Source organism: Malania oleifera, chromosome 3 (genome assembly GCF_029873635.1).
Source record: "Malania oleifera isolate guangnan ecotype guangnan chromosome 3, ASM2987363v1, whole genome shotgun sequence".
In the NCBI taxonomy this organism is placed as follows: Eukaryota; Viridiplantae; Streptophyta; class Magnoliopsida; order Santalales; family Ximeniaceae; genus Malania; species Malania oleifera.
The window spans coordinates 7,056,149-7,200,327 of record NC_080419.1 but is presented as its reverse complement, the minus strand read 5'-3'; the positions used below and the strand labels follow the sequence as shown (position 1 = coordinate 7,200,327).

Genomic DNA, 144,179 nt, shown 5'->3' with positions numbered 1-144,179 from the left:
ATATTTTCTTACCTGACTATAGGAAAGCCCCTACTGAATATATGTCCTACACCCGCAGGGTTTCCTACTCAACTCCCTGAAAACAACATTCACCAGAACAAGACATCATTATTTCTTTGTCTACTTCATTTCTTACAACTGTTGGAAAGCCTAATTTCGAATAAAAGACCTTACCTTGAACCTGGGAAGAAATTCAATTCGATCCCACCGATGATCCACCCCGGTTAACTTGGAGAGAACTTCGCCAGGAGCGTCGTGGTGGCCTCAAATCGTCAATCCGGCGATTGACAGGGCTGAAATCGAAGAGAGATGGAGGAGAGACCGTAGAGAGAGAAGGGAGAGAGTTTCTGTTGAAAATCCTGTGTAACAATTTGAGGTTTACACTATTTATACTGCGACTTTTGTCGATGAGCCACGTCATCTCGTCGACGAGCCTAAGAAGCAATTTGCCGACGATCTCTCCTCTTCATTGACGAAATTCAGAATCGCCCAAAATATTCTCTCGGTATCTTCTCGTCGACGAAACATGCCCTCGTCGACAAGACCCTCATGTACCCTCGTCGATGAATCCCCTATGTTCGTCAACGAGGCCATGAGAAAATTCCTTGGGTTATTATTTAAATACCATTATTTTTCGGATCGTTTCACTTTTAAATTGTTGCAAAGGATAAAGTGGTTTTTGAAATTTATTTCTGAATATTTTTTTTTTTTATATTGTCCAAGCTTAATTTCCAAAGCTTTAGTTGAGATGTCCTTTTTTCCTATATAATATACAAACGTACTAAATAGGGCATTTCGTTTTATTTTCAATACACTCCTACTCCTTTCTAATCTTTATATTTAATTTGTATCCAATCAATTTCAAATTCAATATTATAATGATCAATTAAAATATAGAAAAGAAGACTATTTGTAATTATTATTCATAAGAGTATTAATAATATATATGTGTTTTTGGTATGTCATATCACAGTCAAACTAAATAAAATATTTTTTTCTTAAAAATTATCACAGTCAAACTAAATAAAATATTTTTTTCTTAAAAATTATAGTTTATAAATTTCACATTAATTAATATCTAATCACATGTGTGTGATAAATAAGGTACACATGAGGCACATGACATGACCAGTTCTTTAAAGTTTTTCTAACTTAATTATGACAAAATTGTTATGAAATGCCTATCATATAAATGTGTGTGCGCGTGTGTATATATCTTATGAGTCATGAACTTCAAGTGTCCAATTCATTCTAAACCAAATCTCAAAACTAGGGATGTAAATGAAATGAGTTTAACCGAACTAAATAGAGCTTTAGCTTACTCAAGCTCAGCTCGATAGAATCGAAGATCAGCCTCAACATTAGCTCAGTTTGAGCTTAGAAAGTTGTGCTCAAGTTAGGCTTAAAATAAAAAAGATTAGCTTCGGCTTGAGTTTGGACTTGACTCATTTGCAAGTTGAGGTTCGGATTTGGGTTTGGACTTATGCTAAAATTTTATAAATGACTTAATAGTAATAATTTCATCCAAATATTTTGTTTGAGTTAAGGTTTGTTTCTTTTTTATTAGGTGATTTGGTCAATATTAGACTCTTGAAATTGGACCAACTTAACAAGCCTATCAACGAACCCCTTAACAAGCCTAATAAACGAAACCATTCGGGTAAGTTATTGAGTCGCTCACTAGTCGAGCTCGATTGTACTCGTGCTCAGCTTGTTTCAAAAGCGTGCCTAAAAAATTGGGCTTGAGAGTCGTTCATTTAGATAGTAAATGAATCCAAACAAGCCCATATTGAGCCAAGCTCTTAAGCCGCTCGTGAACAGCTTGATTTGTTTGCAACCTTATTCAAAACTAATACTTGGGAGGTTGCAATTTGAATTTCAAATTTTTATTGTTTGAGTTTAAATAAAATATAAATAAATTGTCATGAATTTTGTGTAAATTATCTATATAAGTTTAAATTTAAGGTACAAAAAATGTCCTTGTAATACAAGCTTTTTTGTTAGTGTCTTGTTCAAAGTTTTAAAAAATATAAGATATATATAAGAAAAAAATTAGCTTTTTCATGTTTGATTGTCGAGAAAATCTGTAATGACCCAAATAATAATGGTATTTAAATAATAAAGAGAGAGGAAAATGGAAACAGAAACAGAAGGAGGCAGCAGGCTTCGTCGACAAACACAGGGAGTTCGTCAACGAGCGCATAAGTAGGCCTCGTCGACGAGAAAATACTGAGAGAGGTTTTGGGGCAATTTGAAATTCGTCGATGAGGGAGAAAGTTCGTAGACGAAATTCCTTAAAGTTTCGTCGACGAGATAACGTGTCTCATCGACGAATCCAGGGCTATAAATAGTGAAAACCCAGATTTTTCAATGAAGCTTGGCACAAAAATCTCTTTTTCTCTCTCTAAACTTCTCCCTCTCCTTCTCTCTTCGATTTCGGCCCTATTTCACTCTGGATCGACGATCTGAAGTCACCACGATACTCCTGGCGAAGTTCTCTACAAGTCTGCAGGAGCAGATTGTTGGTGGAAGAGATTTGAAATTCATCCCAAATCCAAGGTAAGGTATTTTATTCAGATTATGCCTTCCTTGTAATTATAAGAAATATTGTAGGTAAGAAAATACTGATATTTTGTTATAGGGGATGTTGTTTTCAGGGTGTTAAGTGGAGAACCCTGCGGGTATAGGGCTAGAGTACAGTAAAGGCTTTTCAGATTTAAGGTAAGGGAAATATGCTATGCTAGGAGATTCATTTATGTTATCAGAAATTTTATACATTTATATATATATATATATATGCATGTATACCAGTTATATTACAGAATATGAATTTTTAAAGTATGTGTGACCGGAGTTAATATTACCTGATATGAAGTTTTGTTCAGTTTTCAGTACAGCAAGCTATACAGATATAGTTAGATATTTTATAGATTTTTATATAGACAGTGTAACGACCTGCTTAATTAACATGATTTTTTTTTTCCCATAATAGCAATTAACATATTTTAATACCATCGTGTTAACCTAAGCAGCGAGAAGCATAATCATATAAACATAACCTAAACCATTACATTCAATACCAGAGTTCTAAAATGTTTTGCAATATATACAACATAACTGTATCCCCCAAAATGCCCTCAACTAGCTAAGGCTACACAAAATCATTCCTAAAAATGATACTCACTCTCTAATGGAGCACTACAGATGCCCTCTATTTGCGAGCCTGATTTGATCCCATACTCGGATCACCTGAAAAATATTTCAACACTGGGATGAGCCAACGCTCAGTAAGAGAAAATATGCTATTACTAGTATGTGGCAAATGAGCTACTATATATATCATGAAATCTGTTTCATATAAACATGAATAACTGAGTACAAAAGTACAGTACAAATAATAAAACACACCACCCCTTTTCCCTATCGCTTAACATATCAGTATTATGGTTATAATTCAAAATACTTCTAGTGTACATAAGTAGAGTCCCTGTTTTTGTAAATCCGTACGTATGTAATAATAACTGAAACTGTTCCCTGTGGCTATCTGTGTCATGACATGCCCCTCATGACGAGGTTGTGCGGTTACCCTGACTGGCCAACCAGGAATAAATCACTGAACTCCGTCAGTTGACCTGCCCACCTCAACCCATATCTGGATGGGGAGCCTAACCTTTTCAAGAGCCTAAGTAGTCGACCGTACCACGTATTATCTGAATAGGTGGTTGCACTCATAAAGTAACATAGTATCTGTAGCAACGGTACTGTGCTCTGTAGCTGCAAGTCCAACCGGCTCTGATATCATATAATATATTTTTATACATAACTAATGGATTTACCATGATTCTGAAATACTGAAATAACCATGATGCTGCATAACGTGCTGAAATCTGAATAATCATAAAATGGAACTGCATTTCGTAATATTAGAATTCGTATAATCATGGTACTGAAATTCATAAAATCATGGTACTGAAATATCGTAAAAATCATGGTACTGAAATCCGTAAGATCATGATACTGAAGTTCGTATAACCATAATACTGAAATTCATAATAAATCAGGAAACTAAATTCGTAAAACATATCCCCATACCATATACATAATCACAAGCCACACCATACTAAAAATACATAATTTTCGTAAATACATACACTGTATAATATTTGGGATTTGCCTAACATAGCATATTTCCCTTACCTTAACTTCGAAAAGCCCCTACTGTACTCTAGCCCGATACTCGCAGGGCCTCCTACAAAACATCCTGAAACCAATATTTGTCATAACTAAACATCAGTATTTTCCTACCTACATTATTTCCTATAACTGCCATAAGGCCAAAAAGTGGCTAAAAGGGCTTACCCTGAATTTGGGATGATTTCCAACTCTGATTTCCCGACGATCTGCTCTGGTAGAAGTGTAGAGAACTCCGCCAGGAGTATCGTGGTAGCTTCGGATCGTCGATCCGGCGACTGATGGGGCCGAAAATGAAGAGAGAAGGGAGAGAGAGTCGTAGCAGAGAGAGAGCAGCGAGAGAAAATGAGAAATATCTCGGTTTCCCGCCTTTTATAGGACCAGGTTCGTCGACAAGCCCTTCACAAAATTCGTCGACGAGACCCTGTGTTCGTCGACGAAATTTAGAGCACCCCGAACCGTCTCTCGGTATTTTCTCATCGACGAAGCCCTGTGTTCGTCGATGAAATTCTGAAGACCTTCATCGACGAGACCCTGTGTTCGTCGACGAAGCCTGAAAAAAATTATGTAATTATGATTATTTAATATTTTCTCCAAATTACAATGTCATCGACGAACGCGGATACGGCCTCCTTCTGTTTCTATTTTCTCTCCCTCTTATTATTAAAAACGCTATTATTCTTCAGGTCACTATAGACAGAATATGTATACATATATAGTTTTACTCAGATGATTACACAGATAGATATTTAACAGCATACAGATAGAATAGTATATATGGTGTATATAGAAAGTTATGTTTTCCTAAATGCCATAGCACTTAGAAAGTACAGACAGATTATACAGATAGAAAGTACAGACAGATTATACAGATAGAAAGTACAGACAAATTATACGGATAGAAAGTACAGACAAAGTATACAGTTATAGCATCAAGATGCTACAGATATTACAGAATTTACAGTGCAGAGTTATGGTGTTATGGATATTGTGGAAACATAATGAAAACAGTATAAAGAGTATAGTGTATATATATGATATCAGATCCTTGTGAAAAAATTAAAGACAGATACAGTACAGATACAGAATACAGAGCACGGTACTATTGCTAATACAGATAGAGTGCAACCACATATCTTAGATAGTGTGTGGGTACCGTCAACTGTGCTTGGAGAGTATGCAGCTCCCCAGTTCGCTAGCTTGAAGGGGTCGATTTGACGAGGTAGCAGCTAGTCCCGCACCTAGGAGAGTATGCAATTTGGCTGGACTAAGGTAGTGTAGAGTATAGTAACTTACCTGGAGGGGCGACCAGGTTAAATCCTGCCTACGGGCCGCACAACCCTGTCATGAGGGGTCAAATCATGACATACAGAGTTCCAAGGATAAAGCACAGTTATGTATATGTATACAACTTTACAGCTTTTGTTGTATATAGTATGATATAGCAGTATAAATGATATAAAGTTCATATGATATATATATTTTAAGCTACTATACATGCGATATATATTTGTTTTACAGATTTACCAGATCATGCAGTTTTACATACTATTATTGTAGTTTTGCGACTCGATCACCACACACTAGTAATAACATATTTCCACTTACTAAGCATCGTCTCATCTCATTACTTTATCATTTTTCAGGTGAGCCAGTCAGGCGAGCAGATCAGGCTCACAAATAGGGATTTTATTTGATTACCCTGGTTGTAGGGTGAGTTTTTGACAGAGTTTTGTATTTTTGAGTTAGGTGATACTGGAGGGAATTATTTTGTATGGCTATGGTTTGTATATACTGGATTTTGGTATTGTATAGTATATATGGTTATATAATTTATGTTTCCGTTGCGTAGGTATGAATACTGTATACAGGATTACCCTGGTGCCTTCTAAGACTCGAGTTTCATAGTAGGGGGTATGAGAGCACTTAATATATATATATATAATAAGGGGAAAAAAAATGATGATGATGATGATGATGTAAATTTTGAGGTCGTTACAAAACCTATAAAGAGAATAAAATATCGAGCAAATCAATGGATAATTTTTAGTTTTACACACGAGACCATTTAATTTTTATAATTTTTAATTATATTATAATAATATTTTTCATTGTTAATATTGATTGATTAGAGACCATATAAAAGAAAATGAATTTTATTCTTATTTTTCTTTCATTTTCTTTCTCAAATAAAATCTTTGATTTGAATAGGATAGAACCCTTAGGCATATTTAGAACACAAAAATATTAAGAAAAAGAAGAAAAAAAAATGAAAAAATTCACATATTGTTATTCCGGTTATCAAAAAGAATAAAAAAAATTATAGAAAATGTTAAACAAAAATTAAAATTTATATTGCATGTGATTAATATTTAATAATTTTTTTATGTATATATTTTTTTATTTTAATCATATTTGGTATATAGAAAAAATAAGATATATAGAAAATGAACATCTATATTTTTTTTCCTTTCTTTAAACAAAATTATTAATCAAATTTAGGATACTAAGGATAGAAAGAAAAGTAAAATATAAAAAATTCATAGTTTTGGACGTCAAGAAAAGTAGAAAAATATATAATATTAATAAACAAAAATTTGATATGAAAGAGAAAATATAACCAAAAGTGATTTTCCTTATTATTATTATTAGTTTTTTTTTTTCTAAAAAAAATCTTTAAAATTAATTTGATGATCTCAATGCAGGCTAAAAGTTCGGGTTAAACGCACGTGAAAAGTGCCGTAGGAATCACGCGGAATTGCTTCGTTCACGGTGGGGTGAAGATGTTGGTCACCACAGTCATGTCATATCCTTCCAGTTGTACGTGTATACAGATCTCAGGTCTCCCATCACCATCTAAAGCCCAACCGCAGACTCACGGGAGTACGTCCAAACAGTGCCTTATCTACGGTGGCATCTAAGCATTCACATAAACTTTTAAGGCTACATTTGGGGCCCTATATTTCTTATCCTTGGTGTGGAATTTCGAAAATTGCAAGGGAAAGAAAAAATAAATGAATAAATTTATTTTTTAATATTTTATTATTAAAAAGATAGTTAAATTGATAAATAAAATTTTAATTTTATGCATCATTAACATTTAATTTTTCTTAAATTTTAATTATATTAGAATAAATTTTTATTTTTAGTATTATTTGATATAAAAAAAAATATAACAAAAAATTAATTTTTTTCATATTTTTCTTTTCTTTTCTTTCTCCTACCAAAATTCCTAAATTTTTTTTTGTTTATAACTGCAGTTTTGAGCACATTTTAATTTTTTTTTACATGAGAAAAGAACCCATTAGATCTTAACAAATATGAATTTTCAAAGTTTGTACCACTTTAAAGGGCCACATATTGATACTCAAAGTCCCGGGAAATTAGGAAAATAAATTAAAAATATTTTAAAAAAAATCTTATTTTCATGTTTATTTTCAAGGAAAATGATAAAAAAATAAAAAAAATATACTAAATCTACAAACAAAAAGTTGATTTTACACATCATTAATATTTTATATTTTTAAAATTTTTTCATCATATTAAAACAAACTTTCAATTTTTTTTTCTTTATCCACTTAAGGAACTCTATTATTATTTTAATTTTTTAAATATATGAAATTTTAAAATAAAATATTACAAAATAATTAATATTGTAATATTTAAAAAAATTTATACTAATTTAACTAAATCAATACAATTTGCTCAATCACATGCACTAATATTATTTTGACTGAATTATCCTATAAAACATTGAGATTTAATAATACATGTTGGGGCAATGCAATCTACGTGCTTTACATAGAGGCGATCAATACTTATTTTATTTAAAGTCCAATGATAATGTTTAAAATTTAAAGTTCTACTTCTCCCACATCACATAAAAACAAAAAGAGAGTCTCCATCATACACTATACTCCAAATAAAATGATCATAATATGAAAATAAATATTACTGATATGACATTTGAATATAATTAATTAAGAAAATATTAATACTCGTTTCATTTTTACAATATTTTTATTAAATAAATGAGCGGTAATGAATGATCTTGACATTATTTTCTTGTAGAAATATTTTATTTTTTATTTTTTATTTTTTATTTTTAAAAATAATTATATAACAATCTCACTTAATTTTTAAATTAGATTTTTGGGAATAATTTTTTAATTAAGTTAAACTGTAAGGATTTGATTAAATTAGATTTTTGATAATATTTTACAATTAAGTTAAACTGCAGGCATTTGATTAAATTAGATTTTTTGGAATATTTTGGAATTAAGTTAAACTGCAGGTATTTGATTAAATTAGATTTTTAAGAATATTTTGAAATTAAGTTAAACTGCAAGTATTTGATTAAATTAGATTTTTGGGAATATTTTGAAATTAATTTAAATTGCGGGTATTTGATTAAATTAGATTTTTGGGATATAATGAAATTTAATTAATAGGTGAATAAAATATATTTTTCCAAGGCATAATATTATATTGTGAAGTAATACTCATATTGTGTGGCAATGAGATTAACACATAATATGAATATGGTAGTGCATAAATTATAATATGAATAATCATCTATTTTGTGCGGCATGAGAAATAATTGTTGTAACATCCGAATTTTTGAATTTTTTTTCATAAAATATTATTACTCTGATAATACTTTAATACCATATTCTATAGTCAAAGTCAACCTGAACCCATAAGTACCGGAGATTTACCTATTTATATATACATATTACCTAAGCAAAAATATAACATGCTTAACATATGCACAATATGAGAGATTCACTATTTCTACATATAAACATAAATACCCCAAAAATTCATCATATCCCCAACTCGACTACTTACCCCGCTATTGGGTAAGACCAACAACTCCTCAGTCACGGAGCTCGCTCCACTTGTCTGTCGGGATTTCCTGAAATATTTATAATATTAGGGTGAGACATCTCTCAGTAAGGGAAATAAACATATCAGTGTGCATGTCACGCCCTGAACCCTTAAACCCGGGTCGCGCGCGTTATACCTGATAAATCATGATCCATAACATACGCAGCGGAAAATATTAACAAAATCTCCATATAACATAATATCAGAGTTTACTAATTCTAACTATAATCCATAATAAATCATCCAACACCTACATTTCCATAATTACAAATATCTCCAAAATATTTCAGTATGTTCACAAACTTTTTTTTCTCCACAGACTTAAAATATAAGGACGTAACACATAAATATTTGCATCCCAAAATTAACATAGAAATATACCCTTTTCTTTTTCTATTCCCAATAATGCTATAAAAACCTCGAGCTCTCAAAGCTCGATCTCGAGGAAATCCTGAAAAAAAAAAAAATTTCACATTCGGGTGAGACACTTTCAGTAAGGGAATAAACAATATATTAAAACAGTGTGTGGCTAACATGAGTTTATATATGACATATTATTTAACATTTGAAAATTATTAACATAATTTTTGAAATCATTCCCTGAACCTAATCAAACACATGCAAATGTTTAACCCACGAGATTACCAGACGATAGAGATGATTACCCGCCCATACAAGTAGCACCCTCTGCTCTGATATTTATGCAACCCAAAGGTCGCAGCTAAAGCATACTGGGGCACTCACCTTACTCAGTAAACCCTCAAGTGTTAAATTGATCTCGTACTCACGCAGTTCATACAAAAGTTTACTGGCAAAGGCCCTAAGGATAGGGAAATCTACCTGCCCATACAAGTAGGTTCCCTCTGCCCTAGTACGTTATGCAGCTACTGCCACATCTATAGCTACTAGTGCACTCGCCTTACTCAGCAAACCCTCAGGCGAAAGGTACGCGTCGCCCAATCGTAACATGTTCTACATACATACATACTTCTAATATCATAATACATCATTATTTCTATCATTATTCAATCATACACATATGTTCATATTCATAACTTAACATTGCATTGCATTTCACTTCAAGTGACTCTTTCCCATTCGTATCATTCACGTTTCACATTTCATTTCATTGCATTGTCATTCTATTGTCATTTCATTGCATAACGTTTTCATTTCATTCCTTTGTACTATAGCCGCTCTTTAATCATCATCAGTTAGTCCACATAGAAATGCGCTAGAATCTAACACAGCTCCTTTTAGCTGTCATCAGTTAGTCCACATAGAAATGAGCTAGATCTACTAACATGGCTTTTAGCTGTCGTACATTTACCCAACATCTTTCAGCTGTTTTACCCATCATCTTTCAGCTGTTTACATGGTTGCATTAACACACACAAGCAACATAGTCCATGTCATGTTTTATTCATAATGCATTACTTACTTAACCTGCATATCATACATTTAACATATATTTCCACACAACATTCTATTTACTCATCCCACAAAATTTAGCAATAAAATTTATACACTGCCTGTAAAATAAGCCACCAACATTTAATGTTTATATACTGAAAATACCTTTCATTTCTTACATAATTATCTTGAAAATATTTCTCATTTTCATCAGTTCATTTTCGCATATACATATCTAATAAACAACCCTAAACTCAAAAAAAATATAATTTAAATGGCTGACATTTTACCCATACTGAAACATATACACGTACATATAACACAATTTATTTTTCCATTAAATTCATAAAAATTCTTATTTAATATATATTTTTTCCTTACCTGGTTTCTTGAATTACGCCAACGGGGACTCTAAAAAATACCTGCGGCGCTCACCCGGACTCTGAAATTAAATTCCTAGTTTCAATAAATTATTCTCAAGTAAAATATTATTTAAATATTCCCTAGGGCCATAATTCTTAAATAAATAATAATACCCTTAAATATAGCCAAATTCCCAAATCTCACTTTCGCCTTGGAGTAGGGTTTAGAAAATCCCAATTGAAAAATTACCTACGTCAAAATGGCGACGACGATGACTAGGATCATGTGATAGTACCCGATCATCGATTTAATCGCATATTAACAGCGAAATTGAGAAAATGGGAAAAAATTACCTTCTCCCATGAGCAGTGCCTAAGCCGTTCCCATGAAAAATCTACTCCAGTAGAAATGTCGGCAGCAGAACCAGGATTCCAACAGCACCTTCCGTTTCCCGATCCATCGCAAAATTGTAGAGAAATTAAGAAAAAGAGAGACGGAGACGGAGGTGGCTGCGCTGCTGAAACGAAGTTTAGAGGTGGGGGCGTGCTGCGCTGTTCTTCTTCTTCCTTCTTCTTTCTTCTTCTTCTTTCTTCTTCTTTTACTTTTCAGTTAACTTTACATATATATATATATATATATATATATATATATAATAAGTACAAGATAAAGTTAAATATATATATATTATAATAACTTACTTATATATATCATTTTAATTAGTTTTTTTTTTAAATTCAATGTAAAAATATTTAATTTAATAACTAATTATTTAATTATTTAATTTATCTTCATTTAATTTAATTTCTTTATTTTTAATTTTTTTTTCTTTTTCCCACGCTATTCCTTTTATTTATTTATCTATTATTTTATTTATATTTTTTTCTAATTATTTTTATCCTTTTAATTTTTCGGGTCTTTACAGTGCGGCAACATGAGTTTATCATATTATAAACATATACTGCAAATAATTTAATTGTAGTGTAACTTAAACTATAACAGATAATACATGGAAATGTGTACTTATAAACATAATATAATGAAATTACATAACATTTAAATCATCTATTAAATTTATATAATACTAAAATTATACCCTGGATGTCTGCATATCATGACTCCATCCCTCATGATCTGGGTTGTGCGACCCAAAAGCTGGACCTAACCTGGCTGCTTTATCAGGTTAAGTTAAACATAACATACTACACATTATTGCCCACCCAACCTGGCTTGCGCATCCTACTACATCGTACACTTCACGGCTCATTAACATAAGAGAATCCTACTACACCGCCTACACTTCCGGGCAAATCGGCCATCGACCCACGCTTCCTGAATAGTGTGGTTGCACTGTCGGCTATACCCAATCTGGTACGCCCAACCTACTACATTGTCAAAATCACTGGGGTCGGCATTCAGTGAGTATACCTGCTACACCGATCTAACTAGCTAACTACGGTACCGTACTATTAACGTAAGTAACCATATATATATATATATATATATATATATATATATATATATATACATACATATTTATGTTCATAAATAACATTTTCATATTCTTGAAATAAAATCAGGCTTTTACGTAACTCTAAATAAAACCGTTATTTCATAATTTCTGAATCATATCATCATAATAAAACTGATCTTGGCATCTACGTCGGTTATCATATCATAATATGTTGGAAAATATCTTAATTTCTATATTGATCATTAACTTTAAAACTATTGTCACATTATGTTTATTTCGTAAAAATATTATGACAAATTACAAATCTGCAGTAAAATCATTTATACTCATGCCACACAAGTGAGTATTACTATATCGTATTATCTGTCCTGAAAATAACATATTTTACTGACGAAATAATATTAAATATGAAATAAAGTTTTACTCAATTCAACGCCAGTATTTTTCCAAACTAATTAATTCATAAATAAATTCCTGAAATTAAATAATGTATATTCAATAAATAAATTTCTAAAAATAACTGACTTAATCTATTTCCTCATCTGGTTTATTGAACTACATCAGTAGGGACCCCAAAACGATGCCTGCGGTGCTCACCCGAACCCTGATTCAATAACCCTAATTTAATCAAATCAATTATAAATAAAATATTGTTTTAACATTTCATAGACCCATAAATTTCAAATAACAATTAAACTCTTGAAAATAACTAATTTTCTTAATTCCCTAAATCTCATTCTCGTTTTGAAGTGGTGCCTAGGACCCCCAAATTTTATTTTTCGATCGGCCAAATATTGGCCAAGAAAATGAGGAGAGAGAGGAGGAGGGACGGAGGGAAATGTGGGAGCTGGAGAGAGGCACAGAGAAATTGCGTGAGACAGAGAGGCACCAGAGAGGATGAAGAAATGAATTCAATTGAATTTCAAATTGAAATCCCATCCATTTAATTCAATCGTTATTTTATATTAACAAATATATATATATCTTTATTTCAATTAGTTTTTTTTCTTTCATGCTATTTCTTTTTATTTGTCCATTTAATTAATTAATTAATTACTCTTAATTTTTTTCCTAGGTTACTACAATATATATATATATATATATATATATATATATATCATGATACTTTTATTTCTTTGATTAATCAATTAACTAATTAACAAATTAATTAATTAATTAATTTTAATTTAATTTAATTTAATTACTTTAAGTTAATTTAATTTAATTAATTTTAATTTATTAATTTATTATTATTATTATATATATTTTTAATGTTATTATATTATTATTATTATTTACATTCACTACGTCATTTTTTAATAATTATTTTTTGGGCGTTACAACTGTGTTACTGTATAAGTAAGCCTGTTACGTCATTTTATGATAATATAAGGCAAAGTATGTTTTTTATTGAACTCAGGGAATGCAGGGAATATGGTAGATATGGTAGTTTGATACGAAATGACAGTGTTTAATTTAGAATAATGATTTGATAGTGTTTAAACACAAAGTAGTTGTATGACAAAGTTACGACATGATATTATTCTATACAGAACTATGGAATGACAGTAGTTTATACAGAACTAATGTCATACCCCGAACCCGCAGGTGGGTCCCAGGTGTGAGTTTAGTAACCTAACCTGTTTCTGTATCAATTTAAAACATACATGATACAATACAAAAAGGGGGTCCGACCCCGTGGGGTGAACGGAAGCCCATATACATACACATAACCATCCATACTCATAAAAAAATATGCAGCAAAATACGGTCTTTTACACATATACAGCATCATACCAGAGTCTATACAAGCTATAATATACATTCCTATAATTCCAAGCATACCCCAGGTGTCTACAAAAACCATCTCGACATCTTGGATACCAAAACTCATACCTAACAGGTATTGGCAGTAATTAACGACACCCGCTCTTCTAGATGCTAGGATACTACTTACGGCTACCTGAAGGACCTGAAAAACATTGTACGTACATTCGGGGTGAGACACCTCTCAGTAAGGAAGAAAGCAGGTTATATCAGTGTGTGGCATACCAGTGTTATTTTACATACTTCATAACACTATAAGATACGATACAATTTGAAACATTTCCATACAGTTTCATGCAATGGCATACAGTTCTAGTATTTTCACAAAAACATTCCAATACATACGATACCCAAAACATATGGTCAGTGTCGTCACACTAGTACGCAACTACACAAGGTCACCTAGTCTCACAGTGATTAATTGCTGCATACGCAACTACGCTGCGACGATCGAGGCCCACAGTGATTACGTTGCTCCATACGCAACTACACAAGGTCACCCAAGTCTCACAATGATTACATTGCTAAATACGCAACTACGATGCGACGACCGAGGCCCACAGTGATTACATTGCTCCATACGCAACTACACAAGGTCACCCAAGTCTCACAACAATTACATTGCTACATACGCAATTACGATGCGACAACCGAGGCCCACAATGATTACATTGCTCCATACAGTGTGGAACACACCCTTCGATGACCATCTGAAACATACCAGTGATATTTCACACCCCGGATATAGAGTCGGCCACTCTCGCCCACGGTAGTTAACCGATACGTGGCGTAGCGTACGGTAATTAGCCACCACATAGCTGTTTCGGCGTATGGTAATTAGTCGCCCCTAGCCGATTTCACAAAACTTGGAATCATTTTGGAGCTCGTACTCCCATACATATCAGCGTGTAGTAATAAGCTGCCACATAGCTGTTTTACAACATACCTGGAACAATTACATACAACCATACATACCACACTTATTTGGTTTACGACAAATCATATCGTTTACAAATTCAAATATACAGTTTATGCAAATATGGATTACGGTCACCTCAATAATACAGTTTTAACATAATTAACAGTTTTCCAAACAAAGTAGAGATGATTCCCGAAATCCCCAATTTTCCTAAAAATTGTAACCCGAAAATCCCACATTTTTACTTGATAGATTTCCCTAAACAAGTAGTCAAATCATACATATGATCGTAGCCTACAAGCTTACCGATCTCGATTTCGAAAATAAACTGATATAAACAGAATCCCCTTACCGTAACCCGAATTCCAACTATGAACTCTACGATTCCCAAAACTACGAACCGAGACTTCAAAACCTACATACCACAGTACAATACATGCTTACAACTCGTACTACTACACATACTAAATCAGAAATGAAAACCGAGTCTTGCCTCAATTTTAGCCCGAAACCCGAAATCGCTCAAAACGAGATTTTAATCCGCTAGAAACGCAGAGAATCCTTTCCTGATCCTCGCAGTAACATTGGATTTACAAATCAGGCAACAAACGGCAAAGAAAACTAGAGAGAGAGAGAGAGAGTTCAGGGAAACTTTGTCCCAAAGCAACCAAAAATATCATTTATAGCAACTTTGAGCTGAGTGGCTTCGTCGCCGAATTGGCGTCCTTGTCGACGAATCCGCCACTAGCTTCGTCGACGAGTTAGTGGCCTCGTCGACGAGCCAGATATTTCAATTTCCTCCGAACCTCTCAACATTCTCTCATTGACGAGCCTCTGAATTTCGTAGATGAGAAGCCTTTAACCTTCGTCGACGAACCTTGGCCTCGTCGATGACGTCTGTACAATTACCCTTTTTACCCTTCTTTTACATAATAAATCCATATATCACAATTCGGGTTCTTACAACTTCCCCTCCTTACAAAAATTTCGTCCTCAAAATTTGCAATTTCTCATTACAAACACATTCATACTAATACATACATACATACTCTAAGGTGAAACGGTGGCCATTTATACGCAGTCCCGTCATGATACATACATACATACTCTAGAGAATATGGTGGCCATTTATACACAACCCCGTTACAATACATACATACTCTCCCTCACATATGGTGGAGGAATACCGTGGTTACATACATACGTGGCCTCGAGGGTTTACAATACAACAAAACTCTCCCAGAGACTAACCACCAAATACAATACGACAATAGAGGATTACATACATACATACATACTCATACCACCCTGATATCTAACTACTACTCAGAACAAGTGCGGATACTTCCGACGTATTTCTGCCTCCAATTCCCAAGAAGGTTCCTCAACTGCATGATTCCGCCACAATACCTTTACTAACAGTATTTCCTTGGTACACAACTTCTGAACTTTCTAGTCCAGAATCTAAACAAGCATTTCCTTATACGCTAAGGTATCCTCAAGTCCCAAGGACTCGTAACTGATAACATGCGACGAATCCAACACATACCTCCTTAGCAGGGATACGTGAAATACATCATGGATCCTCGAGAGTGCTGAGGGTAGTGCAACTCTGTAGGCTACCAGACCCACTCGCTCAATAACCTCAAATGGTCCGATGTACCTTGGGCTTAACTTGCCCTTCATTCCAAATCTCATCACTCCCTTCATCGGAGCGATTTTGAGGAATACCTTACCCCCCACCTCGAACTCCAACTCATGGCGGTGAACATCTGCTTAACTCTTCTACTAGCTCTGAGCTGATCTAATCCTCTCTTGGATCAAACCTACCTTCTCAGATGCCTCCTGCACGAGTCCAGGTCCTAAAACCTAACGTTCACCGACTTCATCCCAATACAAAGGAGATCGACACCTCCGACCATACAAAGTCTCGAACAGTTCCATCCCTATACTATCCTCGAAGCTATTGTTATAGGCAAACTCCACTAGTGGCAGAAACTGAATCCAACTACCACCGAAGTCTAATACACAAGCCCGTAACATATCCTCCAAAATTTGTATTGTCCTCTCCGACTATCCATCGGTCTGGGGGTGGAATGCTGCACTAAAAGTAAGCTTCGTCCCTAATGCTTCCTGCAAGCTCTTCCAAAATCAGGAAGTAAACCTCAGATCCTAATCGGAGACAATGGATACCGGCACTTCGTGCATTCTCACTATCTCATGCACATACACGTCCACTAGCCTAATCAAAGGGTAGCTAACCTTCATCGGTACAAAGTGAGTTAATTTCGTTAAACGATCTACGATTACCCAAATGGCATTCTGCCCGTGAAGCACTGATGGTAATCCCGAAACAAAGTCCATGGAAATGTGCTCCCATTTCCACACCGGAATAGGCAAGGGTTGCAACTGCCCTGCCGACCTCTAATGTTCAGCCTTCACCTGTTGACACGTCAGACACTGCTCCACGAACCGGGCAATATCCCTCTTCATACCACTCTGCCAAAAGGACTTATGCAAATCCCGATACATCTTTGTACTACTCGCATGTACCGTATACAGAGAATGATGCTCTTCCTCCATATTCGTCCTTCTGATCTCATTGTCGTGTGGAACACATAGCCTGGTCCCAAATCTCAACACACATCTGTCAAAAATGTTAAAATCCACAGCCAAATCCTGCTGTACTTTTTCCCTAACCTTTGTCAACTCTACATCTCTAGTCTGCCCGGCCTTTATATGCTCAAACATGATGCTGAGCTATAACTGTCATGCCCCGAACCCTTAAATCCAGGTCCAGTGCATTATACTTGATTATATCCTGATAAATCACAATCCATAACATACGCAACGGAAAACATAATCATAATCTCCATATAACATAATACCAGAGTTTACTAATTCTAACTATAATCCATAATAAATCATTCATTACTTGTATTTCCATAAATCTACATGACTCCTAAAACAATTCAATATTTTCACAATTATTCCTTACTCAATAACCTTAAAATATAAAGGCATAAAATATAAATATTTAAATTCCCCAAAATTAACATAGAAATATACCATTTTCTTTTTCTATTTCCCAGTAATGCTATAAAAACCTCGAGCTCTCAAAGCTCGACCTCGAGGATGTCCTAAAAAAGAAATACATTTATATTCAGGTGAGACACATCTCAATAAAGGAAGAAACAATATATTAAAGCAGTGTGTAGCTAACATGAGTTTATAATCAACATAATATTTAACATTTGCAAATTCTTAACATAATTTTCGAAATCATTTTCTGATCCTATTCAAACACATGCAAATGTTTAACCCACGAGATTACCTGAGGATAGGGGTGATTACTCGCCCATACAAGTAGCACCTTTCTGCTCTGATATTTAGGTAAGGTTGCGATTTAAGCATACCAGGGCACTCATTTTACTCAGTAAGCCCTCAAGTGTTCAATTGATCTCGTACTCATGCATTCAACAATAGTTTACCAGCAAAGGCCCTAAAGATAGGGAATTCTACCCGCCCATACAAGTAGGTTCCCTCTACCCTAATGTGTTATGTAGTTACTGTCACATCTGAAGCTACTAGTGCACTTGCCTTACTCAGCAAGCCCTCAGGCGAAGAGTATGCCTTGCCCAATCGTAACATGTTTTACATATATAGATACTTCTAATATCATAATACATCATTCTTTCCATCGTTATTCAATCATTCACATTCTTTCTTGTTCATAACTTAACATTTCCTTGTGTTTCACTTCAAGTGACTCTTTCCCATTCGTATCATTCACGTTTCACATTTCATTTCATTGCATTGTCATTCCATTGTCATTCCATTGCATAACATTTCCTTTTCATTCCTTTGTACTACAACCGCTCTTTAGCTGTCATTAGTTAGTCCACATAGAAATGCGCTAGAATCTTCTAACAGTTAGTCCACATAGAAATGAGTTAGATCTACTAACAGTTAGTCCACATAAAAATGCGCTAGAATCTACTAACCCGGCTTTCAGCTGTCATACATTTACCCAACATCTTTCAGTTGTTTTACCTAGCATTTTCAGCTGTTTACATGGTTACATTAACACACTCAAGCAACATAGTTCATGTCATGTTTTATTCATAATGCATTACTTACTTAACCTGCATCTCATAAATTTAACATATATTTCCACACAACATTTTATTAACTCATGCCACACAATTTAGCAATAAAATTCATACATTGCCTGTAAAATAAGCCAACAAATATTTAACATTTATATACTGAAAATACCTTTCATTCCTTACATAATTACACTGAAAATATTTTTTTCCACTTTCATCCGTTCATTTTCGCATATACATATCAAATAAACAACCCTAAACTCAAAAAAATACAATTTAAACAGTTGGCATTTAACCCATACCGTAAGAACCCAAACCGTGATATATGGGTTTATTTTGTAAAAAAGGGTAAAAGTGGAAGTTGTACAGACTTCGTTGATGAAGCCATAATTCGTCGACGAAGCTAGTGAAGAACTCCTCGACGAAATTCAAAGGCTCGTCAATGAGAAAAAACCGAGAGGTTTGGAAAAATTTAAATATCAGGGTTCGTCGACGAAATCGCCATCTCGTTAAGAAAATCCCTAAAGACCTCGTCGACGAAGACACCAATTCGTTGACGAAATCCTCCGGCTCAAAGGCTTATAAAAGATCTTTTGGGTTTGCTTCATTGCTAAGTTTTGGTTTTCCTCTCTCTCTCTCTCTCTCTCTCCTTGATTACTTCACCGTTTGTCGCCTGAATCGCAAATCCAAAGTTACTACGAGGATCAGTGAAAGATTCTCCACGTTTCTAGTGGATCGGAATCTCGTTTGGAGCGATTTCGGGTTTCGGGTCAAAATCCAGGTAAGGCTCGATTTTTGTTTCTGATTCAGTATATGTATAGTAGTATGGATTGTAAGTATGTTTTGTACTATGGTTTGTAGGTTTCAGAGTCTCGGTTCATAGTTTTGAGGACCGTAGAGTTTGTAGTTGGTTTTTGGGTTAAGGTAAGGGGATTTTGTTTATATCAGTCCATTTTTGAAATCAGGATTGGTAAGCCTGTAGGCTACGATCATATGTATGTTTTGGCTACTTATTTGGGGAAATCTATCGGGTAAAAATGCAAAATTTTCGGGTTAAGTTTTTGAGAAAATTGGGGATTTCGGGTATCATCTCTATTTTGTTTGGAAATTTGTTGGTTGTGTTAAAACTGTATTATTGAGGTGACCGTAATCCATATTTGCATAAACTGTATACTTGAAATTATAAATGATATGATTTTTCGTAAACCAAATAAGTGTGGTATGTTTGTTATGTATGTATGTATTTTGTTTCAGATATTTGTGAAACAGCTATGTGGCGACTAATTACTGTACGCTGAAATGTATAGGGATGTGAGTTCCAAAATGATTCCAGGTTTTGTGAAATCGGCTAGTGGCGGCTAATTACCATACGCCGAAATAGTTATGTGGTGGCTAATTACAGTGCGCTGTGCCATTGATCGATTAACTACCGTAGGCAAGAGTGTCTGGCTCTATATCCGAGGGCGTGAAATATCACCAGTCTAATTTCGGTTGGTCACCGAAGTGGTGTAAGCTATATGCCACATCGTATGAAGCAATGGATTCATAGTGGGCCTAGGTCGTTGCAACGTAGTTTTGCATGTGGCAATGTAATCAGGGTGAGAATAGGTGACCTTGTCTAGTTGCATATGTAGCAATGGATTCACTATTGGGCCTGAGTCGTAGATCTTTGTAGTTGCATATGTAGTAATATAATCGTTGTGAGACTAGGTGACCTTGTGTAGTTACGTATGAAGCAATGGATTCACCATTGGGCCTTGATTGTCGCAGCGTAGTTGCGTATAGCGTAGTTGCGTATGTAGCAATGTAATCGCTGTGAGATGAGGTGACCTGGTGTAGTTGCGAATAAGTGTGACGACACTGACCGTATGCATGTATGTATGTATGTATGTTGGGTATCATATGAACTGGAATGGTTTTCTGAAAATACTAGAACTGTATGGAATATTATGAAACTGTACAAATTGTTTCAAACTGTATCGTATGTATAGTGTTATGAAGTATGTAAAATGACACCGGTATGCCACACACTGATATAAACTGTTTTCTTCCTTACTGAGAGGTGTCTCGCCCCGAATGTACGTACAATATTTTCAAGACCTTTAGGTAGCGGTAAGTAGCATCCTAACATCGGGAAGCAAGGGGTGTTGTAGCTATTGCTAGTACCTTTTAGGTACGAGTTTTGGTATCCAGGTTGTCGTGATGGTTTTTGTAGACACCTGGGGTATATTTGTATTATGGGAATGTATGTCCTAGTTTGTATAGACTCTGGTATGATCTTGTTTATGTATAAAAAACCGTATTCCGTTGCATATCTGATGAGTATGGATTGGTATGAGTATATATATAGGGCAACCGTGTACCCCATGGGGTCGGACCCTCTTATTTGTATTGTATCATGTATGTTTAAATTGATACAAAGACAGGTTAGGTTACTAAATTCACCCCCAGGTCCCATTTCCGAGTTTGGGGCTTGACACAATTATCTTTCCCTAAAAGTAGTGCCTAAGTCGTTCCCATGAAAAATCTGCTCTGGTAGAAATGTCAGCAGCGGAATTAGGAATCCAACGGCACCTTCCGTTTCCCGATCCGCTGCAAACTCGTTGAGAAATTGAAAAAAGGAGAGAGACAAAGACGGAGGTGGCTGAGCACGCAGGAAAAGTTTCAGGTAGGGGGGGCGTGTCTGCGCCTCTGACTTCTCCTCCTTCTTCTTTCTTCTTTCTTCTTCTTCTTCTTTCTTCTTCTTTTACTTTAACTTTAACTTTACATATATATTCTTCTTATTTCAATTAGTTTTTTTTAAATCCAATGTAAAAATATTTAATTTAATAACTAATTATTTAATTATTTAATTTATCTTAATTTAATTTAAAGTTTAATACAAATACAGGTACGATCATCTCAATATCACAATTTTATACAATATACAATTTTCCACTAAAAATAGAGATGATACTCGAAACCCCCAAATTTTTCCAAAATAGTAACCATAAAATCCTGTATTTTTACCTGATAGATTTTCCCAAATAAGTAGCCAAATCATACATATAATCATAAACTACATGTTTACTGATTCTGATATTAAAAATAACTTATATAAACAAAATCCCCTTACCTTAACCCAAAAACAAAAATATGAACTCTATGGCTCCAAAACTTCAAACCGAGGTACCAAAACCTAAATAATGAAGAACAATACTTCCTCACAATACTATTCTCTACAAATTTACCGAAACGAAAATGAAATCGGACCCTTACCACGATTTTGGGTCAAAACTCGAAAATCCTCGAAACGAAATTCTGATCCGCTATAAATATGGAGATTCTCCTCCTTATCCACATAGCAATGTTGAATCGTTGATTCTGGCAATGAACGACCCGAAATCCTAGAAAGAGAGAGAGTGTGTTCGAGTTCTAGAGAGAGAGAGAAAAAAAAAGGATTTAGATTTATTAACCATGAAGCAATAGAAAATTCAACTTATAGACCTTTGACCCGGCCAAACTCATCGACGAGACGACGTCCTCGTTGACGAGCCGCAGATGGAAGTTCATTGACACCAAGGTGGACTCGTCGACGAGCCTAAGATTTTAGGATTTCCCAAAATCCTTCGGTACTTATGAATCTTATCGCCGAGCTGCACAAGGGACTTCATTAACGAGCCTTGCTGATTTTTACCCTTTTTAATTTTCCTTCTCTTTTCTCATTTATTTAATGCACCTATCTCTGGTCGGGTTCTTACAAGTATAGTTTAAATTGCTATTTCATTTAAGTCAATTAAGAGATGAATCATATGTATATATATATAAACTCATTGCCACACACTAGTACTAATTTATTCTGTCTTACTAAGAGATGTCTTGTCCCGTTAATATTTCAACATTTCAGGATCACATGGTACCGAGACCTAAGAGTTCAGGGACGGGGTGTAGATATTACAGATAGGGTAAGTGTTAGTCTGGATCCATGTAGATAAATGTTTAGAGTTTCAGATCATGGTTCTGTTTGAGGAGATGGTATAGTAATGGTTGAGAGGTAGTACTCTGATATGTACAATTGCAACCAAAAATGTCAACTGACCTATGATGAGTTTTCTGATCCCGATCACCTGAAAAGGACAAAAAAAGAAAGGCTTGGAGGACCCAGGGTGTACTTTGGGGGATCTCTTCAATGCTTAAGTAAGGGACTGCTTTTAGAGAGGTTATAAGCAACAGTAAAGATGGGTTAAGAATGAGTTACCTTCGCTTGTTTACGTCCTACCTTTTTATTGTGGCATAGGTTGACCCTTGAGTTGAATTTTCTTTATGGCGCAGGGGCGTGAATCACTCCCAAGTCATAAAGTACCTGCAAGTATCACTCCGAGCGTTTAAGGTGCCAGCGTGGATCTCTCCCCTTATTTATTGGGTTGGAGCTGATTGCTCTTGCCAGAAGGTCTAACTTGGGGAGTGATGGCTAGGTGTTGACTTTCTTTCCCTGACCAATATATTTTGGGCATATTACTTGTCCCCCCTTAGTTTCGAATTTTCAGAACTTGTTCTTGAAATTTCAAACTAGAGTCTCCCCCTTTTTTTGGGTCGGCTGGTTCGAGCTGATTGGGCTCCCCTTCGACTCTGCCAAGCCACTTTAAGCAACGAGTTGCCTTTTACTGAGCCGATGCCATAAGGGTTCAGCTGGTCCGAGCCAATGCTTGCTGGGTCGGTGTTTGGGGGGTTTGTCTGAGATGCTCTTGCCAAACTATTCTCCACAGTAGATTGTGCTGAATCTTTTTTTGCCAAGCTATGTTGTTGAAGGCATTTTTTGTCTAGCTGTTATTGCTGAGCTACCCTTCGTGGCATACTTGCTAAGCCATTTTGGCCAAGTTGCTCTTGAAGGCGTTTTTTGCTGAGCAGCTCTTTAAGGAATTTCTTGTCGAGCGATTAGTGTCGAGCTGCTTTTCTCGGTCTTTTTGACGAGCCATTTTGGTTGAGCTATTTTAGATGAGCTACTCTTAAAGGCATTTCCTGCCGAGCTATTAGTGCCAAGCTGCCCTTCGTGGCATACTTGCTAAGCCATTTTGGCCAAGTTGCTTTTGAAGGCTTTTTTTGCCGAGCCATTTTGGTCGAGCTGCTCTTGAAGGATTTTTTTTTCCAAGTTGCTCTTGAAGGCATTTCTTGCCGAGCTGTTAGCACTGAGCTGATCTTCGCGGTCTTTTTACCGAGCCATTTTGGACGAGCTATTTTGGACGAGTTACTCTTGAAGGCATTTTTGTTGAGCTGTTTGTGTTGAGCTTCTATTCGCACTTTTTTTTGCCGAGCTGCTCTTCATGCTCTTGAGCTGTGCCAATCAATTGGACCTTGTCAAGCTAATGAGTTGTGCTCATTTATTGGGATGTCGCGTGGCCTCACAAGTTGTGCTTGTCAGTTGGGCCTTGTCTGCCCTATGAGTGGTGCTCATTAATTGGGCTGTTGGGTGGTCTCATGAGCTGTGCTCGTTAGTTGGCCCTTTTGTGCCTCTTGAGTTGTGCTCATTCATTGGGATGTGGCGTGGCCTCATGAGTTGTGCTCGTTAATTGGGCCTTTTGTGCCTAATGAGCTGTGCTCATTCATTGGGTTGTTGCGTGGCCTCTCAAGTTGTGCTCGTCAGGTGGGCCTTTTATGCCTAATGAGCTATGCTCATTTTTTAGGTATTCTTTGGGCCTCATGAGCGTTGCTCGTCAGTTGGGCCGGTTCTTCTTTACCTAATGAGTTGTGCTCATCTTTTGGGCAGTCTTCGGGTCTTACAAGTGTTGCTTGTCAATTAGGCCAGCTCTTCTTTGCCTAATGAGGGGTGCTTATTTTTTGGACAGTCTTCAAGCCTCACAAGCATTGCTCATCAATTGAGCCGGTTCTTCTTTGCGCCTAATGAGTTGTGCTCATTTTTTGGGCAGTCTTCGAGCCTCACGAGCGTTGCTCGTCAGTTGGGCCAGTTCTTCTTTGCCTAATGAGCTGTGCTCATCTTTTGGGCTGTCTTCGGGCTTCACGAGTGTTGCTCATCAGTTGGGCCGGTTCTTCTTTGCCTAATAAGTTGTACTCATTCTTTGGGCAGTCTTCGTGCCTCACTAGCGTTGCTCATTAGTTGGGCCGGTTCTTCTTTACCTAATGAGCTGTGCACATTTTTTGGGCAGTCTTCAGGCTTCTGTAAGAACGATTATTCTTTGGTAATTTATAGACTAGAGAACCTTATTATGATTTTCAAATGATAAGGCAAGTTCCTCTCATTATTTTATTATTTAATCAAAATAAATGCTAACACCAAACGACCAATTATGGGTTCCATAGTGTCGTTTTCATTATAATATTTACTTTATCACGAATTTAATTGTATACAAGTTGAACAAAAAAAATTAGATTCTTGCTAAGAGAAATCAGTTTGAAGTAGAAAAGTCCATACCTTGAGAATCAAGGAAGGATGACTAATCCATTCCCGGCATTCTCTGCTAGGTTCAGATCTGGATCTCCATTCCTGGCATTCTTTAATAGCTTTGAGAGAAGGAGTTTCTAGCTAAACCTTGGGGATACGCTTCGTTGTGTACTGTGGGCTTGTTTGGATCTGAATTTGGACCACTTAAACTCTTACGGACATCGTGTTCTTCGGACCCGGCGATGAAACTGCAGGATCTTGCACCGATGCTGGCAGTGCCTGACGTGGCCAAGATGTGTTTCCAAAAGAAATACGTTGATTTGGACCTCGGACATGAAGTTTCACATGTGATCAGGGATCCTGCGGTATCATCAATGGAGATCAAGGAATTACAGAGGTTGCAGATTAGCCATCGAAATTGTACAATTGTTGGGGGTTGGAACAGGGGTGGCTGACATACGAAGAATCTGGGAAGACATTAGGGATCGCCGATCCAAGCGTCACTATCGTGAGCATCGTTGTCACTATCGGTGATGACGAATCCATCGCAAATGCCGATCTCTTCATCATCCGGTAGCTCTCTACACATGACACGGTGCACGTGCGAAGCTTCCCCTTCATTTGTATCTCTTTTTCACGTACTATGGATCCTCTGCACACAAAGTACGGTGAACCGCTTCTCATGATGATCGCCAACCATTTGAACTTCCTTTGACAATCGATTTCCATCTCTCTCTCTCTCTCTCCACAATTATTGCTTGTTAATCTTTTGCTTTTCATCATCCCATTACCATCATGGCTTTAGGAGACCTTGTCACCACTTCTCTTGTTTCTAATCTATGTGCCGATTCTGGGTGAAAAGCAATAGAATAAGCAGTTGCAGTGAGATTCCCATAAGAAGTTCTTCAGGATGACGAAACAGACTGTCATTTAGAACTTTCATCAAACACGTGATGTGCTATCTTGATTCCAGGATGTGTCATCAACTTATTGCCAGCGTTGTGAAAATGGTTTTCACTTTCGAATCTCAAAATAACAGTAGACATCGTCTTCAATATCGGTGAAATGATGAGGGCTCTGTGTGGTGTTTGAAATTTTGGTTCATGTTTGTCGTCACCAATGAAATTTTGATTACCAAGGAAGTCTAGAGAATCATTTGCTGTCACCCAGCTATGCTCGCAGTCCGGGTTTCATGGCACTTTGTGAGTTATGCTCACACTAAGTGTAACGACTTGATTTTTCCTGCAAATTTTTTTTTTCCATTTAAACGTATATAGCAATTCTCTCTATATTATCTACTAAAAACATCTCAGACCCCAGGGAAGCACTGAGGAAATTTTGTTCACATTACATTTCTAGGCAACGGTAAACATAAACTTTATAACTGTATTTACAATACCAAAAATCTAGAAAGTCCCAAAACATACATCACAAAATACCCAGTGACATCAATCAAAACCCTAGAATCTACCCAAATAACCAACACTCAAGAAACACTCATCCTTTCGAAAAGGGCAGCGCAAGAACCTCTCTACTTGCGAGCCTAATCTGCTCGCCTAACTAGATCACCTAAAAAATGTTAAGTCACTAGGATGAGGCAATGCTCAGTAAGAGAAGATATGCTATCACTAGTGTGTGGCAACTAAGTTACACATTTAAATTACTGATATAATACTGAAACTGTAAAATTGATAGTCTAGTATATCGTACAGATTACATTTATTATAGTTTAAAATACAACTATATATTTGAGTTTTCTAGTTACACATAATTCTAATATTATACTAAATCTACTGCTGTACTGTAAATCTGTATTTATAGAAATAGTTATGATAATACCCTAGGAATTGAATATCATGATTTAATCCCTCATGACAGGGTTGTGCGGCCGATAGGCGAGACTTAACTCTGGTTAGCCTACCAGGTAAGTCAATATGAAACTCTACCAATCAACAATCCAGCCCACTACAGTCTCTCAGGGCATGATACTAATCTCTACCTTGTCAAACTAGCCACCTCAACCTAGCTCTCTGAGAGACTGCAATATCTCCTGACACGGTAGACGAAATCTACACAATATCTGAGATATGTGGTTGTACTTTGATATGAAATAGCAACGATACCGTGCTCTACTGTCTAAATCTGACTGAATATTTCCTCGGGGTCTGATACTATTTAGTACTGATACTTATAATTACCTTATTGTTTTTACCATGATTTTGAAATAACCATAACATTTTTAAACTGGTCTGCACAATATGTATATCTGACTGTATAACTGAATAACTGAGTATTATGGTTCTAAAGTCATCGCATTCTGAAAAATATTATAAATCATGTTTTCTAAAAACTGCATATTGATATTTTCTGCTAATATACCACAACATGATATCTATAAAACTATATAAATATCATACTAAACTGTAATGAACTCATGCCATACAATTGAGTAATTAAAATCTCATGCTCTAAAATCTGCATCTCCTAATATAATAATAATATTCTGGGAAAAATTGAATAATAAACTAATATATACATATATATATATATATATATATATATATGTATGTATACACACACACACACACATAATTTTCAAGTAAACTTTTAAAATTACTAGTATAGCGTATCTCCCTTACCTATCTGAGTGGGAGGTTGGCCTCCACTCTATTCCACTCTCGCAACCTTGGTGTACCAACCTAAAAAACATGGGTTCCCGAATAGATACTTGTTGGGGTCCTCAACCTATGACTATAGGGGCCCAAAACACCCTATTCCTAAAAATATGACATCCCAAATTTATTCCACAAAACACCAATATATTCTCATGGTATACAAAATTTGACCCCAAATAATACCGGTAATACTGAAAATACCTAAAAATACACTTACCCAAATTTTAGGATGGTTTCCAAATTGCTCAAATAGAATTTCCACTCCAACTAGATTGTAAAGAATCTCCCTAGGATCATTGTGGTAGCTTATGATCGTCGAACCGAGGAGAGACGGAGCCAAAATCTTAGTGAGAAGTCAAAGAAACTGTTTTAGAGAGAGAGAGAAGAATTATAAAATGAATTTCCCTTCAAAAATCCATTTTAGGGCTTTATATAAAATGTTGTCCATGTGGACCTCGTTGACAAGCCACGTCGCCTTGTCGACAAGTTAATGAAGGCGGTTCTTCGACGAAGATGGTGCCTTCATCGACAAAATTCAAACCTTGAAAATAGCCTCTCGGTAAATTCTTGTCGATGAGACACGCGTCCACATCGACAATCCTAAGAAGACAATTTGCCTTTCTTTCCTTTTCTTATTATTTAATTACTATAAATTCTCCGGGTCACTACACTGAGGGTGAATTCTTAGGATGGCGCTACAACATGTCAAATATATTTCTCCAAAGAGGTCTTTGATGGATTAGAACAACCACGAAGGATTTGGGCCCTTTAAATCTTTATTATTTCAAAAAAAATAATTTGTCCGCTTCATGGAAAGCTGGTGGAGTGGAAATTTCGCCAAGCCAAATGACTGCAGATGGCAAAGGAAACTTGCCTAGGGGCAAGCATGATGATTCTTCAAATGAGGATTCTCAGTTTATTGATAAACATGCAAAACAAGCTCGAAGGCAATCGTGAAAAGCGTGTAGCTGAGTTAGAGCAACAAAATGATGCGGCAATTGCTAGCAGGAAGATTGGTTTGGCTTTTGGGCTGAGCCGCCGTGCTCTGATTTTGAATTGTTTGATGTAGTCGTCATTGGGGATCAAAATCGGAACTAAGAAGAAAATCTCTTAGAAGCGTTCCCACAGACGACGCTAATTGTTGCAACCAAAAATATCAAGTGACCTCCGATGAGTTTTCCTATAAGAACTCAAACCGTGATATATGGATTTAATTAATTAAGAGAAGGGTAGAATGGTAAATTGAGCAGGCTTCGTCGACGAAGCCAAAGTTCGTCGACGAAGGCCTTATGTTACTCGATGATGAATTCCAGAGGCTCATCGACGAGGAGAAGCCGAGAGGTTTTGGGAAACAAGGAATCTCAAGCTCGTCGACGAAGCCACTGTCTTATCCACGGATTATCTTCAGTGCCTCATCGACGAAGACGCCATCTAGTCGATAAGGGTGGCTGAGTCAAAGGGCTATAAATATCCATTTTCATTACTTCTCAACTAATAAATATGAAATTCTCTCTCTATCTCTCTATAACTCGAAGGGCACTTTCTCTCTCTAGATTTCTTCTTCGTACGTTTCTGAAATCATAGATCTAACGTTACCATGAGGATCAGGGAAGGATTCTCTACAAGTTTTACGGATTAGATCTTCGTTGCGGGCATTTTTGGGTTTTGGCTCAAAATCGAGGTAAGGCTCGATTTTCGATTTTGTTCCGGTAGTTGTGTAGAGAATAGAATTGTGAGTATGTTCGATACTATGATTTGTAAGTTTTGAGAACTCAGTTTGCGATTTAGAGGCCATAGAGCGCAGGTTTGGATTTTGGGGAAAGGTAGGGAGATTCAGTTTACGTCGGTTATTTTTGAAAATGGACTCGATAGAACTACGGTTCACGGTCCTGTGTGCATTTTGGTTACTCATTTGGGGGGAATCTAATGGGTAAAAATTATGTGCGTTTTGGTTACTCCTGTGTGCGTTATGGGTTTTTCATGTTATAGTTTTGGAGAAAAAAAGGGGTATTAGGTTGCATCCCTGGTTTTGTTGGAAAATTATAAATATATTGTGATGTATATTGTGTTATAAAGATGGTCGTGCCTTGACTTATTTAAAATGTATATGTTTGGAAAATCATAATTTTAGATTACCAAATGGGTGTGGTTTGTTTGGTTATATGAGCATGCATGTTTGTGTTTTGATGAAATGCAATAGGAATTGGGTTCCAAATTGTTCCAGGTATCGAAAGAGTGTCCGGCTCTATATCCGAGGGCGTAAGCCTTACCGGCTGATCATCGAATGGTGTGGATCCACCAGTTGTACTAATACAATGCCATGGGAGCATGGGGCTACACCACGTGCCGGGGATATCGTGTAATGCAGGCCGGCTTTGGGCCGAAGGGTGTGACGACACTAGGTTGCTTAATTATGTGTGTGTGTGTGTGTGTGTGTGTGTGTGTGTGTGTGTGTGTGCAATGTACTGGAACTTTTTTGTGAAAATACTAAAATTGCATTTAACTGTGTATGTTTTGTGTCATAATAACACTCATATGTCACACACCAATATAATCTGTATCTGCCTTACTAAGAGGTGTCTCACCCCTACTGTACGTATATATTTTTCAGGTCTTTCAAGTAACTGGAACTAGCGTCATGGTGTTGGGAGCGTAGTGGTCGGTGTACTGTAAGAGGTACTTAGGTAAGTACTAGGATTGGACTGGGTTGTCTTTTGTGGTTTTGGTTGCCACCTAGGTTTATGTTATATTATGGATCCTAGTTTCTTTTGTATAGACTCTGGTATGGTACATAATGTGTATAAAAGACTATTCCCGTTATGTTTATCCTTATTGTATATGGATGTGTATGGGGTGCCTGGGAACCCCACGGGGTCGGACCCTCATTCATTGTGCTGTGTCATGGATTTTGTATGATACAGGGATAACGTTCGGGCGTGACAGCTTGGTATTAGAGCTAACCAAGTTGTTAGGTCTTGTAGACTTGGTTAGGCATAGTTGTGTATACATACCAGCGTATAGGATGTTGGAAATGGGTAGAGTAGGTCGAGGGTTGTTTTGTTTCTAGACAGGGACTCATCGGCGGTGTTCCGTGCTTTTCCTGGAATGACAATTTCAGTAAAATCACAGCAAACCATTGATGATTTTCGTGTCGGTGTGTTAGGAAAGACCTGAACCTGTTAGGTGGTAGTTAACATTATTAATGATATATAATTGTGTTAACTGTATGTGTTGTAGGAGTATTAATAGATTCTTATTGTGTTTTCAGAATGGAGCCCAAGAATAATAACTTGGTGAGTGGCTTCGAGGAGATGGTGAGTGATGAGTCTCCTTCTGTGCCTTGAGGGTTGACGAGGCAGGTTCTGCCGGAGATTGGGCGAAGTGTCAAGAGACGCGAATGCTCTCCTACGGCTGCTGGGTGCACCATTGAGAGGTTCACACACATGCATCCTCTGACGTTCTTAGGAGGACCTAGTCTAATGTTAGCAAAGGACTGAGTTAAGAAGACCGAGAGGATCTTAGAGGTTTTACACTGCACAGATAGGCAAAGAGTCCTCTATGCTACCTTTCAGCTATCTGGGGAGGCAGGATGATGGTGGACTGCAGTGAGTCTGTTGGAGAAACAAAGAGTCGGTCTTGCAAAGATGACGTGGGGCAGTTTCAAGAAGGTGTTCTTTGAGAGATATTTCCCTGTCTCCATACGTGATGCACAGGTGGACGAGTTTTCTACTCTGACTCAGGGAGGTATGACAGTGTAGGTGTACGGTACTCGGTTTATAGAGCTATCTCGTTTTGTATCGTACTTGATCTCGAACGAGTATGAGAGGACTCGGAGGTTCGAGAAGGGCCTGAGGAAGGACATTCGCGGATTAATGGGTATGCTTCAGATTTGTGAATTCTCGATTTTGGTGGATAAGGCCATTGTGATCGAGATCGGTATCTGAGAGGATGAGGTGGATTAGGAGCCGAAGAAGAGACTAGTACCTTCTAGTTCTTAGTCAAGATCTCGTCGGGGATCATGGAAGAAGAGGAACAGGGGCTCGGGTTATTGCCAGAATACCAAGCATTAGGGTTCCCAGATGAACCATTCAGGTGATCGTTGTATTAGGTGCCACAAATGACATAGCCGTGAATGCCAGCCGTTTGGGGGTAACTACTACAACTGTGGCCAATCAGGTCACATGGCTCGGGATTGTCATGCACCGAAGCAGGGTACGCCTTCTTCGAGTCAGAATTAGGGAAGTAATCAGGTATCCCAGGGAACATATCAGGCAAACACAGCTCAGGCAAGGGTGTACTCGCTTACTCCAGCGGATGCTGAGCATGCGGGGAATGTGGTGACATGTACTATGATATTGCTTTTTAATAGAGTTGTGGTTTTATTTGATTTGGGTGTGACCCACTCCTTTATATTTGTTAATTTTGTTAAACTGTGTGGGGTGGAGACCCAAGTCATGGGTGAAGGATTGTCTGTAGCTACACCATCTAGGGGTGTATCATTTTGTAGGAGGATGTTAGAAGGCTATCCAGTGGTAATTCCGAGGAAGTTGCTACCGGAGAATCTTGTAGTTTACGATATGTTGGGGCTTGATGTCATATTGGGGATGGATTGGTTATTCTCCAATTTTGCTGTGATCAACTGTCGTAGGAAGGTGGTGGTGTTCAGACCTCCTGGGTGTAGGAGTACGAATTTGTAGGATCGTGTGTGCGTTCAATGCCACCGATTCTATCGGCACTACAGGCGAGGAGGTTACTCTTAGACGGATGTCAGGGGTACCTGGCTTACGTGAGGGAACTGCCGAGGGATGAGTTGAGGCTCAAGGATATTTGGGTAGTTAGTGAATTCTTGGATGTGTTTCCAGGAGATTTACCCAGTTTACCTCGGGATTGTGAGGTGGAGTTCACAATAGAGTTACTGCCTAGCAAGGCATCGATTTCTAAAGCTCCGTACCTGATGGCTCTAGCGGAACTTCAAGAGTTGAAGGAGTAGTTGCAGGAATTACTAGACAGGGGCTTTATTCGACCTAGTGTTTTGCCCTGGCGAGCTCCAGTTTTGTTTGTGAATAAGAAGGATGCGTCGATGCATATGTGCTTTGATTACCTAGAGATTAACAAGGTGACTATGAAGAATCGTTACCCTTTGCCTCGTATCGATGATCTCTTTGACCAGTTACAGGGGACACAGGTCTTTCCGAAGATCGATCTATGGTTAGGGTGTCATCAGGTGAGGGTTCGATTTGAAGATGTTGCGAAGACTGCTTTTCGAACCAGATATGGCCACTGCGAGTTCTTAGTTATGCCTTTTGGGTTCACGGATGCTCCGACAGTGTTCATGGATTTTATGAACATGGTTTTCTATGAGTACCTGGACCAGTTCGTAGTGGTGTTCATCAACGACAATCTAGTATATTCGAGGAGTTCGGAATAGCATGAAAACCATGTGAGGTTAGTATTGCAGATTCTAAGGGAGAAGAAGTTGCATGCTAAATTGAAGAAGTGTGAATTCTGGTTGAATTAGGTTGCATTCTTAGGCCATGTGGTGTCCAGTGGAGGTGTCTCAGTTGATCTTGGCAAGATCGAAGTTGTGGTCAATTGGGTGAGGCCAAAAAGTGTGTAGGAGGTTTAGAGTTTTCTAGGACTGGCGGGTTATTATTGTCAATTCGTGGAGGGTTTCTCTAAGTTGTTTGGGCCTATGACTCGATTAACCAGGAATGGGGTAAAGTTTAAGTAGACCAGTGATTGCGAGCAGTGTTTTCAGGAGTTGAAGCACTGACTGCTTACTGCTCTGGTTTTGACCATTCCTTCTAGGGATGACGGTTTTGTGATTTATAGCGATGCGTCTCTGAAAGGTTTGGGATGTGTGCTTATGCAGCAGGGTAAAGTAGTAGCGTATGCTTCTTGGCGACTAAAGGAATACGAGAAGAATTACCTTACGCATGAATTGGAGTTAATTGTTATTGTATATGCACTGAAGATCTGACAACATTACTTGTATGGTGTGCAATGCGAAATTTTCACTGATCACAAAAGCCTCGAATACTTTTTCACGTAGAAGAAGTTGAACATAAGGCAAAGATGGATGGCTTGAGCTAATCAAAGACTACAATTGCACCATCAGTTATCACCCAGGGAAAACTAACGTGGTAGCCGATGCGTTGAGTCGGAAGTCGGAACATGCGGCTATATCTATAGTTGTGGCTCAGCATCACATCAAACGAGATTTGGAGAGCTTGGGTGTGGAGTTGGTGGCCGGTGACCATCAGGCTTTCATTGCTAGCTTGATGATCCAGCCAATTTTGTTCGAGCGTATTAAAGCCGCGCAGGCTAGTGATGCAGAGTTAGCTGAGATTGTGGAGAAGGTACAGTAGGGGTTGGCTGCGGAATTTAACATCTCCGAGGGTGTACTCCGGGGGATCTCTCCGATGCTTAAGTAAGAGACTACTTTTAGAGAGGTTATAAGCAACAATAAAGATGGGTTAAGAATGAGTTTCCTTCATTTGTTTACGTCCTCCCTTTTTTATAGTGGCATGGGTTGACCCTTGAGTTGAATTGTCTTTATGGCACGGGGGCGTGAATCGCTCCCGAGTCATAGTACCCATGTGTATCACTCCGAGCGTTTAAGGCGCCAGTGTGGATCTCTCCCCCTTTTTATTGGGATGGAGCTGATTGCTCTCGCTAGAAGGTCTGGCTTAGGGAGTGATGGCTAGGTGTTGACTTCCTTTCCTTGACTGATATATTTTAGGCATATCATGTACAGTTATTGATAGGTCTATTTTTGCTTCTGCAGGCAGTGAATGGACAAATGTAATATTTATATTATCATATATATATATATATATATATATATGTGTGTGTGTGTGTGTGTGTGCGTGTGTGTTGTGATGAAAATGAAACAAAAATGGGAATGTAAAAGCATGGTATCAGAGATGTCATGATGTTGTATTATTATGAATTCTATTATCATATCGGCAAATATTTTCTAGGGCGTTACAATTTTTCACTCTCTTGTCCACCATGCAAAACTCGCTGGACCATCCAGCAAGTTTTGTCAAATTTCTTTTTTCACTCTCTTGTTCACCATGCAAAACTCACTAGATGATCTAGAGAATTTTAGGAGGCATCAAAGTAGGAAATAAAGTTTCCACCAAACCTTTATTAAATATTTTAATATAAAATAAAATCAAAAAAAGAAAACAACTCTATAAGAAATGCTATAAAAGAGGAGATGACTACCTCTCCCTATATAGTTTAAGAACAATGTTGTTTTACACATACTAATGACCATCATAGGTTCATGTGACACCAACATAACGAGTGTAACATGTGAGTCTTGCTTTATTTCACCATCTCTATTTTTGTCATACAAGTCTTTGGTAGTAAACTTTTTTTTCATAACACAGGGTTAACTTAACTTCTCTAATTGAAGAACTTGAATGTCAACTTTTCATATGAGCGCAATAAGTGAATTATGGAAGCAAATTTTTGAGTTTAATTCAAATTGAAAGTATAAAATAAGTAATTGGAATAAGAAATGCACAATTTTGTCTATCATGCAATATGTCACAATTAATGTAATAAAAGATAAATTGAAATTTAAGTAAAAATATAAAGAAATTTAAATTTTGGTTAAAAATATGATGAATTTAAATTTTTATATTTAAAATGTAACGACCTGCCTAATTTACCATAATTTTTTTTCCATAATAACATCCAATATAATAATCCTATCAAATCATAATTAACCTAGACCCATGGGTACCAGGGATATATCCGAAATACAACATGGATGCCTAAGCAGCAAGAAACGTAAAATCATGTACATTTCAAATTACCAATTAACACAACACCAGAGTTTTAATACAACTATCATATACATACACGTACCCCAAAATATCCAAAAGTGGCCTTAGGGTCATCACCCAAAAATCTGCCAGACCCTAGCAAAATGACTTACCCTTCAAATAGGGTAGAACAACTGAACTCTAACGCTGCAGAGTTCTATCTGCTCTTGTATCAGGGGCTCCTGAAATATTTATATAGTTAGGGTGAGACACCTCTCAGTAAGGGAAATAAATTAATATTAGTGTGTGACAACATGAGTATTTTCGTGTTATACATATAAAAATACATACATAAATCATACTTGATAAAATTATTTGTAACATATCTGGGAAAAAACATATTTTATCATAACATGGTATAACATACTGAACTTCTATACATAATAATCATCTCATATCGTACATGGAAAACACCCTAGATGGATAACTGGCTAGTGTCTTGTCTTACCCCCACATGACTGGATTGTGCAACCCGAAGGCTGGACCTAGCAATGGCTGGATGATTACGGTAGATCAACGTAAGTCTGTAAGTACGATGAGTCTGCCCCTTTTGGTCCAGACACTAGAGGGACGCCTGCGCTACAATAAACCAAATCGACTGCCGATCTCCCACTGCCCCTTATGGCAAGCGGTAGAACTAACATAATTATGATCATGATCATATAGTTACGGTACCGTGCTTCGTGAAAGTTTAAACCAAGCCAACCAGGTTTTGATAACATATAATATATTTCTAAATAATGATACATGACTATTTCATAATAATATCTGTAATGTTAATATCTTCATAAAACTTTGCATAACATATCATATAAAATTTACGGCCCTTACGTCGGTATTTTGTATCTTGTAAATCACAGTCCTTATGCCAGTATAGCATATCATAAAAACCTTTGGCCCTTACATCGATATTTCATATAAAATCTCAGCCCTTACGCTGACATATCATATAAAATCTTCGACCCTTACGCCGACATATCATATAAATTCCTTAGTTTAAAAAATCCCTGTATCATTTTAATATTTCCCTAGAAGCAGTAATAACATACTTATTTTGTAAACATAATATTTCATCATCATAATTTCCATGGTAAATAATACTCATGCCACACAAAAAAGATAATAATCTTATTTCCGATATTATACATGAAATTCATATTTTTGATCAACAACATTATTTCCAATATAATTTTATAATATACATATTTATTTAAAATTAAATGTTATAAAATAATAAATATATCTTTATGAAATCATGACTTAGTTTTTTCCCTTACCTGACTTCTGAAAAGCTCCTAAAATGATTAGTCCTGCACCCGCAGGGTTCCCTGTTCAACACCCTGAAAACAACATCGGCCTAAAAAAAATTTCGGCATTTCTTCAAATGCTACATTTTCTACAACTGTAGGAAAGTCTAATACTCAAAATAAAGCCTTACCCTGAATTTGGGATGAAATCCAAGTTAACCCTACCAACGATCTATTCCAGCAGATTTGAAGAGAACTTTCTTAAGAGTAGCGTGGTGACTTCGGATCGTCGATCCGGCGAATAATGGACCCAAAATCTTAGAGAGAAGGAAGAGGGGATGAATAGGATAGAGAACCACTGCTTTGTTTAAAAAATCTGCGTTGAAATCCGAGTTTAGGGCTATTTATACACTTGCCCTCATCGACGAGTCACGTTACTTCGTTGACGAGAACATGAAGGGAGTACGTCGATAAACGCTTATTCCTTATCGACGAAATTTAGAGCTGAAAATAATCCCTCGGTATCTACTCGTCGACAAGACGCGTGTTCCCGTGGACGATCCCATCAAGCGTGTCTGTTGAATTACTAATTACAATTTCCTTTATCTCCTCCTTCTATTATTTAATTAATATAATTTATAAAAAGATGTAAGATTTGAGTTAAAAATTATAGAGCAAAATTGTTCAAATGGATAAAAAGAAAGTGTAATTTGATTGAATCATTGTCCTCATCCAAGAACTCCAATAAAAAAAAAAAGTGAAAGATATCACACATGCTAATGATGACAAAATTGACATTCATTTGAGGCACAAATTGACAAACAGACACGTGCACTTGACAGAACCTCACGTGATGGTAAGTAGGAATGCTTTAATTCAATATTGCCTCTATTGAATAACAGAATATTAGTTATTGTTTCCAAGTGTGCATGTATAATCCATGCCCTAGAATTTTTATTTACCTTAAAGGTGTATTTAGGTTCAGAATTTTATTTAGAAAAAAATTAAAAAATAATTATATTTTTGTGTATTTTACTCTCTATGCTAAATATTATTAAAAATAAAAATTCAGTATACTATAATTAAAAATTAAAATGTTAGTAATGTATAAAATTAAATATTTATTGATTAAATATTTTATTTTCTCTTGTTTTTTTTTTGAATTAAACATGAAAAATTTAACTTTTTCAATTTTTGTTTCTTTTATCAAGGACTCATTTAGAAGAGAAAAAAAAAAAAGAAACTTTATTTTTCATTACATATTTTTCTCTATATGATTAAAATTTTATTTTAAATATGATTAAAAATGGAGAAAATTAATAATAATAATGTGTAAAATTTAAATATTTATTTATTAATTTTATATATTTTTTATTTTTACTAATAAGCAAACATAACAAAAACAAATTTCTTCTTATTTTTCTTTACTTTACTTAATATTTTTTGAATTTCAAATTGAGTCTTTATCATTTATTTAGAGAGTGTAATGGACCAAGTTTGTCTTGAGGGTAAAAAATTAAGTTACAAAGTTTGTTGCATAGAATATAATTATATTTTTAATTATTACTGGACCAACTAAAATTTAAAAAAATTTAAAATTACTATCTTAATGAAAGCTTTATCTGTTCATTTTTCTTTATTTTATTACAGTAAAAGTTAATAACAAGTCAAAACAGAAAGACTATAAAAGGGGCAAACAGCCTTGTCATAAAATTATAATTTTATCGTGTAAGTTTTAAATGCACATTTTTGTTAAGTAAAATATTAATTAATTTATAATATTAATATTTCGTCCTTGTGTAGTATGTACGGCTTGGCGCAGTGGTCCAGGCGATCGCGATGGTGGGGAAGCTTTTGAAATTTCCCAGTACCAGTTGCAGTGGAGCATCCTTCGCTGTCCTCCCCTTCCCATTGCTACAATCAGTAGACAAACATTGTAGTCTTTCTTATATGCAAGTCTCTCCCTCCGTTCTCCGGCCCTACAGTCTCGGCGCTCCGAGATACACAGAGCGAGACGATGATGATGCTTCATCATTTGCAGAGCTCGCGGCCATGGATTCCACCTCCACGCTTACAGCTCAGTCGGATGGCTTCGTCCAAGAGGTTGACTCTTTCCTGCCTTTTACCTCTCGTTTCAATTCAAAGGAAAGCGTGAAAAGTGCTTTTCTTGCTATTGACGCCCGCAGATTGTAATGCCTTATCTTTTTTGCTTTCCGAACCGAGAAAAGTGTTGCCAAAATGCTCGCCTGTCGCTGTCTTTTCCTTTTGTCTTTTGACCTTTGGATACTGCTCAAGCTTAGTTTGATTTCTTCAGATGCTCTCTCTTTTCGGAAATATGGGGGGTGAGAAAGAAAAACGGTTTGAAAATGCTCACGAAATCAAGCCGTTTCCTTGGACATTTTCTTTTCTTTTGATTTCATTCGTTCTTTCTAAAATCCAAAACGGGGATTTCGGTTTAACATTTGAATTTAGTGGACCCTAATTACATGAACATTGGTGTTTTAGAAGCTCATGACTGAGAGTTCAATAAAAAACGCGAACCTTAATTATTTGCAAGACTCACGTTATCCAATCTATTGGCGCTGGATTATTCTGAACCATGACTAGATTCCTATTTGTCAATTGATTCTGAGAGGGTGCTGGTTTCTAGTTCCGGGTGTACGTTCGTGCATGCGGCCAAAGATGGATTAGATTTGTGCAAATGATTCCTTTTGCTCTGGTCACAGCTGCTGCCAAATGGATTCCTAACATGTTCATGTTAATCTGGCGTTTGAGTGATCAAGATGTGAAGGGTGCTGCACCCTTTTATGTTCGTTTTAAGTGGAGCTAGGCTTTTTGATCAGCATTGGAAGGTAAATAAGTTAAGGCAAAAGGCGCGGACCTCATGAGGTTTGGCAAAAAGACTAAGACCTCCTGGTTTGAAATATCCACATTTCATAAATCCCACAAGCCTCTCCTATATTTGACTTTTAACACACTTATACCCCTAAAAATTTTGTCTTTTTGGCAAATATAAGAGAAGATCAGTGTCTTTTTGGTAAATCTTAAGAGAAATCTATGAAATTTTTGAAATTTCAAAGGAGGTCCTTGGAATTTTTAAAATTTTTGGGGAGGTCCTTATCTTTTTGCCAAACTTTAGGAGTAGTTAGTGTCTTTTACTCATTAAATTATCGGCTGTAATTATAGTGGGGGCTGTAGTGTTGGATGGAACAGCAGTCTCGTGATGCATTGTTTGAATGACATAATTTATGAAGTGTGGATGATGCTACTTTTGCTAATGACCGATAAAAGTTGGATTATTCTATTGAAAATAGGTAAGCTTGACTTAAGAATCCTTCATGAGCACCCTCAACAACAATAATGACACTATGAAAGCCAATTGGAGATTGCAGTGGAAACCATTCAAGCTGTTGGCTATGCTTTTCTTTGGTCTAGAGTTGCTTTAGAGTTTTGAGTAGATGTAGGTTATAGCATAGCTCTGCGTAGAGATGGGAGAGTGTTTTCACCTCTTTTTCATTTTGAGATGGTGATATTGTCTGTTCCAATTTTTGTATAGGAGTTCACAAAACAACAACAACAACAACACCAAAACCAAGCCTTAGTCCCACTAGGTGGGGTCGGCTATATGAATCTTTTTTCGCCAATTTATGCGATCATGGACAATTTCTTTTGATTGATTTAAAGATATTAAATCCTTACTCACTATCTCCTCCCAAGTTATTTTAGGTCTACCCCTACCTCTTCTTCTGCCCCTCATAGTAACTAAATCACTTTTCCTCACAGGTGCACTATGTGGCCTACGTTGCAAGTGTCCTTACCATCTGAGTCGTCCCTCCCTTATCTTATCTTTTATAGGAGTTACACCTAACTTACCACGAATATGTTCATTCCTTATCTTTCAATGTTATACCACTCATCCATCTAAGCATTCTCATCTCGGCAATTTTTACTTTTTGGATATTATGTTTCTTTGTTGCCCGACATTCTGATCCATATAGCATAGCTGGTCTTATAGCTGTCCTATAAAACTTTCCTTTCAATTTTAAGGGAATTCTACGATCACAGAGCACACTTGAAACACTTTTCTATTTTACCCAACCTGCTTTAACTCTATGCATTACATCATCTTCAATTTTTCCTTGAGCTTGCATAATAGATCCAAGGTATCGAAATCTACAAGTGCTATTTATTTCTTCATCAAGTTTAACTTTGTTTCCAATATTCCTTCTATCATTACTAAAATTACATTTCATATATTCTGTCTTATTTCTACTTATCCTAAAGCTTCTAGATTCGAGATTCGAAAGGTTCTCTCCATAATTCTAACTCAGCCTCTACTCCATCCCTAGTTTCGTCAATTAATACAATATCATTTGCAAACAACATACACCATGGAATCTCCTTTTGAATACTCTTAGTCAATTGGTCCATCACTAAAGCAAAAAGATAAGGACTCAAAGCAGATCCTTGATGTACACCTATGGTAATTGGAAATTCTCTAGTTTCTCCATCTATAGTCCTTACACTAGTCATTACTCCATCGTACATATCCTTAATGACATCGGTATACCTACTACATACACCCTTTTTTTTTTTTCTAAAACCCACCATAGAACTTCCCTAGGTATCCTATCATATGCTTTCTCAAGGTCAATAAATATCATATGCAAGTCCCTCTTCTTTTCCCTAAACTTTTCCATTAAACTTCTTAAAAGATAAATAGCTTCTGTGGTAGATCTCTCAGGCATAAAACCAAATTGATTTTCTGAGTTCTTCGTTTTTAACCTTAATCTTTGTTCAACTACCCTTTCCCATAGTTTCATCGTATGACTCATAAGTTTAATTCCCCGATAGTTATTATAATTTTGAATATCTCCTTTATTTTTGTATTTAGGTATTAAAGCGCTTTTCCTCCATTCATCTGACATTTTATTAGTTTGTACAATTGTATTAAATAAATTAGTTAACCATATAATTCCGTTATCACCTAAGCATTTCCAAACTTCAATTGAGATGTTATCTGGTCCCATAACTTTCCCATTTTTCATCTTTTTTAATGCAGACTTAACTTCATTAACTCTAATTTCACAACACAGGATATTGAAATATTTTAAGAATTTTTGATGCAGTGGCATATTGTTGTTAAAAGTAATTTATTCTCTATTTAGAATTTCGACTCTCCTTGGTTTTATGCCCCTCTTTACTTCCTCTGCCAGCAAGGGTGAAAATCATTTTTGAATCCTGATGGAGTCCAGTTTGAGAGCTCCAATTTCCTCCAAATTTGTTGCCCAATTTTTTTTTTTTTAAATATAAACCTTTTCCTGTTGTTTTATCAATCCGGAACATGGCTATCAAAAATCTCAATGGTAGACTATTTTTCTTTATATCCCTGGTGCATATGTGCTCTGTATTCATTTACTAATCTCCTATAACTATTTGTACAAGATGGTAAGATGTTGGTTGGATTTGCTCTTGGCTCTGTCTTTATGATATAATGAATTGTTAATTGTGGAAGTTTTGGAATGGTAAGATCAAATTAGATCTATATTTCCTTTGCAGTGCTTTTGCCTTGCATGGAAGAGAGAAGGGGTTTTATGAGGGAACAATGACAGAAATTCAAATTTTAAATAGTATAATTTTTTGTTTCTGGTGTTCTCATGGTGTTCATGCAGCAATTTCAGAGAGCTTGTAGGTTGCCTAGTTGATTCTCAAACTCATTACCTATCATATAAGTTTTTCCCCTTAAAAATGGGTCTTTGGTGCTGCAGAAGTTCCCCTTGTGAGGCTTTTATTGCCAGCAAGTTTTAATACCATCTTTATTGTATAGCAGTGTATAGGAAATTAAAATGCATATGCTGGTATTGAATCTGCTTATCACTATGTTTCACATCCTATATATTAGGAAAAAAAAAAAGAAGATTTGAGCAATTTTATGTTTAATAAGGTTGTCCTAAATGCCATGGGATAGATAGAGCTGTATGATTTTAACGCTGACATGTTCATTTTCAGAAAACAAATCCCATGCTTCTATTGGTGGATCCATTCTCCCGCTTTAAGTGCACATGCATTTATAGTACATAATGGAGGTAAGCTTTTCACTATCTATACTAGATCATATTGAATGAATATATCTGCTCAATTCTTGTTATAGCGTATCCTTAGTGCAAGCTTGAAATAGGATCATGTTAATCTTTAATTTACTAAATCATTAAATTGCTATATCACATGAATTTATTTGACATGATTATGAGACATTAGTGGGAAGAGAGGTGCAAATACTTTGTTAGATATGTTTTAAATAGCTCTAGATAAAGTTGAGGCAATTCAAAACAAAGCCTTGGAACCTATAGGAAGAATGAATCAGATAACATCGATAAATGTTGTTGGTCTACCTGTGTGTGGACATATTCAAACATTTGCTTCATTGAGAAACCTAGGCCTTGTTTAAGGCCCGTAGGGTTATTAGGAAGGAGATCGATTGTTTCCATTTCTTTTCATGCTTGTGGTTGATATTTTGAGTAGGATGATTGGTACAAGGGTGGGTAGGAATTTAGAGTAGAGGATTAGGGTGGGGAACGAGGAGTTATCTATGTCTGTATTTTCTTATCTGATGATATGGATGGTTTTCTTAATGTGTCAGTTATCTTGCTTAGTTTTGAGAAGGTGTCTAGTTAGAGATGAATCTGTCTAAAAGTGGGATTGTAGGCATTAATGTAGATTCTATGGTCTTTTTAATTATGCTATGGTGGCAGGGCGTAGTATTTTTAGTTGACCTCTTAGGTGTTCATTTGGGCAGTAATCCTACTCATGGGTGGATCTACATTCAATTCAGTGTGAGCAATTGTTCCCAGTGACTTGTCATAGATTTCAAAAATATTTATTCTTTGATAATTAGTTTTGTTTTATTATTGCCTCCGCTCAAAAAGATAACATGAGGGTCAAATTAAACTTTTTGAACATTTCATGTTTCTTTAAAAAATTTTAAAATTTGAAAGAGCAAAGCTTAGATTTATCATTTAAGGGGAGGTTATTCATTGAGGCCGTGATGATATGTTACATATACATGTAATAAGGCCTATGAATCCTTGAAAGACGTGAACAAACTAAACAATATAAACTATATGATGCCACTTTACAAGAATGTAATCACTTTTAGCTTCTTTAAATTTGCACACATGAGCTGTTCACTTGGGGTGTAATAATTGATGGATTATGTTATATTAGATGATATGCTATTTCCTTTATTGGAAAATATTTTTGAATTTTGGGTAAAATTGCATGCACTTCATTGTAAAATATAACTCTGTGTGTATGTGTGTGTGGGATGAAATTTTATTTATTCGCTTGTCCTACTTTCTTATTTTAAATTTTAACAACAGAATAATGATGAATAAAATTGATGCATATAATAGCTTGTTGTCATTAAGAATGTTTTTAAAACAACTAAATGTGAATACAATTGTCAAGTATAGGTCATTGCCTCCATTGATGGAAGGTTTTGGATCTAGCACTAACCATTCTGCCTTTCTTTTTTTGATCTGGTGCTTAAGGAAGTGTCAGGAACATGGATGGAGTGGGCTTTCTTCACATTAGCGGGCTGGATTACATTTATGTAGGCTTGTCTCTCTTCTATCCCATTGTATTATTTGTTTTTCTCTTGGATTATTATGAAAGTGGCTCCTATGTTAGAGAAGTTAATGAGAGAATTAGCGGTCTAGGGTGGGGGAAGAATATAAGAGATAATCTTGTGAATTGGGAGCTAGGTTGCAAGCATACGTGAGACATTTGGGTAATTTGGTGTTTGATAACATCTCCTTAGTGGGAAATTGTTATAGGCATTCCTATAGGATGTACTCCCTTTTGGCATAAGGTAATTTATAGTAAATATGGGCTTCAAAAAAATTGGTGGGAGTTCCTAGAAATTTGTTTTTTGCATCTCTCATATGTTTTTCCCCATGTGTGAGAAGTGTGATAATGGGGAGATAATTGTTTTTGGGAGGATCATTGGATTGGGGATGCTCATTTGGTTCAAGCTTTTCTTCTTCTCCTTCAATTGTCTAGTCTCCAAAATGCTTCCATTCTAGAATTTTTCCTTACCTATAGGAGCCTGGCTTCATGAGGGCATGCCTTGGATCAATGTGTTAGGATTCTTGAATCAATTGGGATTTCTATGTTATGATTCCCAAATCAATTGAGATTCTATTTTTGTCATGATTATTTAATGTTCGTTAGGACTCCTAAATCAATTGGGATTTGTAATTAATACGATTCTCAAATCAATTGAGATTCTGTTTCATGATAGGATTATTTAACGTTTGTTAGGATTCCCAAATCAATTAGGATTCGAGGGAATATTTTACCGTCCTAATAGGAGCAAGTTTCTTTACCATATATATATATATATATATATATGTACACATATATATGTAACCCATATAGGGCTTTTCCATTCAACCAATGAAGCAATAACATAATTTGTGGCTTTTGGCTAATTTGGAGGCAAATCCCCTCAAAGGGATCAAACCCTATTTCTCTTACTATTTTCTCTTTCATTAAGGTGCTTTTAGCTTCTTGTTTCATTTGAGCTTAAGCAGCAACAAGATTTTCCTTGAGGAGTTGAAGCACTTTGTCTCGATCATGTAACACCTTGTCAACTTGTTCAACTCTAGATGATCTAGCTGAATACGTAGCAAGAACAAGAGGAGTTCAACCATAAACAACCTCGAATGGAGTCAACTTGATGGAGAAATGATAAGTGGTATTATACCGCCATTCTGCCCATGGGAGCCATCGCATGCAATCCTTTGGTTTGTCGCTAGCAAAGCAACGAAGATAAGTCTCCAAGCACCTGTTAACAACTTCAATTTACCCATCTGATTGTGGATGATATGTAGTGCTCATATTCAATTGTGTTGCTTGCAAACAGTTGCTGGTAAAGATTTTGTCACAATCACTGACAATGGATTGAGGGATTCCATTCAACTTGACAATATTCTCAATAAAAGTGCGAGCAACACTTATAGCAGTATAAGGGTGAGTTATGGCACAAAAATGAGCATATTTTGTGAGACCGTCCACAATAACAAAACTAGTAGACTTACCATGAGAAGATGGTAGTCCCTCAATGAAATCTATGGAGATAACAGTCTAAGCTTCTTTGGGTAGGAAGAGGCTGTAGAAAGCCTAGAATTGCCATGGTTTCCCTTTTTGTTGTTGACAAACATAACATTTTGAAACAAACTTTTTGATTTCACCCTTCATTCCCTTCCAGTAAAATGTTTGAGAAATGCACTTTCAGATTCTAAGAAAATTAGAGCGACTTGAAGTCGGTGACGTGTGTAATTCTTGCAGTATGGTTTGCTTGTGGGCTGAATTTGGCACTAATAAAATCCTCCCTTTATATAGTAAGTTTAAAGAATCTCAAAAGTAAGGAGAGACTGAAGTTGGCTCTTTTTGTAACTTTTGGATAATACCTCTAGTCTCTGGATTTTACCACCATTCCTTCCTAATTGGTTCAAGAGTAGTACATGCAGGTATAGAAATAGCGATAAGTTCAACTCGTTCAGGAAGTTGTGAGAGTGCATCTGCCACGACATTCTTGGTCCCTTTCTTGTAAATAATCTTGTAGTCATAGAGAACGACTTAGTAACCCACTTTTTTTGTTCCATGGAAGAGATTCGTTGCTGTAAAAAGAACTTCAGGCTTTTGTGATCAGTTCGGATTTGGAAATGTCAACCAATTAAATATGGTCTCCACTTTGTAATTGCATGCACAATGGCTGGCATCTCTTTGTCATAATTGGACATGCCGATGTGGGATGGAGAAAAAGCCTTACTTGTAAAAGTGATGGGGTGTTTGTCTTGCATTAAAACTGCACCAATGCCAACTCTTAATCCATCAGACTCAATGATGAACACCTTGTTAATAGTTGGCAAGGCAAGAACAGGTGTGGTGGACATTGTGTGCTTAAGCTTGACAAAGGCTTGTTCAACTTCCTTACTCCATTTGAATGCATCCTTTTTTTAGTAGAGCGGTTAATGGAGCGCTAATCTTTCCACAATCCTTAAAACTTGCGGTAGTAATCATTCAACCCCAAATATCTGCATAGCATTTTTATTGTTTGTGGAATAGGCCAGTTTGTCGTCACTTGTATTTTAGAAGGGTCAATTGAAACACCTTCTTTGGAAACAACATGCCCAAGGTATTCCATATGCGGTCGAGCAAAACTGCATTTAGATTTCTTGACAAACAGATGATGCTCACAAAGAGTGGTGAGTATAGTTCGCAAATGACCTGAATGATCTTCAACTCTTTAAGAGATGAGCTATATATTAGGATTTCATCAAAAAACATGAGAACAAACTTACATAGGTAATGTCAGAAAATGTCATTCATGAGATTTTGGAAGGTCGAAGGTGCATTGGTTAAACCAAAAGGCATAACCAAGAACTTGTAATGGCCATCGTGAGTTCTAAATGTAGTTTTCTGAATGTCATCCTTGTGTACCCAAAACAGGTGATGGCCTGATCTCAAGTCGAGTTTGGTGAACTGTTGGGCACCTCCCAACACATCTAACAATTCTTCCACAATAGGGATAGGATATTTATCCTTCACAATGTTCTTGTTCAGTGCTAGATAATCAACACGCATCCGCCAAGAGCCATCCTTCTTCTTCACCAATAAGACAAGAGAAGAATATGAACTGACACTTGGTTGAATTATGCCAGCATCTAACATTTCTTGCACTATCTTTTTCTGTTTCTGCTTTCGAAAAATAAGGATAGCGATAAGGATGAACATTAGTAGGAACACTACTTGGCAATAGAGGAATATGGTGATCATGTGTTTGCTGAGGTGGCAATCCCTGTGGCTCTGCAAATGGGTTAGAAAATTTTGAAATAATAGATCTAGCCCTTCATCCTGTCCAAATTGATGTTGTAACTCCTTTGATACTCCAAGTTGTATCAAACAGCCATGTTGTTCCTTTTTAAGGAGCTTCTCCATATGATGACTTGAAACTGTAGTGATATTACCACAATGGCTGCCTTTAAGAGTCACTCTCTGGCCATTCATGGCGAACTTCATAACCAGTTTAGAAAAATTCCAACCTATATCACCTAAAGTCATTAACCATTCAATGCCCCTAACCACTTAATAGTTGTTTAGTCATAGCAAAAAGAAATCAACATATAACTGTGATTTTGCATAGTAAGTTTAAACTTCAGACACATACTCTGACATGTCAAGGTCCTTCCATTTGCAACCTTCACATCAAATTTTTCACATTGCTCCACAGGATATGCTAGCTGTTTAGCAATTTTAGTGTCCAAGAAATTTTTAGTGCTACTTGTATCAATTAAGATAGTAACAGGTTGGCATTTTAGAAAGCCACTAGTTTTTGTGGTTTGAGGATTAGCATAACCAAATAAAGCATGAATTGAAGAAGTGATAGATTCATCATTATCATTAGATTTCATGCCTTTCTGATCTGAATAAGGGGGGGCATCCTCAACCTCTTCAGGCGCCTCCATTGGTCCAATAATTAAGAGTCGTCCTTCTTTGCAACGATGCCCTCTATGCCACTTTTCATCACAATGCTAGGACAAGTCTTTTGTCATTCGCTCTCGGCAGGGGGATTGCACGGAGTAGGTGGTGTGATAGTGCTACTGACATTTTGTTTGCTAATGGTCTTGTTAGAGTGACATCGTTCTTCTCCCAACTCCTCTTCTTCTAATCGTGCAAAGGAAATTGCAACAATCATAGTTCATGGCCGACGCACCTTGACCTCACGCCGAATATCAAGTAGGAGACCTTCAATAGAAGTATTGACAAGTTGGCTTTTGTTCCAATCTTTAGTCTTGTTTGATAGCCACTCAAATTGTGTCTGATACTCCAAGATAGTGCTAGTTTGGCATATTTCTCCATCTATATTCTCATATTTTGTAGGTTCAGATCGGACAAGTACTCCAAAAACAAATTTTGCCCATGAAGGCATTCCATAACGAGCTTCAAACCAGTCATACCATTCAATAGCTCCACCATCTAGACTGATAGAAGCAATCTCAACTTTAGGTATTTCTGGAGTGTGGTGAAAGCGAAAGTATTTTTCAGCCCTAGAAACCCAATAGGTAGTGTCATTACTGTCCCATTGAGGAAATTCCACCTTCATCACGCTCTCCTTGGTAACCTCCTTCATGTGTGTATGAGGGCTCCCTACGATTATTTGATGTAGGCATCATCTTTTCTCTCTTTATGGGATGATGTAATGAGTAGTTTAAAGAGCGATGCTTGGATCTCTTTAAATTGAGACTTAAACATATTGTTAAGTTCATCCTTTAGCCTAGCTTCCATCTGGGACTCCGCTGAATTTTCCGAGGCCATTGCGTATGAGTGAAGATCAAGAATTCCAAGATCTTGCTTTTGTTGGCAGGTTAACAACATCCACAAAAACGCTGACTTTGATTCCAAATGATAAGACCCTGGGGTTTTATCGGGGAGAAATTGGGAAAATTTAAAGGGAAAATAGTACGAGAAATAGGGTTTGATCACTTCAAGGGGATCTGCCTCCAAATTATATTATTGCTTGATTGAATGGAAAAGCCCCGTAGGGTTTTATATATATATATGTAGAGAGAGAAAGAGCACTTACTCCTATTAGGATTGTAAAATATTCCCTCGAGTCCTAATTGATTTGGGAATCCTAAAAAACATTAAATAATCCTATCCAATAGAATCTCAATTGATTTGGGAATCATATTAATTAGAAATCCCAATTGATTTGGGAATCCTAACAAACATTAAATAAACCTAAGATTAAATGAAATCCCAATTGATTTGGGAATCATAACACATTAATTAGATATCCAAATTGACTTGGGAATCCTAACAGTTTGACCTCCTTCAACTTAGCCTTGTCCTTAAGGCCGAGCAGCAATTTGGGAATCATAACACATTAATTAGAAATCCCAATTGATTTGGGAATCCTAACACAACAGTAAGGTTGCTCCTTTGTGATCGGTTGGTCATGGGTTCGAATTCAAGGAAAGAAACTTTCTGCGTAAAAGTAGGGGTAAGGCTGTATACACTGTGACGACCCTCCCCCACCTTCGCAAAGCAGGGAGCTCTGTGGCCCAAGGACACCCATAGGACTTAGGAGCGCGACTTCATAAAATTTTTACATTTATTAGGTATATGGATGAGAGGGAGGTGAATGATTGTTCTTTTGTTGACTTTTTGGGTTCTTTTCATTGTTACTTTGGGGTGGGGTGGGGTGACTTGTGAGAAATTTTTACTTCCAAGTCTTTCTTCACTCTTTTGATTCATGTTTCTAGTGCTTCTCCTTTTTGCATCTTTTATTTGGAAGGCCGAGATCCCCTCTAAAATTGAGGCTTTTACTAGGACAGCAATCCTTAATAGAATCAATACTATTGGTTTGCTTGAACAAGAAGGCTAATTACTGTCACCTTATGTCCGCGTGCTCTGTTTTGGGAGTGGGAAAACTTGCTTGTGTATTTTTGCATTGTTCTTTTTCTTCGCATATGCTGAATAACTTTTTTGTTATTTTTGAGGAACATTTGGTTTGTTCTCCTTTGAAGAGTTTATATCTGATGTGATTCATTCAGAGGTTTTAGGAATAAGGAGGGGAAGGCCGTTGGTAAAAATGTTCAATTTTCTGCAACAATTTGTTATGTTGGAACATCAATGCTACAATCTTCAAGGGTTCTAATTCTCCGGCAAGTCTGGTGTGGAGTAGGTTGCCCTTTATTGAATTGCTTTGCTGCTCAGCCAATGATTTTTCAGGGGAGTATCTTTGAGGGACATGTAGAGGAACTGGAGAGTTTTGCTTCATTAGTTTTATTAGATTACCACTTTACCTAAAAACTTAAGCTGTTGGGTTGTAGGCCAACAATGTATGTCGAGCTTTAACATTCCCCTGCACTTGCAGCCGGATAGCACGTGGAGAGATAACACATGATGGATAATACCCATCACAGGGAATACAATAATTTTTTAAACACCACATAATAAATGCGGGCAATTAGACTAGAACCTAGGACCTCCTGACAACCAGCTTTGATACCATGCTTGATTACCACTTTACCTAAAAGCTTAAACTGTTAAGTTGTGGGCCAACAATGTATATCAAGCTTTAACAAGTCTTTAGTGTTGTTGTTTTAGCCTTTTGTTTTTATGTTTGTCAGGAGGATGCCCTTGCCCTCCCCGTTGTGTCTTCTTTCTTCTCTTGATAAATTTCCTTGTTTATCCCAAAAACACATACAACACACTTGATGCCCCTGCACCTTGAATGGCTCTACGTTTTGAAAAGAAAAAAAGAGGAAAAAGGTCTTTTTTTTCCCCTTCCTGTTTCACTAGCTATGTTTATGCCACATCATCCCCAAGAAGAACTTAAAATTGTGCCCAATGTTCATAATGGGCTGCTTTTATTTTGAATTAATTAATTCTCTTTTTTATCTGTCAAATGCTCTTATCATACACCATTTGAGCTGCATTCCCAGATCTGATTGTGGCTTCGTCATTCACCTCCCGATGCTGTGATCCATGATCTGTTGGCTGATAGTTTTCCTGGCATTCCTGCTCTATTCTACTATTTTGAAGGCCAAGGTTCCCCCAAAAATAAAGGCTTTCACTTGGTTGGTTGTGCCTAACAAGATAAATACTAATAACTTGATGCAAATTAGGAGACCTTTGAAGGCCCTGTCTCCTGATGTATGTGCGCTCTGTTACAAGAACTCTGAGACAGCTTCACATCTTCGTTTTTGTTAGATTTACCACTTTACGTAAAAGCTTAAGCTGTTAGGTTGTGGGCCAACAATTTATATTAAGCTTTAACACTCTCCCGCATGTGCAGCTCAACAGCACGTGGAGAGATAAACACATGATTGATAACACCCATTATAGGGAATACAATAATTTTTAAACTCCACACAATAAACATGGGCAACAAGACGAGAACCCAAGACCTACTGGTGACCAGCTTTGATAGCATGTCAGATTACCACTTTACTTAAAAGCTTAAGCTGTTAGGTTGTGGACCAATAATGTATATCAAGCTTTTAACATTTTGCAATGTGTATTTGCTTGGAGGATTTGGAATATGCATTTTAGTATTATGGGAGAGTACTGGGTTTGTCCTTCTTTGGTGGAAGACTTGTTAGCCATCTCTTTCATAGGCTGGCAGCTTTATGGAAGTGTGGTTTATTTGCGGTTTTATGGGGAATATGGATGGAACATAATGCTCAGATATTTTCTGGTAAAAAATTAAATTGAATGTTGCTTTGGGAAAAATTCAGTACTTGGCCTCGCTGTGGTGTGTTGGTTATGGATTTTTCAGAGGGGCAAGCTTGCAGGAAACATGCTGACTTGATATCTCTTCTCTCTTTGTTGTTTTCATTTGTTTGTTTTTGGATTGTCATGTCATGGTCACCATTGCTCTTGATATCAGCTAGTTTTTTATGCCTCTTTGTTTACTTAGAATTTATGATGTCAAAATTGAGTTTTTTTTCAATGCAAGGTAAAACACACACAAAGAGCTGTAACAGCATGGGAAAAATCAAGGTAATTGCAAGAATAGAATACCATACCGCACTGACATCAGAAAGGGCCTATATCTTGGAGGGAACCCCCCACACACAGAGAGAGGAGGAGTGAGGATGGCTTAGGTTTTATTACTGTGACAGCTAGATCTCTAGGCTGCCACTCTAATTGCAAGTGGTTTTATATTTTATGAGAGACCCAAGCATATCCAGATTGATTACTTTTTGATTTGTTACTGTTAAAGTTTAATATACATTGTTGGTCCGCAATCTAACAACTTAAGGGGCCGTTTGGAATCACTTTTAGAAATTTTGAAAACGAAAATAAAAAATGAAACTGAAAATCAAAAACAAAAACTAAAAACTGAAAACTGTCAACCTATTTGGTTCTATCACTAAAACTGAAGACAAAAACTGAAAACCTGTTTGGTTGTTTGTTTTCAGTTTTTTCTTAATCTAAAAAATGAAAAACAAAACCTATTTCATTGTTTGTTTTCAATTTTTCAATCTAATTTACGTTAATTGGAATAATATAGTAGATCTAATTTTAACAAAACAAGAAAAATATAATCCACATTAAAATCCATATGAACCAGCAGAAAGTTCCATTAATTGCAATAAACAATAAATTTTGATGGATCAAAACAAAAGTAATAAACTGACAGGCTGGAGTCAATGCAGGTCTAATTTAGATCTACATTTAACATTAGTTGAAATAATCTAATGTAGATCTAATTTACATTAATTGGAATAATCTAGTAGATCTAATTTTAACAAAATAAAAATTAAATTCAAATTAAAATCCACATGAACCAGAAGATAGTTCCATTAATTGCTGCTGCGGGCTGCTGCGGCTACTATGAATGAAGGGGAAGTTGCTGCTCCTGGTGTTCATCTTGCTCAAGAGAGCTGCTGCAGGCTGCTGCAGCTGCTATGGCTGCTGCGAGCGAAGGGCTCTTAGAAGCTCTGGATAAATAAAACAGAGGAAGGCAGTGGGTACCTGCTATGAACTAAGGGGTTCTTGGAAGCACTAGTGGGAAACAAACAATAAGGAAAAAAATGCACAAAAACGCACGGGTTGGGAATCAAACCCGGGACCCTTCATGAGTGTTTTTAACAAATCACCGCCTCTCCCTGTTGCGCAATGAACTGAAAACCATTTTTGTGATTTTTGGTTTTTACCAAGGGAAACGGTTTCCTTTGGGGGCCTCCAGGGAAAACAAGACCAAACATGTTTTTGAGCTTCGTTTTTGCGTGCGGAAAAAACACAAACAGAAAACCAGAAACAACAATGATACAAAATGCACCCTAAGCTTTTAGATAAAGTGGTAATCAAACATGGTATTAGAGCTGAGGCCCTGGGTTCTAGTGTGATTGCACATCTTTATTTTCTGGTGGTTAAATATTATCTTGTTTTCTGTAATGGGTGTCAGTTATTGTTTGTTTCTCTCTCCATGTGCAATTGGACTACATGTGCAGGGGGAGTGTTAAAACTTGAAATACATTGTTGGCCTACAACCTAACAACTTAAGCTTTTAGGTAAAGTGGTATCTAACAGGCACCTTTATCTTTATATGGCTTCCTCGTTGCCTTATTTTGCTGATCAAAAAAATTTTTGCTGTCTATGCTTTAGCTTGTCGACCTCTTCATGATTGTTTATATGCTTTTTTATTTTTACCATGACTTTAAGAGGAAAATGTTTTTATGCACGCACTCACAGTAGTACATATAATGTACAATGCCCATCTTTTTTTACTGTATTACATATTTGTGTGGGCTTTACCCTTGTTCATATAAATTGTCCTACTTTTAGTGTACAGCTGGTGAAAGTTCTCTTGTTCTTTGTATTTTCAAATTAGAATGAATTTTGATAATGTTTTGCTAGGTAAAGTGGAGGCCAGTTCTCAAAGCACCTTGAATCACAGTTTGTTTAGGATGGGCCAACAACATTTCCCTCAGGTGAGGCATTACGGAAAGACATTTGGAACAATACTAACTTTAAAAAATAGGCATCCTAGCTGAAGGACTGAAAAATTGTAGTGTTAATCCACTTCAATACAAATATAAATGGCTTATTTCCCTAATTTCACTCTCCATGTTTGTATAATGTTTTTAGTTTTGCAGATGTGGTAGTTTTGCTGCTTATCTCAGAAGCACCCCAAAAAAAATAGTAAAATGATAGACGAAGCTAAGGAAGTGATAGCTTTTGTGGGGATATTTCTGCGACATATTTCAGTTAGGCAGGGTGGGATTGTGGGAATACTCAATTGAGGCCAATTTCTAGCTTTGTAATTGGGTCATAAGGAATCTTGAGCACATGGTTTGTCATCCATCTCTGTAGAATGGGACTTGCATCAATGTGATTCATTAGGATACAGTACTTCATGTGCCCTTGGAGTCACTTAAATCACCTGATGAAGATTTTTGACACTGTTCAGAATGCATATCTGAATGGATTCTTAGATTTTAGAAGGATAGCAATTTCCTACTAAAAGGGATACCATGATATTGAGATTGAGGTGTTTCATTGAGACTTGTGTCTACCTTCATACATGGACTGATTTGCCCTTTTCTATTCTTCAGGGGCATTGTAACTATTGTTATTATTTAGGTTCATATGTTCTTGAGCAATGTTCTCCTCTGTGCATGTTATCTTCATTCTGTTTGCACTAAACTCGGGTTTCATGTGGAAATAAATATACACCTGAAAATCTAATATGATGAAAATGAATAAATAAAACATGTCCTCCGTTACAACAATCTCAGTCAACATGATTAGAGCACAGAGGCTTTGGTGTTTATCAAGGTCAAATTATAAGTAGGTTGGAAATTTGGGGAATAAGTTAATTAGTTAAACTGGAAGTGACTCACACTGCAAACAACACCACAGCTTTAACCCTCTATTTGTGTCCTGATGGAAAGCAAGATTGCATGTGATGGGAGGAATGAGAAATAAAAGAGAGATACTTAAATTATTTTTATCTATTTCGAGTTTCCAAGATTGCTAATTTATGTTTCTGATAATACTTTAGAAATTGGTGAATTTGAACGGAACATTGGCTGAGGACGCTGAGAAGTACGTGGAATTAGGAATTTTGTAGGGACAAACTTTTTGAGAAGTTGAAAAGAACTGCACACAGACACAGAGAAAGGAAAGAATGGTTCATCTAAAGTGGGTTCCATGGTTTCACATTGCAAAAACAGCCTCACTGTGTGTGGAGTATGTTTGTGTACATGAGACTGTCCTCTGTATATTCCTCATTGGTGAGAATCTTGTGCACTTGGCCGCCCTTTTTAATTTGATTAGAATTACATATAAAAGCACTAACACCAACCATTTTTAAGATAACAAAATATCTTAATTCAGAAAGGAATGGAAGAAGATACAGCCAGGAGGATAAGCCATCCACCAGACATATGCTAAATGGATTAAAACAATAAAATAAAAACAAGAAGAAAAAATAACAGTCAACCACAAAGCTCTCCAATCTCTTTTCATGTTCCTTGGAAAACCCTAAAAAAAATCATTTGTAGAACACCAAAGCAAAGCAAGGAAGAATACCTTAGTAAAGTTGGAGTGGCAGAACCCTTAAAAATTGTAGCCTGGCACAACCAAATATACCAAATTATCATAAAAATAGCATAATTCCAGAAATCCTTCCACTGTTGCGTCCTTTGCCTTGCCAAAGAATCTGAAGTGATAGATGACAATATAGACCCTTGAAAGAAGGCAGACAAACCCTTTGATCCTAGATGTGCTAGACAAATGGTCCCAAGTTAACCCATGAAAAGGGTACTGGACAAATGAAAACTAGTTGCTGACTCTAATAGCACATGCACTGAAGCACATATGGAGATAATGCTTTATTTGGCTGTCTCCTCCATAGAAAATTGTTAGTATTAAACTATTAATTCGATTAGGGGTTAAATGCACCTGTGGTCACTGAACTATTGACCAAGGTGATTGAGTTCACTAAACTTACTGTTCTTTTTTTGGTGCGCTAAGGTCACTCAACCACCAAATCATTGCAATTTCCCTCTTTCCATCCAATTTAAACGACCTTCGTCTCATATGCTGTTGTGGAAGTCATTTTTTTACATGCATGGCAGCATGGTCCTATCCTGGAAACGCCACTTCATTTTCATCCGAAAAAATATTTTATTTCAACTATTTATCATCTATTTTTAAAATAAACCCTAAAAGAACTTTCCCCTCCTCTCTCTTCTTCGCACCACCCCTTCCAGCAACCACTCACTTTGCAACCTTCCCTCCCAATCAGACCACCCACCATGTCATCACTCCCACAATGACCTGCTGCAGCGCCTCCACTTCATGTGCAGCTTTGGCAGCAAGATCCTGCCCAGGCCCCATGACAATCGGCTCCGCTATGTTGGTGGCAAGACTACCTCTCCTTCTTCAACAACTCTTGATTTCGGAGCTTTGGGGCCTTTTAAATTGGGGTTGGGACAGCTAGTTTGGTGCAGCTGTGTTTCCCTTGTGGTTACACAAAGTTAATTTGGAAAAGTATTTCCTAAGCGAATATTAAAACAGAAAGGCTGAGATTCTTGGCGACGTCATCGTCACTGTCAGTGTTGTCACTGTTCTCTTCCTCTGGTTCTTCTTGTACCCTCCTTAGATCCTCTTTTTGCCTTTTTTGTTGATTTTTTTCCTTTCTTTTTAATTGCATAAGTTTCACCAGATTCACCGTCTCTTTCCTCACTATAGCCGCTCTTCAACCATGTTTCCGATTTGCAAAAAATTCCAATCTGGCAAGACTTGCTGCTGCATTCCTTTGAGTTTCGTTCCTGAAACTTTCAGATTTACTTTTATTATGTAAATTAGGGCATACACGATGTCACATTTGGATCTTATAACAGGTAGATATTTATTCATGACAAGAAGACTGTGGCGGACGGCAGTGGTGGATTGGACGATAGGGGGAGGGGAGGAGGGGTCGTGGATGACAGCGAGTAGATTGGAACGCCAGTGGCAGCAACTCTTCATCACTCATTTTCTTGATTCTCATGGATAGTGAGTCAGCAACTTGAATTTCCACTCTCATTTGTGAATGTAAATCCTTTACATTTAGGGAGGCACCATAGATTAGGCTACTGTCAGTGAGAGAGAGAGAATGGAAGAGAAATTGGCAAAGTTAATTAAAATTCTGTGAAAGGTTTTCCTCCCTATTCCTCTTTTCGGCATTCTCTGTGGGCTTTTTGTTTGTTTTGGGGGGTGAGCTTGAGTAGAGAGAGAGAGAGAGAGGAAGTCTCCTCTGCTTCTACGTTTCAGCTTGCTAGATCCCATTGTTTTGCTTCTCCAAGGTGCTCCAAACCTCGTCCCCGGAGCTCAGAATTTAAGAGTTGTTGAAGATGGGATGGATGTGTTGCCGCCAAAATAGCGGAGCTGGTTGTCTTGGGGCCTAGGCAGGATCTTGCTGCTGAAACTGCACATGAAGTGGAGGCACACAGCAGGAGGGGTGGTACAAAGAAGAGGGGATGGGGAAGTTCTTTTAGGCTTTATATTAAAAATAAATAATTGACATAAAATATTTTTTTTGGGAGGAAATGATGTGGCGTTGCCAAGGTGGACCCAGGCTGCCATGCACACAAAAATGACTTCCACGTCAGCATATGTGATGGATGGTCGTTTGTATTGGACAGGGAGGGAAATTGCAACAATTTGATAGTTGATTGACTTTTCAATAGTTCAGTGACCACGTGTGTATTTAACCCTTCTATTAGGATACTTTCAAAAATGCATGAAAAAAAAAAACACATCTCCAACCAAAGATTCTTTCGAAATCGAACCCTCTCTCTGTTGCCAAATTTATACCTCACCGGATAAATAATGAAGAAAAAAAGAGGACAAACCTAAGAAGCAAATTTCCAGGTGTTCTCATGGACATGCCCTTGCTTCTCGACGATTCTAGTCAAGCCCATTTTACTACAGCCCTAAACCCTAAAGCTCATGCATATTTACTATAAATTATGGTTTGCCAACTGCATCAAGTTCTCTAGAACTAGGACCATCCTTCTCCCAGTTGGATTTTAGGCTTACAAACCACTTCCACCTGACTATGCCCAAAAATAAAAATCCTCACAACTTGGTCAAATTTGCAAGGTGTTCACAAAGAAGACAAACCTGAATTAGAATAGAATAGTCTGGCTACCTAAGATGACCAACTGCCTTTTAAGAACAGATTGTTTTTAAAAAAAATTGTACACTATTTGTTTCTGAATGTTATTGCTTGATATACATTGTTGGCGTCTTACATTCTTACCTAACAACTTAAACTTTTTAGGCCAAGCGCTGATGTTAATATCGTATCAATACTATGGTTGCCAAGAGGTCTTTGGTTCAATCTTGTTGTCTGTGTTTGTCTTCTATTTGTTTAATTATGCTATGTTGGATACATTTATTCCCTAATTGGATTTATTTATAATTTTTTTACCTCCAGGTGCAATCGGGAGTCATATGTTTGGTAGTGTTATCACTTGATATGTTATCTATATTGTTGGCCCAAAACCTAATAACTTGCTTTTAGGTAACTTAATTTTTCAATAATGGAATTAACTAACAAACAAGTACAAAGCATGTATTATTCATTTCTATCAATAAACAAGCATGATTCTAATGTCATTGAGCTTAATGGAGAACTCAACCGTCATAATTCTTGGTATGACTGGACCTCATAACTGATTATAAATTGATGCAAAAGTATTCTCATTATGAAAATTATGGACTGTGCTCCTGATAAAAAGGAAAACACATAGAGCATTCTCTATTGTTCTTGTAATTATAGTTGATTTCTCCATTATTTGTGTTGTGCTTATGTGCTTTGATATATAATGACTTATGATTTATTAAATTTGGTCAACATATCCATATTATTTATAAACTTATATGAGTTCATTCTACAACTGTCCTCTTGAATCCAGAAGAGTCTTGCATGAAAATTAACTTGTAGGTCGGATCCATATTGTGTTGCTGGCAGAATAATTTGCAGTCAGTATAATTATTGCTTGATGTTATTACTGCATGTGCAGGGTTACCGAGCTAAATTCATGATGGGGTCTTTGCCAACTTATTTCCTGCTCAGGATGATGCAGTTGAATTCAGCTAATATGTTGATGAAGATAATTCAAGACTTACTTCTCTATGTGGTTCGAACTATTGGGGCTACCAGCTCACCTTTTGCTTGTATATCTAATTCCTTGAATAAACCCATGCCTCTTAAGTTGGATGTATCCTTGCCGTCATTACAAGATGTTAGATGGAGCTTTGCACGATTATTATACTTATTCAACATGCAAGTTGAGAGAAACGTTGCCACGTAAGCAAAGTATATGTGCACTTAAATTTGGGTCAAGTGCCCTTGCAATTATTTATACCACAAACCCATTGTGGTTTTCTTCCTTTTTCTCCCCTTGAAATGGCGAGCCAGGGGCAGGGGGTGGGGCCGGAGTGATTATTGATATCAGTTTTTTCAGTTACTAAAAAAAAATCAAGTTTTTTGTAATAGTGTTGTTATGTATTGGTATTGAAAGTTTGTAATTTTGTAGTAAGGTATGTCATCATGCTGTATAAACTCATTTGAGAGATATCTGATATTGCTTGTTTAGTTGTTCATATGACTAATCATACCTAGAATGGCACCCTTGGCAACTACACATTTTAAGCAATGCATAACAGCATCCTCTAATACTCGATATTTATATTTCTTGATGGATGCTTTGATCCATGAATTAAATTCTTGAACTAATTCTAGATTTCCTTAATTTGCAGCAGATAGACTCTATTTAGATGCCTAAACTTACTGTTCTGCCTCAATTATGAATTTGTTGGATTTGCATTCATATAATTATTCTGCAACTATTGATTTCCTTAATTCTTAAGAGCATAACTGTGTAGATGCCTTAATTTACTGTTCTGCCTCAATTATGAATTTGTTGGACTTGTGTTCATGTAATTATTATGCAAGTAATGCATCCATTTATTAATTCATACTTGTGTTTGTGCAAGTGGCTGGACTAGCAGCATGTAGGTGCTCAAGACTCATCATGGGGATACTTGGCAATTTCTCCTACCCCAATCCAGTCTTAGCATGTTCTAAAGAGTTTTTGGCTGGTGGGTTCGAATTAGGTTTTGTTTAAGGGGAGAGCCTAGCCCTTTTAGCTATGCCTTATAGTCACGGGCCAAGTATTTCACACCTTGTGAAGGGCCATGCGACACTAGCTAAAGCACTCTTACTTAACTAGTCAGCTAAAGATTACTGTAGTTTCCCACAAAAACACATCCATAGCAGTTGAATGTAAAGTAAGTGAAAGTAGTAAAAAATTCATAAAAGCAAATGGCAAGCAAGTAGTAGACATTGAAGCAACGTAATTCATTAACCAGCACCTCTATAAGCAATGTGTGTTTAGTGAGGGAGGCAAGTAGGCTAAACACGATGCAAAAGCTAGTGAGTTCTACAAAATTGATGAATACTCACCCTCCCCTAAAGAGCTTTATATGCTATTTTAGCTTTGGCCATAGGAAACATCAAACTGCCTGAGGAGTCATACTCCCATTTTACACTAGGACATAAACACTCAAAAGCAATAAAACCTATATTTGTATTTACATGATGGTAACCCATCCCATTCGCACAAGGCTAATGGTCATAGGCAAAGCATAATGCTTTGAACAAGCTTGGCTTGTGACACGCCCCCACTTATGCAGTCGATGCCCTTATAGACTTTCTCACTAGGTACTCTTCAACTTGGTCTACAAATGGTTTCATGTCTTCAGTTGAAACCTAGTTGATTTTTTTGTCTCCAAGGCCTTTCCACTTCACTAAGAACGTGTCACTTTTCCCTTGATGATGTGAATTCTCTGTCTGCAAGGATGACTTTAACTTCTCTTTTGTTAGGTTGGTCTTCATTGGTGCTTTGGTTGACTGACTTCTGCTTGGATCTTCAGTGTCGATGTTGAATGGCTTGAGGCAGCTGACGTGAAACACATGATGACTTTCCAAGCCGCATGATCAACCTTGTAAGAGGCCTCCCGACTTTAGCCAAGATGGAGACTGGTCCTTAATATTTGCAAAGTAGTCTCTTATCTTGACCTTGTAATGACCTGATTTGTTCAAGATTGAACTTAATAAGCACCAAGTCACCCATGTTGAAGTGCAACAATCTTCTCCCCTGATCTACCCACTTCTTCATCTTTTTGTAATCTTTCTCCAAGTAGGCTTGGGCAATCTCTGCATTTTATCTCCATTCTTTGGTGAAGATGTATGCTCTTGGACTCCTTCCTTTGTACGAATTGTCCATTGTGTGAGGTAACAGTGGCTGCTAGCTTGTAACAAGCTCAAAGTGAATCTTCTTGATTGTTGAGCTTTTTTGGGTGTTGAAAAAGAATTGAGCCACATCAAATAGTTGCACCCAATTCTTCTTATTGGTTGTGACAAAATGGCGCAAGTACTCTTCTAGTAGCCTGTTGAATCTCTCCATTTGTGGTAACTCAAAGAGCTGTCAAGCTGTGAATCAAGGATTCTAAAAAGTTTTGTCTAGAAGTTGCCAGTAAATCTTGAGTCTCGGTCATTAGTGATATCTTGGGGAACACCCCAATACTTCATAATATGTTTAAAAAACAATTATGTTGTCTCCTCTGTCTTTAATGTGGGTATGAATGTATTGTACTTTGAAAATATGTCTAATATGTCTATAATGACTAGTTTAGACCTTGCATCTCCCATTTTGGGCAAGCTAGTGAGGAAGTCCAATGAGACACTCCCATGATTTGGTTGGTACTAGTAAAGGCTTTAGCAGCCTTACAATCTTCTTCTGCTCTACCTTGTTTTGTTGGTAGGTGAGACAAGTTTGGGTATATTAAACCACATCATCACGTATTTGTGGCCAATACCTCTACTTCAACAATGCCGAAGTGCGATGCCATCTTGGATGACTTGCCCACATGGTGTCACGACACTTTCTTAGTAGTATCTTCCTCAAATCTCCAGCTCGAGGCACAAAGAGTCGGTTACCATGTGTCATTAGCAATCCGTATGCTAACTAGAACTACCTCGCTTTGCCCTCTTTTATCAGCTTTATGAGGTTTTGGGCAGTTGAATCTTTGGCAAGGCTCTCGTTGATGCGCTCCCACATCATCATGGTAACCTTACACACTGTCAAGTGTGTTACCATTTGTAAGGCCGCTAGCTTGACTTTCTTGCTTAGTGCATTTGCGACTTCGTTCATTCTCCTTGCGTTACGCTCAAACAAGAAATCAAAATTTTCCAAGATTTCTTGCCAATAGGCCTACTTGGGTGATTACTTTGGCTATGTAAAGAAGTGACTAACAATTGAGTTATTTGTTTTCACGACAAACTTCGACCCAAGTAGGTAATGCTGCCAGACATGAAGACAATGTATCACCCCTAGCATTTCTTTCTCTTGAGTTGTCTACCTTTGTTCAGCTTCACTAAATTTATGACTCTCGTATGTAACAGGATGGCCATCTTGTAACAAGACTCCACCAAGGGCATAATTTGATGCATCCCTTTGTACCTCAAAGGGTTTCATGATGTTTGAAAGAACCAATACCAGATCTAACATCATGACTTCCTTCAAGTTGTCAAAGGCTCCCCGACACTTCTCTATCTAGTTCCACCCATGACCTTTTTTTAGTAGTTTTGTTAAATGAGTGATTCTCGTCGAATACCCTTCTACTAACTTTCTATAATAGTTGGCAAATCCAAGAAAGGAACACAACTCCTTTATTGTCATTGGGATCCTCCAATCTTGAATAGTTCTTACCTTCTCCATATCCATCCTGATATGACCTTGCTCAATCACGTGACCAAGGAATTTGATGCTCTGTTGGGCGAAAGAGCACTTCTCTTTCTTCACATACAGATGATTCTCCTTCATCTTCTCAAATGCCTTCTGTAGATGCTCTTTACCTTCCTCCAAAGTGGAATTGTAAACAACAATATTATCTAGGTACGCCATGACAAACTTGTCGAGGTACTCACATAATACCTGGTTCATCAAGGTGCAGAATGTTGCTGGTGTATTCATCAACAGGAATGGCATCATCAAGAATTCATATGTCCTATATCGTGTCACACAGGTCGTCTTCGGTACATCCTCATTTGCTATCCTCACCTGATAGTAGCCTGACCTCAAGTCAAGTTTGGTAAAGTACTTTGCATGACTTAGCTAATTAAACAAATAAGCAATTAGTGGAATAGGGTACTTGTTGCACAAAGTCACTTTGTTGAGCGTGCGGTAATCCACATGCATTCGCATGCCTCCATTTCGTTTCCTTTGAAACAACACCAGTGCTACAAGCAATGCTTTGGAAGGACTTACACAACCCGCTTCTATTAACTCATCACGTTATTTCCTTAACTTTGCTAACTCTAGAGGCGCCACCCAATATGAACCCTTAATAGGCAGCTTCACTTCTAGTAACAACTTGATCTCATGCTCCACACCTAATCGGGGAGGCAAATTGTGGGTAGCTTGTCTGACATCACAAGTTTTGGGTTTACCCTTGGAAGACTTTCTGCTGTTTCCACTTCTGTCACTCTCTTTGGACATTGTGGAACTCTCTCTAGCTCTAGCGTAGTCAGTCAAGCGTTCTGCAACAACTTGTGTAGCAAGAAAGTTTTAAGCTCTTTGTCAATGAAGTTCTATTCTCGCCCATGGTTTCAACCCCTTAAGAAAGTAGAACAAACTTTCTTTCTCTGACATGTCCCAAATATCCAATGTCAAAGCATAAAATTGTTTCACATATTCTTTGATTGAACCATTGTGCTTAAGATCTCTTAAATAACAGTGAGCGTTGTACTTGACATTCTTAGGAAAGGATTGGGCCTTGAGCTCACCCTTAAAGTCTGCCCAATAAACAATAGCACAACATCCATTTTCAATTTCATCATACTTGGTACGCCAGCATAGTTTAATGTCACCAAGTACATTGTTGCAGACTTGCAGTGGTTACTTTCACTTGTTTTGAGTCAATCCTCATTGTGCAAAAGTACTGGTCCATGTCAAAAAAGAAAATTTCCAATTCCTTAGCATCACGAGCACCCCTAAACATTCTAGGTTCTAACACCTTTGCTCCTCTATACCCCGGAGACTCTCTGACATTTTCACATAGAACTCTATTGATGTTTTTGTGATCCTTCCAAACAAGGTTGTTAGAATCAAGATCTGAGGTGGGATTGTTGGAGGGGCTTGCAGGTTCAAATCATAGAATCAGATCAAGAATCGTAAGATTCTGCTTTTAATGTAAAATAAATATTAAAAAATTATATATGTGGAACTTTATGACATGTCTTAAGACTAAACTTGGTTAGTAACTTAGTAAGTACAAGAAGTTAAAAATATAACAAAAAGTTCAAACAAAAAAAATATGAAAAAGAAGAAGAGCAAGAAAAGAAGGGGAAGAAGAAGGAAAGAAACAAAGCTCACTGTTGAGTCTTTCTTGAAGCTTTTGAAGCAGTAGATCTAGTTCGAAGTGTACCTCCGTAGTTTTGCTAGGCCTGCTTGCTTGGCTCTTTTCTTGGTTGCTGCTGGTTGAACAACAGGAACTCTGTGGTGAAGAGGACTATGGCGTTCTTGTCGAGCACCAAAGAAAGAAGTGGATTGAGGACTAAGTTCTTGTCGAACACCAAGAACTCTGGTTGTTGAACACCAAAAAATTGTTGATCAAACACTAAGATTGCTAGCTACTGCTGATTGAACACCAGTCACCAGATGGAGGGCTCTTTGATTGTCGAGATGGAGAGAAATTCAGGAGCTGGGTTGCTGACTTCAAATAGGAGTAGAAGACTGAGGTGCCAAACTCTAGGGAAGTCAAGTGTAGATTCTGCAGAATTTGTTCATTGATGGGAGGCTGGAAGCTATTTTGCCCCAACTTTGAAGACTTTGGGCTAAATATAAAACTTTTGGGCTTTTGGAGCAATAAAAACATGTATTGGGTCATACTATTAAATCCCAAAATAAAAAAAAGAAGAAAATAAACCAATATAGGTAATGAAGTAGGATTGGTATGATTCTAAGATTTTGACTCTATGATTCTACTGATTCTTTTTCAGTTCTACTTGATTCTGATTTTATTTGCGACATGGGTCGTTTAGGTGAATTTGGATTGTAAAATTGTATGATTCTACGATCCGGGTCTGATTTTAATATCCATGCCTTCAAAGCATGCACACCTTCAGCAAATTTGACCATCACCACGGTCACATTGTTTGTTGTCTCAGTTTGTGCCTCTAGCACTTCAATTTTTTTGGTATTGGTCGGCATGGTTGCTTACGAATACTTAACGGAATCCTATAATGAAGGCAATTGAATTCACATAGCAATTAACTAAGCTTTGATGCCAACTGTCACGAGCTGAGTATTTCACACCTTATGAAGGGCCATGAGACACTTAGCTAAAGCACTTTTGCTTAACTAGTTAGGCAAAGATTACCGCAGTTTATAAGAGAAACATATCCATAGTAATTGAATGTAAAGTAAGCAGAAGCATTAAGCAATTCATGAAAAGAAATGGCAAGCAAGCGATAAACATTGAAACAACGTAATTCATTGACAAGCACCTACGTAAGCAACATGTGTGTAGCGAGGGAGGCAAATAGGCTAAACAAGATCACAAAATCTAGTGAGTTTTTCAAGACTGATGTACATTTACCCTCCCCTAAATAGCTTTATATGCTATTTTAGCTCTGGCACTAGGAAACATCAGACTGTCTTAGGAGTCATACTCCTATTTTACACTAGGAAATAAACACGCTCAAAGCAATAAAACCTATACTAGTATTTACATTATGGCAACCCATCCCATGCACATAAGGCAAGTAGTCATAGTTAAGCATAATGCCCTGAACAGGCCTGGCTTGTGACACTTAGCTACTCAAGCTCCCTCGCTTCATTTGCAACAAGTTACTCCTTTTACTTACTGAATTTTGGCCATGTGTCACCACAAAATTAAGTGGGCCTATAACTGTCTCTGTTTGATTGACCACATATTCTTTAGTGGTCTTTTGTTAGACCATTGATTACCTTGACATTGCCAAGTGTCACAGGCAGATTATTTTCACACCTTTGTGAAGGTCCGTGCAGTGCTAGCTAAAACACTCTTGCTTAACTAGCCAGCCTATCGTTTACCAACATTCATCCACGAAATACTTTCATTAGCATTCAATCAAATGGCAGCAGAAACAGTAAGCAATCATGAAAGCAGTGGCACGCAAGCAGTAAACATTGAAACTACCTAATTCATTAACAACACCTTCGTTGACATTGTGTGTTTAGCGAGGGAGGCAATTAGGTTAAACACGTTGACAGTAGTTAGTGAGTTTTACAATGACTGATGAACACTCACCCTCCCCTAAAAAGGTTTTTATGTAATTATCATCCTGGCATTAGGAAACATCGAAGTGATCGAGGAGTCATACTGCCTTATTTGGCATACAATGACACTACTAGCAGAAAATAACCCTACACTAGTATTTACATGATGGAAACCCATCCCAAGTACATGAGACAAGCGGTCACTGGCAAGCATATGCCCTGAACAAGCTTAGCACATGACACTCCCCCACTTATGCAGTCGACATCCTCATAGACTTTGGCGGTAGGTACACTTCAAGTTTGTCCACTAACGGTTGAATATCTTCCGCAGAAATTCAGCTGATTTCTTTGTCATCATTCCACTTCATTAGGAACTTCTGCCGCTTCTTCCTTGAGGATATGAGCTTTTTGTCTACAAGGATCTCTTCAACTTCACGTCTGTCAGGTTGCACTATCTTCAACTCTACTCTGTTTGACTGACTTTTGCTCAGATCATCAGCATCGGTGTTGAACGGCTTGAAGCAGCTGACATGAAACTACGGTCTTCTCCCTTGATCTACCCACTTCTTCATCTACTTAGAAGCTTTCTCCAGATAGGCTCGGGCAAACTCTGCATTCTGTCTCCATTCTTTGGTGAAGATGTACGCCCTGAAACTCTTTAGTTTGTACGACTCGCCCACTGTGTGAGGTAACAGCGGTTGCTGGCCTGTAACAAGCTCAAAAGGGCTCTTGTTGGCTGTTGAGCTCCTTTGGGCATTGCCACAGAACGAAGCCACATCAAGTAGTCGCATCCCATTCTTCTGGTTGTCGTTGACAAAATGGCGCAAGTACTCTTCTAGTAACTCTCTGAATCTCTTCATCTATTCGTCTGTCTGTCGGTGATAACTCGAAGAGATGTCAAGGTGTGACCTGGATATCCTGAAAAATTCTGTCAAGAAGTTGTCAGTGAACATTAAGTCTCGGTCACAAACAATAACTTGGGGAACACCCCAATATTTCGCAATAGTCATAAGGAACAATTGTGCCATCTCCTTTGCCGAACAGTACTTTGGTGCGGCTATGAACATACCAAACTTCCTCCGCTCCCCCTTGTCTTGTTGGCAAATGAGACAAGTCTGCATATAATCAACCACATCATCACACGTGCGGCCAGCAATGTCTCTTCCTTAGTAGTCCCGTCATTGGAGTCATTCTCCGCTAATACCCCTCAACAAACTTCTTGAAATAGTTAGTAAGGCTAAGAAAGGAATGCAACTCCTTCACTATCGTGGGGATCTTCCGTTCTTGAATCATCCTTACCTTCTCCATACCCCTTCAGATACAACCTTGTTCAACCACATGACCAAGGAATTTGTTGCTCCGCTGAGTGAAAAAGAACTTCCCTTTCTTCACATATAGATTATTTCCCCTTAGCCTGTTGAATACTTTCTGTACATGCTCTTCATGTTTCCTCTGAAATAACACTGATGCTCCCAACGGTGCTTTGGAAGGGCGAACACATCTCGCTTCCAATTCATCAAGCTGTTTCCCCAACTTTACTATCTCTGGAGGCGCCATCTGACATGGCCCTTTTGTAGGTGGTCTCACTCCTGACAACAACTCAATGTCATGCTCCACAATCCGTTGTGAAGGCAAATTGTGAGGTAGCTTTTCTGGCTTTACCTCTTTATACTCATCCAACACCGCTTGGATGGTTGTAGGCACCTGCCCTTGGCCTACTTTGTCTACCACCATTGTGGCTAGACGTGTCTGCTCACCCTTTCTCAATTTCTCATTGAGTTGTATGGCTGAAAGGGACTTCCTGTCGTCTCCTTTCGTTGTAACGTCTTGCACCATGCACGAGTGATCTCCCATTAGACACAGGGAACCATCCGAAGGCATTAGCACTGCCCTCGTCCCCCTTAGGAACTCCATTCCTAGAATGATTGGAAAGTCATCCAATGGCATCGCTGTGAAATTCGCATGACCTTCCCACTGTCCAAGCTTCACAGTAACTTGCTTGGCTACTCCCATAGTAGGCTGGGCTACAGAATTAACTGTTTTCATGCGTCCTGTATCCTTTTCTAAGGATAAGTTGAGTCTTCATGCTTCCAACTGTGAAACAAAATTATGAGTAGCCCCTATATCCAGCATAGCGCGGGTTCTCTTCCCATTGATCATCAAGTCCACAAACATTAACCCTTTTGCTCGTGTAACTTTCGGTGCTTTCGCCTGCTTTCCCAATGCGTTCACCAGCCGCACTGAACCCACCCTCGGGGCATCATCGTCTTCCTCCTCGCTTTCCACCACTTGTCTCAAAGTGGAAGCTTGTAAGGCATTGAGTAATCCCTTGTGTTGACACTCACTCACTCTATGAGGTCCTTCACGCAAGTGGCATGAAATTTTACTCTTCCCCTTTCCACTCTGGGTGTGTTGATTCCTTGAGACGACGAAGCTTCCTTTAAGGTTGATGATTTAGAGTCGGCTCCCCCACTCATGGGTTTGCCTTTCTTGAAAGACTTTCCACTGTTTCCCTCTTTGCCAAATCGTTTGGATGAAGCGTATCATCACCAGCGTAGTCAGTCAAACATTCTGCAGCAGCTTGTGCAGTAGACAAGTCTTGAACTCTTTGCTTATGAAGTTCAGTTCTTGCCCATGGTTTCATCCCTTCTAGAAAATAGAACAACTTGTCCTTCTCCGACATATCCCGAATATCCAACATCAAGGCAAAAAATTGTTTCACATATTCCCTGATTGACCTCGTATGCTTGAGATCTCTTAGCTTTTTCCTTGCATTATACTCGACATTCTCAGGAAAGAATTGGGCCTTGAGCTCTCTCCTCAAGTCTGCCCAACTATCGATTACACAGCTTTTATTTTCAATTTCTTTGTACTTGGCACGCCACCATAGTTTGGCATCACCAACCAAGTATATGGTCGTAGTATACCCATTTGCCTGTTCTGAGGCCATCCTCATAGCACGAAAGTACTGCTTCACATCAAACAAGAAGTTTTCTAACTCCTTGGCATCACGGGCACCCCCATACGTCCTGGGTTCTGGTACCTTGGTCTTGCTAACTCCCGGAGTGTTGGAGTTCCCCATAGCAAGAACCATAAGATTCTCGCAAAGTTTCCACTGTATGGCGAAAGTCCTCTGACATGTCGCCTATCAAACTAGCTTGATGCTTTTGTGATCCCATCACTTCTTCAACAAGTTCCCTCATCCGGGCCACCTCCGCAGCCACAGTATTGGTTGTTGCCTCAGCTTGTGCTTCTAGCATGCTGATCCTCTCAGCATTGTTTGGTGGCATGGTCACTTACCAAAGCTTTCCAAATCCCACAACGAAGGTAACTGAATTCTCGTAGCAACTAAGCCTTGGGCTTTGATACCAAGTGTCACGGGTCGACTATTTTCACACCTTTGTGAAGGTCCATGTGGCGCTAGCTAAAACACTCTTGCTTAACTAGTCAGCCTATCGTTTACCAACATTCATCCACGAAACACTTTCATTAGCATTTAATCAAATGACAGCGGAAACAGTAAGCAATCATGAAAGCAGTGGCACGGAAACAGTAAACATTGAAACTACACAATTCATTAACAACACCTTCGTTGACATTATGTGTTTAGCAAGGGAGGCAAGTAGGCTAAACACGTTGATAATAGCTAGTGAGTTTTACATTGACTGATGAACACTCACCCTCCCCTAAAGAGGTTTTTATGTAATTATCATCTTGGCACTAGGAAACATCAAAGTGACCGAGGAGTCATAGTCCCTTATTTGGCATACAATGACACTACTAGAAGAAAATAACCCTACACTAACGAGATGACCTATCATGGGTTATCTTGACATTCGGTGCATTGACACTCTATGTTGCTAAGAGGGGAGCAACATTTATCCTTGTGTTATAAGTGCGAGAAAAATGGGCACATAAAACGAGATTGTCCAGAGAAGAAGAAGGGGAATACAGAGAATAAAGAGGGTCCATCAAAGTCTGCGAATGTATTGGAAGATGAAGACTCAGAGAGCGGTGACGAGGATATGCTTTCTGTTTCATCCAGTTCAGACCATCTTATAGATTCTTGGATATTGGATTCAGCATGCTCCTATCACATGACACTCAATAAAGATTGGTTTGACACCTATAGGTTAGTAAATTCTGGTTCTATTATGATGGGTAATGATGCATCATGCAAAGTTGTTGGAATAGGGAATAGCAGAATTAAAATGTTTGATGGTGTTGTTAGAACGTTTTGTGAAGTTAGACATATACCGGAAGAATCTGTTTTCATTGGGCACTTTAGATTGTAATGAGCTTAATTACAAGTCTACAAGTGAAGTAATGAAGGTGAGTAAAGGTATCTTAACAGTGATGAAGGGGTAGAAACTAGCAGGAAATATTTATACACTGCTAGGTACCGCAATTGTAGGTGGAGTTGCAGCTGCATAGTGTGAGTCAGATAGTACAGTCTTGTGGCATGTGCAGTTAGGTCATATGGGTGAGCGTGGGATGATGGAGCTTCATAAGAGAAATCTATTGAAGCATGTCAAAACATGCAAACTTAATTTCTACAGGTATTGTGTTCTTGGGAAACATATTAGGGTGCAGTTCAAACAATTCAAGACAACTACATGCAAGACATGGAATTCTTGACTATGTTCATATAGATGTTTGGGGGCCAATTGGGTAGCATCACAAGGAGGACATATGTATTTCGTGAGTTTTATTGATGACTGCTCACGAAAGGTTTGGGTGTACTTCATACGGCATAAGTCAGAAACGTTTGCCAAGTCAAAGTTGTGGAAAGCTGAAGTAGAAAATCAGACAGGGAGGAAGATCAAATGCCTTAGGTCTGACAATGGTACTGAGTACGCAGATTCAAAGTTCACGGAGTTATGTGAGCAGCATGGGATTAAGAGACACTTCACAGTACGTAAGACACCACAACAGAACGGTGTAGTGGGAAAGATAAACAGAACAATAGCCGAAAGAGCTCGGTGTCTTTGGTTGAATGTAGGGCTTGCAAAGAACTTCTGGGCAGAAGCAGTGAATATGACATGTTTCTTGATTAACAGGCCACCTAGTGCAGCACTAGATGGGAAAGTAGCAGAGGAGGTGTGCACAAGCAGCGCGGGAGACTACTCTGGTTTGAGAGTGTTTGGATGTCTAGCCTTCGTGTATGTTTTTAGTGAGGAGAGATCGAAGCTTAATGCAAAGTCTAGACAGTGTATCTTTTTGGGGTATTAGAAAGGGGTAAAGGGCTTCAAGCTCTGGGATCTGAAGGCAAAGAAGGTGGTGATTTGTAGAGATGTGGTTTTTGATGATAAACCCATGTTGCAACGTACTCAGGGAGAAGAGAAATAGGTGCCAGAAAATTGCAGCAACAATGAGCACGTGGTACAGGTGGAGCTAGAGACCCATGATAGAGAAGACAATGTTTAGAATGCAGGGAGTTCTATCTCAGGAGATTGGCAATATCACTGTATAGCTATAGACAGGCCCAGACACACTATTAGGCCACCCACCAGGTATGGTTTTGAAGATTTGGTTTCTTATGCACTCATTACTGGTAGTTGGGATCCTACTACTTTTCAAGAGGCAGTACACAGTCAAGAGAAGAGGAGATGGAGTCTCTGCACAAGAACTAGACATGGGAGTTGGTGTAGCTTCCAGAGGGGAAGAAAGCGATAGGATGCAAATGGGTGTATAAGAAGAAAGAAGCAGTATCAGAAAAAGAGGGAGAAAAGTTCAAGGCTCATCTAGTAGCAAAGGGTTACTCACAGAGGAATGGGGTTGATTATGAGGATATCTTCTCCCCTGTGGTCAGACACACTTCCATCAAGGCAGTGTTGGGTTTGGTAGCGCATTTTGATATGTAGTTGGAGTAGATGGATGTAAAGACAACTTTTCTTCATGGTGATTTGGAGGGGCTGATTCACATGATACAGTCAGAAGGGTTCAATAAGCCTGGACAGGAATACTTGGCCTGTAAATTAAGGAAATCACTTTATGGCTGAAGTAGTCTCTGAGGCAGTGGTACAAGCGATTTGACTCCTACATGATCCGGATTGGTTACCGAAGATGTGAGTATGATTGTTGTGTTTATGTGAAGAGCCTTGATGATGATTCATGTGTTTTTCTGTTACTTTATGTGGATGATATGTTGATTGCTGTGAAGAGTATGATTGAGGTCAACAAGTTGAAGACTTTGTTGAGAAAAGAATTTGACATAAAGGATTTGGGTGCGGCCAAGAAGATTCTTGGGATGGAGATTCGCAGGGACAGAGCTTCCAAGATATTATGGTTCTCTCAGCGTAGCTATGTTGAGAGGGTGTTGGAGAGGTTAAACATGGATAATGCGAAACCAGTGAGTACACCTTTGGCGAATCATTTTAGATTGTCTACTGTTCAGTGCCCGAAGACAGATGATGAAGTTTAGTGTGGTGAGCAAGTTTCCATCAAATCCGGGACGACAACAATGGGATGCAGTCAAGTGGATTTTCAGATTCTTAAGGGGTACTACAAATTATGACATCATGTTTGGCAGAGAACAGGGTGATTCTTCTATTGTGGGATATGTGGATGCAGACTATGCAAGGGACTTGGATGACAGAAGGTCTACCATAGGTTATGTATTCACTCTTGTTGGGGGGCCGGGGGGGGGGGGGGGGCCGTATTTGTTGAAGGTCCATGGTTCAGTCTCTAGTTGCACTATTTAATACTGAGTCAGAGTATATGGCAGTGGCTGAGGCTGCCAAGGAAGCTTTGTTGCTTACAAGGTTGGTCAAGGAGCTAGGTATTTTGTAAGGTGGAGTTCTGTTGCATTGTGATAGTCATAGTGCCATTTATTTGGCAAAGAACCAGGTGTATCATGCGAGGACCAAACACATAGATGTGAGGTTTCACAAGATCATGGAATTGGTTTTTTGGTGAACTATTGCTTGAGAAAGTTCACACTTCTGAGAATGTAGTAGACATGTTGACAAAGCCTGTTTCCATAGATAAGTTCAAGCATTGCTCAGACTTGATTAACGTCTCCAGATGTTAGATGGGAGGCGTCCCAACCTATTGTCCAAGGTGGAGTTTTCAGTTTTTTTTTTTTTTTCCCCTAAGGGGTGAATATTCGTCAAGGTGGAGATTTTCGTAGTATGTGGCTCATATCGAGTGGAACACGTGTACAGAGAAAGTAGGCTAAGGTTTGTATAAATACATATGATGTAACCCTACTTTTATGTAGTGAAATTCAGCTGCTGCTCGCTCCTGTGGATGTAGGTATACTACCGAACCACGTTAAATCCGTGTGTTATTGTTGCTTTATCTTTGTGTTTTTTCCGTACTATTCATCATAATTGTCGCACGTTTCACAACAGTAGAGTTGCTATAGTGGTTTTTTTCGGTTGACATGGTCAAATGTTTAATGTGGGTATATGTCAAGTACCTCATTGACCTATGGTGCTGGCTTATGTGTGGGATATGTCATTGTTAAAGTGAAATCATGCATGACACTAGGTGTTGGCCCACAGGCAGTGTGTAGTGTCAATGACAAAGGTTGCAGTGTTGACATGTCGACTAGGCATGATGTACTTGATAGTTTTCCTTGTAGGGGCTGGCATGCATGCTTGTCTAAAGGAATAACTTGTGGATTGACATATGACATTGTTTTTAGCCACATAATTGTAAACATAGCGGTTATGCCGTGCTGATAAATGCTGGCTGGATCTAGCACATGCTTCGGCAGTTGGGGTTTTCAATTGCTGATCCTAGATAGTTGAGGTTGTCGATTGTATAAATATGACATGGGGGTAAGCAGGGGACACTAGAGGGGATTTGTGCATGGCGTTCTTGCACATGTTATGAGTGTGTAGTGCTTGTCTTTGAATAAAAATAAGGTTGGGGGTGTTGCTCCTGTAATATTGTTGTCTTGTGTATGTCATTCTCTTGTTACACACTTGCAGAACTCAACCAACGTGTTACATGTGTGTACCATTGGCTTAACCAAGTGAGAATTGGCATTGTGTACCATTGGCTTAACCAAGTGAGAATTGGCGCCATTATAGTGTCAAGGTGGTTTGAGAGAACTTAAACCCTGTAACACTTTCTCTCATTGACGAGTGGCAACACTTTCTTTTTGGTGCTTTTTAATTACACAACGTTTTTTCTCTCTCTGGATTCCTCCTAGGCTTGGGATTCCCTCCAACTAACAAAACTCTCTATCCTGCCATCTCTCACACTTTAGTGTCCTAAGGATTGTTTGGTTCTCCTATTTGGACCTTCTTTATTACTCACATTACTTGGGGAAAACAATCTCTTTTCCCCTCTCAAAGAACCCCTCTTGCACTCTGTATATTGCATGTGCATTTGTGTGAACCATCCCTAGCCAAGATCACCTCTTATCACAAATGTGAAGCACGGTTGTGGTTACTAACAATTTACTTTATGAAGGAAAAGTTGGAACTACTTGGTCATCTTATGTCATGCTCTTTGGGCAGACAATCAGGGGCATGATTATGGCATTAATTACAATTGTATTATATGGGTTTTTTTTTTTTAAGCTGCTTTCTGTTTGGTAATTATGGATTCAAAGTTTTCTGCAATAATTACACCATTTTCTGACCTATCCTCAGCTTCATGGCTGGAAATCATGTCGTATGTTCTCCATGTGCTTAAAATTAGTAATTAGTTCTTATCTATAATGCCTAGGTGAAAGATAGATACTGTTATCCTAGGCTGAAATGGAAGGTTCGATGTATGAGGCTCTGTTTGGATGGTTTTTGTGGAGTTTGTGTTTTTTATTTTATTTTCTTTTTCTTTTTCTTTAATGAAACTCTTTTAAGGAAAAACCTTGTCTTCTATGTGTGTTTTTGTATGTGTGCACGCAGGGGAATAGGGGGACATCTTCCAAAAGTTACATAGGTTAGGGTGGTACTTGACTTGATATCTTGATGGCTGCCGCTAGAATCTAAATTTTATGAAAACCAAAAGGAATTTGATGATCAAAATCACTGATATAATTTTAGCAGAGGTGCTTTACGCATGGAATTAAAGATATATGTTTTGATCTCATATAGTATTTTTCATCCAGAAGTTGTGTTGAACAACTGAATCATTTCGTATGGATGTGTTGCAGGTTTTTTGTAGTACTCCTTGCAGCATGCATCTCATTTGTTGCCATTGGTGGTTTCCTGTTCTTCAAGTTAAGGTAACCTACAACAAACTCAAGGAGAATTGTTCTGATGTTGCTGTAATTTGGCTTTTCAAATGGTTCTGGGCATGGTGTTGTTATTTATCTTACTTGCTTTATGGAAGCAGTTCAAACTGCATTTATAAAAAAAAAAAAAAAAAAAATTAAATTCACATTTTCCTCCAAATGAGGATATATTGCGTAGCTGTTCAATAGTGTGTGGAATCAAGCTCCTGTCACTTTATATGTGTTGAAATCTATTGTCTGGAACTTTTGGCAAGGAAAATTTTTGAAATATTGTAGCTTCATTTTGTTCATCCCTCTTCTCTGGCCTTTTGCAACATCACAGAAAGAGCCTTTTAGATATGTTACATGTATAATTTTTTTTATGTAATAGGTGAAATCATGTATTTCACTGTTTTGATTGCCATCCTTTTTTATACACAAGAAACAAAATAGTTATAATTACCCTAAAAGCAAAAATACCTTTATGGAAAAAATATTGTAATACTTTCTCTCTCATTTATTAACTATGTTGAGCTGAGAGGCCTGCATGCATAATATTGTCTACAACTTTCACTAACACCTTCTATTATGCTAGCGAATTGACAAATTTTTAATAAAAAATATTTTCTGGTTCACTCTTTCCTGAGGATATTAGAGACTGTTAGAACAGAGCTACTTAGCTTGCTCTATCTATATAGCCTTAGTTCCTTGTTGACAATTCCTTGTATTTAACTCTGTGTTCTTAGATAGATGATATCAGGTATTTGCAACCCTTTTTCCTTACATGTTAATAATCTTTATATACTAAATTTGCTTAGGACTAGATACAATATTTACATAATATTATATAAAATTGAGTTTGCAAGGAAGTTTGTGTCTTGTTTTCTTTAGCAAAGTGACACACGACAAAGATAAAACGGTTTCATCAGCTCGAGTTTGCCACTCTTATTTTCTGTGATTGTGCATTATAAAGTTGATGTATAGTTGAATTTTTTTTGAGTAATTTACATTTTAGAAATGTTTGTCTTTATGCTACTCATATTCTCATTCTGCTCCCAAATTTAATAACTTTTTGAGCAACTTGTTATAATGGTGTTTGATTGGCTACCTTGTATTTGCATTGACTTTTATTACAGTTGTCATGCCTGTATGCTAATTTGAGCATGTTCTATGTTAAATAACACAGGGGTAGTTCTCAATCTTTGGAAGACTGCTTCTGGGAGGCTTGGGCATGCCTGTGCTCGTCATCTACTCATTTAAAAGTGTGATGCCTGTGATCTTTTGTTCACTCGATGAATTGCCACTATGCTCACAGTGCTAAAGTGATGCCAGAAAAACAATTCTGTAACTGATATACTTCCTCTGTGTTGTAATGCAGCAAAGAACACGTGTTGAGCGTGTTATTGGCTTTATCCTTGCTATATGGGGTATATTGTTTTACACCCGCCTGTTGAGCACAATGACAGAGCAGTTGAGGGTAAGCTATTGGAAAAAAAGATAATTATTAGAGCTTACTAATATGTTTGTGGGATCCTTATGAATGCATTTTTTGAATAGAATAATATGCAAAGGCTGAGAGAGGGAGCACAATTGCATGTTCTGGAGACTGATCATATCATTATCTGCGGGGTAAACAGTCATTTGACCTTCATACTGAAGCAGCTAAATAAGTATCATGAGTCTGCAATCCGCTTAGGCACTGCCTCGGCTAGGTAATTGGTTCTTATGCTGTCCTGTAAAGATTTTCTGATTACTGCTGTTTGATTAGAATCTAAATACTAGCTTTGGTGATCTCTTGTGTCTATTTACAGGAGGCAGAGAATTCTTCTTATGGCTGATCTTCCAAGAAAGCAGATGGACAAGATAGCTGACAATATTGCTAAAGATCTTAACCATATTGATGTACTTACAAAGAGGTATACATACTTATTTCCTTTCTTCTTTCTTGAATTTTTGGTTAGAAAAGACACTTTTCTCATTTCATCGAGTCTGCCCAAAAGGTTTCTTTAGAAAGCCTTCTTGCCTTGTTGTGGTCTCTCTTAAAAAAGGATTGCCTGATGTGGTCATAAGACCGTCATCATTTTGAACTGATCTGTATAATTACTATCGCTTTTGATGCGGATGCATATATCAGCAAGGAGGTGATTTGGTCCCTGTCATGTGGAAACTAGGCAGGACCGCTGCATTTTCATATTTCTTGGCTAAGCATACATCCTGAATCAAAATGGACTAATGGTTAGGATGGGGTATAACGGTAATTTTGGATATGCTTGCTGATATCACTGTGCAGAAAATGAGTCAAAATCCTTTATTTAAAGAGAAGAATTTCAGGCTTAGTGTCTGCTAGGTCACTTGCACAAGAAGCTACCCATGGTACCTATTTTACATTGTTGAATACCAGAAATTGAATGATTTATGTTCAGGCTGGATTTTGCTGACCTGTAGGGTTTTCCATTAGTTCAAATGCACAAATATGTTTCTTTTCAAATAATTGATGGAGTTGAATGTCACTAACTTGCCATATTAATAACTAGTAGGACCAGTAGCCCTAAGTAGCAACCTTCATCAAAACATTGTTCCATATTTACACTAAAAATAAGAGATGTTAGGTAGTATTTGTACTACTGTGCGGAGCCTGAAATGTATACTATGTTGATCCTGAAATGTTTGCTATGTTAGTGTTAGATTGCTCCAATTTATAGAATCATTATCCTAACCTATTTAATATGCCAAACTGGTGCAGTCTTACTTAGATATTCCTGTTGTTTGCAATTACAATAACCCTGATTATGTCACTAATCATGCAAAATTGGCCTCGTTGATTGTGCCATTTGTTTCATAGGGAGGAAGTCATTGCACCCTCTGCCCTTGGACTTCCCATTTCAAACACCAGAGAAGGGAAAGGTTAAGGGAATGTCTGTAGAGAGATTCATATTTTCGTGACAATAGTATTTCCTCCTTTTTTTATAATTTTGATTGGAAGTTCAAAATTTAGATTTGCTTTATAAGAATAATGCTAAAACTTGTTAGATACTTTTTATCACCCTGTTACCTCTGCATGATTGAAAGGGGGGACTTAAATTACTTTTGTACAAATAAGTTATGAAAGTTTTGAGGAATTTTTTTTTCAGTAAATGCATTTGCACAACACAATTAAGCTGAAAAACTATTGAGTTAATGAGCACTTGGCGATTACCATAAATCTTGGTGGTTGTACCTTATGTGCTTTGTGGTTTGTAAACAATTGCTCTCAGTCATAATATATTGGATGTCTCACTTCAATTCATCATTGGCAATAGGTTTTGGTGTTAGTCCAGTAAGAGCTTTAGAATTCTGAAAATATTTAGTTCATAATTAAATGGTACCTCATAGAAAATTCTTGAATATTTTTGAAGTAACAAAATGAGTTTTAGGGTAAAAGAGCAATGCATCTTAAATAGGAAGGAAGATGTCATATTTCACGGATTCATAATATTTTGGGTTTTTGTGGAAAAATTTCTACAATTTCCTTGGATCATGCAGGAATACTTTGGGAATGATTGAGATTTGCAAGATAAGTTGGCTTATTTTTAAAGTTTAAACAGTTAGGAGTATTGTTACATGAATTTGTCAGTGCATGATATTGCATGTATTTGAAAATTCAAAATCCCATATTCTTCTCATGGACTTCATAACTAGTAAACAAAATCAATCAATTTTTTTTTTCTCTGTTTACTATTAGATTTTTTAAGCATTCTCGCTAACCAAATTTTCATTTATTTGTTTTTGAGTGGGAAAATATTATCTTGAAATCTGATGTGCAGAAGTGATATATATTGGTTATGCTATTTTATATTTAGTGTTTCTTGGAATATATATATATTATTTTTGAATCAATGGATACTAATTTGCAAAGATGTGAAGTATCATAGATGACCGGGCTTGTTAGATTGATTTTTGTTCTGCACTATTTCAAAAATATGGAAGGCTTAAATTTTCAGTTGGAACTTTCCTCATCTTACACTTGATCTTCTACTTGTACAGTTGCAGCCTTAGCTTAACAAAATCATTTGAAAGAGCTGCAGCTAATAAGGCACGTGCTATAATTATATTGCCAACAAAGGGAGATAGGTATGAGCTTGATCATGCTAAAATGGAACAAGTGTAAATTTTATATCTGCAAACCCCCCTTCCCCTGCTATTCACTTATCAGATGCAGCATTGTGAGTAGTATGAGAGATGGCAACACTCTTTATGGTTGCTATTTAAAACTATCCCTAACTTTAATTGAAGTACGCCTTACGAAACTAGTAGGGACACATACTTTGCGCGCTTGATCACATTGATAGAAATGTAAAAATTATTACTAATGACATGGATCATTTATCTATGCTGCTGATTTTTTCATTTATTTTGGAGTGACTTTTGTCTGTACTGTTTTAGCAGATACTCTTTAGAAAGGATACTTGTGTGCTCATGTATGCTGCTATGGCTGAGTGCGGCTCTTTTTTAATTTACATCAAACATCCAATGTTAGATCACTATGTTATGAATCCTCATCGATTATTCGTTGGGGCGTCTCCTATGCATTGCACTTATACCACCCGGGTGTAGCGAAAAGTGCGCGAGGGTGCGCTAGGTTGTTGCCTCGAAGTGATGCACTGTGTTGGTGCCTGGGTACGATGTCAAATATGAAAGGGTTCCTGCATCATTTTGGAGGTGGGCAGGTAAAGAAGTTAGTTCAGAAGATTAGAATTAGATTAGCAACTTGGAATATAGGGACACTTATGGGTAAAAGCATGGAAATTGTGGACACAATGATTAGAAAAGAAATTAATCTAATTTGCCTTAAAGAAACTAAGTGGGTGGTGGAGAAAGGCAGAAATATTGATGTCAAGTATTGTGTGAATGGCCAAATGGTTTGGCCTTGAGTTTTGTATATTATATATAGACTTTACAAGAATGCTATACATGGAAAGTAAATAAGTTCTAGCATGATTCTAGCCCTATACAGGTAAACTATAATCTGTCAAGCCCTATACATGTAAACTAAATATATGCTAACTGTACAAAATAATGAATGGAGAAATAAGGAAAGAAATCTTTTGCTATTTGCTGTTCTGTTGACAGCCCCCCTCAAATTGATGCGGGTTGATCAACAAGCATCAATTTGCTACTTAGGAAGCAATGTTGATGACGAGTGAGAGCCTTGGTGAAGATATCAACAATTTGTAATTCAGTGGAAATATGTGGAAGAGTGATAACATGAGCTTCAAACGCTTCATGGATAGAGTGACAATCGACTTCAATATGCTTCGTGCGCTCATGATAGATAGGATTGGCCGTGATCTAGATAGCACTCGTATTATTGGCATGTAGAGGTGTAGGATCAGTCTTAGAAAAATCTAGCTCAGCAAGCAAACCTTGAAGCGAAATAATTTTAGAAGAAGCAAGAGACATCGCCCAGTATTCAGATTCCGTCGATGACTTAGAAACTTTGTCTTGTGTTTTACTCTTCCAAGAGATCAATGCATCACCTAAGAACACACACCAACCAGTGATGAAGCGACGTGTAGCTGCACAACCAGCCTAATCAGCATCGCTATAAACAGCAAGGCGAGTAGAAGTGCTTGTAGGGAAGAATAAACCACGGACAGAAGTGCCCTGAACATCGTGTATGATCCTACGGACAGCAGCCAAATGAAGATGATGAGGAGTTTGAAGAAACTGACTGACTTGCTGTACAGCGAAAGAAATGTTTGGTCTAGTAATGGTGAGATAGACAAGACTTCTCACCAACTTCCAGTATAAATTAGGATCAACAAGTAAGTCACCCTCCTCTTTGCGAAGCTTGACATTTAATTCCATGGGAGTATCAACAGAAGTACCCTCCTGAAGGTCAGCTGTAGCCACCAAGTCACTAGCATACTTATGTTGATTGAGTGAAATACCAGAGGGACTACGATTACCTCAAGACCAAGAAAATATGTGAGAGACCCAAGATCTTTCGTATGAAAGGACTCTGACAGATTAGTCTTGAATTGAGTAAGTAAAGCAGAATCGGAACCAGTAATCACAATATCATCAACATAAACCAAAACAACAACAATACTCATGTCTGATTTTCGAAGAAACAATGAAGTGTCATACTTGCTCTGCTTGAATGAAAATTGTAATAAAGTGGTGTGGAATTTATCAAACTAGGCCCTCGAAGCTTGTTTGAGATCATAAAGAGAGCGACAAAGCTTACACACATATGAAGTTGGAGAGGGAAACAAGCCCGGGGTTGGCTTCTTATAAATACACTCTTTAAGATCCCCTTGAAAAAAAGCATTCTTGACATCCATTTGATGTAGTGGCCAATCACTGGAAGCAGCAATAGCCAAAATTGTACGAACAATAGTCATCTTAGCCACAGGAGCAAAGGTCTCTTCATAATTGACACCACACTCCTGATTATTCCCAAGTGCAACAAGACGAGCTTTGTAACGATCCAGACTTCCATCAGATCGGACCTTGACTGAGTAAACCCATTTACAACCCAGAGGAACAATGGTGGGAGGACAAGGCTCAATGTCCCAGGTGTGATTGGCCTTTAGAGTGACAATTTCTTCTTGCATAGCTTGTCGCCAACAATCATGCTTGGCAGCGTGTGAGTAGGATGTGGGAATATCTAAATTAGACGATGCAACAGTAATAGCTGAAACAAAATTTCCAGAACTGGAAGAGGGAACCCATACCTATTCGGGGGTACAGACACTCTAGAAGAGGGACGTACCAAAGGCTCCAAAGGTGCTGCAATTGACTAAATCTAGAGTGTGGTAGGATCAGATATCGGATGAACCACCGGAAGAGACTGTGGGCGGGAGCGTCGCGTATACACAATACCTGGTTTAAAACGAAAACTGACTTGATGAGGATCTGAGAACTGCTCCTCAAAGGAGGGGAGAATCACAGTAGAAGAGGAGGGTACAGAGGACACAGGATTGATTTTCAAAGAAAACAACATTCCTAGAAATGTGTGTACGATGTAATGCAGGATCATAGCAAACAAATCCCTTTTTGACACACATTATATCCTAAGAATACACATCGAACAGATTGAGCAGATAATTTATGTCGTTATGGGGAGGTAAATGAACAGAACATACACAACCAAAGGTACGGAGGTTATTGTAACTAGGTTGCTTGGCAAATAAGCGGAAATCAGGAGACGCCATGAGTAGGACTTGAGATGGTAAACGATTGATCAAGTAAGTAGCAGTTTTCAGAGCCTTAACCCAAAACAAGGATGGAACTGAGCATTCCAGCAAGAGAGTACATACCACATGTAGGAGATGACGATTTTTGTGTTCGGCTACTCCGTTCTGTTGGGGAGTAGCGGGACATGAACGTTGATGAATAATACTTTTAGAAGCCAAAAATGCCTGAAACTCAGTAGACAAATATTCACCACCGGAATCTGTGCGTAATGTTTTAATAGAAGCTGAAAATTGATTGTCAACATATGCTAAAAACTCAGTGAAAGTACGAAAAACCTCAGATTTAGATCGAAGAGAGTAGACCCAAGTAAATATGCTATGATCATCAATGAAAGTCACATAGTATTTAAATTTTTCATGTGAACTAACCGGGAAAGGTCCCCAAACATCACTATGTCAAAGCACTGAGAAGCTCTACTAGCATGCAAAGGGGAGGGAAGATTTTTGCTTTTACCAAGTTTGCAAGAAGCACACTCAAGAGATAAAAAAGAATTTTCTTTATTGCTAAGTAAACCAGGGTTCAATACGTGTGATATGAGTATTGGGATGGTCTAAACGATGATGCCACACTAGACTAAGATCTGAAACATTATTACAAGAAAAAGACTTAATAGAAGAAACTAGAGAAAGTGCTGGAACAAGCAAAAGTAGTGGAAACAAGCGCCCCACTTTAGGTCCCTTCGCAATCGGCTCCCCCATTACCTGGTCTTGCACAACACAACCATGACCAGAAAAATTAATAGCACAATTGTTATCAACTAATTGACCAATAGAAATAAGATTCGTGGAAAGTTGAGAAGCAAGAAACACATCAGTGAACTTAGAGGAGGCATCTTCGACAGAAGCTATTGGTAAAGAATGGCCATTAGCAATCTTAATAGCAGATTGACCAGTGTAGGGCTGAACATGGCACAGGGTAGTGGGATTATTCGTCATGTAATTTTAGTCACCCGAGTCCACATACCAGAGTTTAGTAGAATTGTTACCTTGGAGCCCCATTGCTGATAATGCTGAAATTAGCATTTGTTGTACCATTTTGGGTGTGCAGTAATTCGCTGTAGGAGGTGCAAGAACAAAGGAGTCACCTGAAGAAGAGCCAGGGGCCGCAAAATCACAGTGGGGGGTACAATAGCAGAAGTCTGTAATGCCTGGGCCTAACGATTCTGTGGGCGGATACAACAGTCTTGGATATTGTGACCCTTCTTCTTGTAATAAGAGAAGTATTTCTTGGAACAATTAGCAGTGATCTGCCCAAATTCTTTGCAGGAAAAACATTGCAAGGTGCTAGAATGCGTAGGCGGTCCTCGTCATTGAGCAGCATAAGCCACAGGGACGGACCTTGAACTACTATGAGATTGTGCCAGAGTAACTTGAGTACTAAGCTGTTGTTCTGCACAAAGTAACTCACCAAAACAAACATCAAGAGATGGAACAGGAGAGTGATTCAGCAGAGAAGAGCGAACAGATTCATACTCGGGGCGGAGATTCATAAGAAACTGATCATGACAACTATTCTCGTGAAGACGTTGAATAATGGGAAGAGATGCAACAGGAACATCCGCAGTAACTAGATCAGAATATTTGTTCCAAAGAGTCATAAATGCCGAATAATAGTATTGGATGGAATGATTGTCATGTTGAAACATGGTAATTGCATGCACTAACTGAAAATGACAGGCATTGTTATCTTGATGAAGAAGCCAAGATATAATCCGAGCATCAAACACAGCCCATGAAGGACGAGCTGCTGAATCCTTGGCATCAAGCACAGCCCATGAAGGACAAGCCGCTGAATCTTTGGACTTGTTTGGATTGGGTGCACAATCCGTGCCATCAATATGACCCAAAGATCTTTTCCCTTCAATAAAAGTTCAAATTGAAAAGCCCACGTAGAATAATTGTTGCCCATAAACTTGGCACACACAGGTGCGGAGTCCATGCTAAATAAAGGAGACAATTGAGAAGCCAAAAAAAAAAAACTGACTGTGCCAAAAGAAAAATACTACCACAAAATCGAGAAGCCCAAAAATAAATCAACGCAGGTACAAAGAAAACCAAGATCAACCTGCCTGCACAAAAAAAAAAAAAATCTTGAACCAAGAAACCTGCTGTTCCGAGAATCACAAGGGCAGAGATGCACCAGAACCAGCAACAGAAAGAACCAAGATCAACCTTCCGAGTTTTTTCCCGTTTTATAATTAAAAGTATATAAAATATAAAATAATACTCTGAACAGGGAATTTTTTCCCAAAATAATGCTCACGTAATCTCGCAGCTTCATGCTGCGAGATTTAAACTGGTGGCCACTCCGCCATCGACGCGTGGCAAAGAACGAAGCAGGGGTAACGTGACGCGTGGCGACGGGTGAATAAATCTCGCAGGTCGAACCTGCGAGATTTTAGAAGGGAGCGAACGGAGGCGACGCGTGGCTGGTAAGCGATCGTGACACGTGGTGAATCTCGCAGGTCCAACCTGCGAGATTTAAGAAGGGAGTGAACTTAGATCGTGCTGTACGGACAACCAAAGGAATGAACTTGGAGCTTTTTCCCGTTTTATAATTAAAAATAAATAAAATATAAAATAAGACTCTGAACAGGAGTAACTTGTCCTCGTTGCATCGTAAATTATAAAAACAGAGGCTCATTTTAAGTCACGTGGGTTGGCATCGTAAATTATCAACAATTGTTCTTAATTTCATGCATCTTATTCCTTACTAATATTGTGATAATGAACAACTTCAAAAGATCTCTCAAACTCTTTTGCATTTAAAAAATTAGCCTAATCATTCCAGAACTTGACCACATCTTCCCTGGTCTGTAAATGGTCATTCCAAAACATATGAACTTAAAAATGTTTAAACTTAGAGAATCTTTTCAACCAATATTCAGTAATATTATTATATATAAATGACATCTCTTCCAATTTTTTCATCCACTATGTTAATTAAGAACAATCTCAGTTTCGAATTGGCCAAACATAGATCATTCCGCTTTGGAGTTTGAGAAGTCGAACTCATTAACTAGGTCAGTTTCAAAGTATTTTGCCAAGATTCTCTTAATTAATTGTGATTAATATAGTTAAAATTTTTTTTTTTATATTTTTAAATAAAAAACACTAGTAGTGTCAGTTTAGTAAATTCATCGCTAATAATAGACTATTAGTCACAGTTTCAATAAATCGTCCCTAATAAGAGACTATTAGCGACGGTCTTTCTAAAAAGTCAGTAATATAGTTAATAAATTCTTTATATTTTTTAAATAAAAAACTCTATTAGTGACAGTTTAATAAATTCGTCGCTAATAATAGACTAAAAGCGACGATTTACATAAATCGTCACTAATTGATTTGACTTTTTTAGTATCAACAAATGCATTCTTAGTGATAGTTTTATAAACCGTTACTAGTACAAGACTAATAGGGACGGTTTAGAAGAATTGTGACTAATATTGTAGTATTAGTGACGATTTCTTAGAACCGATACTAATCGTGTTGACTTTTTCTTAGTCAACTATTATTATTAGTAACAGCTTAGGCAATCGTTATTAATATGATGCTATTACTGACGGTTAATAAACTGTCACTAATATACCAAGAAACGTCGCCAATATTTTTGCGGGATAATTTTTGCGCAAAACCCTGAATTCCCACAATGGTTTGAGGAGGAAAACTGGTTTTTAGTTACGACAGTATTAGTGACAGTTTGAAAATCTTCACCAAAAGTGCATTACTAGTTATGGTTTTTAAAAACCGTGACTAATATGCGCTTGTAGTAACAAATTTAGAACCGTCACTAATACTTTCGTCACTAAAAATCATGTTTTTTGTAGTCATTATGAATTACAATAAAATAACACAATTTGCTACAAAATTTAAAAATTTGTGAAAATTTTAAATTCATACAAAATAATAGCATTTTTTTCACAAAATGTGCTCCATGTGCGGAAACACTTAATGGATTTGATGCACAGAATAAATTGTAAGAGAAATGAATTTTGAATACAATTTTAATGGTTAGAAATGGGATAGAACATTTGTTTTTATTTTCCCTACACTCTTCATGAGTTATGATGTATCTCTTATAGTATGTTATTGATGACATATTTTTTGTTTAGAAATATAATGTCTAAATGTGAACGTATCCAAAGCATGCTCAAGTTGTTGAAATAAAATGAAGTAACACGTGCATAATTGCAACTAGGACTATTATTATAAAAAAAAAAACAGGTAATACTAACAATTACGGTAAAAGAAACAAACCTACCTTGAGGTTTGGCAAACCGATAGGAGCTCCCCTAAGTTTCCAAAATCCTATTTATTTGCCCTAAAGGTTTCAAAATTGTTAGACCTCCCTTGAAATTTACTAAAAATAGATAAATCTTCCTTAAAAGACTTATTTTTTTACAAAAGACGAGAAGAGGTACATGTTTTTTTAATAAACCGCAAGGGAGGTCATCATAATTCTTGAAAGCTCGAGAAAGGTCCTTAGAATTTTTTAAATCTCAATGAAACTAATAAATTATTATTATTTTAAGGATAATATTAAATATAAATTCATTAAAAATCAATAACAGTACTAAAAATGTATAATAAAACTATTAATAATCACTATTACAAATAAAAAATAATAATTATAAAATTATTTGATTATGCTTTAGGGGTATTTATTAAAAAAAAAAACTTATTTTTTATACCATTATAAAAAAGAATACAAAATGTTGGAAAGAAATAAAAATTTGAATTACTTACTCCATGTCAGTAATCAAATGCAGTAATTGCATTCCAAAAATAGTTCAATGACTGCCTTAATTACATTCCTCCCTTGAGCATCATCCTTTGGTAAGGTTCAACGAAAAATTATTCCCTTGGAAATTCTATTTTTTATGCCAATTGCTTTCACTATTTTGATTCATTGGACATCAACGCTTATAATATAGAATTATTACACATGCGAGGGTTTAGAGTGCTGAAACACGTTTGCATCTGACGACGCACGTAAATGCATGCAGACATACAAATTTTAGCAATACGAATGTTGTAGTAAAAGACAACTGAATTTAAGGAATTAACCTAACTAGACATGCAAATTTAGACGATACGAATGATGTGTCATTATTTAGATTTGGCAGTATTGAATTCTTTAGATATACGAATTATTAAATGATATATACAAAAGAAAGAAAAAAGTAATCAATTATATACAAATGAAATCAAAACAATCAATGATATACATACAAATAAAATGCAACTAAAGTAATGCTAAACTACTCTGTGCCACAGCGAGGTCGTCTCCGGGGTCGTGCTGGCTGCCGTCTGTGTCTACCCTCTCCCTGCTCGTCAACATCATCAGGTGTCCTGGCCCGTCGTGCTGGATGTGAATCCTCTCCCCCAAGAGGTGTTGCATCATCATCATCAGCCATGCGTAGCGCACGCGGTGAGAAATGATACGATGTCTCGGGACGAGAACGAGGCGGCCTAGAGGGTGCATCGACCTCGACCCCATCGAAAAGATCGTCCAATAAAAATGACATCGATGGGGTAGCAGCAGAGTCGGATGGGGCATCAGTCGGTCTGCTCGATGGTCCGGCAATATCAGCTGCAGTGGAAGGCGCATAAGGCGTTGACAGGCCAAACAAGTACTCCGCCTGTACGACTGGTGGGGAGGACATGGGAGTCCCTGGACGACTAGAGGAAGCATGTCGTCCTCCGCGGACTGGAGCTGGTCGACCTCCTCGTGGTGGTACATCAGGTCGCCCTCCTCGTTGTGGGATCCGTCGACCGTCCTCGTGGACGAGGTCCAGTGCAGCACGCATCAATCGGTGGATCGCAGGATCCGACGAGATCTGCTCTGCCTCAATGACTATGTCAGCCTGCAGGAGATGAACATATTTTATTAACGCATTCAAATTGGAACGTATATATAAACAAATGAGTTGTGTCATTAATCTTCTTACGAGGCTCAAATATACAGCTGCGGTCCTGTCGACGAAGCGGCGTGTGATAGACCTATACCAAGTGAAGTATGGGTCATCTGGACGCATCGGAATGTGCTCCGCCACTCCTCGTACGATGTAGTCTCGCCGATGCTCCCACGCAGTGACGAATATCGCGTGAGTAGTCGACCAGTCTGTGATCCCTCGACCGCGTCCATCCATGCCGTGGAGATCGTCTCCAACAATATCTACCCCCGAAGTCATAAATGGGGCGGGAATGACCTGTCGAAACCCGAACTGCCGCATGACTCGATCGGGGAGATACCACTCAATAATATAAAAGTATATGAGTGGCACTCGCGCTACCCACAGGTCCCTCCCGTCTGCATAGTCAGGCGGAATGTCGGCTAAAATCTCATCCGTGTATGGCATCCATATAAACTGCAGTTAGACAAAATACAAAGTTATGCGGACTATACACAACTGAAAGTAAGAAAGAAATGCTTTCATGTGCTATACTTTAACTGATTTATACCTCATGCTCCCGGTGCATGTCCAACTCGAACCTGTACTAGGGCAATGTGTGAAGCGCAACCATCGATGCCCTCAAGTCGTCCCTCCATCTGTGTAAGATGAAATCTAAGTTCCCAAATGCAAGACTACTACATATTACGAATTAGTATTCGTAATAGTTATTGAGTGAATATAAAGGGATAGATAAAATATCTACTAACCGATATGCGAGCGGGAGAGGATCAACCGGACGACCGTCCTGACCCCTCTCAATCTGCAAGAAACCTCGCCGCGTAGGCGCGAATGAAGGAAATCTCTCCCAAGCCCAAACCTGGAGTAAGCGAAGGGGGCCCGCAATCTGTGTCTTCGAGTGGTGCGCGGCGCGGCACATCTCCCTGTACAACCACGCCAAAGTGGCGGACCCCCAACTGTACGAGTGACATGCTCCGAAGTCCTCAAGAAGTGGAAGGAACATAAGATGCGCATAACTGCCGGAAACATCCGAGAAGATCACTCCACAAATCAAACGCAACAAGTGGGCTCGTGCGTGGCATGCTATGGTCTGAACATCTGCATGTGCCGGGAGCTCACGAAACGCATCCCCCTCAAGGAACCGCATACGGATGCGTGCACCAACCAACTCGCTGTCAGGCGGAACAACGCCTAACAAACGCTCGCACATAGTACGCAGGGCGTGTCGACCCTGACGGTCTGTAGGTCCCTCCACTGGTCCGGCAGTGCGACCTATGACAGCTTGCCCATCAATTGGCAACCCGAACAAAACAGCTACGTCCTGTAATGTGACGGTGGCCTCACCATGAGGTAGGTGGAACGTGTGCGTCTCGGGTCTCCATCGCTCCACCAATGATGTGACAAGATGCCAGTCAAGCTGGATATGAGCAATCCGATAAATGCCATAAAACCCCACCTCGCGTATCAGCTGGACAATGCGGGGGTCCGCCTCTAACCAACGCTCGGCGAACTGCGTGCCCCCTCGGCAGCACAGGGGTTCGGCATGCCCCTCAGCCCACGCTCGGCTAGCCCTGTGATGATCGCCCATCGTCAAGACGCTCGGATCAGAAGGCCCGGGATCAATCCTGGAAATGCAAAGTTGCATCAGCATAGGTATAAATAAAAAATAAACGGTGTGAAATACTATAAAACTACATACGAAATCATCGCGACGATCCCGCTGCATCGCCCGAGTGGGTCCTTCTCGGACACCTTGTGCGATTATGCCCTTCTTGATGACATATACTGCACGTGCTCCTTTTCCTACCTTCCCTAACGTCCATCTCATTGTGTATACGGGAGCTCCTTGGACGACCTTTATGTCGAGCATAGGCTGGATTTGCCTGTATAGTCGGCAAAAACGATGCTGGCCAGTACGCCTCGTGCATAATCGGCTGAAAATCCGCCGCATATGTCGCATAATGTTCGGCGGTGGTCCAACAAGGCTCAACGTACTGCATGGGGTTGAGTCGTGTCTCCGCACATGCAGCGAGAAGGTGGGAGCATGGAAAGTGTAAGGCTTGCCACTCCCCACACGAGCAGCCGTGCAAATCCTGAATGCGAAGCGTTTGCACGTTGTTTCCTTTATGAGGTCCCAACTGCGCAGTCGTGATGTTGAAAGTACCTCTAGACCTGTTGAACGTCGTCACGCGATGTCCGGTCGCCTTCAACTTCCTTCTTTCCATCGCAAGCAATATATGAGGAGTTAATGCATTTCCTCCTGATATTGCATTACGAGCAGCCTCACGTCGGCTATTGAAATAATGTGCAACGCGATAAAATGTCAGTTGCACAAGGGCAGTGATTGGGAGGCTACGAGCGCCCTTAAGGACGGCGTTGAAACATTCGACGAGGTTGGTCGTCATGTTCCCATACCTTCTGCCCCCGTCGTGGCACTGAGTCCACATATGAGGAGCGATTTGATCGAAGAACGTCTTTGAGGGTTCCCCACCCTCATCGAAGATCTTCTCCATCCACATGTTAAACTTTCTAACCTGATGCTCCCTTCCCGCGCGCTCAGCCATTCGCTTAAGATTGACACTGTGCACTTTCGTGCTGAAGTTGCTTACAACGTGTCGAAGGCAGAATCGGTGGTGCGCACGCGGTGGCTGCCAATCGGGATTGTGAGACACTGCGGCGATGATCACTGGATGCCTATCTGATATAAGGCAAATGTCGTCCCTATCGGTAATGGAACGAAGACAACACAGAAACCAATTCCATGTGTCCAAACTTTCCTCTTGCACAATAGCGAATGCAAGGGGAAATATTTGCCTATTTGCATCCGGGCACGTCGCAATAAGGAGTTTTCCCTTATACTTACCGTACAAGTGTGTCCCATCAATACAGATCACAAGAGGACAGTGGGGAAAACCCTGAATAGATGCTGCGAACGCCCAAAAGACTGATACAAATGTTACGGTCTGATCGCTGCCCAGTATAGGGTTCCACCTCCACTTTACGACAGTACCAGGATTATAAGTGCACATTGCTTCCATCCACCTAGGCAACGTCTGATAAGACTTCTCCCAATCACCGAATACTTGGGCAATTGCCTTCTGTTTGCCTAACCAAATTTTCTTATATGACATGGAATAGCCAAAACGACGATCTATGAATTCTTTCAATGTAGCGATTGAGGTCGACGCATCACCCCTTATCATATTCACAACCTCACTAGCAATAAGGGACGACGTGATTTGGCTATGGTCTTGCGAGAGGAGTTCATTCAAGCATGTGTGCGGACCACCATATTGAGTGATTTCGAAGAATCGATGTTTCTGACGATACATCGCACGCAGTCTTCAACAGCATTCAGAGTTCTTACACCTAACAACCCATAATAGTGGGGTCGACTGCAGGACGTAGAAGTCATGGTGCGTTCGAGCGTGGTATATTCGCACAGTAACTATCAATTGATCTTTCGACCCGAATAGCATCCCTTGACTGAGTTCTGATGATTCATCCCAACGAGTTACCCGTATAGGAAGCTCGTCACCATGGGACAAATCTACAGCCTCTACGTCAATTACACCATACATAGGAGGTTCGTCCATGAAATCTGCCGTATCCGTGCCATCGTTCGATTGACGGGGGGGTCGGTCGACATCATCGGGGAACTCGTTCGTCCCTTCACCAATTTCCTCCTCGTACGTATCATCTTGTAAATGAACATCGTTTGTGATGTTCATCCCCACGTCCAGCGCGTTGTTCGCTATTGCGAACAACGATCCTGGTTGTTTTGCTGAAACATCCTCGCAAACACCATGAAAATTCGTATGGATAGTAGTTCCTTCATACGTCTGCGCCTCGAATGACGATCGTGGACATTCGTTCATATCCACAACAGGCATCCCACCAACATCTGCATCTTCTTCCTCCTCTTCAACCATGTGCTCAATAGACGTTCCCGGCTGCCCATGTGCGGCGACACCCATTTGAGGAATGAGTTCAACATACAGTTGCACAGTCAAATATGTCGTCCCTACGCAGTGTGCATCCAACACCATGCGTAAACCGTAATCACTAGTTACGGGAACAACCTCATAGAAGATTGTATCATGATGCCCCTTAATCGGGTATCTCGCGGTTAGCCGCAATGCATTTTGATTTTGATCAATTTGCAAATACTTGTATATCTTCGTATGCAATTTAGTTAATTTACACCTATGACCAATTCTAATAGGTTGAACCGGCGGAATACTATAACTAACACCGGTTTGGCCGGTTATAATGTTACCCCCCATGTACAACAATACCGGAACCGGAATACTGCTTGAACTTCCTGCCATCTAGATTGACGCCCGGTAAATATAAACGACCTACGCAAAACAATAATTTTATGTATAAGTTGTATGCTAAGTGAATAGTGAACAAAAATAATTTTCAATACATTAATGTGCACATTATATTCTTTAAATGGGTTAGGGTACACTCATGTAATTATATGGGTCATAAATGGGTGACCCATTTAGACCCAAAAATTAAATTAATAAAACGGGTCTACCCACTTAAACCATCGGCCCATTTAAATTTTCAACCTAATCATTTATAATAGTAATTTATTTAATGTATCACATTTAAAACTATACTACGAGCAAGTAACTAGTATAATAATTAAAATCTCTACGTGCATAACATATTATGGATTGTTCAATTCGAACATTTATACAATTACATAAACAATTATAAACGTAGTTTGACTTCGTTCGACTTTCTCTTAATTAATATGCATGCATATTCATAATTGCATAATTCGTTCAGTTTAGATATGCCCGTAAGTATGTTGGTTTTTAATTCTACTATTGGTTATACCTATTATTTGTAATTAAATGACATAATTAAATAATTAACATTATAATATTAAAATCTACATGCATGATTTTATAATTATGGACCATTAAAATATAATATATGCATAATTACATAATTACGTGTACGCATGTAATTTTATTTCGTTCGATTTTCCAAGTAAAAAAAACTAATAAGCATGCATGAACATACATTACATATTTGGTTCAGCTTAGATATGCTTAAAATTATGTACCTAATTATAATATTGGCTACACCGAACTATCATTTGAAATTAAACTACATAATCACGTAATTAACATAATAATTTGAAAATATATGTACCTAATTGTTTAATTATGAACAATTCAATCTGATTATGTACGTAATTATCTAATTGGTTTGATTTAGATAAGCATAAATAATAATTTGGTTCAATTATCAAAACCATCTAACATGCATGCATGTACGTAATTATATAATTGATTCGATTTAGATACGTCAAAAATATGTAGGTATGTAATTATAGTAGTAGGTACATATCATTAGAAATTAAATTACGTACATAACTACATAATTAAGATTATTATTTAGAAATCTAACCACATACATAACTACATAATTAACACTATTATTTATAAATCTATGTGCATAATTTTGTAATGTAATATGAACAATTTCGTCTCAACATGTACGTAACTACACAACTATATAAATATATATATGTACGAAATGGTTTCATTCAGTTTTCCAAACTTTTTTTTTCAAACAAAAATAATTTATGTTCTAATCTCATTTCAACCTCCTTTGTTATTTCAAATTTTCAGATTATATTGTTTCCGCATATACAAATACCATTAAAGACATAAACTATAATGACATTATTAATTAAAAAAAACTAACCTTCCTCTAGATGCAGCAACGAACCAAAATACTCAGAACGCGGCGTGTGATATCAAACCAACAGAAAACATAAACAATTATCTCATGTAAATCTAAATAAAATATTCACGTTATTTTTCAAAATATTAAATAACATACCCCATCTTCGGCTTTTAAATAGTCTCGCCGCGCCTTCGCCTGAGTCCGAACGGTCACCTGCACCTCCAACGGTCACCTGCAGCACGCAACGGTTGTCTGCAATCGAAGGCTTCGTCTGCAACAGGTCCTCTCTTCTCCTCTGCCTGAATGAGTTCTGAGAAGCCTCAAGAAGATTTTACCGCGCAAAACAAATCTCGCAGGTCCAACCTGCGAGATTCAACACGTGTCAAGTAGCACGTCATTCACCAGCCACGCGTCGCCTCCCCGTTCGCTCCCTTCTGAAATCTCGCAGGTTCGACCTGCGAGATTTACCACGTGTCGCCTCACCGTTCGCTCCCTTCTGAATCACCAGCCACGCGTCGCCTCCCCGTTCGCTCCCTTCTGAAATCTCGCAGGTTCGACCTGCGAGATTTACCACGTGTCGCCTCACCGTTCGTTCCCTTCTGAAATCTCGCAGGTTTGACCTGCGAGATTTATTCACCCGTCGCCACGCGTCACGTTACCCCTGCTTCGTTCTTTGCCACGCGTCGATGGCGGAGTGGCCACCAGTTTAAATCTCGCAGCATGAAGTTGCGAGATTACGTGAGCATTATTTTGGGAAAAAATTCGCTGTTCAGAGTATTATTTTATATTTTATATACTTTTAATTATAAAACGGGAAAAAACTCTCAACCTTCCTGTACTAAAAAATGAAATCTTGAACCAAGAAATCTGCTGTGCCGAGAATCACAAGGGCAGAGAAGCACCAGAACCAGCAACAGGAAGAACCAAGATCAACCTTTGTGCACTAAAAATTAAATCTTGAACCAAGAAATCTGCTGTTGCACTGAAAATTAAATCTTGAACCATGAAATCTGCTGTGCCGAGAATCACAAGGACAGAGAAGCACCAGAAACAGCAACAGAAAGCTGTTCCGAACGACCTCCCTGCACTAAAATAAATTGCAAACCAAAAAAAACTGCTGTGCCGAGAGTCACAAGGACAGAGAAGCACTGGAACAGCAACAGAAAGCTGTTCCGACCGTCACTCAGCCACAGAAATACCTAAAAAACAGAAAACCAAAAAATTCCAGAAGAGAATAGACCCACAACAGCCACATAAACGAGAGACACCTCTGAAACCGAAAAGACAAAAAAACAAACTTCGAAGGGAAAAAAAATTAGCTGTCGGCAGGCTCTGATACCATGTCAAAGTATTGTGTGAATGGCAGAATGGTTTGCCCTTGAGTTTTGTATATTATATATAGACTTTACAAGAATGGTATACATGGAAAGTAAATAAGTTCTAGCATGATTCTAGCCCTATAAATGTAAACAATAATCTGTCAAGCCCTATACATGTAAACTAAATATATGCTAACTGTACAAAATAATGAAGGAAAAAATGAGGAAATAATTGTGGGCTGAAATAAGGAAAGAAATCTTTTGCTGTTTGCTGTTCCGTTGACAATTGAAAGATCAGGATTTAAACTTTGGTACACTAAAAAAGAAAAACATAAGAATGGAGTAGGAATTATTGAAGATAAAAACTTAAAAGATAGTGTTGTAGATGTCAAAAGAGTGGGGGATAGAATTATAAAAATCAAGATGGTGTTAGGCGAAGAGATAATAAATGCCATTAGTGCTTATGCTCCTCAAGTTGGCTTAGCAGAAAACCTTAAGAGACAATTTTGGAAAGATATGGATGGTATTATACAAGGCATATCATGGACTGAGAAAATATTCATAGGAGCATATCTGAATCAACACATTGGAAGGAATAATAAAGGTTATGAGAGGATACATGTAGGAGCTGGATATAAAGACAAAAATGAGCCTAGGGTGATGATCTTAGATTTCGCCATGTCATATGATTTTATTACAATAATACTTGCTTTAAGAAGAGAGAAGAACACTTAATAACCTTCAAAACTGGACAGAATAAAAGTCAAATAGATTTTTTTCTTAACTAAGTGGGTAGATCATTTATTATGTAAGGATTGTAAGGTTATCCAAGGTGAAAGCTTAACCACACAAGTACACAACATTGAGTTTTAGTGTTAGATATGTGTATTAAAAAATGGAAGAGAAAGGATAAAATAAACCAGTGTAAGAGAACTAGGTGGTGGAACCTAAAGGGAGAAAATATGATAAAATTTAAATATAAAATGATCAAAGATGACGATTGGACTATAGAGAATGGTGTAGAGACAAAGACTCTTTGGAGAAGGATAGCTAGCTCTATTAAAAAGATAATAGAAGAGATTCTAGGTGAATCAAGAGGAAGATTCTCAAATAGCGAAGACAGTTGGTGGTGGAATCAAGATGTCCAAAAAGATGTAAAGACAAAAAGAATTTGGTATAAAATATGGCATAATGCAGAGAATTTGAAAAGCATAAAAAGGCGAGAAGAGATGCAAAAAAGGCCGTTAGTGAAGCTAAACATAGATCATTTAATAATTTGTATGCTAGCTTGGATACAAAATAAGGGGAAAGAGACGTATTTAAACTTGCTAGAACTAGAGAAAGAAAGAGTAAGGACTTAGGTAATGTGAAATGTGTAAAAAGCGATGATGATATTGTCTTGGTTAAGGAAGAAGACATAAAAGAAAGATGACGAGGTTACTTTAGTAAGTTATTTAATGAAAATTGAGTAGAAGACTGAAACTTAGAATTGACAAATGAGGAAAAGACTAAAAAGATTAAATTTATTCACAGGATTAGAGTTAACTAAGTTAAGTTTGCACTAAAAATGATGAAAAATGGAAAAACTATAGGACCAGATAACATTCTAATTGAAGTTTGGAAATGTTTAGGTGATAACAAAATTATATGGTTTACTAATTTATTTAACACAATTATGAAAACTAAGAAAATGTCAGACGAATAGAGGAAAAGCACTTTAATACCTATATACAAAAATAAAAGAGATGTTCAAAATTGTAATAACTATCGTGGAATTAAACTTATGAGTCATACAATAAAATTGTGGGAAAGGATAGTTGAAAAAGATTCATAAGGCGAGAAACAAAGGTCTCAGAAAATCAATTTGGTTTTATACTTGGGAGATCTACTACAAAAGCTATATATCTTTTAAGAAAATTAATGGAAAAGTTTATGGAAAAGAAAAAGGGACTTGCATATGGTATTTATTGACTTAGAGAAAGCGTATGACAGGGTGCCTGGGGGAAGTTTTGTGGTATGTTTCAAAAAGAAAGAGTGTATATAGTAGGTATACTAATGTCTATTATGGATATGTACTATGGAGTAATAACTAGTGTTAGGACTATAGATAGAGAGACTAGAGAATTTCCTATCACAATAGGTGTACATCAAGGATTTTCTTTGAGGCCTTATCTTTTTGCTTAAGTGATGGATGAATATACTAGGAGTATCCAAAATGACGTTCCATGGTATATGTTGTTTGTAGATTATATTGTCTGGATTGAGGAAACTAGGGATGAAGTAAAATCTAAGGTAGAATTATGGAGAGAAGCTTCAGAATCTAAAGGCTATAGGATAATTATAAATAAGACAGAATATATGAAATGTAATTTCAGTAATAGTAGGAGAAATATTGGAGACAAAGTTAACCTTTCTGATAAAGAAATCAATAACACTAGTTGATTTTGATATCTTGGATCTATTATGCAAGTTGAAGGTGAAATTGAAGAAGATGTAAGATGTAGAGTTAAAGCAGGTTGGGTGAAATGGAGAAATGTTTCAAGTGTGCTTTGTGATCATAGAATATCCTTAAAATTAATAGGGAAGTTTTATAAGACGGCTGTAAAACCAGCTATGCTAAATGGATTATAATGTTGGGTGACTTAAAACAACATATCCAAAAGAAAGTAAAAGTTGCCCAGATGAGAATTGTTAGATGGATGAGTGGCATAACTCTAAATGATAAAATAAGAAATGAAAATATTTGCAGTAAGTTAGGCGTAGCTCCTGTAGAAGACAAGATAAGGGAGGGACGACTCAAATGGTTTGGGCACTTGCAGCGTAAGCCACATAGTGGCCAGTGAGGAAGAGTGATTTAATTACTGTGAGGGGCAGTAGAAGGGGTAGGAGTAGACCTAAAATAACTTGGAATGAGATAGTAAGGATTTAATAGCCCTGAATTTGTTGAAGGAAATTGCCCATGATCGCATAAATTGGCGGAATAGGATTCATGTAGCCTACCCCACCTAGTGGGACTTGAGACTTGGTTTGTTGTTGTTGTATCCAATGTATCTTCTCTTCAAGGAAGAGAATTTGCCTAGGGGATTATGGTGTGGTGAACCTAGTGGACCAGCATAATTTTAATAATACATGATACCTTTGCACACTTGCTGCATTTAAAACATTCAAGTTCCATTTGCCATTTTTGTTGTTAATTTATTTGTCGTCATTGACATCTCATTATCTGAGCCTCCGCTCAACTGCTTCAAGTTGGGTCATGGGGAATCTTGATACAACTAATTGTATTTTATAGAAGAGCCGTTTTTCAAGCCTCCTGGAATTGAGTCATCAAATCTTTTTACTGCTATCCCTTCCCATGCCCCTATCCTTTCAATAGGGCAGGATCTTATAAAATGCAGTCTATTTTCATGAAATAGGGTTAGGGTTTGCTGTACAAAATTATTAAACAAAAAAGAGTTGTGAAGTAGGCTTTAGGAATCAATAAGGCATTTTGACGATTGTTTTTATATGGAAGTGTTAATTTTGTTCAACCGTGAATTAGTGTATAGTTGAAGATGAACCAAGAGGAGAGAAAAAACCCAATAAAAAATAAAAAATGAAAATAATAAATAGACAATCATCTTGTCAAAGCTTTAGAGCTACAATTCTCACCCAAACACTCACTAACATAAAAGGTGATGCTTGCAATCCTTCATATGGTTTAGAAACCAAAATAAAAATTGATTCTGTAAGGGGGATGACAGTGGACTCCGGGGGATCTCTGAGAATGCACAGGTTGGTGTTTACCATTTAAAGGAAGATGCTGGCCCTAAAAATGCTGTAGTTGAGAAGGCATCCTTTGTCATTGTTCCTTTTAATTCACATTTCACATTCAGCTCTTGCTGTCCTTGACTACTTGAGGGTAGTATGGATTATGGGGAGGGGTTTGGTTAAATATCTAGTGATCTCTCACATACCTACTCAAGGGGTTTCTTAGCCTGTGAAAGGTAGTTCTTTCCACTCCAAGAAGTCAACCTAATTTATTGAAATTTTCTTTGTGCCAAATGGAGGAAACTAAAGGGGGAAATGACATTTACCATTGCCCTTTAGGGGGTGAAGGAGACAGTTGAGACCCACAAGACCTTCTCGAGGAGATGGGGTTTGAATTGATGAGAGTCCTTTTAGGTAAAGAGCTTACAGTGGTTGCTTTCCCAATGACATATGAGAGAAAGAAGAAAAGAGTGGAGAAAAGTTTTGAAAAGCTTAGAACCTCAATTATTTATTTATTTATTTATTTTTGGGGGAGGTGGGTGTGGAAGAGGGTTTACGAAAGGTGGTAAAATATGAGGTTAAAGAGTTGGGGTGTTAGAGGGTTGGGATATTCTAAGAAAAGTGGTGGCCAGATATTCTCCTGAGGTCTTGATGTTATAGGAAACTAAGTTAGAATGTGTTGATGTGGGCATTATTTGGCAAATTTTTCCAGGTAAAGAGTGAGCTTTATTTTCTTTTTGTGGGGCTTCCAATGTTATCTTGCTCATTTGGGTTTCTCAAGTGGCTAACTTAGTGGACTAAATTAGGGGTATTCTGTCCTTGTTTGTGTTGTTGGAAGTCGAGGGTTGGGCCAATGATGGTTTAATTCATTTTATATTCCTTCTATACCTGCCTTTGGATCTCAGTTTTGTGAGGAATTGGAGGCTGTGTATGGGTCCTGTTATCCTAGATGGGTGATTCCAGGCGACTTCAATGTTGTGACCAAGAAAAAAGGTGGTGGGAGATTTTCATCAAGTGTGCAGTTTTTCTTTTTTATAGCTTCATTAGGGAGTGGTTTGAGAGAGACTCAGATGCAGAATGCTTCACTTGGTCTAGGGAGTGGAGGATAGAGTAGTAGTTAGTAGTGTTAGATTACCACTTTACCTAAAAGCTTAAGCTGTTAGTTGTGGGCCAAAAATGTATATCAAGCTTTAACACTCTCCCGCAGGTGCAGCCCGACAACATGTGGAGTGATAAACACACTAAAAATAGCACCCATGATAGGGAACACAATATTTTTTTTAAACACCACACAATAAACGTGGGCAACAAGACTAGATCCCATGACCTCCTGGTAACCAGCTTTGATACAGTGTTAGATTACCACCTTACCTAAAAGCATAAGCTGCTAGGTTGTGGGCCAACAATGTATGTCAAACTTTAACAGGTAAATTAGATTGTTTTCTATTTATTGAAGAGTGGGAGGTTTTAGTTTCTTGATCTCACTCGAGATTCTAGCTAGGCCTGTTTTTGATCACTTTTCTGCTTGGTTGTGTCTAGAAAGGTTGCATGGGGCCCTACTCCATTTCGATTTGAGATTATGTGGATGGACCATCATGATTTTTGTAATTTGTTTTAGGAGTCTTGGAGTAGTTGTTAGGGTGTTGGTTGGGAAGGATTTAGATTTATGAAGAAGCTTAAAGGGTTGAAAGATGAGTTTAAAAAGTGGAATTTATAGGTGTTTGGAGATGTTAAGAGTTGTAAGTGATCTGTGTGTCTTAGATAGGAAAGAGATTGAAGAAGGGTTTACTAAAGAGGAGAGAGTGAGGATAGTTAGTTTTAAGAATGATGCAGAGAGTGTTATTTTAAAGGTGGTAAGGAGTTGGAGGCTGAATTATGTCACTAATTCTTTTTTAGAAATTTTTTCACTGAGGAAGATTTAGAAAGACCTATAATTGAGGGATTGGAGTGAGTCTGATTTCGGATATTCAGATATCTTGGTTAAGGCAACAGTATTTAGTCTTGAGAGGGATAAGGCTCCTAAGCCTGCTGGGTTTAATGATTTTTTTTTTTTTGGAGTGCTGGGATGTTGTGAAGATATTTTTTTTTTTTTTAAATAATTTTTATGAGTTCCATGGTAACAGTAAATTTGGGTAGAATATGAATTCAGCCTTTATCTGACTAGTGCCTAAGAAGAATAGTTTGATTTAGTTTTGGATTTCCAGCCTATTAGTTTTGTGTTTAGTGTGCATGAAATCATAGCTAAGGGGACGTTTGGTATCACTGTCAAAAATTATGGAAACGAAAACTAGAATGAAACTACAAACTAGAAACGGTAAAGTAAAACCGAAAATCAGTAATATGTTTGGTTAGTATTTCTAAAACTAAAAAAAATTAAAAACTTGATTAAACAAATGCTCATTTTTGTCCTTGAGTCGAAATTACAAAATATGATTAAAATAATAAAAGTACAAAGTTATATAAATTTAAATTGTTATAACAAAAATAAAAATTATTATAATTGTTTTACTTTATTATTATATTTCAAAATTCACTTTATGAGAACAATCTTATCGTATATGACAAATGAAATATAGTAAAAAAATTTGTAAATGGATTTTATTATTTATTATTTTTTAAAAATTTATGAGAATTTTATTTTAATTATATTTAAATTCATATGATTATTTTATTTAATTTTAATTAAATAGTATGTATAAAATGAATGATTTAATCCAAAAAAGTTAATTTTGGATTGTAAAACATTTTGGCCACAGTTTGCCAAAACAACTAAAAACCATAAAATCTGGTTTCAGTTTTTTTGCAAACAACTAAAAGTTGTCTATACAAACAAAAAACCGACAACATAAGCGAACGCATTTTTATAATCTGTTTCTTCACTGTACAAAAACTAAAAAACAAAAATCCGAAAACAGAAACGATACCAAACAGTTCCTGTGGTGCTCGCTAATAGGTTCAGTTTTGTCCTTAGTGATACTATTTCTCATGCTCAAGGAGCTTTGTGGGAGGAAGGTTGATTGTGGATGCTATCTTGGTTGCTAATGAGGGTGGTGGAGGATGTTTGTTATAGGAAGAAGAGTGGTATTGTGTTGAAATTAGACTTTGACAAGGCTTATCAAAGAGTTAGGTGGGAGTTCTTGGATAAGGGTTGTTATGCTTGTCCTTTGTTTGAGGAGTGAGGAGACTTGTTCACACGTGTTTCTTCATTGCCCTTTTACTTGGTTTATTTGGAATTAATTATTTAGCATATTTGGTGAAAACTGGGTTTGCCCTTCAACTTTGAAGGCTTTTTCGTACTATTACATTTAGGGATTTTATGAAGGAAAAGGATAGGAAAGCTTCATGGTGATGCACTATTATGGCTATTATTTGGTGTCTCTCGTTGGTGAGGAATGCCGAAATTTTCGTTGGGGTGGTTACTGGTAATAACTTGCTTTGGAGTTAGTTGGAAGATTTGGATTGAAGGTTCTGTCTTATGCTTTCTTTTATTAGTTTTCCTTTTGTAGAGGGGTTAGGCAAGGGGATCCGTTATTCCCTCTTTTTGCTCTTATTGTGGATGTGTTAGTGGAAAGATTGATAGGACTGTTGATAGGGCCTTTTGAGTGGTATTAAGGTGGGTAAGGACGACGTTGTTGTGTCTCATTTGCAGTTTGCAGATGACACGCTTATATTTTTTAGGGGACCATGTTGACTATTTTCTTAGAATTCTCACTATTCTGCAGATTTCTAAGAGTCTGATCTTAGAATTAATTTGGGGAAGAGTGGTACTGGTCCAATTAATGTTAGTCCTGAGAGAGTTTTGGAGCTGAGTTCCTTAGCCAGATGTGGTGTTTTGGAGTGGCTTTTGATGGTAGCAAAGAGGCCGGATGGGTGGAAAGGAGTTTTTTCTTCTTTAGGTGGTAGAATTACTCTTATTCATACCACACTTTCTACTGTCCTGAGGTTTTTTTTTTTTTTTTTGTTCTTTTTTAAGTATTCTGGGAGGGGGTAGCTCAAAAAATAGAGAGGATTATGATGGATTTTCCTTGGTCAATTGTAGGGGGGGAGGAGAGATCATTTTTTTACATGGGAGTTGGTCTATAAGTAAAATAAAGGTATGTTATTTGGTGTCAAAACACTTCCTTGTCGGCTAAATGGTTCTGGAGGTTTGCCTTGGAGGTGAATTCTCTTTGGAAAATAGTAATAAAAAATAGATATGGCTCACAAAATAGTGGGTAGGATGCTAACTGGGGCGTTAGGACCTTTTTTGAGAGTCGTTAGAGGTTCATTTCTCATGTTTATCCATATTTTATTCCTTCAACAAAATATCACCTCTCCCCGATATAGAGAAAAATATTATCTTGCTACGCTTGGTTATATCGTTTCTCTTCTTGTCATAATGATGTAATCTCCTCATTTCTTAATCTAGAGAGGGATTCCTTTTCTTGGGATTTCCATTTTAGAAGGGATGTGAACGATAGATAGGTGGAGGAGCTGGTTTCTTTACTCATCTCAAGGGAGGTTGCCATATCTCCTGTTGGAGTGATGGTTGAGTCTGGTTTTTGGATTCTTCCTGGGATTGTATCTTCTTATTTCACTAAGATTGATGTGATCTTTCCTCTATATTGGCTATTTGGGAGACTAAAGTTACTTCTAAGATAAAGGCTTTTGAATGGCTGGTGGTCCTTAAAGAGTTAACGTCAACAATCTGCTGCAGCATATGAGACGTTCTTAAGCTCTGTCACCAGATATGTGTTTCATGTGTGGAAATAGTCCAGAGATGTGCCTCACTTGTGTGGAAATTGTAGAACTCTCTTTTGGGGTTTCCTGGAAAATTATGGGTCTGTCCAAATTCAGTGGCTTTTGCTGGTTTTGGGAAAGATAAGGATGCTAAAAGGCTGTGGAGATCTGGTATTGGGGCTGTCTTGTGGGGAATTTGGCTGGAAAGAAATGCTAAAATTTTTACTTGGGAGAGAATACCAGTGGGATTTATTTGGGACTGGATTTGATACTTGGCTTCTCTTTGGGTTTATAGTGCAGGCTGTTTTAAGGGTTTCTGTTTTCAAGATGTCCCCAGAGACTTGAGTGCTTTATAAAGATGTCTTGTGGGGAATTTGGCTGGAAAGAAATGCTAGAATTTTTACAGGGGAGAGAACACCAGTGGGATTTATTTGGGACTGGATTTGATACTTGGCTTCGCTTTGGGTTAATAGTGCAGGCTGTTTTAAGGGTTTCTGTTTTCAAGATGTCCTCAGAGACTTGAGTGCTCTATAAAGATGTAGGTTTTTTTTTTCCCTTTGTTCTTTTGGCTGGTTCTCTTTTATGTATTTTTTTCTTCTTCTGCTTTTCGATAATTTTTCTTTTTTCTATAAAAAAAAATTAGTCAGCCCCTCAAATCAGACTAAATTCTAACTATCACAATAGAGTGTTTTTTTAGTTGAGGTGTATGCAGCTTCAAGGGAAATGTGAACAAAAAAGGATGAATGACGGGGACCTACAAGCTATTTTACTTTCAAAAAGTAGAGATTGCATGGCCCACTATGCTGATTATCTGTGTTTTATTCTCAGCAACCTCCATCTTTTTTCATGTAATGATGATCTCCTTTAAAGCTTATTAATTTTATATTCTTAATTTATCAGGTATGAAGTTGATACAGATGCATTTTTGTCTGTACTAGCCCTTCAACCTCTTCCAAAAATGGTATCTGTCCCTACCATTGTCGAGGTATGTCGCTTATGAATGACGATTTGGCTCAAATTATAGAATAAGTTTTACTGTGCATAAAATTTATGCCAAATTTATCCTCTTAATTGAACGCAGGTCTCAAACTCCAATACATGTGAGCTGTTAAAGTCAATCTCAGGAGTGAAAGTTCAGCCAGTAGAAAATGTTGCGTCCAAATTATTCGTTCAGTGCTCCCGGCAAAAAGGCCTTATAAAGATCTACAAACACTTGCTTAATTATCGCAGTACTACTCTAATTTTCTTTTAAGGATATTCTCATAACTGCTCTCCCCCCCCCCCCTCCCCACCAAAAAAAAAAAGAAAGAAAGAAGGAAAGCGAAAATGCAAAGAAGGAAGCAAATTTGGTTAAATTTTTTTTAATAGTTTCAAATTGTAACCATAAATTCTTCTTTATGACTTGAGTTATTGATAATTTGAATAAATTTTTTTGAATGTGTTAGATCACTGCGCGACCTAAAAGTTCATGCTATTTGGTTTTTTGTGGACCAATGATGCATATCAAAACTGAGCACTTCCATGCATGTGTGGCCTGGTCACACGTAAAGAGAAATACAAGCAGTTAAAACACCCATTGGAGGGGATAAGATAATTTAACAAATAAACTATACTACAGATAATAACTATTGAACCCAGACCCTCTTAGCAACCAAGACTCTAATATGATATTAGGTCAATATTTGAGGTAAAAACTTAAAACCTTAACTTTTTAGGTTGAACCCCAACAATGTATCGCAAGGCTAAACCAATGCTAATTTTTTATTTTTCTAATATGAGCTTGACATGCTGGTTTTATTTTTTCGGACATTAGTGATTGATTTATTTTTTATTGTTTATCAATTGTTGCATTACTTGATTTTTTCATTTGTTTGTTTCTCAATTTTATTATTTTATTTTTTAAAATTTTGGTGAGCTACTACATGACCTCAAAAAGTTTTGTAACTCCTTCCCCTTCCCCCAAGAAAAAAAGTGCTCATGTGTAAAAAAAAAAATGTAGTCTCATGTATTTGAGAAGGTAGAAAAATAGAAAACAGCTACCACTTGACCCCAAAAAGCTTTTGTTGTTAAGCAGTGGACCAATAATGTTTATCGAGCTGACATATTGATGTAGGATAATTTAGTATTTTAGGATGGTTTGTTTTCTCTAAAACTAGATGACTTATAATTGATGAATGTTGTTAGCTTGAATTTTATTTAACGAGTTTATAGATTTTTGTACAACAAATAATCTGCATGGATTAAAAGGTTTTGAACTCATATTTTCGTATATATTGATAGAGTTATGATATATAATACTAATGCGAACCAAGAGCATAAGTGTAGTTATGAACACATAATAAATTAAAGAGTTGTAAGACTTAGACTTAGTCCCTCTACTTTAGAAAACAGGAAGGATTAAATTGGGTCCAATAAAAAGTGTTAGAAAGTCACAATGTGGATGTGCCTTATACGAGGTACAAAACAATATTTGTGTCACTGTGTGACAAGTTTTATGCGTTAACAATTGGATCTAAGGAGTTGACCTTTTTTGCTTTTGGTAATGTTAATGGTTATAATTGTTATTGGTGTTCTCTTTCTGCTCAGTGTAGTTTTACTATGAAAATATGTTTGCCACAAACTTGAGAAATCTGGTTGATTAGTCTACAAACAAATAGATTAGGATCAGCAGAAGAAGAATAAGAAGATAAGAAGAATAAAGAGGGTAAAGCAAGTGGTCAAATAGCACTCATTGTAAACTCCAGACCTGATGCCTTTATTATTGAATGTAGCCTTATGGCAGAAATACCCCCACACACTGTAAAACACAAATACTCTAACCAATAGTCTGTCACCAATCTGACACTACTCAAGCTTGAGGTGTATAAATATCACCTGTTAGCTTATTACAACAATTAGAAAATTCAGGTGTAGATATGGCCTTTGTAAATACTAAATGAATATCCTAAATCCCGGGTTGTTACAGAAATTAGGAAAGGCTTGTTTAAATAAAGCCTTTGTAAATAAATATCTTAACTAAATTACTGGAATCCACGAATGGGGTGGTCACAATCTTCATCATAACATTCCTCACAAGGTGGCAGTCAGCTTCAATGTGCTTTGTTCTCTCATGAAACACAAGATTATTAGTAATGCAGATAGCAGTCTGATTATCACCATAGTGACCAAACATGTCCATAGGCTTTTTCCCCTAGAAACCCTTTTTTGATGTAAGTGAATTTTGTTAGGTATGCCCCATAACTCTGTACTTTGATTCAGCAGTGGATCTTCCCATTGCAGTCTATTTCTTACTACATCAGGTTTTTAGATTGCCACTTCCCCTAAAAGTTTAATCTATTAGGCTGTGGGCTGACTATGTATACAAAGCCTTAACTCAATTAACAAGATTGTGGCTGACAAATGTACATACTGAGTATTAGATCTCCAATCTTCAATAAAAAAAGCCCAGTGTGCATTAGAATACCTAACAACATTGAAAGTTTCTATTACTGTTGTATACTGGTCCTTTTCTTGTAGAGCTTTTGAGATAGTGAAGAATCTCTACTTGGGATTCTTAATAAACTGAATAACCATCTCCTCAACAAAGGATATGTTTAGTTTAGTGATGGTCAAATAAATTGGCTTCCCAGCCAACTTTTGATATTTATGCCTGTCTTCGAAATCTAGTTTACCATCCCTAGATAACTTTGCATTTGGTTTTATAGGAGTATTTGCTGGTTTAGCTCCAGACATACAAGTTTTGTTCAGCACATCTAAATTATTTTTTCACGAAAACAAGTTTGAGCCTTTGCTCTTAATACCAAGTAAATGATGAAGGGTTCTGCATTCCTTGATTTTTATTTCTTTTTATTTTTTTGGAAGCTAGTACTTGACATTTGCAATCCTGCTAGAGTTACTATGGATGGTGTCACGAGTCAAGCTTTTTTAGGGCATTATGCTTGCTCTTGACTGCTTGCCTTGTGTACATGGGACGGGTGATCATCATGTAAATAGTAGCATAGGTTTTATTCATTGGGTGTGGTTATGCCTTAGTGCAGAAAGGGAGTACGACTGCTCGGTTAGTTTTATGTTTCCTAGTACTAAAGCTAGAATAGCATATAAAGCTCTTTAGGGGAGGGTGAGAGTTCATAAGTCTTTATAAAACTCATGAGCATTTATAAACATATTTAGCCTACTCGCCTCCCCTACTAAACACATGTTGCCTATGGAGGTGTTAATGAATTACATTGCTTTAATGTTTATTGCATGATTCACATTTGCTTGTATGCTTGCTTATTGCATTTGCTTACTTTGCATTGGAAGGCTGTGAATGTGTTTTTGTGGTAAATCGTGGTATACTTTTGGCTAACTAGTTAAGCAAGAGTGCTTTCTCTAGTGCTGCATGGCCCTTCACAAGGTGTGAAGTGTTCAGCTTGTGATGGTTGATATCAAAGCTTTGTTAATTGCTTCGTGAATTCAGATGCTTTCGTATTATGGGATTGTGTGAAACATTGGTAAGAGACCATGCCAATCAATACTTGAGAGAATTGAGGCGCTAAAGGCACAAGCTGAGTCAACCAATCATTTGGCTGTGGAGATGGCCAAACTTGCTAAACATGTTGATGTATTGGAGGATCACAAAAAATTAATAGGTTTCCATTGTGGAAATGTCAGAGGACTTCCACGCTAGCAATAGTAGAAGCTTTATAGATCCAGATAAGTGATCTGAATGCCAAGATGAACCTGATGGTTCATGTTATAGGGAATTCCAACTCTATGGGGGAAGAGTATGGAAGAACAAAGGTGCCAAAACCACAAGCATATAGGGGTGCCATGAAGCTAAGAATTTGGAGAGCTTCTTATTTGACATGGAACAATACATGCGGCTAGGATTGACTTATAAGAGGCAAAAGTATCTATGGCAACGATGTACTTGAGTGGTAACACTAAGCTATGGTGGGGTACCAAGTACAATGAGATACAGAATAGGCCATGTTTACTTGATTGTTGGGCAGACTTGAAGAGAGAGCTCAGTGCCCAATTCTTTCCTGAGAATGTTGAGTTGAATTCTTGGTGCAAACTGTGAGAACTAAAATACATTGGTACAATCAAGGAGTATGTGAAACAATTCCCTAGTTTGATGTTGGATATCCGGGACATGTTAGAGAAGGACAAGTTGTTTTATTTCCTGGAAGGGTTATAATCGTGGACAAAGGCAAGTCATCGACAAAGAATTCAAAACTTGCCTACTACATAAATTGTGCGGAATGCTTGACTAACTATGCTGGAGAGAGTTCCACAATCTCCAAAAAGAGTAGCATGGGTGGAAACAATGGAAAGTCTTTCAAAAAGGGCAAACCCAAAAGTGGAGGAGCCAACACCAAGGCATCAACTTCAAAGTAAGATTCAATGTCTTGGTCTTTCAACACATCTTGTGGTAAGAGAAAGCTAGCATGCTTCTTATGTCGAGGTTGTCATAGAGTTGCTAATTGCCCTTACAAGTCATTGCTACCTTGCAAGCTTCTATTGCGGAGGGGGATAAGGAGATGATGAGGATGAGGAGGAAACACCAAGGATGGGTGCAATGCGATTACTTAACATGTGGAGAGGCATGTAAAAGAACTGGAAGTTACCCAAGCAAAAGGGTTAATGTTTAAGGATCTGTAGATCAATTGAAATATCTCTAGTGCTGTGGTGGGTACAAGGCTACCCATAACTTTGTCCTATAGGCAGTAGCGCTGAGACTCAACTTGAACTTAGAGTAGGACTCAAGATGTATGAAAGGGGTTAATTTTGCAGCACAACCTACGTTGGGAGTAGCCAAGTAAGTTACTGTGAAGCTTGGATAGTTGGCGGGACATGTGAACTTCATAGCTATACCGACAGATGATTTCCAAGTGATATTTAAAATGAAATTCTTGAGGGAGACTAAGGTGGTACCTATGCTATTTGCTAGTTCCCTTTGTCTGATAGGAGTTTACCTTTGCATGATGCAAACAGGTGCGAAGAAAGGGGACAACGAGAAGTTCCTCTTAACCATGTAATCAAGAAGGAATTGAGAAGGGGTGGACATATATAACTTGCAACGTTAGTGGTGAACGAAGAGGTAGGTCAATAGTAGGTGCCTACTACCATCCAAGCTGTGCTGGATGAATATAAAGTTGTGAGGCTAGACAGTCTACCTCACAACTTGCCTTTGCAATCGAGTGTAGAGCATAAGATCGAGTTGTTACCAGGAGTGAAGCCTCCTATTGAAGGGCCATATCGGATGGTGCCTCTAGAGTTAGTAGAGTTGAGAAAACAACTTGATAAGTTATTGGAATCGAGCTACATAGACTAAAGCACCCTTTAGAGCACTGGTGTTGTTTAAGAGGAAACATGATGGGAACGCATGAATGTGTGTATACTACCGCGTCCTTAACTAGGTGATTGTGCACAACAAATATCCCATTCCACTGATTGCTGATTTGTTTAATCAACTAAGTCATGCCAAGTACTTCACTAAACTTCACTTTGCGGTTAGGCCATTATCAAGTGATAGCAGATGGTGATGAGCTAAAGATAGGAGCGTGACACGGTATGAAGCATATGAATTCTTGGTGATGCCTTTCCGGTTGATGAATGCACCAGCGACATTCTACACATTGATAAATTAGGTGTTTTATGAGTACCTCGACAAGTTTGTTGTTGTATAGCGACATGATATTGTTGTCTACAATTCCATTTTGGAGGAGCATGAAGAGCATCTACGGAAGGTGTTCGACAATCTGAAGAACAACCGTTATGTGAAGATAGAGAAGTGTTCTTTTGCCTAGAGGAGCATGAAATTCCTTGGTCATGTGATTGAGTAAGGTCATATCATGATGGATATATAGAAGGTGAGATCTACTTATGTGACAACCCATTCCCACTATGTAGCTATTGTTCGCTTTGGGCGCAAACCCCCCACAGTTTTATCCTTCCTCGAAAGGTGCCTACATAGTAGAGGGGTTCAATCTCCATATAAACCGAGGCCCCTTCACCTCTCCAAGCGATGTGGGACTTTTCCTTGTCCCAAGAACATCAGTTTTGGGTTATCCCTTGCCCTCACAAGGCATAGGATAGTGAGTACTACCCACCCTAACAGGATATGCTGTCCTCAGCATGTTTTGTCACTGCATTTTCGTTCGGGATCTAGCTCTGTACCATGTGTGGCAGTCAACTCTTGTTGTGTAGTTATTGTCAGCTTTGGGGGTGAACCCCTCACGGTTTTATCCTTCCTCAAAAGGCATCTACATAGAAAAGGGGTCTGATCACCACATAAGTCGAGGCCCCTTCACCTCCCCAAGCGATGTAGGACTCCTCCCCACCCCAAGAACCTCAGTTCTAGGTTGTCTCCTACCCACTATCCTATGCCTTGTGAGGGCAGGAGACAACCTAGAACTAAGATTCTTAGTGTGGGGAGGAAATTGAGGTGTCCCATATTACTCGGGGAGGTGAAGGGGCGTAAACTTGTATGAGGATTGGACCTCTCTTCTATGTAGGAGCCTTTTCAGGAAGGATAAAATTGAGGGGTTAGCTCCCCAAAAGGACAATACCTACATAGTGGGAGTGAGCGGTCACATATAGTATCAGAGCTGGATCTTAACCAAAAATGTGATGACGACACATGCCAGAGATGGCATGTCCTGGTAGGGTGGGTGGCACCTACTATCTTGTGCCTTGTGGGGGTAAAAGAGAGCCTAGAACTAAGAATCTTGGGGTGTGTAGGAGTCCCACATCGTCAGGGGAGGTGAAGGGGCCTTGGTTATATGGGGATTGGACCCCTTTATTGTGTAGGCGCTTTAAGGAAGGATTAAACCGTGAGGGATTCGCCCCCAAAGAGGACAATACCTACATAGTGGGAGTGGCTATCGCTTATGGTATCAAAGTTGGATCCTGATCGAAAATGTGGTGACAACACATGCCGAGGACGACATGTCTTGGTAAGGTGGGTGGTCTCCACCATCCTGTGCCTTGTGAGGGTAGGAGACAACCCAAAACTGTGGCTCTTGGGGTGCGGAGGAGTCCAACATCACTTGGGGAGGAGAAGGAGCCTCAAATTATATGGGAATTGGACCCCTCTCTTGTGTAGGCGCCTTCTGAGGAAGGATAAAACCGTGAGGGGTTCGCCCCAAAGCAGACAATACCTACACAGTGGGAGTAGGCTGCCACAATTTAAGATTGGAAGATCCCAATGACAATAAAATGAGTTGCGTTTCTTTCTTGGACTCGCCAACTATTATCACAAGTTCGTGGAGGGGTACTTGAGGAGAACTGCCTTGTTGATAGAACTGCTGAATAAGGGTCATAGGTGAAATTTGACAAAGGATTGCTAGGGAGCCTTTGACAACCTAAAGAAAGCCATGATGTGAGATTTGATAATTGCTCTTCCAAACATCATGAAGACCTTCGAAGTACAGATTGATGCATCAGACTCCGCCCTCGGTGAAGTCTTGTTGCAAGATGGGCATCTTGTTGCATACAAGAGTCGTAACTTTAGTGAAACTGAGGGAAGTACACAACTAGGGAAGGAGATGCTAGCAATGATACATTGGTTTTGCTTGTAGCGGAATTACTGGGGTTCAAGTTCGTGGTGAAAATAGATAGCAGTTGCTTCTTTACACAACCCAAGTTATCGCCCATGCATACTCGTTGGCAAGAATTCCTGGCAGAGTTTGATTTCTCATTTGAGCACAAGGTAGGGTGGATGAACCAAGTCCTAGATGCACTAAGTAGGAAGGCCGAGCTTGTGGCCTTACAAATGGTAACACACTTAACAGTAAGGTTACCGTGACAATGTTGGAGCGTGTTAAGTAGAACCTTGTCAAATATCCAGTTGCCCAAAACCTCATGAAGTTGGTGGAAGAGGGAAAAGTGTGCTAGTTTTGACTAGAAGATGGATTGCTAATGACACATAATAGCCAACTCTTTGTGTGCCTCGAGCTGGTGATTTGAGGAAGACACTGTTGAGAGTGTCATGATACTATGTGGGTAAGCCATACAAGATGGCATTACACTTTGGCATTGTTGAAGTAGAGGTACTATTGGCTACATATGCATGATGAGGTGGTCGAAGACTTGTTTCACTTACCAATATGACAAGGTGGAGCAAAGTAAGATTGTAGGGCTATTGGAACATCTTCAAGTACCAACGAGATTGTGGGAGAGTATCTCACTTGATTTCATCACTAGCCTGCCCAGATAAGTTATACTTGTGGAGATGTAGGATCTATACTTGTGCTTATAGACATGTTTTTGACATACGTGCTTTTATACCTGCACCAAAGTATTGTTCGATAGAGGAGACAACACAATTGTTTTTTCAAACATATTGTGAAGTATTGGGGTGCTTCACAAGACATTGTCAGTGATCGAGACTCAAGATTCACAATGAACATTTGGATAGAATTTTTCAAAATCCTTTATTCATAGCTTGACATCTCTTCGATTTACCACTTGTGGAGAGATGGACAGATGGAGAGATTCTGTGGACTACTAGAGGAGTACTTACATTTTTTCGTCACCGCTAACCTGAAGAATAGGGTGCGACTGCTTAATGTGGCTCGGTTTGTTTCAACACCCAAAAGAGATCGGCAACCAACAAGAGTCCTTTTGAGCTTGTTATAGTGTTACCTCACATAGTGGATAATCTGTACAGAGGAAAGAGTTTAAGAGCATAAATCTTCATTAAAGAATGAAGATAGAATGCAGAGATTGCCCAAGTTTACCTAAAGAAAACTTCCATGCGGATGAAAAAGCGGACAAATCAGGGGAGAAGACTATTGGGGTAACTTAGTGCTCTTAAAGCTCCGTCCAGAATAGTCCAAGTCACTATGGAGTCAAGATAGGAGACTTCTTGCAAGTATAAAGGATTTGTCTCCATCTTGGCTAAAGGCAGGAAGGCTTCTGAGCTGTTGAAATGGTCTTATCAAGCACTGCACTCAACCTATTAGCCAGAACTTTGGTGATAATCTTTTAAACACTTGATACTGGGCTAATAGGTTTGTAGTCCTCTACCTTGATAGACCTAGATTTTTTAGGCATTAGGGTAATAAAATTAGAGTTAATGTTCTTACTCAGAATCCCATTTGCATAAAAATTCATGAAATACTTTAAGCAAATCATCCTTGATAGTATCTTGGTAATCATGGGAGAAGCTAGATTAAACCGTCTGGACCCGAAGCCTTATCCCTATCCATCCCAAATGCTACCCTCCTCACCTTCTCCTCTTCAAAAGGTCTCTCTAGCCAAAGCATTTGATCTCTAGAGATGAGATTCCACTCAAGACAATCAACCATTGGTCTACAATCCTATCTTAGAAGCTATTCTATTAGTAGTCTACAACCCTATCTTAGAAGCTATTCTATTAGGTCTATTACTAATTTTCCCTCAAGCCTCCAACTCTCTAATCAAAACTTTCATAAGGCCATTTATGGTATGAGCCCTTTATCTCCTATTTACGGCCTCTGAGAGGTCAGACCATTGGACGGTCTTTTAGAAGCACTTTTTCTCTTTTGTTTTCTTGAACGGGCCTGGGCCGTGTCTCACGAACAGAGTTTAATATACCTCTTTAACTTTCAAACATAGCATTGGGGACACCTGTTACATTAGCTTTTAAAGTATCTCCTCATAGTTCTAACTTAGATTTGGTTTTTACTCCTGTTGTTTTTAGCTTATATTATGCTTGGTCGTGGAAAAAACATAGTGTCAAATATTGTCAGTATTTTGTAATTTTATCCAGGACCAGTGATGGAAATATCTTTTTATTAGAAATTGGCTTGCCATCTTTTCTAATTGTTTGTACATTGGTTTATGCTCACTAAACAATGCAGTTTTCAAGTTAATTTAGAAATTTAAAAGTAGTTTTTTACTGGGTAAAAGTAATTTCTACTGCAACCTTAATCTTATCATCCTTTTTTATTGCAGAAAATGTATTTAATCTTTGCAATTTTCCAAATCTAGCTGGAATAAAGTATAGGCAATTAAGACGTGGGTTTCAAGAGGTGAAACTTCATATAATTGCTTTTAGAGAACCTCCCTGCAGTTCCCAAATTAAAATTTTTTTTCTGCTTCATGGATATTTTTTCAGGCAGTTGTTTGCGGTCTTTTTCGGAAGGGGAAGATATATTTCCACCCAAACGATGATGAAGTTCTGGAGCAAACTGATAAAGTATGTGCAGATTATTGAATTTTGGATATAATTATAATCAGAATATACTTTAATATAATTTTTAAATTAAAATAGATATTTTTACTTTGAAAACCCTTCTGGCTGATTCCAAACCAAATGGCTAATCGCACTGTTAAGGTGCCATCAAGATGCAAATTCCATTCAACCTAACCAGATAGTTTGTGCTATGGAAAAAGCACAAAAGTTCATATGCACTGGAAAAAAAAATAATCAGGAATAATTATTCACACAATAAATTGTGGATATATTAATTTGATAAATATGCTCTGAATTGCGGTTTGCATGTGTGATTATGCAAGGAACCTCAAGGGGAAAAAAAAAAAACCATCAACAAAGATGTATCTGCAATATACATTTAACTGCTTTGCTCTGCAATATTTAATGGGTACAGTGCATTTACTCATAAAAAAAATATTTGTAATAGTATACTTGCAGTCTAGGTTGCTGCTATATGGAGAGCTTAATTGCTCAGAAACTTAGGTTTGAACATTTTACTGATTTGACTATTTAATTACATTTGGGTTGAAAAAATGACGTATGTGGCAATATTATAGGCATTTTTTTATGGTTAATGTTTGCTTATGTTATGATTAGTGTCTTATGCAAGAATGTTGTAATTGGTAGAAGGTTCACATGAAACATATAGTTCCTATTTATGAGTTTATGTAGCTTACCCAAGTAGTTGGGGTTTAAATTTTGTTGAATGGAGTTGACTCTTCCCTGGTTATGGGTTTCTAAACAACTTCATGCAAGGCAAGATGCGATATGATATCTTGGCCATGCGTCTCTGAGTTTTTTGCACAGCTCCAGCCTCCAGCAATCCTGGTATTTTACTCTTCAGCTTTGAAGTTTTACAAGAAAGGACATGATTACTTAAAATAAATGGTTGGTGCTTTCCAAGCAAGCAATAGAAGTAACTAAGCACAATTTTGAACTATAATGGTTGGAGCTTTGCAGTGTATGCTAAAATATTACCCAGGAACTGTCTAAAATAGTTTCTTTTGTTAGTTAATTAAATTTACTGTACAATTTATTTATATGATTCCTAACACTCTTTAATTTTCTCACTTGTAGGTGCTATTTATTGCACCTGTTCATGGGAAAAGAAAAATGCAGCTCGCATATTCAAATGTTGTCCTGGAAAGAGCTAATGATACCAAACATTTGGAAGCTGTTGAAAAGAATGATGGATCTCCAAATCATGTCTTAGAATTAAAAAAAACAAGGCTTGAAAATATTGTAAAACGTCCCACAAAACCAGGATCAAAGGTATGACTTTCCTAAAATATAAATGCTCGAGTGGTAGCATACTCTTGTATAAATTATTGGTCTGGATTACTGTTTTGTTGGAGTGAATGCAGGCATCAGACTGGACTCTAGGACCAAAAGAATGTATACTTGTGCTTGGTTGGCGCCCTGATGTTGTTGAAATGATAGAAGAATATGATAATTATCTTGGACCAGGCAGCGTATTGGTATGCTGTAATATTCTTCTGGAAATCTTCATGCTTGATATTATTTTGCTGCTATGCATTTGTCTATCATAAGCTTTTTTCATTTGCTGCCTTGGGATTCAAAGTATGACATCATATTATAACTAATGCAACCATATAGTAAGCACCCAAGCACATACTTGAGTGTCATGGGCTGAACATGTTACACCTTGTGGAGGGCCATGTGACACTAGTTGTAGCATACTAGCTTAACTAATCAGCTGAAAATAAACCACGGTTTCACAACATGAACAAATTGACAACCATTGAGTTTAAGGTAAGTGGATGCATAAGCAATCATGAAAGCAAACAAGAGTCATGCGGCAAAGTGTATGCAAATCAATTCATTTTTTACACCTTCTAGGCAATGTTTGTTTAGCAAAGGAAGCAAGTAGGCTAAACAACTGTACAATAACTAGTAGATTTCACAATGATCGATGAACATTCACCCTCTCCTAAAGATCTTTGTATGTTACTCTCGTTTTGTCAATATGAAACATCAAAGTGACGGAGGATTCATACTCACTATTTTCACTAAGGCATTATCCTAATTAAAGAATAAAACCTATAGTAGTATTTATATGGATGGTTAACCAATCAACATGCACAAGGCAAGCGGTCATAGGTAAGCATAATGATTTGAACAAGCTTGGTTCATGACATTCTTGATTCTCCCCCTTTTATGTGATGTCCTCGTAGATCTTGATGCTCAGTACTTTTCAAATTTGTCCACGAGCAGTTCCATGTCTTTTGCCGACATCTAGCTAATTTCTTCATCCCCAAGGCCCTTCCACTTCACTAAGAATTTCTGTAACTTCTTCCTTATGATATGAACTCTTTGTATTTTGTAAGGATATCTTCAACTTCTCATTCATCAAGTTGCCTATTGAATCTCTTCATCTCTCCATTTGTCACAACTTGTAGCTTAAATAGATGTCAAGTTGTGAACCAAGGATTCTGAAAACTATATAAATATTGTGTCTCAGTCACTAACAATGTCCACTAACAATGTCTTGGGGAACACTCCAATACTTTACAATATGTTTAAAGGACAACTTTGTTGTCTCCTCTACCAAACAAGTGTGATGCCTTCTCTCCCAAATAGTAGTTCGGTGCTGATATGAAAGTACCATACTCCAAAAATGTGTCTACAACCACAAGTATAGGCCTTGCTTCTCCAACTCTTCAGTAGGTTGGTGATGAAGTCACACGAGGCACTCTCCTATGGCCTCTTTGGTATTTGAATAGGCTCTAACAACCATCAATTTTCTTCCACTGTGTTGCTGGCAGGTGAGATCGATTCGAGTATACTTAAGCACCTTATCACACATGTGGCCATTACTTCAACAATGCCAAAACCCGATGCCTTAGTGGCTTGCTCACATGGTCTCACAACAGTGCCTTCCTGAAGTCGCCAGCTTGAGGCACAATAAGTTGGTTACCATGTGTCAACGACAGTCAATCATCTAATCAGAATTTGCGCATTGCCCTCTTCCATCAACTTAATAAGGTTTTGGGCAATCAGATCCTTGACAAGGTTTTCCTTAATGCGCTTCTATATTTTTGTGATAAGCTTGCTTATCATTAAGTGTGTTACTAGTTAAAGTCGCAAGCTCGGCCTTCTTGCTTTGTGCATTTGGGAATTGATTCATCTACTTTGCCTTACGCTTGAAAAAGAATTCTTGCTAACGGGCCTACTTGGAGGATAATTTAGGTTTTGTAGAAAAATGACTAACAACCAATCTATCTTAACCACAAATTTAAACCTAAGTAGGTAGTGCCACCACACATATAGACAATGAATCACCGCAAGCATCTCCTTATCTTGATACTTTTGCTTAGCTTTACTAAGCTTATGACTCTTGTACCATGGTTTTAAATCGCGGTAGTGAGTAGCGTAATGTAACGATAGCGGGTGCAACGGGAAGCAAGAGTAGCAGATGTTACATAACGGGAAGTAGGTGTAACGACTGTGAATTTTTTTCAAGCGCACACAACCTTGTGCATATTAGCGTATTTGCATGTTTTAAGCTTTTAACCTTTCTTAGAAGGAGTTTTAGTATATTTTGGATCATTTAGTTCGACTAAGTTCTTTGGTAAGGACAACAAGTTTACATTTGTTTTAAACCACCATTGATAGAAAAATTACGTGTGCACGCATATTTATACTTCTCATTGTTCTTATATGTGATAAATTCTTATGTGTGCTAAATTAATTAATAAAAAAAAATACATTATACACTCCATTAATCTATTACACACACACAAGACATACGAATAATACAAATATAAAATAACTTGAAAAGAAGAAGGTTGAAGTTGAAAAATATAGAACGTAAATATCAAATTACTAATATTATGAAAATAAAATATTTTCCTAACATGTTAGTATTTTCAAATTGTTAATTAATGCATCTCTTGTGAGTATTTAAAGAAATAGTAAATTTTTTATCATTGTCATCCTCATTATAATCTTTTCCCCCTCTCGCCACATGGTATATTGAGAATGATTTATGAAAGAGAAGGAAAAAGTGAGAAGAAAGAGTAAAAGATAAAATAGTTTTTTTGGCGACTCTGTCCTGTAGCAGTTACGTAACGGCTGGAGCAGCCTTTACGTAACGATTGTAGCCGTTATTTAAAATCATGTCTTGCACGCAACAAGATGACCATCCTATAACAAGATTAGACTTCACCAAGGTTATAGTTTGATGCATCCATTTATACCTCAAAGGGCTCTATGATGTCTGAGAGAGAAAATAGTGGATCACGCATTATGGATCCTTTAAGTTATCAAAGGCCCTCTAAAACTCCTCTGTCTAGTTCTACCTATGACCTTTCTTCAACAATTCGATTAACGAGGCAGTCCTCCTCGAGTAACCCTCCACAAACTTATGATTGTGATTGTCGAGTTCAATTAAAGATAGCAATTATTTAATTGTCATTTGGGATCTTCAAATCTTGAATTGCTCTCCCCTTTATATCCTTTTAAATATGACCTTGTTCAATCACATGATTGAAGAATTTGATACTCCTCTAAGTGAAAGAACACTTATTTTTCTTTAGATGAAGACTATTCTTCTTCATCCTATTGAAAAACTTTTGTAGATGCTCTTTATGTTCCTTCAAAGTGGAACTATAGACAACAATATCATCCAAGTATACCACAACAAACTAATATCATCCAAGTATACCACAACAAACTTTTTGACTAGTCATGAACACTCAAGTAGTCTTTGGCCCATCAGCATTTGCTATCTTCACTTGATATTAGCCAGACCGCAAGTTAAATTTGGTGTACTACTTGGCATGACACAAATGATCAAACGAATCAAAAATCAACAGAATGGGATACTTGTCGCAAACAATCACTTTGTTGAGTGCACATTAGTCCACACATGGATACTCCCATGATGTTTCCTTAAAACAACATTGGCACTCCAAATGGTGCTTTGGAATGATGTATATAGCCCACTTCCAATAACTCATCATGTTTCTTCCTTAACTCAATTAACTTTAGAGGCTGATATTAGCTCTTTAGTAGGCGGCTTCACCCTAGTAACAACTCAATCTCATCCTCTACACCTTGTCGTAGAGGTAACTAGTGCAGTAACTTATTTGATATCACCACTTTGTACTCTTCTTGCACATCTTGGGTGGGAGTAGGCACCAGCTGTTGTTCTACATCTTCATCCACCACTAACAAGGCAAGATATGTTGGTTCATCCCTTCTCAATTCCTTTTCAATTTGCATGGCTAAAAGGAACTTCTCATCTTCCCCTATCCTTTGCAAAAACTTGCACCATGCTAGGGTGATTTTTATCAAACAAAGGGAATAAGTGAACATCATCTTTACCACCTTAGTCTCCTTTGAGAATTCCATTCCAAGCATCACTTGGTAATCATGCATCTGAATGATTGGGAAATTCACATGTCCCGCCCACCATCCAAGCTTCAAAGTCATTTGCTTATCTACTGCAAGAGGAGGATGGGTGTTGGAGTTGGCCTCTTTTATGTGTCGTGAGTCCTTCTCCAACTTTTAGTTGAGTCTCTATGCTTCTCCCTATGAGACAAAGTTATGGATAGTCCTAGCATCCACCATAGCAAAAATACTCTTCACATTGATCCACAAATTCACAAACATAAACCCTTTAACCTAGGTTACTTTTGATTCTTTTATCTGCCTCTCCAATGCGTTAAGTATTCACATTGCACCCATCCTCAAGGATTTTGTCTTCATCCTCTTCTTGTCCTTGTTCCCCCTATACAATGAAGTTTGCAAGGCATTGAGCAATGACTTATGAGGGCAATCAATAACTTTGTAAGAACCTCGACATCAGAAGCACATAGCCTTACCTTTACCACTTGATGTGTGTAGGCCTGAGACGAAGAATCTTCCTTTGACGTTAATGCCTTGGCATTGGCTTCCCCACTTCTAGGTTTGTCCTTGAAAGATTTTCTGGTGTTTCCACTTGACAAACCACTCTTCTTAAGTGTGGTGGAACTCTCTCTAGTGTAGTTAGTCAAGCATTTCGCAATAACTTGTGCAGTAGGCAAGTCTTGATCTCTTTGTCTTTGAAGTTCAACCATTGCCCATAGTAGCAGCCTGTGAGCACGAACCATAGTGTTCATCTTGGCAGTAGGCTCATCTATTTGGTGTTGTAATGCTTCTACCGTACCATGGAAATCTTTCATCAGCTCCTTTAATGGAACCTACTTTTTGTGGGATCCCTCCAATAAATCAACATGTAATGAAAGTTTGATCATCTAAGCGACCACTTTGTTGGCAGTCTTATCCTGCACCTCTAGTGCATCAATTCTCTTGGTTTTAGTGCACATCATGGTCTCATACCAATGCTTCACACAGTCCCACAATCCGAAGGCAGTTGAATCACATAGCAATAAACCAAGATTTGGTACCATTTTTCATGAATTGAGCACTTCACACCTTTTGAAGAGTCGTATGATAGTAATTAAAGCGCACTAGCTTACTCGTCAGCCAAAAGTGATTTGCGGTTTCACCCCATGAACATATTCACAACCATTGAGTGCAAAGTAAACACAAGCAATAAGCAATCATGAATGAAAACAAGAGTCGCGCAGTGAACCATAAAGCAATGCAAATCATTAGAATCATTACACACCTTCATAGACAATGTGTGTTTAACGAGGGAGATATGTAGGCTAAATATGTTTACAATAGCTAGTATTTTTACAATGATTAATGAACACTTACCCTCCTCCCCTAAAGAGCTTTTTATGCTATTCTCACTCGTCACTAGGAAACATCAAAGTCACCGAGGAGTCATACTTACCATTTTCACTAATGTGTTATACTACTAAAGAATAAAACCTACTCTACTCTATTTACATTATGGTTACCCAACCTATGTGCAGAAAGCGAGTGATCACAGGTAAGTATAATTCCCTAAACAAACTTGGCCCGTGACACTGGAGAAGATGAATTGGCAGTTGTTAATGGGTGAGGTACACCCGTGAGATCATATGTGCAACATTCCAGTGATCGATTGTAGGATATGCAAACTAGCTAAAAACTGCTTGAAAAATTTGTAGGGAAGAGGAACAAATTTTGTGCAACTTTCATATCCTTTTGGAAAGAGTACGGTTAGCAGTTACTGAAAATGATAACCATTCCAGCTGCGTGTGTATTGAGTGTGATTGCAATGCCTAGACTGTTTTTCTAGTGCTGAAGGCCACAACTGTGGGTCTTTTCTTTATAATTCTTTATTTCTTCATATAGATCTTGATTTAGTCTCTGAGCTGGTGAAGCACGTATCTTGAGTTGAGCATCTTCATTCTGCTGATAACAGCAATATCCCTATTAAAAGTTTCACTATTTAGGGACTATTTGGTATAATTTTTGTCTTCTGTTTTTTATTTTGATTGTTGTACAGTCAAGAAACAGAATAAGACAACGAGTTTGTTTGCGTCATTAATTTTTTATTTATGTGTTTGGCTTTGTGTTTTAAAAAGAAAAAATAAAAAAGTTGAAAACGAAATTTTATGGTTTTCATTTGTTTGTCAACATGCTGCGCCATAGTACTTCAACATCCAGAATTAAGTTCTGTAGATTAAATCATTCATTTTAGACATAATTTTTAATTAAAATTAAAATGAAATGACCATGTAAATTTAAAATATAATTAAAATAAAAATATCCATAAGGATTCTAAAATTTTGAAAAAAGATATTTAGAAAATTATGTTTACTATATTTCATTTGTGATGTATAACAAGATTGTTCTTGTAGGGCTAAAAAGTGAGATTTGAAATATAATAATTAAAATTATTATCATTATTTCTATTGTTCTTATAATATTTTTAATTTGTATTATTTTATTTTTATTATTTTAATCATATTTTTTTAATTGTTATTTGATTTAGTACAATTTTACCTACTCTAGTCCCTCTGATAGTCCATTTTTTCCTCCATGCTGATAAGGAGCTTAAAGGTCTACTACCTTAATTCCTATTTCAAAAATTGAGAATTTTGTGTCTAAATGGATAACGGCGGGCGCAAATCTATGAATAGGGGATGTCGTGCGAGTGTCAACAAGCTCTAAATTATAAACAGGCTCCCTAAGCACGTTGAAAATTTGTCCGAGAGTCGCTCCATTGACTAGAACAATTGACCCGATTTTAGGTGTGGTCTGATTTTGGTCACAAATAAATTGTCCAAGACTAATTATTGTGGATGTCTCTTCACAATAATTGTGATGGAGAAGTACTAATTCAAATGGAATGGATCCAAAATGATGTTATTACACAGATCGGGATTATAAATTGTCCCATTTTCATCCATTAAAAAACATTTAAATACTTGAGAAGTCTATTTTAAATTGTCAGATTGAAAATAGTTAATTGCCAGTGTTTGATTAAGAGTTATTAAATGGTAAAATGAATAAACTTGTTGAAGAAATGAAATATAACCAAGGTGTATCTTTTTTATCAGAGGTTGAATCAATCATCAGAAAAAGAATTAGGCCAAAATTTAGGATACATTCTAGGAAAATCAAATTTCTAAGGAAGAGAAACAAAACGGTCTTCTTCGGTTAATTCATCCAACCCAAGAATACCTATAATGTCCTGGAGTTCTTTGTAACATTGCAAAGTTTGCTTAACTCTTCGTGCAGTTTCATAATGCTCTTCACCAATGATTCGAGGCTGGAGGGAGATCTTTCATGTCTTTCGAGATCCACCCTATGATATGGGGTCAAAAAGCCAAAATAAGTGATCTTAGCCCTTATAAAAAGAAAATGAATTCTTGAACCCCTTTCATGCTCATGTCACATTGAGGTGTTGTAGAAGAAAAAAACTCCAAAATCTGATCCTATTAATTGTAATTGATTATTTAACATGTTGGTTAATTGTATTTTGAAACACGGGAAAAAATCGTTGGCTTATCAAATTCTCTATCGAGTAGTCAAACAGATTCAGCAAAATACAGAAAAAAAAAAAAAATTCACTCTTTGTTTTATGTCAACCAAAACATGGAGTAACTCCTAATATAGCAGTAAAAGCAAGACGTGTAGGCGGATCGACTCATCAAGTTCCCATTGAAATAGGATCCACACAATGAGAAGCACTTGCCGTTTGTTGGTTATTAGGGGCATCCCGAAAACTTTTGGGTAGAAATATGACTTTCAAATTAAGTTCCGAATTAGTGGATGCTGCCAAAGGGAGTGGCGATGCCAAATGCAAAAAGGAAGAGACTCATAGAATGGCATAGGCAAATAGAGTTTTTGCGCATTTTCGTTAATCCATGAACAAAATCTATATAGACACATAGATTTTGCTATTTCTAGAGTTTGTCGAGCTTCTTGTGGATCAATATGACTACTCTTCTTTGCATCATTTACTAAAACAGTGATCTCATTATTGTCTATTCTAGTAAAACCTCCCATTGGAGTGGTCGTTAAGGCATATTCTCAAAATATCTATGTCTACAACTACAACAATAGGAGTGTGGTTTGGTAATATGCCAATTTGGCTACTTTTAGTAGATATACTAGATAAAATGATTTCTTTCACTTCTAAATCCGAAACAATTCGATTAGGGGTCAGTACACAAAAATTTAAGGTCATTTCTCCATAGAGCCGTGAAAAAAAGATTAAACAAAAGATAGAAACAAATCCATTCTCTATTTTTCGTAGAGCAATATGTGGAATAACTCCCGATATAGCTGTAAAAGCAAGACATGTAGGCGAATCAATTCATCAAATTCCCTTTTAAATAGGATCCACACAAAGAAAAACACTTGCCATTTGTTGGTTATTAGGGGCATCCAAAAAATTTTTGGATAGAAATATGGCTTCAAATTAAGTTCCAAATTAGTGGATGCTGCTAAAGGGAGTGGCGCTGCCATACGCAAAAAGGAAGAGACCTATAGAATGGCAGAGGCAAATAGAGCTTTTGCACATTTTCGTTAATCCATGAACAAGATCTATATAGACACATATATACTTGGATCCATACATCTCGATAGGAAAACAATCAATAAAGAAAGAATCAGATTGATTGATATATTTCTTGAAACAAACGAAAAGGAAACAAAAAATTGAAACATAAATCATGGATCATCTAAGCCCTCTCGCGGGCTAAGAATAAGTAAAGAGGAATCTCTTGTAAATACCATGGAATAAGGTTTCATCCTATTGTTGGAAAGTTTCCAAATTTTTCCAGTTAACTCTCCTTAATTATAGGAGAAATTTCTATAATTATGTAAATATTCTTAGGAGATATTCTAGGATATTTGTTAGCAATTTTTATTCTTTCCTTTATTATTCCTTCCTTTTAGATTATCCGTGTAGTATATAAGACATTCAGATTGTACCTTATTTTAAAATAATAAGAAATACTATTTCAATTCTTCTCCACTTCAAGATGGTTTCAGAGCTAGTTACCAAGAGGTCTTGGGTTCTAGTCTTGTCGCCCGCATTTATTCTCTAGTATTTAAAAATTTATTATGCGTTTTATCTCTCCACGTGTTGTTGAGTTGCACGTGCGGGGTAGTGTTAAAGCTTGATATACATTGTTGGCCCACAACCTAACAACTTAAACTTTTAGGTAAAGTGGTAATTTAACAATATGGCATCAGAGCCTAGTTTTCTTTTCCTTTCGGCAATCATAGCCTCTAAAACCTAGGCCTAATTACCTTAACCCTGTTCAGCCTCCATTATGTCTGAAATTTCTGAAACTTCCACCATGGCCAGACCTGACCCTGTGGTCAACACCAAAATTGAAACTAAAGTTGCCCATACCGAACCCCATTCAATCCAAATCACAAATATCCATCTCAATGAAGCCAGCTTCTTGAGATGGTCTTAGTCAGTTCATTTGTATATCCACGGGAGAGGTAAGATTGGGTAACTTACTAGTGAGACCAAGGCCTCTGACAGAGCAAACCCATCATATGCTATATGGGATGCTAAAAATTCCATGATTATGGCTTGGCTTGTGAATGCAATGGATGAGTGCTAATTACATGTGCTATCCTACTGCAAAAGAACTTTGGGATTATATTAGTCAAATGTATTCTATCCTTGGAAATTATTCTCATATATTTATGAATTGCGACAAAAAATTGACAAGACCCAACAAGGGGAAGACAGTGTGACTAAGTATTTTAATGTCCTTAAGGGACTGTGGCAGGACTTGGATCTATTCAATGATTATGAATGGAAGCACCCTGATGATTGCAGCTACACAATAAAATGGTGGAAAATGCTAGAATTTTTAAATTCTTGGCTGGACTCAATGATTAGTTTGATGAGGTCAAGGGGAGGATCTTAGTAGACAACCTTTGCCTCCATTTGGAGAGGTATTTTTTGAAGTGAGATGTGAAGATTGTCGTTAGAATGTTATGCTAAAGAAAAAAGGGATTGATGGAATAGTGGAGAACTCGGCTTTGGTTGCTGCTACTCTTACTGTTTTGGCTACTGCTAATGCTTTTGTACAACGATCATATGTCAATCAAAAATCTCGAGCATGGTGTGACTATTGTAATAAGCCATGCCATACCTGAGAAACTTGCTGGAAATTACATGGAAAACCAACAAATTGGAAGAGCAGCAAACCTGGACTTGGAAACAACCAAGTGATTCCTAGAGCAAATGAAGCCCAGACCAATGTTCTAAGTTCATAGGAGATGGATCAACTTCTGAAATCCAATCTGATATCCAGTACTTATATATATAGAAATTTGATTTTCCTAGAATGTATCCTAATTTTTGGCCTAATTTTTCCTTTGATGATCGATTCAACCTCCGATTAAAAAGATGTACCTTGATTATTTCATATCTTCAACAAGTTTAGTAATGAGCATAATGACGCTATTGTTCCGATGGAGAGAAGAACCTATGATTAGATTTTTGGGAAATTTCTACACAAACAATTTCAACGAAGTCATTCAATTTCTTATTTTACTATGTTCAACTCTATGTATTCCTCTATCCATAGAGTACATTGCATGTACAGAAATGGTTATAACAGAGTTTCTGTTATTTGTATTAGTAGCTACTCTAGGAGGAATGCTTTTATGCGGTGCTGACGATTTAATAACTATCTTTGTAGCTCCAAAATGTTTCAGTTTATGCTCCTACCTTTTATCTAGATATACCAAGAAAGATGTATTGTCTAATGAGGCTACTATGAAACATTGACTCATGGTTGGGGCAAGCTCTTTTATTCTGGTTCATGGTTTCTCTTGGCTATATGGTTCATCTGGGGAAGAGATTGAGCTTCAAGAAATAGTGAATGGTCTTATCAATATACAATGGATAAATCCCCAGGAATTTCAGTTGCGCTTATATTCATCACTATGGGAATTGGGTTCACGCTTTCCTTTCTCATCAATGGACTCATGACATATAATATACAAAGGAGTGTGGTTCGTTCGATAAATTCCTACCTCTCTATCTTTGAGATGTTTGGATTTTTCAGAACTCCATAGACATGCATAAGAGAAATGCTATCCCCACTCGGAATAGGTTCAAAAAAAGCAAGTCGTTTTGAAGGAGAACCAAGGGCAGTTCAGCTCCCATTCCCCGAACTATTAAAAAACAAAAATCATCTTTTTGCCTTTTCCTTTTCATTGGATCTCTATGAGTGGCTCATAATTTGTGCCAGCTTTCAAACTCAAGGAAAAAAAAAATGAGGATTTGCTCAATCAAATTTTTAATTTGTTTTTGTTTTACAAATATTAACCAAACAGATTGTTGATTTTTGGCTTTTGGCTTTTGTCCTGTTTTTAGTTTTGGTTTTTGTGTTCTCATAAATTTATACAGTGATACAAAACAGCCCTTAGTTCATCTTATTATCTTCAGTCATTGAATGCTCAATCATTTTCTAACTGAAAAATTGAAACTTTGGAAAATTATTACATGTATGTGAAACAATTGAGTGGCATTATTTTCATGATATGTGCAGGAAATATTACCACTTTACGCACAGGCAGAAAATATTACCATTATCCCGCATATGTACAATCATTCACTCATGTGAATTGTTTTACAGATTTATTATCATTCATGTACATGTGCAGGAAATATTATCAGATGTACCATTGGATGATAGAAACAGGGCAAGCAACCTTGCTCACCAAGGCAATCTAAAAAATGTCCAGGTTTCCCATAGGGTACTGTCTCACTTGGATGTTGGAACTTTTTTACCTCTTTATTTGCATTACCTTCTCCAAGTGTTCAAATCTTTCATATTCTTTCATATGTTGCAGATTGGAAACCCCATGAACTATGATACTTTGAAAGAAGCTATAATAAACATTCAAAACTCTTTCCAGAAGGGTGGAGATATTCCCCTGTCTATTGTTATAATCTCAGACCGTGAGTGGCTTCTTGGAGGTAATTATGCATCATAATTCTGTTCATTGTAAGTACTCTTGTGTTAACTGTTCTCTCTTCAGATCCTTCCAGGGCAGACAAGCATTCTGCATATTCTCTTCTTCTTGCTGAAAATATTTGCAACAAACTTGGAGTGAAGGTTAGTATTATTCACAGAATCTCTGAAAATAATCCAAGTCAATATAAATGTTTCATATCATATATGATTAATCTATCAGATTTTCCTTAGGGAATAAGGTGGTGTTTATGAGAGTTCCTTCATTTGAGTTCAGATGCAATTAGGCTAAAAGACCATGATGCCCCTGTAATTAAAATATATCGAATGCTCCAAATATCTGATTAATTCTATATATCAAGAATAAATGCCAGAGCACACATGAACGTGCAAAAGTGGATTCATTGTTGTTAAAGCTTGATATACATTGTTGGCCCACAACCTAATATAGCTTCAGCTTTTAGGTAAAGTGGTAATCTAACATGATGTCAGAGCTAATTACCAAGAGGTCTTGAGTTCTACTCTCGTTGCCTATGTTTAAATAAAAAATTATTGTATTCCTTGGAATGGGTGTTATCTATTGCGTGTTTAGCTTAAGCTTTTAGATAAAGTGGTAATCTAACAATTTCCATCAACAGAGACACTTGGTGTTCATGTTCAGTTCAAAACTTTAATTGCAGCTTTATCTGGAAAAATTCCCGCCTAATTGATGAGGAGGTGGGACCTCCTAAAGAGATGTAAATTATGTTTTCCTAAGACTTGGGTTTTTACATGGATGAGACTGAAAAACAAAATGTCTTCAGAATGACCACATTGCCTAGGGCCCTTAGACTAGCAATTACTTGTGTGATCATCTGCTATATTTTCTTGTTATGATACTGCTTGTATCATTCTGAACAAAGGAAAAATATTCTAAGGTATGAGTGGATTGCAGGTGCAAAATCTAGTTGCAGAAATTGTCGACTCAAAGTTGGGGAAACAAGTAAGGCTTCCACTTTTGGACTGACACAGCTCTCTCTCGCTCTAAGAATGTTTGTGGTTTTTCTATTGGAGATGGCTCTAGTTAATAATATTTATCATATTCCTGGATTTGTACAGATTACTCGACTAAAACCATCACTAACTTATATAGCAGCTGAGGAAGTAATGAGCCTCGTTACAGCTCAAGGTCCTGAATTATCTTACTCCCTTTATTTGCAATGATAATTTAATGAAGCTTGTATTTTAGAAAATAGATTTCTCGTTGTGCATGACAGTGGCAGAGAACTTTGAACTTAATGAGGTGTGGAAAGATGTCCTAAATGCTGAGGGAGATGAAATATATGTGAAGGTGAATGATTCTTCCTGATATATTTTTACTTGGATATATAGTTTTCTGCACATCGATATTTTGTATCGAACTTGGCCAACACAGAAATGGACCCAGATTGAAATATTTAAAACTAGCTAGTTTAGGAGTAGGAAATTTGTTTTGGCTGTGGTTTTATCCAGAGCTGGACAAAGTCTTTGGATGGGTCAGGCAGAAAAGGAAAAAGCTAAATAAGCTTGCGTATATTATAAGTTATAACCAAGCCATTATAGCTATTTATTTTTTTTACTTGGCTGTTTATTTTATTCTGACAGGATATTAGCCTCTACATGAAGGAGGGGGAGAACCCCTCATTCTCAGAGCTCACTGAAAGGGCATATTTGCGGAGAGAAGTTGCCATTGGTTACGTGAAAAACAACAAAAAGGTATGCCATCTTGATTGTTTGTTTGAAGTTTTTTAAAATGGGTTTGGAGCTCTCATTCTCTGCCACTGATGATGCAGGTCATAAACCCAATTCCCAATTCAGAACCCCTGCCCCTTGAATTGACAGACTATCTAATTGTAATATCTGAGCTTGAGGGAGAACAGCCCATTGTTGTGTAACATGTATATTACAATTTTTTCATGTGGCTACGCTTGCCTTTTTTAGTGGTGGCTGGCCCATCCTTGTTTGTCTTTTATGAATGTGACTAGTTTCTACAGAATATAAAACACACACACACACACACATACATTCCGGATTCACGAATGCCCAAGCGAAGTCTCCCCACTCAATTCATCATTTCTTCGAAGATGTTTATTTTTCAAGACACTTCACTTTCAACATTTTCTCCCATTTCAAATCTCACATCTCAATTCATATTTTCAATATTTCAACTTTCACAATTCATTTCATCAATTGTACACATTTCAATATAAATCACATGCCACACAAGTTTTTATCTGATATTTATATCATAATAAATTTTAGGTAAAATAACATGATTCCATTTTCACATAATAACTCATTCAGTATTTCTTAAATCAACTGTAATAATTCATTCTCCTTACCTGACTTACTGAGATTTCATAAAAACATCAAATTTTTACGCCTTTCGGCATTTGCAACCCAAAAACCTGCAATTCACATTTTTCCTCAATTTTTTCAACACAACTCCCAAAATAACTTTCATATAACACTTTCTATATTTCATATACTCCAATTTAACTTAAAAATCTTAAAATACACGACTTATCCTGATTTTGGGATGGTGTCTCGGAATCCCAACTTGGAAATCTGCTGTGTACGTTGTAGAGAATTTTTTCAGGAATCCCGTGGTAGTCACTAATTGTCAATTCGGGCTTTGACGGAGCTAGAATTGAAGGAAGAAAGGAAGAGATTCGTGGGTTTGCATGAGAGAGAAAAAAAAAATGTGTGATTAAATGAAAAACACCCGCAGCATCTCCTTATACACCCACTGTAGAGAAAATCGTCGTCGATTTTCTCCAATCCTCATAAAATCGTTGCCGGTTTTCCATTTAATTGGCTTGGTTTTAATTGTTTACCCGTTATTGCTCCGCGGCAAATATCAAAACCATCCTCGATTTTCTTTTTCCCTTTTTCTTTTATTATTTTATTTTCCTAAGTCTCTACACGAGAAGCATGAGACACATTTGAGACTGGTACTTCACATACTTAGAGAAAGGGAATTATATGTCAAATTTATTAAGTGTGAATTCTAGTTAGAACGAGTTACTTTCCTTAGGAATGTGGTATCCGAGGGTGGTATCTCTGTCGATCTAAGCAAGATAGAAGTGGTGGTAAATTAGGCGAAATCAAGGAATGTTCAAGAGATCATAATTTTCTTGGGACTAGTTGGATATTATTGTCGGTTCGTAAAGGGATTTTCTAGGCTATTAGGGTCTCTAACATGGCTAACAAAGAAGAATGCTAAGTTTGAATGGAATAACGATCGTAAGCAGAGCTTCTAGGAATTGAAGTAGCGGCTCGTCACTGCACCAGTTTTGACTATTCCATTAGGAAATGGTGGATTCATAATCTACAGTGATGCATCTCAGAAGGGGCTTGGATGTGTGCTAATGCAACAGGGGAAAGTTGTAGCCTATGCTTCTTGTTAACTTAAAGAGTATGAGAAGAATTATCCTATGCATGATTTAGAGTTTGATGTAGTGGTGTGCACATTAAAGATCTGGAGACATTATCTGTATGGTGGAAGGTGTGAAATATTTACAAATCATAAGAGTTTGAAATATTTCTTCACGCAGAAGGAGCTGAATATGAGGCAGAGGTGGTGGCTAGAATTAATTAAAGATTGCGATTGTACCATCAGTTACCACCCAAGGAAGACTAATGTGGTAGTTGGCGCGTTGAGCCGTAAATCAGGGTGCGCATCTGTATCAGCAATAGTAACAATACCTCAGATCATAATGGATTTAGAAAGACTTGGTGTAAAGATGGTAAAAGGTAATCATCAAACATTAATTGCTAATATGGTGCTTCAACCGACTTTGTTGTAGAAAATTAAGATTGCGCAGATGTAAGATGTAGAATTAGTAAAGATCAAAGATAGAGTGCAGAGCAGACAAGGAGCTGATTTTAATATTTCAGATGATGGAATTCTCAGGTTTCATAGTAAGTTGTGTGTACCTGATGAAACTGGAATTAAAAAGACTATTTTGGAAAAGGCGCACTGTTCCCTGTATACAGTACATCCAGGAAGTATGAAAATGTATAGGGATTTGCAAATATCCTTTTGGTGGAGCAATATGAAGTGAGAAATTGCTAAATTTGTATAGCAGTGTTTGACATGCCAGCAGGTGAAGGCTGAACATCATAGACTCACGGGATCATTGAATCCACTTCACATCCCTAAATGGAAGTGGGGGCATGTTTCTATAGATTTTGTATTAGGGTTATCGCTGGCACTTCATGGACAGGACACCATCTAGGTAGTCGTTGATAGATTGACGAAGACTGCCTATTTTCTTCCCATCAGAGTTAACTATTCCAAGGGTAGATTGACAGAACTGTATATGCAGGAGATAGTCAGATTGCATGGAGTGCCCATGTCCATCGTTTCTGACCGAGATCCATGTTTCACGTCTCAGTTCTGGAAAAGCTTATAGAGAGCTTTGGGATCCTAGTTGGCTTTTAGAACGGCCTTTCATCCTCGAACCAATGGACAAACAGAGAGGATTATACACGTATTAGAGGACATGTTATGTACATGTGTGCTAGATTTTGGAGGCAATTGAATTCAATACCTGCTACTAGTGGAAGTTGCTTACAACAACAGCTACCAGACTAGTATTGAGATGGCCCCGTATGAGGCATTATATGGTCGGAGATGTCGTTCTCTGTTGTATTGGGATCAAATTGGAGAAAAGCAGATATTAGGGCCAGAAATGGTACAACGAGCTTATGAGAAAATCAAGCTTATCTAGGAAAGAATCAGAACAACTCAGATCCAACAGAAAAGTTATGCAAATACTCGTCAAAGAGTGCTGAAATTTGATGTAGTTGATAATGTGTTCTTGAAAATTGTACTAATGAAATGGGTAATGAGATTTGGGAAGAATGGTAAGTTTAGCCGTAGGTATATTGGGCCGTTTGAGATATTGGAAAGAGTTGGCTCAGTTGCCTACAGGTTAGTGTCACCCCCAGCGCTATCCAGAATCCATGATGTATTTCATGTGTCCATATTAAAGAAATACACCCCAGATCCATCTCATATAATAAGTTATGAGGCACTAGAGATTAGTGAGACCTTATCTTTTTAATGAAGTGCCCGTTCAAATCTTTGATCATAAATAGTAGGAATTACATACCAAGAAAATCCCACTGGTGAAAGTACTCTGGAGAAATCATGCAGTTGACAAAGTTTCGTGGGAGTTAAAGGAGGAAACGTGTCAGAAGTACCCACATTTATTTAGTAGGATCCAACATTAGCCAGGGAAAGGTAATGGTTCAAGTAAGAAATTATACATGTAAGTAGATTTTTGTGCAGGTTAATTAGTTGAATGTAATAGTTTTCTGTTTTGGTTGGTTTTGGGAGAGTTTTGATTTAGTTATTGTAATCTCCCAAAACCGTATATGTAACCACGGTATTCTTCCTCCATAAGTGAGGGTAATTAATAAAATTTCAGCATTTTTCCTTAAGATTGTAGAAAAAAATTTTCAAAAATAAAATTTTTATAAGGAGGGGAGAATGTAGCAACCGAGAAAATAAGAATAATAAGAAATACACGAAAAGAAGGAATTTTATTTGGTGGGGGAAGCAGAAAACCGTCAACGGTTTTGTTATTACCGCGGCTCAATATCGGTAAATCAGTGAAAACGGCTTAGTTAAAAGACCAAACCGTCGACAGTTACCCTGCACCAGCAACCCTATATAAAGGATTTAAAGCATTTTAATTGTTTAAAAATCAAGTCTCTCTTTTAGGGATGTGGCCGTCTCTCTCTCTCTCTCTTTTCATTTTCTCACCCGGTTTAAACTTGAATAAAAGAAAGAACGTTATTTCTGGATCCTGGAGACGTTCTCTACAATTTAATCGGAGCGGTTTCATAATTCAGGCATTTCAGACACCACTCCAAAACCAAGGTAAGGAGATTATTTTTAAAAGTTTAGCTAATTATTGGTAGTATGTGGGCTTAGGCATGTTGAATGACTATTATTCTGAGTTTAAGATGATTAAAATAGGATTTATGGATACGGGCTTTGTGCGGGCGCCGCATGCATAGTATTGGATTCCCTACACGCATAGTTCCATGAAATAGGTAAGGGGATAGATTATGTCAGGTACTTTTAGAAAGTTCACCGTTTAAAATACAGTATTTGATTCAGAAATTTTATATATGAATTATTTGGATATTCAGATTTATGGAAACGGATTTAATATTATTTCTTAGAAAAATATGGTTTTCTTAGACAGTTAGTATACTATAGAATAATACTCAAAATTGTGCGGCATGAGTATAGATATTTCATCGCAGATATTAGCATGTTTTTATAACAAATTTTTAGAAATCTATAAATAGTACAGAACTTATGATATTTTCAATATATTATGATAATTCAACAGGCCCAGATGCCGTGATACTTTAGCTGGCCCAGATGTCATGATGTTTCAGCCGGCCCAGATGTCGTGATGTTTCAGCCGGCCCAGATGTCGTGATATTTCAACTTGCCTAGATGCCGTGATATTTCAGTCGGCTCAAATGCCGTGTAGAGACCCGGATAATTTTCATCATTTAATAATAGGAGAAGGAGAGTAAATCTCATCAATGAACACATGGGATTCGTCAACGTATACACATGAGGGGCTCGTCGACGGTGACGTGTCTTGTCAACGAGAAGATACTAAGAGGATATATCTCAATTCTAAATTTCGTCGACGAGGATAAGCATTCGTCGACGAATTTCCTTCTTGACCTCGTTGACGAAGTGACGTGACTCGTCGATGAAGGCCAGTGTATAAATAGCCTAAACCTCATTTTTCTAGCTGAAAATCACGCACAAAATCCTCTCTCTCTCTCTCTCTCTCTCTCTCTCTCTCTCTCTCTCTCTCTTGTTCGTCTCTTCCACATTCTCTCTAAGTTTTCAGGCCGAATTCTTGCTGATTCGACGATCCGAGATCACCACAACACGCTTGGGAAAGTTCTCTTCAAGTCTACTAGAGTGAATCGTGGGTGGGACTGCCTTGGATTTCAACTCAAATTCAAGGTAAGACCTTTTATTCAATATTTGACTTTACCATAGTTATAAGAAATGTAGTATACAGAGAAATACTGAAGTTATGTTCTGGGGGATATTGTTTTCAAGGTGCTTAACGGGGAATCCTGCGGGTGTAGGACCAATCATACTAGGGGCTTCCCAGTAGTCAGGTAAGGGAAATATGTTATGTTAGGGATTTTAGAATGTATGTCAGAAGATTATGTTTATGTATATACATCAGTTTATTGATCAGTTTCCAGAATATTGTTGTTATTAGTATTACAGTAGAATTCTAGAAATTGAGCATGAGATTTTGATTACTCAAATGTGTGGCATGATTTTACTACAATTTAGTATGATGATTAAATAGCTTTACAGATATCCAGTTATACAGATATTAGCAGAAAGTATGATTTATAGTAGTTTTCATAATGACATGATTTCTAAAACCATAACACTCAGACAGATCTTACAGACATTTCAGACAGATATTACAGACATTTCAGACAAATATTACAGATATTTCAAACATATATTATAGATATTTCAGACAGATATTACAAATATTTCAAACAGATATTATAAATATTTCAGACAGATATTATTGATATTTCAGTCAAATATTTCAGATATTTCAGTTTAAATTTATAGTGTTATGGTTATTTTGAAATCATTTTAAAATAGCAAGATAAGTATATATATATATATATATATATATATATATATATATATATAACACAGTATCAGATCTTTGAGGAAATTTCAGACAGATACAGACAGTAGAGTACAGTACCGTTGCTATTTCAGATAGAGTGCAAATATATAACTCAGATAGTATGTGGATTTCGTCTAACTGCGCTAGGAGAGATTGCAGTCTCCCCAGCTAGCTGGGTTGAGGTGGTCGGTTAGACGAGATAGATTTAGAGATTGCCCGGAGAGATTGCAGTGGGCTAAATTGACGAATGATAGAAATATAGATTGACTTGCTTGGTAGGACAACCAGAGTAAGTCTCGCCTACAGGCCGCACAACCCTGTCATGAGGGGTTAAATCATGACATCCAGATCCCAGGGTATTATCTTAGAAGTTCCTATGTACAGATATATAACACAGCAGCAGTTATATTATAATATTAGCGGTATGTATGAATAGAAAACTTAGATACACAATTGTATTTTAAATTATATTATGAGAGTTCTGTACAACATACCAGCATATTTATTTTACAGTATCAGTATTATATCTGTATATTAAATGTGTAACTCAGCCGCTACGCACTAGTAATAGCATATTTCCTCTTACTGAGCGTTGTCTCATCCTAGTGACTTATTATTTTTCAGGAGAACCAGCTAAGTGAGCGGATCAGGCTCGCGGGTAGAGAACCTTACGCTGCCCTTATTTGAAGGGTAGGTGTTCTTTGGTACCAGTGGTTTGGGGTAGATCTCAGGTTCTGGTGATGTTGCTAGGTATTTGTGATATATGTGTATATGTATTTTGGGACTCCCGGTTTCCTGGTGTTGTATATGGATATTTCCATTTTCTTGTATATCGCTGCTTAAGAATGTATGGAGTACAGAGTTTCCTCAGTGCTCTTTAAGGCCTGAGATGTTTTCAGAAGTATTACAGGCAGATTGGCTTTATAATATTATATAAAAAAATGAAATGATGTAAGTAGTAGGTCATTACATGCTGTGATATTATAGTCGGCCCAAATGCCGTAATATTTCAGCCGACCCAGATGCCGTGATATTTCAGTCGTCCCAAATGTCGCGATATTTCAGCTGGCCCAAATGTCGTGATATTTCAGTCGATCCAAATGCCATGATATTGCAGTTGGCCCAAATGTCGTTATATTTCAGCCGGCCTATATGCCATGATATTTCAGTCGACCTAGATGCCGTGATATTTCAGCCGACCTAAATGCCGTGATATTTCAGCCGGCTTAGATGTTGTGATTAGATATATTTATAACAGTTTATTTAGAAACATTATTGTGACAGATTTTACGAAGAACCATGAAGCAGTTATACCATGAAGCAGTTATAGTACAGTTATTTATGAAATGTACTATATGATAGTAGAATGTGCATCGCTTAGTTTAGTTTCAGAGCACGGTATCGTAGCTATCAGTTCAGATTAGTGCCACAACACGTCTCAGATAGAGTATCGGTGTATGGATAGTCGATTAAGCCCAGTGTAGTAGTGTGCCCCCCTAGCAATCCGGACTAGGCTAGGCAGGCCAATCGTACTTACAGACAAGTCAGTTTTGGCTTAACATGGTAGGCCAACCATTACTAGGTCCTACCTATAGGCTGCACAACCCAATCATGTGGGGGTAATACATTATATTAGTTAGCTATCCATCTTGGGAATGATTTCAGTATTATACAGATAAAGCAAACGATTTATGTAACGAATCGAAAAATTTTAACTATTTAAAATAATAAGAAGGATAATAAGGAAAAATGGGGAAATAGAAGAAAAGGGAAAAGAAATTTTAAAGGGAAATAAGCAGGCGCTCGTCGACGAGCTGGTTTTTCTCGTCAACGAGAAAACTACAGAGCCTCATCAACGAGTGTTTACCGAGAGAGGTTCTCACATTCTGAATTTCGTCGACGAGATCACGGTCTCATCCATGAGTGGTGTTCTTGGGCTCGTCGACAAGTCCAGATGTCTTGTCGACGAGGCCACGTGGCAAGTTGCTTATAAATAGGAAAAAATCAGTTTTCAGCAGAGGAAATTTTATTTTCTTCAAATTTTCTCTCTAAGCCATGACTCCTCTGCCTTCTCTCTTCGATTTCAGGCCGGATTTAGCTTGGTTCGAAGATCGGAAACTACCACGAGACTCTTGGGAAGATTCTCTACAATATAGGTGGAGCGGATTTTCAATTTAAGAAGTTTGGGAATCATCCCAAAACCAAGGTAAGTGAAATAATTTAAGGTTTTATTATTATTTTGAGGTATTTGGAGCCTAGGAAGTATTATGAGGGTATTTTTCTGAGATTTAAGGAATTTGAAATTTTTGGAATACAGGATCTCGTTTTGTTGATTTTAGGTAGGAATCCCGAGGAGTAGGTAAGGGGAAATATTTTATAATAGCTTTTTAATAATTTTAAAATGACTAATTTTGGGTATAATTTCTACATATCCAGGTATAATTTTTCTAAACCATGCTGGTATTGAAAATACTGTTTTTAAATATATATATATATATATATATATATATATATATATATATTATATTGGGAAAAATCGTGTGGTTGAAACCATCTTTGTTAATTAAATGATTGTGAGCATTGTGGATTGATGAATCATTGAGACTACAAATATTGTTGGGTTGTGATTTCTGCCTGGTTGAATATACTGGTTGATTGCGGATACTGATGTTGTGTATACTGTGGTAGAACTGTGGATGTGTTGAATGAATAGTTTGCTGTTGACTTGTGTTATGGTTCATGTAAATTGCGATATAGCATTGGGAGTGGTATGAGGAGGTCGTTATATCGTACCTGGTATAACTGTCATATAACGTTGGCAATGGTATGAGGAGGTCATTATATGGACATTTACATTGGGAGGTAAACATTGGCAATGGTATGAGGAGGTTGTTTACCTATTTACCATGGATAGGGTGTTTGTTTTGTAACCTGTGTGGTTTGATTAGTCTTGTGTGGACCAGTTCTGTGTGGACATGTATGCTATGTGATTGGTTTGTCCCGTGTGGACCGTGTAATCTGTGTGATTGGTTAGTCCTGTGTGGACATGTATGTTGTAATTGGCAGTCTTGTGTGGAACAGTCCTATGTGGATGTGTATGTTGTGTGTGCTAGAGTCCTGTGTGGACGATTACATTTTGTGTGGACATAGACCCTGTGTGGGTATGATTGAAGACTGTATGAATTATCCTATGTGAAACTTGGTAAAAAGTTTGGCAGTAGTTGTGAGTAACTTTAATTAAGTATTTATGGTAATGTAGATTACTCCACCCGAGAGCTTGCTGAGAAAGGCAAGTATTTTGGTAATTATTTATGGATACCAGAGCAGAGGGAAGTCACTTGTATGGGCGGTTGACCTTCCCTATTCTCGGTGACTTTACCTAGATACATAACCCGAGGGCTTACTAAGAAAGGTGAGTTCCCTAGTGTTAGCACTAGAGCAAAGGGAATCTACTTGTATGGGTGGGTAGACTTCCCTATTTTCTGGAAATATCAGTAAAATATTTATGTATGTGAGCATGTGATTGGATGACAAAGACGTTGACCATGGTGTGATTATGAGCGTGTTGTTTTGGGCTACTAGTGGATTATGAACGCAATTGTATGGATATTTTAATTATATATTAAACACTTCAACCACACACTGTTATAAATTATTTCTTCCTTACTGAGAGGTGTCTCACCCCGTCATTGATTTAATCTTTTCAGGTTATCCAAGTGATCGAACTTAGACAGCCCCGTGGCGGGGTAGTTTTGTGAGTGGTACCTGAACAATTATGTTTTCAGTTTTTATGTTTAATATATTTTATTCAGGTGTTTGTAATATGAGGATTGAGGTTGTAATTATTATGGATCTGCATGTGTAAATATAGAACTCTAGTATATTTTGTTGATGTTATTTTATTATTTCCGCTGCGTGAATGGTATTAAAGACGCGTGTTGGTCTCATAACACTCTAGACCCCACGTGGCGAGTCAGGAGCATTACAATTTATATGATACAGAAATTTCAGTATTATACAGATATAGCAGACGATTTATATGCATACAAAAATTCCAGTATTATACAGATATAGCAGACAATTTATATGCATACAAAAATTTAAGTATTATACAGATATAGCAGACGATTTATATGCATACAGAATTTTAGTATTACACAAAAATTTATTATGGTACAGTATGTCTATGTTGAAATATGATTTCTTCAGATTTATACAGAACAAATTTACTTGATTATTCAGATGCAGTTAATTATATACAGTATATGTTTATAACACAATAAAACTCATGTGCCACACACTTATGCTAATCTATCCCACTTACTGAGATGTGTCTCGCCCTAGAATTCAAACATATCAGGAAACCTAGACAGAAGAGCAGAGCGAGCTCTAAGATAGAGGAGGTTTTAGTACTGTCCTAACTGTAGGGTAAGTGTTTGAGTTGGAAGAGGGATTTTGTGTGAGTCCCTAGAAAATTTCTATGGATTTTTACGAATGTATATGTATAATTATGAAGTTAGTAGGACTCTGGTATTGTGTATAAGGTTCAGGTATATCATTTTTTACACTGCACAGTTGATATGTATTTATGAACACATATATCCCCGGTACCCAACTTTGAGTTCGGGTTGACTTTATTTACAGTTTGTGGTATCAAATTTTATTAAGTACTATATATATATATATAGCCAAAATTTTCGAGGCATTAAAGCTTGCTATAATTTTCCAGAAACTGTCGCTTTAGAAAAATCACAAAAGACCGTCATGGGATTTCTGCCTTTAGGCTGTGTGACAAAACCCAAAATTTCAATTTACTTAGGGTATTCTACTTTGCTATGCATCCTATACCCGACCCACCATACAACACCTAACCTACCAATTTCTACCCTCCTAACAACTCATTCCTATACTCTGGTAGTATTATCCATTGAAGTCTGCAGAATCTAGCAACATAGGCTCTTATACCACAATTGTAACGCCCCAAAAATTCTCAAAACATAGTAACAATAATACATATAATCACATAATATCTCCAATACCATATCTGTAACAACCTGAACCCAAAAGGGGGTTCCTGATTGCATCCTTTCCATGACAGAATTTATAGACAACCAACAGCCAACGGAAGCAAAACAAACCTCCCAAAACCATACATACCAGAGTACTATCTCACAACCATTACGATAAAATTTTCCAAAACAGTACTGTGACCCAAAAATTATTAAAAACATATGTACACAACTCCATACCAGCACTTACCCTAACTATATTATCTACACTACGCCCCGAAGCTCCTAGGCTTGATTTCCTAGCGGTCCTAAAAAGTTGAAATAATTATTGCGGGGAGACACCTCTCAGTAAGACGAAATAGATTATTATCAGTGTGTGGCTAATATGAGTTTTAGTGTAATCAAAACACATTCATTAATTTAACTTTAATTGAAAATGACATTATTAAAAAAATTATATTCACACATATACAATTAAAAATACATATTTTCCTTTCTATTTGTAAAAATCGACTCATACTTGGCCCCATTTATATAAATCTACAAATCACATGATCCGTACATATCAAGCACTCGCTGAGATTGAGGCGTTACGTATTGCCATCCCCTAATTTAGCAAGCCCTCGTGTAACGACCTCAAAATTTATATCATTTTTTTTCTTCATATTATATATATATATATATTAACTCTCTTGATACCCTCAGCTATGAAATTCGGGCCATAGCAAGCACCGGGGTAATCCTATATACAATATTCATACCTACGCAACGAAAACATAAACCATACATTCATACATACTATACAATACCAGAGTTCAATACATTCAAACCATAGTCATATAAAACAACTCCATCCAGTATCACCTATCCCAAAATAAAAAAACTCAGTCACAAACTCACCCTAAAACCAAGGCTATCAAGAAATCACTCTATCTGCAAGCCTGATCTGCTCGCCTAGCTGGTTCACCTGAAAAATGGTAAAATAATAAGGTGAGATGACGCTCAATAAGTGGAAATATGTTATTACTAGTGTGTGGCGACTGAGTCGCAAATTATAATAATAGTATGTAAAACTGCATGATCTAGTAAATTTGTAAAAACACATATATCACATGTATAGTAGCTTAAAATATATGTATCATCTGAACTTTCTATCATTCATACTACTAATATCATACTATATACAACAAAGCTGTAAAACTGTATACATATACGTAACAGTGCTTTATACGTGGAACTCCGTATGTCATGATTCAACCCCTCATGACAGGGTTCTACGGCCCGTAGGTGGGACTTAATCTGGTCAGCCCTCCAGATAAGTCAACATACTCTACACTACCTCAGTCCGGCCAAACTGCATCCACTCCTAAGCTCGGGACTGGCTGCTACCTTGTCAAACGGGCCCTCTCAAGCCATCGAACTACGGAGCTGCATACTCTCCAAACACGGTTGACGGTACCCATACACTATCTGAGATATGTGGTTGCACTCTATCTGTATATAGCAACGGTGTCGTGCTCTGTATTCTGTATCTGTATCTGTCTGTAATCATTCCTCAGGGATCTAATACTATATATATACATATATACTCTTTTACTATTTTCATCATGTTTCCAAAATTACTATAACGCTATCTTTCTGTACTATAAATTCTGTAATCTTTATATTCTGTATCTGTAGCATCTTGATGTTATCTCTGTATATTTGTCTATAAAATATATATCTATATACTCTATCTGTATACTCTGAATGTTATGGTAATAGGAAACATGGCATACTACAAATGCTATATATGTTGATCTGAGTAAAACTGCAAT

At 37.4% G+C, this 144,179-nt stretch overlaps 1 protein-coding gene across 1 annotated transcript; it reads left to right on the top strand.

Annotated features, from left to right (window-relative positions):
• Positions 1 to 39,123: 39,123 nt before the first annotated feature.
• Positions 39,124 to 131,602, top strand: LOC131152386 (putative ion channel POLLUX-like 2). Its single transcript, XM_058104239.1, has 24 exons — positions 39,124 to 39,425; positions 43,332 to 43,408; positions 54,762 to 54,835; positions 59,924 to 60,210; positions 76,341 to 76,412; positions 77,587 to 77,662; positions 77,779 to 77,877; positions 77,958 to 78,112; positions 78,212 to 78,316; positions 80,424 to 80,510; positions 105,960 to 106,044; positions 106,141 to 106,288; positions 115,986 to 116,062; positions 116,149 to 116,229; positions 117,325 to 117,519; positions 117,612 to 117,725; positions 129,304 to 129,396; positions 129,493 to 129,619; positions 129,682 to 129,758; positions 130,549 to 130,596; positions 130,713 to 130,782; positions 130,871 to 130,944; positions 131,238 to 131,348; positions 131,426 to 131,602. The coding sequence occupies exons 1-24, from the start codon at positions 39,340 to 39,342 to the stop codon at positions 131,525 to 131,527; spliced, it is 2,520 nt and encodes an 839-aa protein (XP_057960222.1). The 5' UTR covers positions 39,124 to 39,339; the 3' UTR covers positions 131,528 to 131,602.
• Positions 131,603 to 144,179: the final 12,577 nt, after the last annotated feature.

Coding starts and splice junctions, on each gene's coding strand:
- LOC131152386 (XM_058104239.1), top strand. CDS start 39,340: ATGATGATGCTTCATCATTTGCAGAGCTCGCGGCCATGGATTCCACCT. Junction 80,511..105,959: donor TTGCCAACAAAGGGAGATAG/GTATGAGCTTGA, acceptor TTAATTTATCAG/GTATGAAGTTGATACAGATG. Junction 130,783..130,870: donor GAGCCTCGTTACAGCTCAAG/GTCCTGAATTAT, acceptor TGTGCATGACAG/TGGCAGAGAACTTTGAACTT.